The sequence below is a fragment of the Pelobates fuscus genome, chromosome 1 (assembly GCF_036172605.1).
Source record: "Pelobates fuscus isolate aPelFus1 chromosome 1, aPelFus1.pri, whole genome shotgun sequence".
Taxonomy (NCBI): domain Eukaryota; kingdom Metazoa; phylum Chordata; class Amphibia; order Anura; family Pelobatidae; genus Pelobates; species Pelobates fuscus.
The window spans coordinates 306,517,673-306,643,645 of NC_086317.1; the positions used below are offsets into that span (position 1 = coordinate 306,517,673).

The following is a 125,973-nucleotide window of genomic DNA, read 5'->3' on the forward strand; positions in this document are numbered from 1 at the left end:
GTTTGGGGCCTAGCATTAATATAGGAATAACATAATGATATAGTATGTTTCCTTCCTGGGTTATTAATATATTTTTTTTCTATTTGGGACTTCTCTAAATAAGTATATTTTTGGTCAAGTATCGGTACTTCAAATATCTTGCTTATTCTGGTAACTACACTCTCATACTTCGTGGCATCCAAGTCTTCTAAATCATGTTTTAATCCAAATTTGTCAAATGGTAACAATTAATTATTTGAGTAAAAATCATCCAGAATATGTAGAGAGAGGGACCCCCAGAAATCAACATCAACCCCAGGAGTATCATATTTTAAAATAGACACTGGCATGGACCACAAAACTGTTCCCTTTATCTACCTAAACATTATATCCCAAGTCTTTAACATTGTCCTGGTTGTGGGAAGTATTTTCCCGATTTAAGGGCGCAAATTATGCGGTTCTTTAATCGAATATGGATGTAACTTTTCTTTTTCAAGTAATATCCACTGAGGTAGATCGGCAGTCAGATTAAACTTAAAGGCCTGTGCGGAATTCGTTGCAAAATAATGACTTTGAAAATCAGGTACACCCAAACCACCATTCGCCCTGAGATGTTGCAGTATAGATCATTTGATCCTATTGGGTTTTCCTGACCAATATAGTTTATTATAGCCGAATTAGGTTTCTTAAAAAAGGAAAGTGGGATGGACAGTGGGATGGGCCCTTAAAAAGTATAGTATTTTCGGGAATATTCATCCCCCTCTCTTAGTGTTCTTGTCCCCTCCCCCTTAGTGATCTTTTTCCTTTCCTTCCCCTGCCCCTTAGTGTTCCTCTTCCTCCCCATTACCTGTCTTAGTGCCCCCCATCCTCCTTAATGTTCCTCCCACCCTCCTTAGTGTTCTTCTCCCCTTCCTTCCCTCTCTTTTAGTGCCCCCCACCCCAGTGTTTTGTTTTCTCCTCCCTTCCCTGAACCTTATTGCCAGTGGCGTACACATGACCCATGGGGCCCCGGTGCGAAAATTGATCCGTGGGCCCCCCCCCCCACCCCTGCGCGCTTACTCTGGCGGGCCAGGGCCGCAACACATTGCGGCGGGCACCTGGTCGCAGGGGTTGCAGGCAGGGCCGGTGCAAGGATTTTTGCCGCCCTAGGCAAAAAACATTTTGCCGCCCCCCCCCATATGTCCTGCCCACCATGTGACATCACAATGCCCTGCCCATATGCTCTGCCATATAGGCCAACGCTAGTCTTCACAAAGGGTCTTTTATCTGAAAAGACAGTGTGTTTACATTTAAAAGCCTGCAGGCACAGGCTATAGACACCAGAACCACTACATTATGCTGTAGTGCTTCTAGTGACTATAGTATCCATTTAATGTGAGGTAAATTAGAGATTAGTGCCACTAATAATATATTGGATTGCCTACTTACCACCAGATGAGGACAATAGGCTGATGATGGGCTCAGTCTGGCTCCACAGGTCTGGTGTAGAAGAGGCTCTCTGGAGACTGTTTTTAACAGTGCTCACAACAATTAACGAACAGGAAGCAGCTCCATTTTTTAGGGCCCCTTACACAGCTCAAGGTCTGGGCCCCCAGGGGCATACGCCTACAATGCCCACCAATAAATCCACCTACATGGCCCGTCCATGAGTTGGGGATGTTTTATGTGTGCAATTTGTGTAAGGGATGTAGTGTGTTTATAGGGTGTGTTTGCGTGTAAGGAATGCATTGGATGTTTCTGTGTGTGTGTGAGTGTGTGTGTGTGTGTGTAAGGGGTGCAAGGTTTGTTTCTGTGCATGTAATTGAATGCAGTGTGTGTCTGTAAGGGGGGCATTAATTATGTAAGAGAACGTAAGGGATGCATTGTGTGTTTCGTGTGTGTGTGTGTGGGGGATGCATTGTGTATGTGTGTAAAAGAGAGGGTTTGTGGGGTAGGATAGGGACTGAGAGGGGAACAGCTCTTTATTTATTTTTTATTTTTTTAAATTCATAGTGCTCTCCCCTCCGGTCAATTATTGATTTCCCCCTCCCTTCTGTCCCTCCGTGTTCTCCCCTTCTGTCCCTTAGTGCTCTCCCTTGGCCCCCTGTCCCTCTGCAGTCCCCCCTTTGTGGTCATCTCACTCCCCCACCCCCCTTAGTGGTCCTCCCTCTCCCAAACCCCTTAGTAGACCTTCCCCTATTCCCCCCACCCCCTTAGTGGTAATCTCCCCCCCTTAGTGGTCCTTACCCTCCTCCCCTCTCCTTAGTAGTCCTCCCTCCTTACCCCCCTTTGATGGTCCTTCCCCACCTTAGTGGTCCTCCCTCTCCCAAACCCCTAGTGGACCTCCCCTCCTCCTCCCTCAGTGGTCCTTACCTCCCCACCCCCGTTCCCCCTGTGTTCCTTCACCCCCCTCCCCCAGTCCTGACTCACGCCTCCCCAAGTGGTCCTTACCCTCCCCTCCCCTAGTGGTCCTTACTTCCCCCTCCCCTCCCCTAGTGGTCCTTACCCTCCTCCCCTCTCCTTAGTAGTCCTCCCTCCTTATCCCCCTTTGATGGTCCTTCCCCCCCTTAGTGGTCCTCCCTCTCCCAAACCCCTAGTGGACCTCCCCTCCTCCTCCCTCAGTGGTCCTTACCTCCCCACCCCCATTCCCCCTGTGTTCCTTCACTCCCCTCCCCCAGTCCTGACTCACGCCTCCCCAAGTGGTCCTTACCCTCCCCTCCCCTAGTGGCCCTTACTTCCCCCTCCCCTCCCCTAGTGGTCCTTACCCTCCCCTAGTGGTCCTTGCTCCCCCCCTCCCCTCCTGGTCCTTACCTTCCCCTCCCCTAGTGGTCCTTACCCTCCCCTACCCTAGTGGTCCTTACCCTCCCCTACCCTAGTGGTCCTTACCCTCCCCTCCCCTAGTGGTCCTTACCCTCCCCTCCCCTAGTGGTCCTTCCTCCCCCCTCCCCCCCATAGTGGTCCTTACCCCCCCTCCCTCCCATAGTGGTCCTTACGCCCCCCCCCCTCCCTCCCATAGTGGTCCTTACCCCCCTCCCTCCCATAGTGGTCCTTACCCCCCCCCCTCCCTCCCATAGTGGTCCTTACCCTCCCCTCTGCCCATGTAGCGTGGCCGAGCGGCACGGAACGCGGGACAGGAACCTCTGTTTCCTGTACCAGGCCGCCGGCGGAATGACAGGAAGCGTTCCGTGCCGCCCGGCCACGCTACATGGAGAGACCGGCAGGAGGGAGCGCTCTGTGTTTCCCTCCTGCCGGTCACTCAAACCCGGCCGCCCTCCGCGCTGCCTGAGGCTTGTAAAAGCGCTCAGGCGGCGCAGCATGAGGAGCCACACCGGGTGCAGGGATCCGGCGCCCCCTGGTAAGGTGCGCCCTAGGCGGCTGCCTAGGTCGCCTTACAGGTGGCGCCGGCCCTGGTTGCAGGGCTGCGAACCCTGCGACTGCGGTATGTACGCCAGTGCATGCAGATGCACATACACTTAAAGGACCACTACAGACACCCAGATCACATCAGCTCAATGAAGTGGTCTGGGTGTCAGGTCCCTCTAGTTTTAACCCTGCAGCTGAAAACATAGCAGTTTCAGAGAAACTGCTATGTTTCACTGAGGGTTAATCCAGCCTCTAGTGGCTGTCTCACTGACAGCCGCTAGAGGCGCTTCCGCGATTCTAAGACACTGAACGTCCATAGAAAAGCATTGAGTAATGCTTTCCTATGGGCGGTTTGAATGCGTGCACGGCTCTTGCCGCGCATGCGCATTCGGAGCTGAGAGGCGGAGGGATCCCCTGCGCCAAGGGAGTCCGGTGCTGGAGAAAGGTAAGTGCTGAAGACACACACACACACTCACGAACAGACGCATACACACTAGCTAACAGGCACACACATTTACTGACAGAGACACACTCAGCGGCAGACATACATACACACTCACTTACAAAACATACACTCTCACTGACAAACACACACTCACTAACAGACATCAAACAGACTCACTAACACACACACAAACACACTCAGTAACAGACACACACAGTAACACACTCACTGACACACACTAGCAGACACACTCACTCACTGACACTCACTAGCAGACACACTCACTCACTGACACTAGCAGACACACACACTCTAACACACACTCTAACACTCACTAACACTCACACTAACACACACTAACACAGACACAAACACACTCAGTAACAGACACACACAGTAACACACTCACTGACACTCACTAGCAGACACACTCACTCACTGACACTCACTAGCAGACACAAACACTCTAACACACACACTCACACTAACACACACTAACACTAACACTCACACTAACACACACTTACACACACTAACACTCACATTAACACACACACACACACTCACACTAACACACACACACACACACACGTTTTTTTGGGTTTTTTTTTAATCCCCCAGCCTCCTTACCTTTTGGGATTCCCTGGGGTCCAGTGGTGCTGCTGGGCTCCTGTGCGGCTGGTCACTGGGTGGGCAGGCAGGCTGGCGGGCGCGCAAGGGAGCACTCTCCCCTGAGTGCTTCCTCTTCAGCTCCCTCGCGCGCCGCGTACTGATACCGGTGCCGGAAGATGACGTAATCTTCCGGCTCCGGGATCAGTGCGGTGCGCGAGGGAGCTGAAGAGGAAGCACTTAGGGGAGAGTGCTCCCACGCGCGCCCGCAGGACCGGCCGTGGGGTGACAGCAGGGCCAGCCTCGGGGGGCCCTGAGGTGGCCGGCTCTACGGCCCCCCAGGAGAAGAGGCTGGCCCAGTGGCTACATACCGGGTCGCAGGGGCGTCCGGGCCCCCTAGTGGTCCGGGCCCGGTCGCAGCCGCGACCCCTGCGACCCTGGTATGTACGCCACTGCTTATTGCCTCCCCCCATAATGTTCCTCTCTCCCCCCACCCTAGTGTTCCTCTCCTCTCCTTCTCCTCTAGTGGTCATCCCCCTCCCCTGTCCCTTAGTGTTCCTCCCCCCCAGTCCCTTAGTGTACCTCTCCCCCACTTGATCCGCTCCCCTCCTGTGTGCTTCCTACCTATTTTGTAGCGTGGCCAGGCGTTGTGGACCGCAGTACAGGAGCTTCAGTTTTCTGTACCAGTCCGGACTGACAGGAAGTGCTCTCTCAGTGACCTCTCAAGCTCCTGTACCGCGGTCTGCTCCGCTCAGCCACGCTACACTGAATAAACCATGTAGAAAACACCCCGCGAAAAAGGTTAAGAAAATCAGAAGAGGAGTAGGACGAGGGAGAATTATTCCTAGAGAAAAGAAAGAAAAATATATTATGACATAAAAGTTTTTCATCTATCTGGTAATGTTTTAGCAAAAGGTTTTTAAATTTGCACCAAGTCGCCCTATAAATAAATTTGAGGCTTATGTCGACATTAGTCGTTTTATTAGAAAACTATGTATTAAAAAATTTTTTTAACGATAAAGACATGACTACTAATACGGTTGAGTCTCCTATAGAACTTGAGCAGGATTTCCCAAATTTTTCTCATACCAGTTTACGTAAAACAATCCAATTTTTCTCCGCAGTTTTTAAAATTCCAGAATATGAAAGTCTTTGAGAAAACTTGCCTGGATGACATATACAAGATCAAACCCTTGTCTAAATATAATTTTAATTTATCTTACATTGAAAAAGTAGCTATGGAAGCACTTAACAAAGATAGCTCTATCATTATCAAACCCGCCGATAAAGGCGTGGGGGGGGAGAGGGCGGGGGAGGGGTAGAGGGAGGTAGTAGTCCAGAATAAAGAAATGTATATACAAGAAATAAATAGGCAACTACAGGATATTTCTACATATAAAAAAATAACTAAAGACCCTACTAATGATATTAAATATGAATACCAAATCTTTTTTAAAAAGGGTATCAATATTAGAATACTAGACAAAGGGGAACAAGGGATTCTGATGGTAGAACATCGTAAAATGATATACACTATCCCTAAAATTAACAAAGATCCCTTGAATCCCCCCGGAAGGCCCATAGTCTCCGGTATTAATTCCATTTTATCACCCCTATCTGAATATATCGATTCGCATCTTCAACCACTGGTAAAAACCTGTTCCTTTTTTTTTTTTACAAGACTCGGTGAGTCTTTTAAATACCTACAGACTTTTAAATGGGACGACGATTATATTTTAATCACTTGTGATGTTACCAGCCTCTACACCATTATTGAACACAAGAAAGGTTGTTAGGCTGTAGAATTCTTTTTAAAACAAGCACAGGGGATCCATTGATCTTTTTAATCCTTTTTATGAAGGGTTAAACAGCAATAACTGGGGTATTAAATTAACTAAAAATGTGAGCACAACTAACATAATTTTTTTTAGGTCTAGAGATCTATGTTTCCAACAACATTCTAAAGACCCGTACTAAAGGCCAATTATTCCTGAGAATGCGCATAAATTGTTCTAGTCAGTCGGATTTTATTGTTCGGTCTAACTTTTTAAAGAAACAATTTATACAAAAAGGTTATGCCAAGGATAACTTAGAAGATGAGATTAACAGTACTTTGGAATTGGATAGATCACAATTGCTGCAATACAAAGATTAGGAAACAAATTCATCCAAGAGTGACCACATTCCCCTTGTCTTTAACTATTCAAGTAACATAGGGAATCTGAAAGAAATTGTCAATAAAAATTGGCATAACTTAACCCAAGAACAAAATTATTTGAAATATGTAGGATCTAAACCCAAATTTGTTTTTAGAGGGGCGCAAAATGTAAAACAAGTTTTAACTAAAAGTTTTATCGATAAGGAAACTCCTAAAAACTTTTTATCTAACCTAGCGGAGATCCAAAAAGGCTTCTACCAGTGTGGTACCTGTAATGCAAGCAGAAACACTAATATAAGTAATATAAATGTAATTTTTTTAAAATCTAACAGCACTTTAAAGAGCTATAAATTCAATTACACTATCACTTGCCACTCTAAAACCGTCATTTATTGATTAAATTGTAGTTGTGGCTACCAATATGTGGGAAAAACCTCACGATCTTTAAACACTAGAATTAGTGAACATTTTAGAAATATAAAAAATGGTTTTATTAATCACAGTGTATCCAAAAATGTTTTAGAAAGTCTATGCCATAGAGAAAGTTAGCATTCATTGGAGAGGAGGAAATATAGCCAGAAAATTGAGTAAGCAGGAAATAAAATGGATTTTGAACTTCAGAATCTTACCCCTGAGGGTATAGACTTTGAGATGAATTCTATTTGGTTCCCCCTGATGAGCCTGTGTGTTGGGTGAAACGCGCGTCGGGGCTCCTGACATTGATCCGACTAGGTGTGATCTGACGACATTTGGTGTGCTACTTTACACTTAGCCACCTCAGTTACACCCAGGATCTTTTGACCTACTATCCTGTAGCTGGATTTTCAGACTACAGCCTACTAAGACTCAGATTGCCTACATGTTCTAACTTAGCCTAGCACTGTTAGCACGACAGATAGGTGCCCTTGAAGGCACAGATTAGGGCATTTTTTGTTCCTCTGTCAGATAGTTATTTGAGATTTACTCTTTAGACGTAGGTGCCCTTGAAGGCACAGCTGAGGGTCTATTCTCACTATCTCACTGGGTGCTAAGCAAGGGGCACAACCTTACTGCCTCTGCAGCGGTGCTATTTAGACATCTCACCTCCAATAGTGAGATTCTGCCCGGCTTTGATTAGACTGGGCAACGATCATGATTTGTTGGTAAGGGGCACGCACCTTTAAATACTGTCTCCACTATAAACCCCCCCCCCCCGGTACGAACTGTCAGACCACTACAGCCCCCTACTTATAGGGGCATTTCCTTAGTGGACTGCACGTATCGGCACCGCTGTGCGGAACACTGTTCTGATATTGGACCGCTGTGTGTAACACTATTCTGATACCTTCAGAGAGGATCAACACCCTATAGACTATTGCGATAATAGCAACTATACGGTGCCGAACACAGTTCCCACGCTCGGGTATGCCGCAGAGACAAGCGGACGACAATTATTCAGTGTATAATCGTGCCACCCTAGCCATTAACGGATTCTGTCTATGGTGTGCCAGATCAAGGTGCCCAAACTATGACTAACACTGGTAACTGACGACAAGTTACTGTGTCACCTTTATAATTGTGCCACTCTAGCTATTAGTGGATCCTGTCCATGGTGTGCCGGACCAAGGTGCTTAAATTCATGACTGACACTGGTAACTGACGTTAAGTTACTGTGTCACTTTCTGGTTCATACACACCATACAGTGTACACAGCACCCTTGCTTAGGGACGTACCCTGATACCTTAAACAGTATCAACATCCTGCAGACTTTTGCGATCAGAGCAATCTATACAGTGCAAATCATTGTCCTGACGCTCGGGTGTGCCACTGACTAAACCAGAAGGCGTAGATACTATGTATACATATTAGCCACTCTAGCTAGTATTTGAGCTTTCGGCATCACAAGGTGTACTAAACGTATTTAGACCAAGAGGTTTAGACTATAAGTAATATGAGTGACTGACCACAAGCTACTCTATTACTTTCAGGTTTAGACTTACAAGTCCAGTACACTTTGTTAACTGGTTTAGGTTAACCCCTCCACTTCGCCGTTTTTGGTGACTTGTGCCCTAGTTTTTTTGTCTTATGTATATATACCCTTTGTCTTCCTCACTCCCCGTTTGTACATATTCCTCACTTAGTACTGTTAAGTTTGAGTCATTTGTTTCTACCTCAGTTATCCAGCACTGGGGCAGCGATGACCACTGATTGTGTTATTTTCAGTGCGTGTGTTTAGTATTTAACTAATAAAGGATCGATATTATATAGGGACAGAACTGCTCTCCTATTTCTCTGTACTCAATTCTATTTTCTAGTCTCAGATTTTTATGTGTATAGCTTTTTAATATTTTTTTATTTATATATATATATATATATATATATATACATATAAATATATATATATATATATATATATATATATATATACATATATATATATATATATATAAATATAAGTAGAAAGGTTGCACTCACAGTCTTCAGGTTAAAAATCTTCTTTTATTATGCAAGTTTAAAACATGATGCCAGGATCAACGTTTCAGTCCTCTCTCAGGACTTTCATCAGGAAAGAGAGGACTGAGAGAGGACTGAAACTGAAACGTTGATCCTGGCATCATGTTTTAAACTTGCATAATAAAAGAAGATTTTTAACCTGAAGACCGTGAGTGCTACCTTTCTACTTATATTTGGATATTTAAAGTCCCAGGGTGTGCACCCAGCACCTACTATTTTTCTATACAGCCTGTGTGCAAGGATTTTGCATTTAGCTATATATATATCTATATATATATATATATATATATATATATATATATATATATATAGAGAAAGATACTCAAAAAGCTGGAGTGATCCAGACTAGCTGAGTATAGTACTGGATGGGTAGATAGATAATTTACTATACGATATAGGTACTGAGTAATCTGAATTGAATAATAGGTATTAACTCAACCTAGTGTAATCCAGCCTTAAATGGCTCACCTCCAGATAGATCCAGTATTGCCTTGGTACCTATTCGCTCCAGAGATACCCACTGGGTACTGACTTTATTAGGCAATTGAGTACGGTCAAGTCCAGTGGTTAGAGCGTGTAGAATAGGTGTCTGTCAGACAGCTGACCTAGGTATCTGGAATGGGTCACTGAAAAAGTCTGGATAATAGTTTGCGCCGAATGGTTACTGAATAACTCCACTATACACCACACCTATGGTCGTATGGTTGTAAGTGACTGGTTAAATCAGAGTCCTGTATCGGCGTTAGGGGTGGCATGCACAGGGCCGGTGCAAGGATTTTTGCCGCCCTAGGCAAAAGTAAAGTTTGCCGCCCCCCCCATATGACATCACAATGCCCCATGTTAACTAACACAAGTGCTGCAGTGCCGCCGTGTTTACATTAAAAGGCCTGCAGGGACAGGCTATATACACCAGAACCACTACATTAAGCTGCAGTGCTTCTGGGGACTAAAGTGTCCCTTTAATGTGAGGTAAATTAGAGATTAGTGCAACGAATAATATACTAGATTGCCTACTTACAATCAGATGAGGATGGTGATGGGCTCTAGCTGCAGTCTGGCTCCACTCGTCTAGTGTATAACAGGCTCTCTGGAGGCTGTTTGTGTTCTGGGAGAACGGAAAGCAGCTCCATTTTTTTAAAGGCCCTTTACACAGCTCATGGTCTGGGCCCCAGGGTCCACCTTCATGTTCCACCAAATAGTTTGTTCACAGGAGTAGGGGATGTCCTGATATGTGTGTAAGGAATGCATTGTGTGAATCTGTGTTTGTATGTGTAAGGGCTGCAATGTGTGTTTCTGTGTATGTACGGGATGCAGTGTGTGCGTCTGTAAGGGGTGCATTGAGTGTGTGTAAGGAATGCATTGTGTGTTTCTGTGTGTGTAAGGGATGCATTGTATGTAAGGGTTGAATTGCTTGTGTGTGTGTGTCTGTGTGTGTAATGCATTGTGTGTTTTTCTGTGTGCAAGGGGTGCATTGTGTGTGTGTGATGGACGTCGATCTCTCCCTCCTCCCTTGTCACTCTCTTCTCCCCCTCTCCCTCCCTCGTCACTCTCTTCTCTCTCCCCCCTTGTCCCTCTCTTCTCTCCCCCCCTTGTCCCTCTCTTCTCTCCCCCCCTTGTCCCTCTCTTCTCTCCCCCCCCTGTCCCTCTCTTCTCCCCCCCTTGTCCCTCTCTTCTCCCCCCTTGTCCCTCTCTTCTCCCCCCTTGTCCCTCTCTTCTCCCCCCTCTTGTCCCTCTCTTCTCCACCCTCTTGTCCCTCTCTTCTCCCCCTCCCTTGTCACTCTCTTCTCCCCTGCGTGTCCCTCTCTTCTCCCCCCTCCCTTGTCACTCTCTTCTCCCCTCCCCACTCTCATTCCCCCTCCTAACCCTGTCAATTCCACTCCCTGTCAATTACTTCCCCCCACCTTGTCAATTTATTTCCCCCCCCTTTCAATTTATTCCCCCACCCTGCCTGTCCATTTATTCCCCCACCCTCCCTGTCCATTTATCCCCCCCTCCCTGTCCACTTATCCCCCCCTCCCTGTCCACTTATCCCCCCCCTCCCTGTCCATTTATTCCCCCCCCTCCCTGTCCATTTATTCCCCCCTGTCCATTTATTCCCCCCCCTCCCTGTCCATTTATTCTCCCTGTCCATTTATTCCCCCCCTCCCTGTCCATTTATTCTCCCTGTCCATTTATTCCCCCCCTCCCTGTCCATTTATTCTCCCTGTCCATTTATTCCCCCCCTCCCTGTCCATTTATTTCTCCCCCCTCCCTCTCCATTTATTTCTCCCCCCCTCCCTCTCCATTTATTTCTCCTCCCCCCCACTCTCTCCATTTATTTCTCCTCCCCCTCCCTCTCCATTTATTTCCCCCCTCCCTCCCTCTCCATTTATTTCCCCCCCTCCCTCCCTCTCCATTTATTTCCCCCCCTCCCTCCCTCTCCATTTATTTCTCCCCCCTCCCTCTCCATTTATTTCTCCTCCCCCCCACTCTCTCTCCATTTATTTCCCCCCCCTCCCTCCCTCTCCATTTATTCCCCCCCCTCCCTCTCCATTTATTCCCCCCCCTCCCTCTCCATTTATTCCCCCCCCCCTCCCTCCCTCTCCATTTATTTATTTATTTCCCCCCCCTCTCCATTTATTTCCCCCCTCCCTCCCTCTCCATTTATTTCTCTCCCCCTCCATCCCTCTCCATTTATTTCTCTCCCCCCCCTCCCTTTATTCCCCCCACCCTCCCTACCTATGTTGTAGCGTGGCCGAGCTCTGTACTGTCCGCGGGTACAGGGAGCTTTTGTTTCCTGTACCCGGCCGGACTAAAAGGAAGTGAACACTCAGTGTTCACTTCCTGTTAGTCCGTCCGGGTACAGGAGACAAATGCTCCCTGTACCGGCGGATCATACAGGGCTGGCCACGCTACAGTGAGGGAGTGACAGGAGGGAGCGCTGAGCGCTTCCCTCCTGTCAGCTCCTCTCTTCATGCTGCGCCCGGGCGGTGCGCCCTCATGGACGCACCAGCCCGGGCGAAGCGGCAGCTGCCTGAGGCTCTCTACAGAGCGCTCGGGCGGCTGCAGCATTAGGGGGGCCGGCGCTCCTGGCGGCGCCCCTTCCTAAGGGGCGCCCTAGGCGGCTGCCTAGTCCGCCTTAATGGTAGCGCCGGCCCTGGGCATGCATCGTCACCACTGTAGATAAACCATTAACATCTAGGTACAGATATGACACTAGAAATAACTGCTAAGTCCCTGTAGCGAAACTCTTGAAGTAGTCACAAGATCTACTGGGATGTGTACTGCATGCTTGTTAAGATAACCCCATAGTACTTGAGGAAAAATCCTCCACAGACTATAATATGTAGAGAACTGTGACCCAGCGAAAGGAGGTGAAAAAAATAGTTAAAGTGACTATATGTGCAGAACCATACTTAGGATGTTGGTTGCCTGCACATAGTGATAGATATCCCTAGTGAGAAAAAATAGTGAGTGAAAATGAGCCCATAGAGCCCGACGCGCGTTTCGGTGCTTGCTTAGATGCACCTTCGTCAGGGGCTGACTGGAGACTGGTCCCATGTCTCCTTTTATACGTAGTCAGATAACTGTGTCTCTGAGATTGTCCAATCGTAAGCCGGTATTCTGAGTATTCCGGCGCCAAAACTCCCCCACGTGATGGTATGCAAATAAGCAGGTACAACCATCCAATCATAGGTGTTCTACTCCGTGTGGTTGTCTACTACCACTACCACAGAAACTCAGCTCCTGAAAAAGGGTCTATCATTTGTCCCCACACCTAAGTTCGACAAATTTAACTGGACTAAGGACATCCACTTGTTTGCTAGGAAGTTAGCCTTACATAAGTATCATTGTATACAAAAGATTAAGCAAGCAACACGACTAGGCCTAGAAGAAAGAGATATGAATTTGCTGGATAATCTGGTGGAACTACTCAGCAGCAACGATCCATCTAGTGCGCAGGAAGCCCCATTCACTAACCTGAAACCGAAAAGCAAATTCACCCCACATATACCGGAATATAAATACATTGACCTATTTGTAGAATTATCCTGTAAGGAAATAGAGGCAATTGAAACTGACTCCCAATTAAGATCTCAGTCTAACAATCTGAGCACCCAAGAAACCAGAGCATTGGCCAAACTAAAAAGAAATGACACAATAATCATTAAGCCATCCGATAAAGGAGGCAACCTGGTAATCCTGGAAAGGACTGAATATGTCAGAATGGTGCACAGACTGCTAGATGACAAAGACACCTATATAGCACTAGCTGCAGACCCAACTAATAGATTCCTGTTGGAACTAAAGAATATTCTTGACCAGGCGTTTCAGGATAAATTAATAAGCATAGAGGAACACAAGTTTATGCTCAATAAAAAACCTACCATAGCCACCTTTTATTCATTACCAAAAATACATAAGCAACAGGAAATTTTAACCGGGAGACCCATCGTATCTGGTAATAATAACCTTACCCAGAACTGCAGCATCTATGTTGAACGCATTTTAAGTGATCTTGTCAAAGCTCTCCCCTCATACCTAAGGGACACGAAACAAACTCTGAAAGCTCTGAATAGCCTGACATTATCTCCTGAGGCAAAGCTGTGCAGCCTAGATGTAGAAGGGCTATACAGCTCTATCCCTCATGAAACAGGCTTAAACAATGTACAATGCTTTCTCCAGACAAGAGATTCATCTCTGGGTGACCATAACCAGTTTGTGCTACAACTCCTACAATTTATCTTAACGCACAATTATTTCCTGTTTGAAGGTACCCACTACCACCAGGTGAGAGGGACCGCTATGGGGACGACTTGTGCCCCCTCGTATGCAAACCTCCACCTAGGGTGGTGGGAAAAGAACGTTGTGTTTAGCCAGCAGTTCATGGAATATCTTGAATGCATTAAACTATGGAAACGCTACATAGACGATGTGCTGATTGTGTGGACAGGTTCAACTGAGTTTTTTGAGGAGTTTGTAAAAGCACTTAATATTAACAATTTGAATCTTAGACTGACCTATGAAGTGGGGGGCAATCAAATTAATTTTCTGGATCTGACCTTGACAATCTCAGAAGATAGACACCACGTCTCTACCACCCTCTTCAAGAAGCCTACAGCCACCAATAATTTTCTGAATTGGCAAAGTCATCACCCTAGGCCTCTAAAAATTTGGGATACCAGTAGGCCAATATCTCCGGGTGAGGCGAAATTGCTCCACTCTGGACGAGTTCAAAACCAAAGCCAAGCTATTAAGATCACAGTTTAAAGCGAAGGGCTACTCGAATAGGTGCCTAAAAACCGCATACAAAAGAGCCTTGATAACCGAGAGAACTACTCTCCTAGAAGACAACCCTAGGAAAGACAGGTCACAAAACTTGATCAGATGTATTGGCACCTTTGACGCTGGTTGGGACCCCGTGAAACAGATTTTAGAAAGATATTGGCCTCTCATATATCAAGACCAACACCTCAAAGAGGTCCTAACCTCACACGTGTCACTTACAGCCAGAAGGGGTCGTAACTTGAAGGACCTACTAGTGCCAAGCCACCTCTCACTACAAAAACCAGAGAATACATGGCTGAGGACCCCAACAACTGGCACTTTTCAATGTGGCAGGTGTAAAGCATGCAAATACATTCGGAAAAAATCCAAAGATTTTTCGGATTCAACTAACACGCAATCATATACGACTAATACCTTCTTCAACTGCCAAACGACAGGAGTAATCTATCTACTAACCTGCAGCTGCAACTTGAAATATGTAGGAAAGACCTTCAGACCTTTTAAAAAACGAATTCTAGAGCATGTAAACTCTGTGAATCCCTCTAGACACCTCGATACGGTCATTTCTTGACACCTAAAACTAAGACATGATGGCTCAGCACAGGGCCTACGCTTCAATGGCATCGAAAAAATTAAATTAGGTCCTAGAAAGGGAGATATAGATATAAAACTACTTCAACGGGAGAGCTATTGGATCTTCACACTGAAAACGTTATCCCCAAACGGACTAAATGAAGGTTTTTCTTATACTCCTTCTATTTGATATACACACTTATCTGGAGCGGAGTAGCCTCTCCAAAGGGCATGTCTAAAAGTACTTTTCATTCCCTTTCTCGTCTATATACCACCTCTCTATGGCAGTACAGAACCCATCTCTTACTTCCATTCTGAGCACGCTCTACTATTAATGTTTATTAGTACAAAGAGTAATCTGTATATATTGTAAATATGTAAATATGTATTATATGCTCTATTATAATCGCTGTGTCTCTAGGACCTAACTGTCCATATAGAGTACCTTGTTAACTCCCTATTTTCCCACAATTAGTTCTTCTCCATAACCATCTAATACTATATATGTTCTTAATAGCACTCCAACCCACTATCAGCATGACTATGGCAGTGTGTATGAGGAATGCACTGTACCAACAGAACAGTCTAAATGCAAGTACATATATGCTTGACTTTGATTCTAAATAATATACACTGACTAATATGGCAAGCCACTAGAGGTGAAGATCGATATCACCCTTAATAAGATTGGCTATGGCCACGAAAATACAGTGTATTTCTAGCAGTATAGCATTTAATAGAGTGGCTATCGTATAGACAGTGTCTAATTTCAAGTAAAACGTCCCTAGCAAGACTCCAATCTGTACTTAGGAGTCCAAGGCATCAAGGGACAACTTAGGAGACTTTAGACACCTACGTAAAAATACAAAGATAACCAGAATCCATACCCTCCCCCTAGAGGACTACATAGTGTAATGCCTAGGGTTACATGCTATATCCTAAGATAGAGGGATTCCTAACAGCTTTTGTCTATTAGGAAAGTTGTTCAATCCTCTAATGTATATGAACGCTTATTCTGGTTGCCTTTTGCTATATAATATATAAATAAATATAACGAATCAGTTGTATTCAAGTATAAACGTGTAGCAGTATTGCCCCATAACTGTCAGCAACATAAAGTGCAACATTAACCTCGTTCAATACACTATAACCATAATTGACATACAGTGATAACCATGCCGTTCTGGTAACCTGCAATTCTGTAATATATTGTAAGCGCATCCCAACGGCTACATTGATACGGTTCCTCGCACACACCTAGATGCCGGTGGAATTCACCGGCACTGAGATGGTTAATATGCTGTGAGGACCGTGCAGTGGAATGCCGCTCTAGCTGCAGGTCACATTTGGAGACGGAGAGACCTTTAAAGCCTGGCTTCTCTCTGCTATACAACAAAGAAGCAGAGAGAATCAGCTTTAAATCTCGATCGGCACACACAGTGACAACCAGGCCGCTTTTGAGTCCATGTGATGTGATCCGTAACTTCGGAATTTTCTGTTGCACAGTGCAATAGCTAAAGGGATACTGCTCCCTCTAGATACTTAGATGCCTGTGGACGTTTACGGCACTGAGGTGGTTAATACGTTTAGACAACCACACGGAGTAGAACACCTATGATTGGATGGTTGTACCTGCTTATTTGCATACCATCACGTGGGGGAGTTTTGGCGCCGGAATACTCAGAATACCGGCTTACGATTGGACAATCTCAGAGACACAGTTATCTGACTACGTATAAAAGGAGACATGGGACCAGTCTCCAGTCAGCCCCTGACGAAGGTGCATCTAAGCAAGCACCGAAACGCGCGTCGGGCTCTATGGGCTCATTTTCACTCACTATTTTTTCTCACTAGGGCTATCTATCACTATGTGCAGGCAACCAACATCCTAAGTATGGTTCTGCACATATAGTCACTTTAACTATTTTTTTCACCTCCTTTCGCTGGGTCACAGTTCTCTACATATTATAGTCTGTGGAGGATTTTTCCTCAAGTACTATGGGGTTATCTTAACAAGCATGCAGTACACATCCCAGTAGATCTTGTGACTACTTCAAGAGTTTCGCTACAGGGACTTAGCAGTTATTTCTAGTGTCATATCTGTACCTAGATGTTAATGGTTTATCTACAGTGGTGACGATGCATGCCACCCCTAACGCCGATACAGGACTCTGATTTAACCAGTCACTTACAACCATACGACCATAGGTGTGGTGTATAGTGGAGTTATTCAGTAACCATTCGGCGCAAACTATTATCCAGACTTTTTCAGTGACCCATTCCAGATACCTAGGTCAGCTGTCTGACAGACACCTATTCTACACGCTCTAACCACTGGACTTGACCGTACTCAATTGCCTAATAAAGTCAGTACCCAGTGGGTATCTCTGGAGCGAATAGGTACCAAGGCAATACTGGATCTATCTGGAGGTGAGCCATTTAAGGCTGGATTACACTAGGTTGAGTTAATACCTATTATTCAATTCAGATTACTCAGTACCTATATCGTATAGTAAATTATCTATCTACCCATCCAGTACTATACTCAGCTAGTCTGGATCACTCCAGCTTTTTGAGTATCTTTCTCTATTTCTATTACTAGGGGTTAAGCCCCAGGACACCCCTGGAGTGTCCACTAAGGTGCGGTTCCACCGGTGTAGTGGTTCCAATTCTCTGGACCCATTTTCACAAGTGGAACCTTTCTATTTATATATATATATATATATATATATATATATATATAATTTATATTCATGCTGCTTGCAGTTCTCTGGCTATTTATTATCTCCTGCACTTATTTATCTGTATATTTGCAGTTTTATTACATTTTAGTTTTTATGCTTAAGTTTGTTTCTTCTTTCTTTAATGCCTGTTTTTTTCTTCCCCTCCACCATTATATCTTTGATTTTAAAATGACATGGATTTATCATGGACTCAATGCACTACAAACTGGCTGTGAAAGCTGTACTACAATGCCTCATGGGAACTTTTAAAACCGCCATATTTGTAGTTCTGAGCCAATATGTGTGTTTTCTATACACACAAACAGGATATTCTTGACTCCACCCACAACCTCAATTGACACTGAGGCCCTTCTATACTACTTGGACACATCATTGTGACTGATGGACAGCCATCATGGAAGGGGCATTTGTGATTGCAAAACAGCCAAAACCAGATGTGTCGCCATCTTGTGTGTGGCGGCGCATTTCTGGTCCGGATGGCAGAAGATTCAAGATCTTTTATGATGTCTGTTTTATGTATTTTTTGTCTCTTTATTGTATCAATGGTGTAGCCTATCCAGGTAGAATATATATGGCCGTTTTGATTACTACATATTTTGTATTCGTTTGAAGGAAGTTCAGCCATCTTGGATGAGGCATTTTACACTGTGGTATGGCCGAAACAGGATGCATCGCCAACTTGAGTGTGGCAATGTATTTCCGGTCTGGCCCATAATAGGTTTAATTAGTAAATAACACACCTGTATGTATTTATATTGTGTTTGTAAGGTATATAAACAGCCAGGAGGCCATTGTTACCTTAGACAGCAGCCGAGGAAGACCTGTGTGAAGGTCGAAACGCGTTGTGCTGCTGTTTCAGCTTACTTTTATCTGTACATGGAATAAAATGATTTTAACATTGATCATCTGATTCCTGTCGCTTCTGGATACCTCTTTGTTCCAGCAAAAGATTTTACCACAATCCCAATGGTGGATGAAGTGCCTATTCAGTTCAGAGCCATTTTTTAAGGGCTCTTGAAATTGTGAGTGTGCCATTTGTACCATCTCCTGTTATTTATATAAATATACAGATTGAACTATGGTTTTTCCGTTTTTTTTAAATCTATTTTATTTAGGGTCCTCTCATTTGAATATATGTTACAAGACCCTTCTTCTTATTTTAATCATTGTGTGTGCTTTAACACTTTTTGTTGTGGGTTCTCCACACTACACTGAGTGACTGGCAGGAGTGAGAGCTGAGCGCCCACCATCTGCCGGTCACTCTAATCTACTACCCCCCGTGCCAGTGTGACCTAATGTGGCTGCCTGTGCCGCTTTATGGACGCGCTGGCCCTGTCTAGCAGCCATCTGAGGAGTAGCCACTTGAGTTGTCCCTCAACACATGCCTTTTCTCTGAAAAGTGTTTGCATGAAAATGCCTAAAGGGAATGATTATACACACCTGAACCACTACATTAAGCTGTAGTTGTTCTGGTGCCTATAGTTTCCCTTTAAGTGTCAGTAACACTTCTCTAAGTATGAAATCAATTATGACCTGAGTCTCTCTACTCCCACTGAGAGTACCCCAAGAGGAAGGAGTTGCTCACACTTTCAAATGCATGCTGTTTTTTTTTTTTTTTTTTAATACTCACTTGATACAAAATAGCACACATAATCACCACCCATGCATTTTGTAGCATTTTCTGACACTCATAAGGGGATGACTTTTAAAAAGACAAATAAAGTATTGTTGCAAATGTATTGCTGTGCATTTAATTATTCCCAGCCTATTTGTAATGGAGGCAGCTGAAAACCAACACATGAAACATATATCAAGACTAACTACTCTCTAATTAGTACCATATTAAACCTACATGACATAGTAATCACGAACAGTCTAAAGTCTTCAATATCTCAAACTCGTATTAATCGATTTACTTTCATCTGTCTCAAATATTGAATTACCACTTAAGATCTAGACACCCCTATTAGGAAATGATTTTGCACACGAACTGTTAGGTACTTGAAAGAAAATTGAACTAAACAGAATTTTAAGGAACCCAGACATGATATGATCAGATAAAAATCATAGCAATCCCTCATGCCGTAGTGTGTAGTTAGCGGTACTCCATTCTAAAATCTCTGTTGCAGACAGTAAATGGAAAAATAACATATTGATCTCCAACAACCAAGTCTCCTTTGCTTTCAGAAACCCCACTGAAACAAAGATTACAGTCAGAGAAAACAATATATCTTTCATTATTTTATCTTGTCAGCTCCTGCTATTACGGGTGACCAGGCATGGGGTTGAACTTTAGAGGTGACTTTATTGATATAGAATATACTTAAAAAGTAATGCTTGTACAGCTGATACAGCTTTATTTCCCCTTCTGGTAATACAAAAAAAATAAAAAAAATCTCTCTCACATCCCTGCTTGACGCCAAGAACCTCATTGAAACTGAAATGACCTAGTTTGAAGATCTTCAATAAAAGATGTAACTGTCAGCGTAAAGACGGGTAGTATACTCAATTCAGAATTTTGATCAGTAAAACAGTTGGAGGTATAGTAGAAAACCATTAAAGGATCACTATAGTGTCAGGAAAACAAAACTGCTTTCCTGACACTATACTGTCCCCACCCTCAGGGTCCCCCTCCCGTGGCGCTGAAGGGGCTAAAACCCCTTCAGCAGCTTATCTTATTCCAGCGCTAGCTCCCACGGCGCTGGTGACGTCTCCTCCTCCGCCGACATCAGCAGAGCCGAATGCGCATGTGCGACAAGTGCCGTGCGTGTATTCAAAGTGTCCATAGGAAAGCATTTCTCAATGCTTTCCCAAGGCACACTCTGCGTGATGGAGGCATAATGTGCCTCCAGTGTCGCAGATACGCCTCTAGTGGCTGTCTGTAAAACAGCCACTAGAGGCTGGATTAACCCCAAATGTAAACATAGCAGTTTCTCTGAAACTGCTATGTTTGCATCTGAAGGGTTAAAACCTGAGGGACCTGGCACCCAGACCACTTCATTGAACTGAAGTGGTCTGGGTGACTATAGTGTCCCTTTAAGGGAAGTTTCAAAGGTTTTTACTTAAAGGAGAATGTAGATCAAAATAGCCAAATAGAGACAATCTATGCTATTTATCCAGCTCAACGGTGTTGGTCTAAAATGTTTAATTTCCCTGTCAGTATGGTCATTTGATAGTTTAGTAAGCAATCCTGTTCGACTCCTTTTGAGCGTTCTTCTCATTGTATGTATCTTTCTGAAACAAAACAAACATAATTTAACACATGAAATATACTAAACCATCCAGTGAAGAACCAACATGTAGAAAAAAATCTACCTACAAGAACAGACAAAAATCTCTGCAAAGTTATAAAACAAATTGTGTAGTTCGGTCTGAGAAAATGCATTATTAATATGTTAAATAGAACTACTCACAATAAATGCTTGAGAACGGAACAGAGTAACTTATCAGGCAATTGCAATGCTAAGATCCTCTCCGTGGTCTAAAACATAATAGCTTTGGAGGAATTTCTGTGCTCATTAATGGAAGGTGCAACATGTTAGTAGTTAGACTCAATCTACGAAATACATTATAAAGTCTTAAAGCACATATTGATTACCAGGCATGTACTCATATCAAAATCTCGCTCATAATTTGAGAATATGGACAATCCTCTTTAATTAAGTGACTCTGCATTCACATCAGATTTATGCAGAATTAATAATGCAAGTTAAGTGATATTCCTTACTCTCTGATAAGAACATAAACTCATGCTCAGCTTCAAAATGCCAGCCCATTAAGGCCTAATTACAGACTAATTCAGCTATCACAAACCAGACTTTAAGGAGCCTTTATTACAATGGAGTGTCCCTTTAATAGTGAGGGGAATAAGACTAAAGATGGCAAACGCTTGATGCCATCTTAGGCTTTACAAATTACAGTCGATTAGACATGCACACACTGAAAAAAAAATAGCTGTGTCACAGACCAAAGGTACATAGCAGAGGAAAGCAACTTTCAGCGCTCCAGATGTTGTGGACTACATCTCCCTTGATGCTTTGCCAGCATTATGACTGTAAGAGCATTATGGGAGATGTAGTCCAAAATATCAGGAGTGCTGAATGTTGACTGCCCATGCATAGGTGTTTTTATTTTTTTTTATGCATGGCTGTATTAAATGTTCCTGTCTCGGAAATAGTTGTGTATGCTATGTGTGTTGTTTTGTGTGATAGTGATATAAAATGTGGTTTACTTTGGACAGGCATAAATTAATTTAGACCATCTGGTTGGACAGCTGTGCACTGCAGCTCACTGTGAAGTTTGCGTAATGTACACTGGGACAGTATGGTGGCTTAGGCTGTTAGGCTTTTTGCTATTATAAAAAGAAAAAGGGGATGAGTGGTCAATACGGGACTCATTCACAAGCTTAAAGTTAGAAAAAGTTTTTTTTTAATTTTCATCATATTTTATTTAAAATAAATGATAGTAAATTATATGATATGATAAAAAATAATGATCTCTTTAGAAAGACCATTTAATGGCGAGAAAAATGGTATATAATAGGCGTGGGTATAGTAAATGAGTAAGAGGAAAATTACAGCTAAACACAGAAATGTAAAAACAGCCCTGGTCCTTAACGGTAAGAAAATGGAAAAATGGTCTGGTCACTAAGGGGTTAATAAAGAATCTAGTCAAAATGTTGCCATAAAAACTGTTTTATAGATCAGTAGGTCAATTATAAAGACAGCCTACAGAAATGTGGACTTGTTGGTGCTCTGCTAATTGGCATACTATCAGGGTTATTCATTAAAATGAGAATTGTTGGGAAGTTGAAATTAATTGAAAGTGAGATCAAAATAGCCGAATCGGAAACATTCTTTTACAAGTCAGCTATGCTTCCAGTTTGGCCAATATTGACTATAGTCACCAAAGCATCTTTAGATTAATGAAGCAGTTCTACTGTACTGATCAGTCCCCAACAGTCCCATTGCTCAATTCTCTGTCATTTATGAGTTAAAACACTTTGTTTCTGCAGCCATAGTCACGCCTCCCTGCATGTGACGTACACAGCCTTCCTAAGTACTTCCTGTAAAGAGTAATCTAGTGTTTAAACTTCCTTTATTGTACAGTCTGTTTAGTTTAGAATTTCTTATTTCCTGCTCTGCTAATAGCCTTCTAGACCCTACAGGAGCATTCTGTGTGTGATTAAAGTTTAGTTTCCAGAGCAGGAAATATAAACTTATAAAACAAGTAAATATTCAAATATCTAAATGAAAATGAAACTGTTTTTTTTTTTCCATGCACTCTGTGTCAGTCACAAAAGTGATTTAACGCCTAAATGGCAGTGAATTGAGCAGTGAAACGTCCGAGGCGTGATCAATAAACCAAAACTGCTTCATTAAACTAAAGTTGTTTTGGTGACAATAGTGTCCCTTTAAATTTCAAATTCACTTTGAATTAACTTAAGTATATTATAATGGTTATTGCTGCACCTTTAAGTCCAATAGGAATCTTTACTGAATTATGTATTACTTTGTTCAAACGGTACTAACATAGCTGTTTTAAATACAAAGTTAACACCTACAAAATACATTTGGAAAAAGATGAAGATTCCTACACGTTCACATTTCTTACACATCAGTCTATAATTAAGTGGTACACATATAATTAAGACATAATTACAGTGACATATACTGTATACTCAAGATCACAGTAAAACTATTCAGAGCCAAAGACATTGTGTCTCTTCTCAAACAAAATGAGGTTTAATCACCAAGCAGTGAATTATAGCAACTTGGTAACCTAGTTATAACATTTAAAGGAACATTCCACACCCCAATGCACTTCCTGAGGTGCTACAGAGGTTAACAGAGTATTACCTCTTTCTTTCTTTCTTGACATTTTTATTATTTAAAAATCAAGAGAAATCAACACTTCTATAAACTGTCTAAGTTGCTTGTTACCAGCTGTCAATCAAAGTAAGGGTGCTCTTCCTCACTACTTTGTACCACAGCACAAAATGGACACCTAATGCTTCTCATAAAGAAAGGTTGGTTTAATTGACCATGTCCTGCATTATAATACTTCCATATGAAAATAATTAAATTGGCCAGATCACCCGTATTGATGATCTCCTACCAGGAGCAGTGCCGCAGAGAGTCATCTTTCTTCTGGGTTAGGTTTATGTTAACCCTTTATTTAAGAGGAAAAGAGGGTGTCAATAATCTAAACTGCAATACAACTCTCATCACAGATGTATACCTAGGTCAGGCATAGGCAACCTTCGGCACTCCAGATGTTTTGGACTACACTACCATGATGCTTTGCCAGCATTATGGGTGTAAGAGCATTATGGGGGATGTAGTCCTCAACATCTGGAGTGTCGAAGGTTGCCTATCCCTGACCTAGGTTATGTGGTATCTGGGGTGGATCTGTGTGTTGGCTCCCTCCTCCCCTCTTTATTCTCTTGTGAGTCTCTTAACTCCCTGGACAAGTCTATATGTCTCCTAACCCACTGCTACCTAAAAGCTAACAGTATTATGACATTCACAGATAACATGCCATGCAGAAGTTGAAAAATAATACAATTTATTAGTTTATCATGCTTTGTTAGATTTTATTCATATTAAATTGTGTTCCATATATACATATTCTATAATATGATGTGAAATAAAAGCCCTATTTCTCCTGAACAAAATTATATATAAGTGTGGGTGCACTGAATGTGAAAGAGGTAAATTATGGTTGAACAGACATATAGCTCAAACTCTAGGTTTTGTTTTGTTCAGAACTTGTACAATTGTCTCCGTCCTTAAGGGGTTAAACTACAATAAATATGTTTAGAAATCAGTGTGTGTAAATAAGATACAAAGAGTTATTCACTAAAGTGAGAATTAAAAGTGAAGTTTAAATTTAAGGTCAAAATAGCCACAATTGAAACCTATTCTAACCTAGCCTTAAATTCGAAATTCACTTTGAATCCTCACGTTAGTAAATAACCCTGCCATTGTTCTTGTTCTAAGTTACATTTTACTAAAGAGAGAATTACCAGGAATTCAGAGTATTCCAAGTGAATTTCAGATTTTAGACAATAATAGCTGAACTGAAAGCATATACAGTTATTTCCGAGAGTAAAAAATAGTCTGGGATTCAAAGTGAATTCCACATCTATGTCCAAAATAGCTGAATTAGACAAATTATCTAATTCAGCTCAATTAAGTGCTATTTTGGACTTAATTTTGAAATTCACTTTGAGTTCATGAAAATTTTCACTTTTATAAAAAAAAACAAAAAACTGTATTTTGCATAAATTGTTTTTAGTAAGTCACAGAACAATATCCCCACTCACACCCCTACAATTAAAATGTCTCTCACAATCCATTTGAAATATTGGGATGTATGTTTGTGTGGCAAAGCAATAATGCATCTGGGAGTGCATTAGTTCTGCCTTTCTTACACTCCCTAGGTGCCAAATGGGGCTAATGCTTTATAGAGAAACACTGGATTCAACACTTCTATATGTGAAGTATCAAACTGGTGGAACATCCTAGGCATATTTTTTATCTTTTCCTGTTCTGTTTCCATGTTGCTGGATTAATAATAAGTTTAAATTAGTATTTTTTTTTTTAAATGGGCATCCTGGGGGTGGGGGGGGCCCAGAGCAGCTGCCCCGTGGGCCCCGCGATTTGCGCAGCCCCCCTTGGACCCGGTGGTGCGGCTGCACAGAGCCGCACCGGCCCGCACGCTGAGGAGGCTCCCCGGGTGGCTCATACACTAAGGGCCACCCGGAGAGCATGTGTGAGCAGGGGCCCGGTCTGGCGCTGTGACGCTTAAACAGTGCGACCGGGCCCCTTCCTGTACCGGCTGGGAGGAAGTGACGTCACTTCCTCCCGACGGAGAACACAGCCGCGCGGGAGGAGAATGGCAGGGAGGGGAGTTTCAGAGGAAAACTCCCATCTGCCTCAGCCTGCCACTGGACCCCAGGGAAACCACCCTCCAGGAAAAGGTAAGAACCTGAAGGGTGGCTAAATGTATGCTTGTGTGTAAGTATGTTTGTGTGTGTCAGTATGTCTGTCTGTGTATGTATGTATGTGTGTGTGTATGTCAGTAGGCATGTGTGTGTCAGTATGTCTGTCTATGTGTATGTCAGTATGCCTGTGTGTCAATACTTCTGTCAGTGTATGTGTCTGTGTGTGTCAGTGTATGTGTCTGTGTGTGTCAGTATATCTGTCAGTGTATGTGTTTGTCTGTGTGTCAGTATATCTGTCAGTGTATGTGTCTGTGTGTGTATGTATGTCTGTGTGTGTGTGTGTCAATAAGTCTGTCAGTGTATGTGTCTGTGTGTGTCAGTATATCTGTCAGTGTATGTGTCTGTGTGTGTATGTATGTCTGTGTGTGTGTGTGTCAATACATCTGTCAGTGTATGTGTCTGTGTGTGTCAGTATATCTGTCAGTGTATGTGCCTGTGTGTGTATGTATATATGTCTGTGTGTCAGTATGTCTGCCAGTATATATTTGTGTGTCAGTGTATGTGTGTGTCAGTATGTATCTGTGAATGTTTTAATGTCTGTCTGTGTGTATGTGCCAGTACGTCTGCCTATGTGTATGTCAGTATGCCTGTGTGTGTGTCAGTATGCCTGTGTGTGTGTCAGTATGCCTGTGTGTGTGTGTCAATACGTCTGTGTGTGTGTGTCAGTATGTCTGCCAGTATATATTTGTGTGTCAGTGTGTATCTGTGAATGTTTTAATGTCTGTCTGTGTCTGTATGTGCCAGTACGTCTGTCAGTGTGATTGCACATTGGGCGTAATTGGGGGGAGGGATAGGAGGGGCAGGGCCCAGGGGGCCCAAGAAAATGCATTGCCCAGGGTCCTAATCATATTAAAGACGGCCCTGCTCTACTGTTAGAAATAACTTTAACAACTTTAGCATATTGCTTTAAGTACTGCTACATAACACTCTCTAACACCCCCTCCCCCCGTGCGACCAGGACACACTTTAGTGTTAGATCATGTATTCTATCTAGCAGTTTCTTTATCTAGTGTTTGATGTGTGAAGATTGATTCTTGTTATCTACTGTACACAGAATATATTAGTACAAATAATGAATGCAAGGCTCGGGCACTGGGAATTATATACAGCAACCAGTCAGAGAAAATAAAATACTGCTCTGTTCAATGTCACACATATAAAATATGCACTTTTTTATACACCTGCTTGTTTTGTTTAGAAACCTATTATTGTTATTTGGGCAGAATGTCCACCTGACTATTTATGGATTACACGTGTGATAGCTGGGTGATGGGGAATCACATTCCGCCCCAGGCTAATATTTCAAAGTCTGTGTCGTAATGAAGGATGGCATCATACAAGGATGACCTTCAGTGACCTTTCTTTTAATAATATTTGAAAACGCGAGAAATTCAATTATTTTTGCAGCATTCATGACCTTTTGTGACTAAACCAAGCTGCTGAGACATTTTTATTTAAATAGCCTAACAGCATGGTGCAATTCAGCAGAATGGTTATACCAAAGTAAAGCAGCTCACAGATGTTCTGTCATATCTGACACTTCACTAAAACACACTTTGCAGAACTGTGAGCTCACCTTTGCTCTAGAATAGAACAGTGTGTATGAGGTATCTGTGACTTTAAGGCTGTTTCCACTGACTGCACAAACGCAATAAATTTGTACTGATGTATGCCAAAATGTACAAGTTCTGTCCTCTGACACATTACCGGATGTAACGGCTACTTTAGTCAGCTATATTTAGTTTTTATGGCAATTTGTGACAGGGAAGATGATTTTCAAAGCTAGCAAGATATGTTTTAATATCTCAGTGCCCAAACACAAGGTGTAAATTGTTCCATTTTTAAAGATTATAGCCAGACAGCCCATGCCATAAATTCTACCCTGTAGCAGAAAAAAAGTTATGTGACACCGACTACTATGGCTGGTTTACAGCGTACATGTTTAGAAGCTTTGTCATACAGGGCTATAGTCTTAAAATATAAGTGTGATAGAAATTCAGTTGCTGAGAAACTTTTTTAAAAACAATTAAACAGAATACATGGTTTGTGCAGGGATGTATCCCACCGCAGTCCAGGCAGAGCTGCCGGTGATTTATGTTGGAGGTTCTTCTAATTAATAGAACAATGTCAAGATGTCAAGATGTCTAGCACCTGTCAACATTTCTGAATTTAACCATCAGTATTTGATAAGACTCATCGTGAATTATTGCTCTGACCCATCAATGTGTCCTCACGGGAATTGATTTGCCATGAACTCACTGCAGCCTTGTCTAATTGGAATATTAAGTAAATAGATGAATCAAAACAACACCAAACTAATTCAAGATAAGAAATATTGTGGTACAGTACATATTTAATGATATGTGGAGAGCATACATCTACTGTTAGTAAATGTCATTACAAATTAAATGAAGGTCACCAGACTTTATTAAATCTGTTCATTCAAGCTGTATTCCAATAACTGAAGTGTTGATAGATGACGATAATTGTTAGTGTAAGGACAATAGACTGATCAATGCTACTGAAGTCAAGGAATTTTATGAAATGACAGATGACCCATAGATATAAGGACACAGCAACAACAGGAGCAATTCATATGGAGTTTTCCTTCCGCATTAAAGATGCTTCATGTCAGAATTTCACATTAAAGCCAAATGTTTGAGACACGTAGGCCTCAATTTAATATATTTTAGATAAGCTTTACAAATGATTTTATATTTTGGATAAACTTTCAAATGAGTTCATATTTTGAAGAATATTTAGATTTTTTTTATATATACTGCTATATTTTTTATATTTTAATATTTAAAAATTATTATTTTTTTTTTTTTTCCATTCTTTATTTTTGCAGTGTTTAGTAGTAACATACATGCTTGTGTCGCCACGATAGCGAGTACAAGCTAGCGAGATAAGACATATTATACAGCATCGTGGCATTCTCTAACAGCACACTTTTTTTTTTGTGTGTGTCTTTGAAAGCGTGATAAACGACATTGTGAAGATATATAAACGAAGACATACTAGTTTAAACCGTACGTGTAAAAATCATAAAGCAATACTACTCTGTTAGTTAAGAGCATAATAACTAAGATTGTGAAGCTAGATAGAAGAAGACATACTAGTTTAGACCATAACTGCTTAGATCAGAAAGTAGCACTACTTTGTGTTAAGTATAGACAAGCAACACTCTACAGAGTAATAGTAATCATGTTGGTTGCTAAGCAATAGAGTGTCATTCAGGCTCATAAGAAATCATAAGGGTCACCGTTTAGTATGTGTGCCCCAGGGGCACACCTGCAGGCTGTGCGGCTAGGAGCAAATGGGCAGTCCAGGTGGGGTTTTGGCTTGCAGTGGTCTTGCAGACTGTCTTGTCACCGATAGTAAGCCTCTCATGAGGGAGTTGTGTGGTAGTGTGTCCTAAATGAGTGTCCGATCAGTTTGTGGATGGTAGGTGCCGCCAGGGTTTTGGGGTAGTTCTCACTCCCGTTTCGCTGGTCAGCCTACGCCTAGTGTGGGCAAAGTTTGCGCCGGCGGGTTGTGTGTTGGGTGGTCCCTGTCTCTTGGTGTCGGACCATCACTGTCAGGTTGGTGGGATGGCGATCTGAAGTGCTTCTGCGCGTTTACTTGCCGGTTCCCTGTGGCTGTTGTTTTGTTCCTGTTGCCGCCTGATGGGTCTCGGGTCGCCTGCTGTCCATTATGTTCCCACTTCTTTTGTCCCTCTGGGTGGTTCGGTGCCTGGAGTGGCTGTGTCTTCTTATGTGTGGCTCTACTTGGGTGAGCATGCATTCGGGTTTCAGGCATGTTCTCTGGGTTCTTTGGGTACAGAAGTGCCTCCAGCTTCTCCCACAAAACTTGGAAGGCTCTATCCAGCCGGGTCTCTACCTCTGGCTGATCGCTCTGGGTGCTGGAGGAGCATGCTGCTTCCGCCATCTTGAATGCAATGCCGCCGTTTGTCCCAGGTCCCCCTGTCACCTCAGCATACCTGCCGGGCTGCACCAGGGTCTCCCGAGGGCGGACCGGGATAACCCCCGCCGGTCTAGAGGGGGGGGAGCGAGGGTCCGGTCTCCGCTTGCCAGCCATGGGTGTCAGCGGGGGAGCGGCCGTCTCCCTCCTGCCGACCACGCTTGTAGGCCTCGCTGGAAGAACAGGTGATTTTTGCTGGGGTAGTCGCTTGTGTGGCATCATTTTGTTCCCCTGCTTGTCACCTTCCGCCCAGTGGCCTTTTTAGGTCGATTCGGTCCCGTTATGTTGGCTGGGGTCTATCTAATTATCGCTTCAGAGCAGGAACTATTCAGTTTGGCATCCATTTCTCTCTGCGGTCAGGCCCCGCCCCTTAAAAAAATATTTTAAAAAAACATATCCATAAAATTAAATGAGGTATTAATTAGGAAAGTGAATCTTCCTCATATGACATCCCAATATAGAAACATAGATACATAGAATGTGACGGCAATACGCCAATTAAGGAAAAGCTTGCAGCTTCTTCAGAGCCATTGTTTGAGGTGGGCTGCATGGAGGGAACCAGGTGTCATGCCCAGTGGGCACGATTCATTGTTCCTTCTAAAACCATTGTCAATAAATGCAGCATTTATTTATTGTTCCATTGTCAAAATATGGTTAACTAATGTGAAGTGTGATATGTATGAGTGGAAAATACCTGAAATTGTACAGCAATTGAGGCATGTTTTTAAACCAAACAGTGTAAGGACTTTAAGACTGGTCTCTGAGGTCCAGTAATATTTATCAACTGACTGTATCAAATAGGCTGTCAGAGAGGGCTTGACAGATAGCACCATGCTTACCATGTATATTGTAATTTCAGTAAAGGCTCATTCACGTAACATATGGGGAATCATTTTAAATGCTATTTCAGTTTTTGGGGCATCATGTATATGTATGAATATATGTCATGATTCGTCTCCAATTAATTGTCTGGTTTCATCAAGATGATCTGCCCTGGTTACAAAGAGATCAGAATTATCTGTATATAACCTTACAGCATTGTACATTTTCATCCAGGTTTTGGGTTACATTATTTACCCTTCATACAATTATAATTCCTGCACCCCTAACCCATCCTAGGAGGGTCAATCTAGAAACTGAGACAAGCAGAAAAAAAGTGTATATAATATCTTCTAAGAACTTTGTACTTTGGACAAACAAACCCAATCCGTGGAGGCCATATCTCGCAACTCGGATGGCTTAAAGGATATGCTGCTAATGTCTTGCTTCCACAGGACAAGCTCAAATGTTTTGTGGAGTCCACTCCTCGACACATCAGAACTGTTTTAGCAGCACGAGTGGGACCTACATGATATTAGTCAGGTGGTTTTAATGTTGTGGCTGATCAGTGTATATATATTTTGTAAAAATAGTTTGTGTGTGTATATATATATATATATATATATATATATATATATATATATATATAGAGAGAGAGAGAGAGAGAGATGGAGAAAGAAACACAATATCCATGGCGTAGCGTAAGTAATGTTTTTTCTTCATTCTTTGTCATCACAATCATATCTCTTAATTCTCTTAATGGAGTGTGTAAGTACCGTGATTGCTTCTCATTATCTATCATACAGGGAAGATGATATCACCATATGACAGCAGCTGTATCAGAAATGAACTCATTTTTCTTGAATAGATAAGTTTTTGAAAGCTTAGTGAGTATAGTGATTTGGCACTAAACTGTATTAACTTATATGTGTCCCTCAAGATAACCATCAAAAGAGCCAATTTTCTTTTTTACTTATATTAACTTTAGGTAGGCAACCAGTAAGCACACTACATGCAAACATTATACAGTTAAATGCACTACAAGCAGATATGTTCTGAAAACACGTTTGGCTTTATCTCCTGTTTGCTCATATTGTCTGTTCATGAGAACATAGCACACAACTATAACTTCCGGTGCTTGTACCTTGTTGGCAGTTTCGTTAGTGCAATGGTAACATTTGCTTTGAATAGGCAATATTCTGAATTGACTATGAGTATTACTATCTATGAAAACAAGAAAAAATATATATACATAAGAAAATATAGTGTAACCTAGTTCAGATCTCCACATTATAAACTAAAATCGTTTAGCTTCCAATATTCCTAATAGCAATAAAATGAGTGTTAAAGTTTGGTCTTTTTTTTTCTGAAGACCAAACTTTACATACATTTTTCTTTGTGTCAGATAATAATCCAATATGTGCTTTGTAATGCAATTTGCTCTCCTCTGCCATTTATAAAATAACATGCAGATTTAAAGGGATACTATAAGCTTAATGAAGCACTGTTGTCCCAGTAGTTCCACTGCTTAGTACTCTGACATTTAGGAGTTAAATTAATTTTGTTTCTGCTTAAGCAGCCCTAAACACACCTACCCTGCCTGTGAATTACACAGCCTACGCAAATAAAATGTTTTTATTTTTAATAAGATCTTACAGCTTACTGTGCTTACTTTAAAGGTTTTTATCTCCTGCTCTGTTAATTTAACTGTAATCACACACAGGGGTACCCTGCAGGATCTATCAGTTCATTGACAGAACAGGAAATAAGCCAGTATCCTGCCCTACCAATTCTCAGTGGATTAAATGGCTCCTAGCTCTAGCTGGCATTGACGCATCTTTTGGGGCTCACTCTGTTAGAGGCGCTACCACTTCCTCTGCATTTACAGCTGGCGGCTCCATGGCGGAGATTTTAGCCTCTGCTGATTGGTCCAGAGAGTCTACTTTACGTACTTTTTATTTTAGGCAGTCTCCACATGTTTTTCTCTCCATGTTATCTACGAGTTAAAACAGCTAATATAAAGCCTCCTTTATTTAGGAGTTGGGAGGAATCTTATGGCAGTTTATATTAAAGTGATGCATCCTGATTGGGTAAACTTTTTTTTTACACTGATTGTTAACTATTTCTTTGCTGCTGGGAGTTTCAGTAAAGAAATATAAACAAATATTCACCTCCTGTCTTTAATAAAATTTAGATTATTCGGTCACTAGATGTTAGAATAATCCCAAATTATTAACCCTTTTTATGCATTACAATATCTTACTGGCTTTGCAACTGATAACTGACATTGTACAATTCTGTTACCTATAACTATTCCAAAGTACTTCTCATTTAGTTTTTTCTCTAGCTCTTTTTCATTTAGGGTGCATGTTGCTTGTGCATTCCTCATCCCAAAATATATACCGTATATACTCGAGTATAAGCCGACCCGAATATAAGCCGAGGCCCCTAATTTTACCCCAAAAAACTGGGAAAACTTATTGACTCGAGTATAAGCCTAGGGTGGGAAATGCAGCAGCTACTGGTAAATACATACATGGATACAGAGACATACATACATACATACATACATGGATACAGAGACATACATACATACATACATACATGGATACAGAGACATACATACATACATGGATACAGAGACATACATACATACATACATACATACATACATGGATACAGAGACATACATACATACATACATACATGGATACAGAGACATACATACATACATACATGGATACAGAGACATACATACATACATACATGGATACAGAGACATACATACATACATACAGAGTCCCTTTTGCTCCTTGCACACACACTTAAATGTTTTATCCTCTTCAAAATGCCGGTTGCATTCCAGCCATTGCCAACAATTATAATACAGTTAATGAAGACTTGCCCTCACGGTCTTTTCTCCATAAAAGAATCCTTTATTTCATTCCTTTTTAAAATACAAAGACATAGATACATACATACATGGATACAGAGACATAAATACATACAGATACATACATACATGGATTCATAGACATACATACATACATACATGGATACATAGACATACATACATACATACATGGATACATAGACATACATACATACATACATGGATACATAGACATACATACATACATGGATACATAGACATACATACATACAGAGACATACATACATATACATACATGAATGTGAAGAAAGAAATAGTGGTCAACCGCGCCAAAAGAAAAATATTCAAATAATCATATCATACATACATATCGTTCTTGAGTAATACAGCATGTAGAAACCTCAAAGGAAAATAACAATGATAGAATAATAGTGCAGTATGTTTAAAAAATATATTTTGTGGTGTATATATAGAATAAACTGTAGATGAAAGGCAAACTCACACTTTGCAGAGCTGCTTTATCACTTTTGATAAAGCCCAAACCCGGGCGAAACGCGTCAAGGGAAGGACTTAAAGCTATATATTTTATATGTACTTTTATATATATACTTTTTAATATTTTTTGTGAAATAAATTGAAGCTTTTTCCTTAAATCCTTTGGCTTCCACATATCTCCTGGTGCTGCTGGTTTCCTGCTATATCCTTTGGTGGGGATCATACCACCACAAGCTATCATCACCAGAGCGAGTCATTGCTCTGGATACTGTAAGTAGGATACCTACATTTTCTTCTACTACTTTTTGTTTTTGATACTGTACCATTGGTCTTTGTATTTTGTTTTTTCCACATACATATGATTGCTGAGTTTGGACATCCCAATATCTTCAGATCCTAAGATGGGGATTGTACGTCTAGGCGCTATACAGCAGAGCTCTTAGCAGCTCTTCAAAGTGTGAGTTTGCCTTTCATCTACAGTTTATTCTATATATACACCACAAAATATATTTTTCTATCATTGTTATTTTCCTTTGAGGTTTCTACATGCTGTATTACTCAAGAACGATATGTATGTATGATATGATTATTTGAATATTTTTCTTTTGGCGCGGTTGACCACTATTTCTTTCTTCACATTCCTGTTCACCATATAGCAGGCATTGGTCCTGCAGGTTCACTGCTGCCTTATACATCTCTTGGTTTTTCGTGTGCGCCTATACCCTTTCTTTATACATACATACATACATACATACATACATACATACATACATGGATACATACATGGATACAGAGACATACTGTAATGAAAAGATAGAATGAGATTGCTTTTCATAATGTAGTATGTGAGGGTTTAGTTGAAAACAATGACACCTAGTAATCTCAGCACAAATCCTGAAGGAAGCTTCCTGAAAACACGGGTTATAGATGTGTACAAACCTTTCTGGGACTGTATATACACAGTTTTTCCTTTGTGCTTTCCATGTCATATGTATTCACTTGCACACATAATATGCACACATAATATGAACCAAATATATTTTACACAGCACGTTGATAACTGGTAGCAGATACACCCACTGGCCGTGGTCTCTGGCTGTGCAGCAGGTTCTCCCACCCGGTAAACAGGTCGCAGCGCATCCTCGGCCTTTCCTGCACAGAGCAGCCGCAGTCAGAGCGCCCTGCCCGGAAGCTGTCCGTGTCCCCAGCGTGCAACACAGTGCGAGCGGAGTACACAGCCAGACCAGGCCCCAGCAGTGCGGACACCTACCAGATAGAAGACTGTCTGGAGACTGTCATTAGGATTTCCATCCGCCCGGCACCATCTTCACCCAATCTCACAGCCCTCACTCGAGTATAAGCCGAGGGGGGGCTTTTTCAAAAAATTTGCTGAAAAACTCGGCTTATATGGGAATTTAGTATTTGTCTATATTAAATATCACCTGCCATTTGCATGATAAGTATCCTAATTCATCTAAACCTCTCTGCAGCAAAGTAACATCCTGCTCACAGTTTATTACCATACCCAGTTTTTTTTTCATCTGCAAAAACTAATGCATTACTTTCTATTCTCTGTTGGCACTCGCACCTCAGACACTCACGTTTAAGAATTCTCCAGGGTTGCGCCAATCCTATAGAACTCCCCTTACAGCTCCGTTAGACGCTCACCTCAGTTATTTCAAAAGATCATTAAAAACTCACTTCTTTAGGAAAGCATACAAATTAAACTGTTATTAGCTTTCATTCCCCCACCTTGATATCCCACCTTGCTTCCTCTTCTGCAACTGTGTCATCCAAACAACTTACAATTCACTGTAAAAAAAAAACAAAACATTTTTAATGTAATTATTTTAATTTGTTAATACTAATGATGTTGATCACAATAAATTCCTGAATGCTATCCTTTTAAAACCTTTTAAATATTAGTCTACTCCAGAGAGGAGAGGGGGTTGACCCAAATCGTCTTTAAGATCATAAAAACTGTGCTAGAAGGGTCTCTTTCCTTTTTAGCCATGTGAGTGAAGGCAGTTTAAACAGCCAAGGCATGGAAGACAGAGTGGGCAGCAAATACAAACATACACAAGTGTAACTAGTGGAAATCCTAATGTATTGCGTTATATTGTGTTTGCAGCCTATGGATTAATACAATGTTTATATTTATGACAAAACTGGAATAGTAGCCTGATTTAACAACCAATATCAATATATATTATTTATGCATACACTTGTCAATGTGTTTTCTTTGTCCACATGCCCAAAAGAATTAAAGAGTTAGTCCATCGTCCATGTCCACTTCTGCTTATTGAAGTGGTCATGGAGAAAGGAATCTTTGATTAGATCTCCCCGGGAGAAAAAGGGACATGGAAAGCTACGGGCATGGAAAACAGTGCCAATAGTTTCACCCAACATTACAGGGGTGTAAATTCTTATTTTATTACTTTTTAAATATTTGTAGGGGGGGGACAAAAATTAATAAATGCCAAATTAGCCATTATTTGTTTTAAATAAAAAACGTAGTTAATAAGGGTTAGAGTAAAAAGCACATAATGTCCTACAAAAGAATATTGAAAGATTGAAAACAGAGAATTTGCTATGTGTACACTAAGCTCCCTAAGTACTCATTGTCACGTTCACAGTAAATGATGTGGAACACAACTGCAGATTTCTTAGGACTTTGATCTTTTATTAAGACACTTAGATGGAACTGAGACTTCAGTTCCAGAATTACAGTTACTGTTTCTTTAAATCATAAACGGTTTGTTTCATTTAGCATTGACAAGGTTCAGAATTCATTAGAGTCCGTTATTCTTGTTAACAGTTCAAATTCTAAGAGATTATATACATTGGAATCATCAGTAGCAAGACTGGTGCAGCAAAACTTAAATAGTACTTGTTTTGAGGGATGCTGTAGCAGGCTTGCTGGACAACTTGATAGCAGACTTTAGTATGAAGAAATAAGATTATCTGTAGCAAGACAGGTACAGCTGAACTTGAATAATACTTGATTTGAGGAAAGCTGTAGCAGGCTTGCTGGACAACTTGATAGCAGACTTTAGTATGAAGAATTAAGATTATCTGTAGCAAGACAGGTACAGCTGAACTTGAATAATACTTGATTTGAGGAAAGCTGTAGCAGGCTTGCTGGACAACTTGATAGCAGACTTTAGTATGAAGAATTAAGATTATCTGTAGCAAGACAGGTACAGCTGAACTTGAATAATACTTGATTTGAGGAAAGCTGTAGCAGGCTTGCTGGACAACTTGATAGCAGACTTTAGTATGTTGAAATAAAGCTTTAGCATTGTTAGCTCTTAACTCAGAGACTGTAAGTTACTTAACTTCTAGAAGTAGAGGGATTGTGTCCCCAGCTCTCCTCCGAGGCGGTTGCTTCAGTGAATGGTTGCCGAGAGTGCTGGTACCTGTCTGTGATGAGGAGAGATGTTGGGGACTTGAATATTCCTCCAGTCCGGTCCAGTAGTGAGTGGTCGTCTCAGCGAGGTATGTGAGCCGGTGAGTTTGGCGCGGTACGCGTTTCAATAATCCAGCATCTATCAGCTGGTGCGGTCGCATTAAATAGCAGACCGCGGCAATGGGGGTGTGGCTAAGCTCCGTCAAACCCGGAAGCATGAGGAGACATCGGGAGGCTTAAGGCCTGACACTCATGGGGATATCATCTTGCCCTTTGCATCCATTAACATTATTTATAGGTGGAGCATTTTCTCTATCCATCCAATCATGTTTTGATCTACGTTTCAGCTAGCAGTTATATGTGATTTATATATCTATATCCATATCTATAGCCAGATATGGTGTATCTATAGCCATAGTTTTTTTATATGCTAAGGAAAAAAAGGTATTTCAATGGAAAGTGGCACTTCATAGAAAGATCTCTTTAAAAAATGGTTAACACAAGTTGTTGGTGATTTTCAATGTTTTATTCTATGGTGTAAATATCAGAGAAGTAACAGTTCTCATTGAAAATAACTGTCTTTTCCTTATCCTCATTTACTAACTCACCCACCTATGATTTGCCAAAAGTTTTAATACTTACTTTGGGTCCACCGGGCACCAATCAGCAGTTTGCTCTCAGTCAATAAGCCAAGCCCTGCACCTGCTGCCTTAGCTCAATGTAGAGAGCTCCTTGCTCTCATAGATGAGGTGACTGGTGACTAGTGATGTACCGAACTGTTCGCCGGCGAATAGTTCCCGGCGAACATAGCATGTTCGCGTCCGCCACCGCGGGCGAACACATGCGGTGTTCGGTCCGCCCCCTATTCGTCATCATTGAGTAAACTTTGACCCTGTACCTCACAGTCAGCAGACACATTACAGCCAATCAGCAGCACACCCTCCCTAGCAGACCCTCCCACCTACTGGACAGCCTCCATTTTAGATTAATTCGGAAGCTGCAACCATTTTTTTTTTTTTTTTCAATTTTTTTTTTTTTTAGTGCATAGAAATGTTACAAGTAGATACTACCCCCAGACACTCTGTGTTACTGCAGATACTCCCTCCAGACACCCTGTGTTACTGCAGATACTCCCCCCAGACACTCTGTGTTACTGCAGATACTCCCTCCAGACACTGACACAGAGCAGAATAGGGACTGTTCCCCCTACATAGGGTCACTTGGCAGATATGGATTGACACCTATCCTAAGGATCCCTGATAAACACTGACACGGAGCCCTCCATGGGTGAAGATGGATTAATTTTTTTTGTGCTCGGGTTTTTTATTTTATTTTTAAGTTCGACGGGTATGATGGCTTTTTATTTGGCCTTTTTTGGGGCTAAAAAAATGAAGATTTTAGAAGAAGAAGACGTTGAATAGTAAGTTGAATTTTACTTTACAGGGTAGTAATTTTATTCCCCCTTCACTATTTTTTAGGGTGAGGGGGGTAGGTAGGGGCTTTTTTATTTGGTTGTGTGACTAGGGGCTTGGGGACACACACTGCATACACACTATACACACACTGCACACACTATACACACACTACACACAATATACACACACTATACACACAATATACACACACACTGTACACACTATACACACACTGTACACACTACACACACTATACACACTACACACACTATACACACACACTACATACACACTGCACACACTACACACACTATACACACAATATACACACACACTGTACACACTGCATACACTATGCAAACTATACACACACACACTATACACACTCTATACACACACTGCACACACTCACTATACACACACACACTATACACACTCACTATACACACAATATACACACACTGTACACACTATACACACTATACACACACTGCATAAACATACATTTAAAAAAAATTGCAGCTGTTTTTTTACATTTCAAAGTTGGGGAGGGGAGTGCCAAATAAAGGATCCGCCCCGGGTGCCAAATGCTCCAGGTACGCCCCTGTATAGAGGGGAGCCATGTTACTCTGTATATAGAGAGGAGCCATGTTTACACTGTATATAGAGGGGAGCCATGTTACTCTGTATATAGAGGGGAGCCATGTTACTCTGTATATAGAGAGGAGCCATGTTTACACTGTATATAGAGGGGAGCCATGTTACTCTGTATATAGAGGGGAGCCATGTTACTCTGTATATAGAGAGGAGCCATATTTACACTGTATATAGAGGGGAGCCATATTACTCTGTATATAGAGGGGAGCCATGTTACACTGTATATAGAGGGAGCCATGTTACTCTGTATATAGAGGGAGCCATGTTTACACTGTATATAGAGGGGAGCCATGTTTACACAGTATACAGAGGGAGCCATGTTACTCTGTATATAGAGGGGAGCCATGTTACTCTGTATATAGAGAGGAGCCATGTTTACACTGTATATAGAGGGGAGCCATGTTACTCTGTATATAGAGGGGAGCCATGTTACTCTGTATATAGAGAGGAGCCATGTTTACACTGTATATAGAGGGGAGCCATGTTACTCTGTATATAGAGGGGAGCCATGTTACACTGTATATAGAGGGAGCCATGTTACTCTGTATATAGAGGGAGCCATGTTTACACTGTATATAGAGGGGAAACATGTTTACACAGTATACAGAGGGAGCCATGTTACTCTGTATATAGAGGGAGCCATGTTTACTCTGTATATAGAGGACTGTTTGCGGTGCGTTAAACGGGGAGTTTGGTCTGTCACTGTGAAGCGGGCGTAACCCTTACACTACCTGATCGATACAACATCATACCTGATGTTTTAAAGCACGTTATTCCAAACAATTTAGGAATGTTAGGTGATTTCTGCCCTTTATGGATTAAAACCAGACTCTGCATCAACTATGTAATTTTCCATGGGAGTTTTGCCATGGATCCCCCTCCGGCATGCCACAGTCCAGGTGTTAGTCCCCTTGAAACAACTTTTCCATCACTATTGTGGCCAGAAAGAGTCCCTGTGTGTTTTAAAATTCGCCTGTCCATTGAAGTCTATGGCGGTTCGCACGGTTCGCCCGTTCGCGAACATTTGCGGAAGTTCGCGTTCGCCGTTCGCGAACCGAAAATTTCGGGTTCGCGTCAACACTACTGGTGACCACCAGACCTCAGGCATATTGTCAACCCGCTAACAAACTTGACTGCCTACATTGGAGGGGCTCCAGGGCACTCCTAGCACTATTTCCACCACAATGACTGTAGTGATAATAGTGCCTGGAGTGTTTGTTTAATTTTAATAGTTGTATTTGTATAATTAAACTATTTGTTGAAGATTATTCAATACAGCATTGTCCATCGAAACGCCTTTTTGCACGCATTATTGGCCAGAAAAGAAAACAATTTGGAAGAGATAACATATATTTATGCAGTTAAAGGAACACTACACATCTAAGACACGTTAGCTTGCTGAAGTGCTTTATGTGTGAAGACTGTGTCCTCTTTTTTTACATTTTAAATATAAATAAAGGAATCCTGGTAATCCCCCTCCTCCTCCCCGCCCCCACCTGCCCCCAAGCTGTCAGTCAAGCAACCTGTCTTGTAACTTCCTGGTTGTTTAGCTCAGTGGTACGAAGCTAAAAAAAAAAAAAAAGGCAAGTGCCAAGAGCATCTGCCCTGCAAAGACTTGTCATTGAGCTGCTTTGGCAAGTCTGTCATTGGATAGCTACAGAAAGTCTAGGCTGGGAAGAAAGGGATGCTTGCAAAGACTTCACACAAGAGATCTGCAACTTTTGCAAGATGTTTTAAGATATATACAATGAAAAAAAAAACATTATTAGAGGCATGCATGTTTTTATTAGGGTATATCTACTAAATGTTTTTTTTTTTTTTTTTTTTTGTGATGGTAGCAGTTATGTTTCCCTTAATTTTCTCACACCAAATATTCTAGTATTATTTTTCTGCAACTCAGTAGCTGTAACTCAACAGAAATTCAAGTATCACCACACCTCCTAGTATTGCATGCATTAGATTTCCAATCTCAGTAGTGACATCAAGTGGCAAAATATTTAGTTGCGACTGCTAGATAAAGAAACCTTGAAAAAAAAAATATATATATATATATAATGAAAATAACTTCCTTAACCCCTTCCTTAACAATATTGTGGTGTGAACAATCATAAATTCAACTCCATCCTTCCCGAAGTGAAGAAGGAACTAAAAAGGACGATATATTTTAGTATAACAAAAAAATAAATTATAATAACATCTCATCTTTATGTACTTAAAAACTTTTTTGAGATGATTTTTGTACAATCTTCAAACATTAGACTGCACTTCCTATTAATTTCTAGAGATAAGTATAACACAATCCTAAAAAGCACAATACAGCATTATATCCTTACGTCTTATAGAATCCTCAAATGGAAGGCCTATTCCAGAACAGGTTCAAATAGGTGCTGTTACAGCTGTGCCTGGGTGGATAGATAACATTCACAACATACACTCATAGTCTTGTTCAATTCTAGTGGCATCTAATAGCCACTAGGTGGTTCCAGGAGATTTAGTAGACTGAAATAAGATTAAAACGAAAACAATTCAGATTACTAAAAAATACAACTAAAACTAAAATGGCTTTTTTTAGTCAAGACCATATCTAAAACTAAATTGAAATTTGGACTGTTCTGAGCTGATATTCCCAATTTGACTATTTTGGCCCAACATTTCAACTTCACTTTGAATTATGTTGGTCTTAATTTAATTCCTTTGGATAAGCTTTCCAATTGATCACAATCACTCAGAACAACTTTCCAAATGATTTATCTATAAAGTTCCCATAGACTTTAGTGGTGACTTCTAGGTTTCAAACCAGCTTTAATTGTGTCATCAAATCAGTTACATCAGGGCGGTTAGGAAATAACGTGAGAGACACACAGGTCTCGCGGAAACATAGATAACAATTTTATCAAGTATAGGATAATAGAGTGTCATTGCTATTAAATCATATATAATGCTTTCGGTAGGGCATGCAGAAATCAACACCTTATGGCCTTAAAGGATAGGGTGCATTTGTCAACTCTGATTGTCCAATCAGTAATATTGTGGTATGTGTCTAAAAGTTACCACATACCATAGTGGGTTCGTGGATCCCAGTAATATCGTCTGGGTGTACAGGTAATAGAAACATAGAATGTGACGGCAGATAAGAACCATTCGACCCATCTAGTCTGCCCAATTTTCTAAATACTTTAATTAGTCCCTGGCCTTATCTTAGGATAGCCTTAATGTAATATCTACAGTGCATCTAGTCTTAGAACTTTACGCCTCTGAGGATCGTGTCCTCAGTTGTAAGGGAAGTTAAGACTGAGCCTCAACTGAGTCTCATTTCTAATGGGCGTACATACCAAGTGCAAACCTTGTGGTATCATGCGGGTGGTGTTGCCAGTTAGGTCGGTCTATAGGTATAGATTTGCAGAGTATCCGTTAGTCACCGCAGGCCTGAACATGATGTACCCGCCCACTCAGCAGTGGATGGGGTCAGTATTTAAGGTCAGTGAGGTCGAAGTCTAGAGCGAGAATGAATTAGTGGTGACTTCTGTAGATAAATTATTTGAAACGGTTTCCCAACAGTTTTTAATAATTTGGAAAGCTTATCCCAAAGAATTAAACAGTTACTGTTGTGAGCAATGTAGCAGCAGCTGTGGGCAATATGGTATTTGTAAAATAATTTGTGGTTAATGCAGCATCCAAAAGTGAAAATGTTGTTTTTCTGGCCATCACTATTGCCAATATGATAATATATGGAAGCAATATAGTCACTGTGACAACATATTGGGCAAACTAGTGCTGGCTAATTGCTTAGTGGAATTACAAAACACATACATAATGGCATGTGGGGAAGGAAAATGTGTTGGTTAAAATATTATTTGTTACTGACCTGTAACTTCTTTAACTAATTTTAGTTTTTTTTCTTTACAGCAGTACCAATGATTAGAAATGCATGATCTGGGTGTGCCCCAAATTCCCTTTTTTTCTGTGTAGACTTGGAATCCAGGCCAGATTCTTATTGGGTTGAGCACCCCACCCAACCACAGGGAAGCATAAATTGAGGAGTTTTTGGAAGCAGCTTAAACTGCAAGTAAGTATCACAAGGTAGCATGTAAATCTCCCATGTTAAAATGAGTGTAGGACCCACTGATATATGGGTACTGTGACTGTGGGCTTAACACAATATGGCCATATGGTGCAACTGAATCCCCATATTTGTTTACTATGATATGTGATTTTAAGTAGTCCCATTATTTGCTTGTATGAGAAGATTCTCCGAGATTATATGTATCCCATCTTCAGCTAATATAATTAGCTTACTCGCCAATTAGGCTGTATGAGCCTACATATCCTAATTTCTAATTATAAATTTTAGGCTCAGACTACGCCTATAAATCAACTTCTTTGAAGAGCTAAGAAAGCATTTTTTTTGGCTATAGCTAGCTATGTTTCTTTATGGTTTTACCTCCTTTAGCATTTTTCCCTTTCCATTTTCATCTGCCATTTCTCTCTATCCTTTTTTTTTTTTTTTTTTGAATTCTTTATTTTTGTTGTGCAAGATATAACAACAACACTTGGTCTGCCACGACAGCAGGTGCAAGTGGAATAACGGCAAACATAGTAAATACAAGGTGTGGCATGTGTGAAAACGGCACATTTTATAAGTATAGTAAGCAGGGCAATCCAGGCCGGTGTCTTGCATAGTTGTGGGAGCAATGAAAGCTGGATCATACAGCCTGGTGTTGTATTTGTTAGGCCTAACGCCTCGTATGTGCTAGTGGATGGGTGCTGGTATGGACTTTACGGGGCGGTATAGGCCTTTTGCCTCCTGATTTAGTGGATAGGGGAGCAGTGTGTGACTTTATTCTTTTTTTTAATCTATATTTTACTAAATCTATTTTTATCAACTTATTGTTGTAAAGTAATGCACTCAGCTCTAGTGTATGGATTATAAATAAATTGCTCAACCACAGCATTTAACATTAAGGTAATATACATAATGTGATGTAACATGATGAAGGTCGCTATCTATGCAATTGCTCTATTACTGTTTATGTGTTATTCATTACGATTTGTGCTCTTGTGTGTTCTTTCAATAAAATCTTATTAACAAACAAAAACAAATCTTTCATACAGTAAGCCCATCATCTTCCTCGGAAATTATTTGTAACGATGTTATTGAAAACTACCACTAGATGGCAGATACGATCTTTATACAAAATACAACCTGGCACTACAATATACGAGACAAATAGTAATCTCAATCAAATGGTAATTGTAAATTTTCTGTTAGGGGTTGTACATTGTGCTCTGTCAGCTGATTTGTTTGAGAAATAGAAGCATATTGATCAACACTCAAAAGCTTCTTTCTTCCAGCGGAAATAATCTATAAGCCAGTTAAAATTAATTTCATCCTGAAACACAAGAATCGTTCAATCTATATTTGGAACACATTTTTTATAATGAAAGAAAAACATTTAAAGTCATAATGATTGTAATACGTAGAAGCTGTGATTAAAGGGACACACTGAGCACCAAGAAAACGTTACCTTAATGAAGTGATTTTGGGTTATATATCATGCTTCTGCAGGCTCACTGCTCAATTCTCTGCCATTAATGAGTTAAATCAGTTTGTTTATGCAGCCCTAGTCACACCCGCCCTTCATGTGACTTACCGTACACAGTTTTAGAAAGATATTAGTTGGCAAGTGACCAAAGGCACAGTAGGAAAAGATAGAAAGGCATATTACCGGACCTTAGGGTAGCAAAGCTTAACACATAGGATAGAAATAAGAAGTATCAGAATTCTAGTCTAACATAATTCAGACAAGGAGAAGCAATACTAGGAAAATCTAATACAATTGGCAAGACAAGACTTAGTATGGGTCTCTTACCCGGGAAACAGTCAAAGACAAACTCATGATCAGGAATGTAGCTGGGTCAAAACACAATAAACTGTTGTACACAAGCTATGAGGTGAAGGATCGTAGCCGGGTTAGGAACAGCAGTATGACACGCTTACAAGCTATAAGAAACCATAAAAGGTCACTGGTTCACAGATCACATGCGTTTATAAAAACCCTTTCGTCAGTTTCGAGTCATTGGTGCATGTGCATCGTGTTAGACAAGATACCAACAGCAATAAAGGACTACAGGTGCAAAGGTCAAGTCTTGTATCACTTTAGATTAGCTGGAGCCAGAATGACGCGACTTAGTAAAAATTATACTGTGCTGTTAATGACGTGGTCATTGTATAATTGATACAGTCATGTCAGCGTCACAACCAGGGGAGGTGTGATTAGGGCTGCATTAGCAGAAACAAAAGATATTTAACTCCTAAATGGCAGACAATTGAGCAGTGAAATTGCGGGGGCATGGTCTGTACATGAAAACTGCTCCATTAAGTTGTTTTGGTGCTTAGCGTGCACCCATAAATTGTTTTACACAGAAATGCATACATGATAATGAAACAACTGCCTTTTAAATGTATCATGATAAATTAAATCAAAATTGTAATCACCTATTAACATCACCAAAGGCAGGGCCAGTGCAAGGAATTTTGACTACACAGGCAAAGATTCATTTTGCCGTCTTCTCCCCTTTCAAAATGCGTCTTTACCTTTGTGTCACCATTTTGAATTTCTAACCCCTTTTTTGTGTGTTTCCGTCTCATCCAGTCCCCTTGTCTGTCTCTTTCTTCCCCGAAGTCTCTTTGTAATCTTTTATCCCCCGTCCACACCCACCCCTTGCATGCCTGTATCAGAGGGGTTGGGTCCGTTGCTGGAAGCCACATATTCAAGCCCTCAAATTAGAGAATTAAACAGAAGAGAGGGACAGAACAAAAGGGACATAAGATTAAGTTGTTATAGTGCCTACAGTGTTCCTTTAGAAATATCAAAATGATTGGGGCTTACCTGTTTCAGCCTCCTGGAAGTTAAACTGGACACGATGATGCAAGTCAAGAGATTGGTTTTAAATAAGTCTATGAATAAGTGTAAATAGTGGACACAAAACATGTAAGCAGGGCCACCATCAGGAAGGTACAGGAGGTACACCTATGACCAAGAAAGATGGCCATGGCATGCTTTAACAAGCTTTGTCTATCTGCTTCTCTCCCTCTCATGAGCTCCCACTGCCAAGTTATCATGGCAATGCTCCAACATTGCACTCTGCTGGGGCCTTGCAAGAACTGCATGGGCACCAGACGGAAGCAGCAGGAGCCTCCAAAAACCACTGGACCACCAGGAAAAGCAGTGTTCCCCCTCCATGGCCAGAGGTAAGAGCAGGGAGGGGGGCACACCTAGTAAATAAAGAAAAAAAAATTAATAAACTGCCACAGATCACTGGACTAAGGCCCTGAGCTTTGTGAGGGATACTAACATTTCTGATGGTAGCCCTGCACATAAGGTGAGGGGAGCACATAATGGATCTGTACTTATAGCTTGATGATATATCCATGGACCATTTAGTCTAGGGATAATAAACTAAGTTTCTGAATAAAGTTGGAAATGGTCATCAGACTCCTTACTTCTTTTTGTCACCCGGTCTCTTGTTAACTATATGAACAAAGCAGGGATATGTCTCTCTTCTCAGATACATCTCCTTGTTCAAGTATATTTTATAACACTTTTCCAATTGAGAAAACCACACAAAGGTTTAACTTTACTGTGTAGCTTGACATCGAAAAATATGGAAATTGGGACCTTGTCCAATCATTATGTAAGAAAATCGACAAACACCCAATTAGCATGGAATATGAACCCAGCGAGACATACCAGACAGGGACAACTTACTCCCCTGGATTAGTTGAGGAAACATATACAGCATAATTCTTTATTACAGGTGTTGGGTTGGGTTAAGAGGAGTAGTATTTGATGATGATGTGCTGCATGTAAACTGACCACTATAAAAATAAACGTACAGATAAGTATTAAAGCGGCACTGTCATGCTGAACTTACCTTTCACTAATCACTTCCTCTTTTCTCCCTCTCTCAAGATCCGTTATCCGTTTCTTCCTATCTGCTCTAGTTTTCTTTAAAACATAACACAAAGAAGGGACTACTTTGTCGTATGTATTTTTCCTACGCCTGACCAGCTCTGCCCTACTTCCTGTTGGTCAGAGAAATTTTCCCACAATACTCACCCTTTCCTCCGTGATCTTGCGATGCCTCCTTTCACTTTTCCCAAACGTCCTGTCATTTAGACAGAAGGCCGGCAAAACTACCGAATTTCATCCTTACAGACGAAGAACAGTTTGTTCATGCGGGACAAACAATTCAGGACTTTTGTTCAGATCAGAATTTCATTAGAATGAATGAAATGCCGATCTATTTGTGCCGTAAGTAGATAGCTCCCTAATTCCCATGGTATTAGGGAGCTATCTACTAAAAGGCCGAAAGACCTAAATTGGTCTTTCAGCCATATTTACTAATACTAAGTAAAGATTACTTAGTATTAGTGAATAAGGGAGTTTTAAATCTCCCTAATGCCCATACTTGCTATACCGTGAGTAGGGGCAAGACTACTAAACAGTGAGCAGCTTGTGGCTGCTTCCTGTTCTAAAAAATAAGCTCCCCACCCCCGAATCAATGAATTGGGCACCTAGTACAGGTCCCCCATGGTGGGGCATCTAGAAAAATAATTAACAGGGGATTACTCAGTATTAGTGAATAAGGGAGTTTACTGCCTCCCCCTGACCCCCACCCATGAGCGGCGGTTGGGGGCCCTAAGTAACAAAAAGAGGGGGGTACCTATTGTTTAACTTATGCTATTATGGGGGTCATATTGACCTCCATAGAGTGAGTGGGGACATGGGGGGAGTTAGGAAGTGGCGGGAGCACTGCTCCCTGCCGCTTCTATTGTTACATATTACAAGGAGGGAGCTGCGAGCCGGTAGCTCCCTCCTTGTAATAAACTAAACAAACTAACAAAGAGGTATTCGTTCATTCGTTTGAAATTAGGTATTCATTCATTCATATTTCTGACGGACGAACGAATGAATGAATTGACGAAATTCCCGTCCGAATGCCAAGTGTTTAACTGGGCATACATGGGAATTTTATAGCACTACCTAGTGTGAGCAGATGACGTGTTCCACAGGGACTTCATCTGCCCACACAAAGATGGCAGCGCCCCTATGTTTGGGCATAAAATAAGTTATTTAAAAAGGTAAATTGGGGACCAAGGGGCATTTGGGGGTGACTAGGACCACTATAAAATGTATTGGAGTGGGAAGGGGGGTGTAAAAAAAAAAACCCCCAAAAAAACGGATGCGGCCATGACAGTGTCACTTTAAGGAAGATGCACACAAAATGTATGATTGTGAAGTTTTTTTACTTACAGTTTCTGATAAACCATGTAACTGCATTTTATTGTTCAGTCTCACATCTCTACTGGTGGAAGAAACATTAGTTAATGCATGGGCACTTTTAGTGTCATTTTGTGGACATAATGCCTAGAAAGTATGTGATTAAATTTCTCAAAATTTTACAGCACATAGTTATTTCCCTAAAGATACAGTGTGATACACAGGGCACAACGATTAGTAGTAGCTGCTGTGAGAACACTAACAATGTTTAAATTATTTATCTTATCCTGATAACGAGCTCATTAAATTATTTAAGTTTTCGTGGAAATGTGCTGTTCCACAATGGACAAACTACTGCACTAAAAAGGAACATACATATCTACAGTATTTTCTGGATTGTGCTTTGTTGTGATGTTTCCAGGGCTGGAATATTCCATAGGTGCTAAGTGGTGTAGGAACCTGCTCCAAAATATGCCAAAACACAAAACTTTAATAATGAAAGGAACTAATATTTCCATTAATTCTATGAAAAAGGAAATTACGGTAAGTAAAATTTTGTTTTCCATACAAATAGTGGCAGTAAGAACAAGAGGGATGTAGTCAGATAGACTGAGGGGTGGAAGTCTAACAACAACTTGAAGAACATTGTTCCGCCAGAATATTCTCTGATTCCTTTAAATGTACTGCATGGATCCCCTCATATATGTATGGATCCCCTATTTTTTAAAAATGTTTTTGACATTCTTTATTTTTGGTTGTGCAGATTTTCATACATAAATGGACAGTGACATTTTGTGTGAAACAAGACAAAATTTCAGGCTTGTTATCACAAAAGGTCATGTTAAAAATAAGAAAAGGGCATCTAAAATATTTAAATCGGACAAATCAGATGCATCCTATAAAAGATATAAGGAAGCCAATAATGCGTGCAAAAAGGCGATTAGATTCGCTAAACCTCAAAATGAAAAAATGATAGCCAAAGAGAGCAAAACCAACCCCAAATCATTCTTTAACTACATAAATTCTAAAAAAAAAAAACAAAAAAAATGAAAGTGTAGGTATACCAAAAACAGGAATGGGGGTGCTTGTCAATGAAGACCAGAAAAGGCAGACATTTTAAATAACTATTTCTCCTCTGTATATATTAAGGAAGAACCCATGGCAATAGATGTGCAAATGATTGCTGCTAAAAACTTGCAGAAAAATCGTAATTGGTTAACTCAAGACAAGGTGCTGCAGAAACTAAAGAAAGTTAATATAAACAAAGCTCCAGGGCCTGACAGTATTCATACACAAGTACTTAAGGAACTAAGTGTAGAAATAAGTGAACCTCTCTTTTTAATCTTTCAAGATTCTTTTCTTTCAGGAAGTGTTCCGGACTATTGGAGGAAGGCAGATGTGGTTCCTATATTCAAAAAGGGTAAAAAAAAAAAAAAAAAAAAAAGGGTTCAAAATCATTGCCTGGAAATTATAAACCTGCGAGCTTAACTTCTGTGGCTGGAAAAGTATTTGAAAGGTTATTAAGGGATAATATTCAAGAAATCCTTGAGAAGAACATGGTTATCAGTGAAAATCAGCATGGTTTTATGGAGCACAGGTCATCTCAAACTAACTTGATTGCATTCTACAAAGAAGTAGAAGCATAGATCAGGGTGTTGCAGTGGATGTGATCTATTTGGATTTTGCCAAGGCATTTGATACAGTTCCACACATAAGATTAGTGTTCAAATTCAAAGAAATTCTTCAGACAATGTGCTGACGACAAGACGCGAGAACGGGTGAGAACGCCGAAAGCGCGCACAGACGGCCTGCACTTTCTGCAGCAGCTCTGATATATCTGGGTAGTTTCTCAGGAATTTCTGCACCACCAAATTCAGCACATGCGCCAGGCAAGGGATGTGCGTCAAACCGGCTAGGCCCAGAGCTGCTACGAGATTTCGCCCAATATCACACACCACCAGGCCGGGCTTGAGGCTCAGTGGCAACAACCACTCATCGGTCTGTTGTTCCATGCCCGTCCACAGCTCCTGCGCGGTGTGGGGTTTTTCCCCCAAACATATGAGTTTTAAAACAGCCTGCTGTCATTTCCCCCTGGCTGTGCTGAAGTTGGTGGTGAAGGTGTTACGCTGACTGGATGAGGAGGTGGTAGAGGAGGAGGAAGCAGAGTAGGAGGAGAAGGCAACAGGAGGCAAAGAGAAAGAAATGCCCTGCAATCCTCAATGGTGGAAGGACATGCGACAAACTGCTATCCGCCTCAGGCCCAGTCGCCACTACATTTGCCCAGTGTGCAGTTAGGGAGATATAGCGTCCCTGCCCGTGCTTACTGGTCTACGTATCAGTGGTTATGTGGACCTTGCCACAGATGGTGTTGCGCAGTGCACACCTGATTTTGTCTGCGAATTGGTTGTGCAGGGCAGGGATGGCTCCCCTGGAAAAGTAGTGGCGGCTGGGAACAACGTACTGTGGGACAGCCACCGCCATCAGGTTTTTAAAACTGTCCGTCTCCACCAGACGGAATGACAGCATTTCAAAGGCCAGGAATTTTGAAATGCTGGCATTCAGGGCCACGGGTTGGTAGGGGGGGTACTTCCTCCTTCTATCCAGTGTTTGGGAGATGGACAGCTGAACGCTTCCATGGGACAGTGTGGAGATGCTTGGGGATGGTGGCAGAAGTGTTGGCGTTGCTGCCACATCCTCTGTTTGCGGGGTGGCAGGTGCCATTGTCACTCCAGAGGTGGAGGAAGAGGCGGAGACAGCAGCAGAAGATGAAGCAGGAGGAGCCAGAGACCTTTCTTGGTTTTTGAGGTGCTTACTCCACTGCAGCTCGTGCTTTGCATGTAGATGCCTGGTCATGCAGGTTGTGCTCAGGTTTAGAACGTTTATGCCTCGCTTCAGGCTCTGATTGCACAGCGTGTAAACCACTCGCGTCTTGTCGTCAGCACATTGTCTGAAGAACTGCCATGCCAGGGAACTCCTTGGAGCTGGCTTTGGAGTGCTCGGTCCCTGGGTGCAGTGGGCAGTAGCAGGCATACTGTCTAGGGGACGGCCGCTCCGCTTTTGCACCCTGCTCCCTCTTATGCTGTGCTGGTGCCTCTGTGCGACCACCGCCTCTTCCTCCAAACTGCACACGTTACTCACATGATCTTGATACCATGTGGGGTCTAGGACCTCATCATCCTCCACATCATCTTCCACCCACACCTCAACCCTGCCCTCCTTGCCGGTCTGCACACTGCAGAAAGCCGCAGCAGTTGGCACCTGTGTTTCGTCATCATCAGAGATGTGCTGTGGTGGTCCTCGCATGTCCACATCCTGAAACATAAGTGCTTGTGCATCAGTGCACTCAATCTCTTCCACTTCTGGGGCAGGGCTAGGTGGATGGCCCATGGAAACCCCACCAGTAGAGTCATCAAAAAGCATAAGAGACTGCTGCATGACTTGTGGCTCAGACTGCTTGGCTGATTTGCAAGGAGGTGAGGTGAAAGACAGATGGCCATGGGCTGCAGATGCCAACTCTGAGCTTTCGGCAGGGGACCGGGTGGGAGACAATGTGAAGGAACTGGAGGCACTGTCAGCCACCCAATCTACTCTGGCCTGTACTTGTTCTGGCCTCACCATTCATAGAGCAGCATTCGGGCCTACCAAATAACGCTGAAGGTTCTGTCGCCTACTCGCACCTGAGGAAGGTGTTTCACTTGTGCATGTAGCTGGCACAGATCAACCACGTCCTCTCCCTGCAACAGGAGCTCCACCAACACCAGCAGCACCATGACCAGGGCCACGTCCCTTATTTGACGCTCTCCTCATAATTTGCATTCACTCACCAAACTAACAGATGGTTTGTCAGGCGACAATGTAACCGCCAATAGTCAACAATTAAGATCATTGACAGTAAGGCAGTGCCGGTGTCCTAAAGAGAAAAAAAATTTAAGAGTAGTTTAACGGTTTTATTGGACTGCAAGAAATGCACCGCAGACCGCAAATGTACTATTTAGCACAAAAAAGTGTGATTTTTTTAGACCAACAATGTAACAGTAATATTTAAGGGTTTTATTAGACTGCAAGAAATGCACCACAGGCTGCAAATGTTCTATTTAGCACAAGAAAGTGTGATTTTTTTTAAACCAACAATGTAACAGTAGTATTTAAGGATTTTATTGGTCATGGTAGAATACAGGGCATGGATTGGATGTGTGTTGAATGTAGCTGGATTGCTCTATAATAAGGTAAGGGATCTGTAACAGGTGATATCACTGATTACAGTCTGAACATCACACCAGTTAATGGTATTCAGGGAAAGACTATATCTGTGTATTAATATTATTTACTGATTGATTATATTATAGGGCAGGGTACAAAAATGTAGTATAGAACCAACAAAAATAATCGCTGTAGTTTGCAGATTCAACACCAGAATTCTTTCCTAATCTGTCACTCACAGGTGCAGCATCCTCTCCCTACACTAATAAGAGCTCATGTGACGTGCAGCTCTACGTGACTCCAGCTTATATAGAGGCTGGGTCACATACTGCACTGGCCAATCACAGCCATGCCATTACTAGACATGGCTGTGATGGCTTCTAAGGGCACACGAGTCAAACGCTTGTTGATTGGCTGCCCTACAGCTTTTCAAAACGTGCCATTAAATCGCCGAACACCGAACTGTTACTGAAATGTCCGGGTTCTGGTTCGGGGTCAAAAAATTTGTAATGTTCGGTACGAACCCGAACTTTACAGTTCGGGTTCACTCAACTCTAGTTGACGGCCATCTTGACTCTGGAGCGCGAGAAACCAAAAATAGGGAAGCTATATGGAGTCAGCGTCGGATCCCTTCAATGGGGAGTGGGATCAGGGGCTTACCGAGAGCATTTGGCACCCTGGGTGGATCCTGTGTTTGGTGCCCTCCCCCCCTTTAAATGTAAAAAACACCCCAGTTCTATAAAACTCCTGCACCCCCCTTCCACAAATTTCCTGCTCAGCCCCCATTATACAAAATCCCTGTCCCACTTCTACAAACTCCCACTTCTGCATCCCCCTTCCCAAAAAAGAAAACGGCCTCTCCCTCTAAAGTCCCTTACAATAGAATTAATTTTTTTCACACAATATTAGCAACAGTCTTTAGAGTCCAGTCCCAGGCACATAGTCACTTGCACACAGTCACACATACAGTTACAGGCAGACATTCACACACCGTTACATCCAGACAGTCACACAAACAGTTAGACAGTCACACACACAGAGTCACAGGCAGACAGTCACACACACAGAGTCACAGGCAGACATTCTCACACACACACACAAAGGAAGACAGTCACACACACGGATTCACAGGCGGACAGTCACACACACACACACACACACACACACACACACACATTTACAGGGAGGCATTCATACACACACACACACAGTCACACGCACAAACTCATAGGCAGACAGTCACATACAGAGTCACAAGCGGACAGTCACACAAACACGCACAGGCAGACAGCCACGGGCATGCACACACCCATTTACAGGCAGGCATTCACACACACACACAGAGTCTCACACACACACAGATTCACAGGCAGTCACACAGACACAGTTACAGGCAGGCAGTGTCACACATACGCACACAGTCTCTTTCTCTCTTACTTACAGTCAGCTGGGCTGTAGGAGTGGATTCAGTCTGTGGATTGGAGTCTGATGGGGAAGCAGGGACTTGCCCAAATGGGGCAAATGGGGGGGGGAGGGAAAAGGACCAACGGTAGTGAAACTGAGCCGGTATGCGATAGCTGGGGAAGAGAGCAGGGTGGCGGCCATCCACCCCGCTCCACCCATGTGTAGGCCACAGGCCCTGAAGTCCTGTATCAACTCCATGGGCTTGAAAACTCTCGATCTCTGAGCCTGCAGTAGCAGCCACAACCGCTTCTAATTTCCCACCTCAGACTAGCCGTTTGAGTCTCAGATGTCAGCCTGAGAAGCCCGATCTCTCAGGAGCCTCTCCACCATGCGACCGGTCAGCATGGCGGTCTGGCCCCGCCCACCTGGATCCCCTTTATATGTGTTGCATGGCACCGCAAACAATTCATAATCCTTTTTGACAGTGGAGCTAGATGTACAGACCTTCTGCCCTGGCGATTTAAATAAGAAACTGTGATAAGAGTTGTCCAATCTTTTTTGAATCCACTGATTTTCCAGATGTTGATGAAACTAATGCAGAGCATTTATGGCTGCTTTCCGTTCTTTTAAAATTGATGTTTGAAATCTGTTGCTTCAATTACAGAAGCCTTCTGTGGTGTGACCTAGAAAGTGGGACCCCCATCCTGAACCTGAGGCACCTGTGTTGAGAATTAGATATGATTGAATATTATTCCTTTTTGAAGAAAAGTACTTATTATCCACCACTGAAGCCTTATGGTAGTAGAGTCAGTGGCAAATCTTCAGCCGGAAAGCCTTGGAGGCCCACCTGGCATTACTTCTTTATCGCTGAATAGAGGCCCTGTCTGTCGCCGCAGACATTTAAGGCCCCTGTGGTATTGGCCAGTTGGGAGGACGTGACAGCCAATCAATTCCTCTCAGCTTAAATAGAGAGTGTTGCCATGAGTAAGGAGCACAGCTGGAGGAAGAGAAGCAGGAGTGAGCCTCACACTCTCTCCTATCAGCTTTAGCCAGTAAGAATTCAGGAAAGCCACCCCCTGCACACAAAAGATAAGCTTACAGGAGGGTGGCTGTATGCGTGTGTATGTATCAGTATCAAGATGTATGTGCATCTTTGTGTCATGGTGTGTATCTGTGTATGTGTCTGCATATCTCAGTGTCTGTTTATGTGACAGTGTGTATCTGTGTGTTAACATGTATGTATATCTGTGTAAGCATATATGTATGTGGCAGTGTATGGTTATGTGCATACATCTAAACAATCAAACACCAACACAACATACAAATACAGGCCTGCAAGTTAACAAAAATATAACATACAAATACACCCTTGCATTAAAACTCCAAAATTATATACAAACACACCCCTTCACTAAGACACCATCAAATGTACAACCATATTTCAAAGCCAACAATAGATCCAAACACACCTCAGCAATCAAACGCATATATTACATTACAAACACACCACTGTATTAAAATATACAATTTATATACAAACACCCCATTAATTCAAACACCAACACTACACACAAGCGCGCCACTGCATTCCAATGGCAACTGTGTATACAAATGCACCCCTACATGCACACATATACTCTATACAAAACACAGGCTTACATTCAAACCAACAACAGCTCTCAAATACAACCCTGCAAGGATGGGCAAATGGTAAATCCCCAGCTGGCATAGCATTGTTGGAATTATGTGACAGATGGGGATCTACATTTTGGCCACTCTTGCACTAGAGGGTGTTCCAAAAAACCAGGGCCCTGTCTACATTAGGTCCGCTACTTAATAAAGTGTCCATTATCTATCCCTGAATTCAGAGTCAGAAAAAAACAATTCCATTCTTGTCAAATGTTTCTCTCAAGTGAACGCATAAGAGTTCTGCATAGTGTACTGCGAATATGGATGATGTCAGAAGACAAAGGAGATTTTCTGAAGCTACATATGTGACTTTGAGAAATAAGAAAACTTATTTTATCTTCCTTCTTTTGTCTAATGGTTGACCCAGAAATGAGAATGAATAAGTTTCAAAGAAGCTTTTTCCAGTTTATTAACCAGTTTCGAATGGCAGGGCACAATATAAACACCTTGTTTCCTGAGATAAGCAGCAAGGACTCTTGGGGTCTTGGAAAATATCCTTGGGGCAAACATAGCCTGAAAGGAAAGTCTCGGACCTGGAAGTGATAAAAACTCAAAATCTCAGGCAACCAAAATGTGCAGGTAGGAATCTTTTAAATCCAAAGATGCCACGGTGCCTCCTTATCTTGTATTCTAAATCTTGCCTTAATATCTATCTGTTTTTACACACTTCAGGTCCAGGATGGGGCAGAAAAATCCCTGTGCTGTTATGTATATATACACAGAGGCGGCTCTCTAATTAGGCGGTTTAGGCGGCCGCCTAAGGCCTCGCGCTAGAAGGGGCCTAGCAGCCGCCTAAACCGTGTAATTAGAGAGCTGCTGCAAGGCGTTCTTTCCCAGAAAAAAATAAAATAAATATTATTTAAATACTTTAATGTCGGCCGGCGGCCGCATCAAGATTACCGCGGCGCCGGCGATATTAGAAGATGAAACCCTCTCACATTGGTTTCCCGTGAAGGAGTGAGTCCCCTCCCCTCCTCCTGCACACTAATCCGTGTCGGCCAATCCGTGATGCCGATGGTGATGACGTCACGACGTCGCAACGTCACGACGTAACCCCTCCCTGCATCCCCCGCCTGCGGTACCGAGAAGAGTAGCTGCTGCTGAAGAAGAAAAGAGAGCAGAGGAGAAGAGAGAAAACGGAGATAACTGAACGGAAGGACTCAGGAGAGCAGAGGAAAAGAGAGAAAAAGGTAAGGAGAGCAAAGGAAAATATATTAAAGGGGAAGGGAAAGAAGGAGAGCAAAGGAAAATAAATTAAAGGGGAAGGGAAAGAAGGAGAGCAAAGGAAAATAAATTAAAGGGGAAGGGAAAGGAGAGCAAAGGAAAATAAATTAAAGGGGAAGGGAAAGAAGGAGAGCAAAGGAAAATAAATTAAAGGGGAAGGGAAAGAAGGAAAGCAAAGGAAAATAAATTAAAGGGGAAGGGAAGAAGGAGAGCAAAGGAAAATAAATTAAAGGGGAAGGGAAAGAAGGCGAGCAAAGGAAAATAAATTAAAGGGGAAGGGAAAGAAGGAGAGCAAAGGAAAATAAATTAAAGGGGAAGGGAAAGAAGGAGAGCAAAGGAAAATAAATTAAAGGGGAAGGGAAGAAGGAGAGCAAAGGAAAATAAATTAAAGGGGAAGGGAAAGAAGGCGAGCAAAGGAAAATAAATTAAAGGGGAAGGGAAAGAAGGAGAGCAAAGGAAAATAAATTAATGGGGAAGGGAAAGAAGGAGAGCAAAGGAAAATAAATTAAAGGGGAAGGGAAGAAGGAGAGCAAAGGAAAATAAATTAAAGGAGAAGGGAAAGAGCACATGGAAAATAAATTAAAGGAGAAGGGAAAGAGACCATGGAAAATAAATATCAAAGGAGAAGGGAAAGAGACCATGGAAAATAAATTAAAGGAGAAGGGAAAGAGACCATGGAAAATAAATTAAAGGAGAAGGGAAAGAGACCATGGAAAATAAATTACAGGAGAAGGGAAAGAGCACATGGAAGATAAATTAAATGGGAAGGTAAAGAGCACATGGAAAATAAATTAAATGGGAAGGGAAAGAGAGCTCATGGAAAATAAAGGAAAGGTCCCTTTATCCCTGCAGGCATTTTCATGTAAACAATGCCTTTTCAGAGAAATGGCAGTGTTTACATTAGAACCGAGGAGCACCTCCAATGACTACTCCTTAGTCTGCCAGTACAGGTACTTTCTGGGTTAGTGCTGCACTGACGTTCAGCACCTGCACGCTCTATTAGGAGATGATAATTAACCATGGCAGTCGCCCCTGACTTGACTCCTTGGCTGACATCAAAATTGAAGATCTTAGCCAATCCAATGGGAAAGCATTGTGATTGACTGAGATCATCAGTTTAGATTATGTTAGCCAATTGGGCAGATCCGGCGCTGGCGGACTTGTGCAGCTCTAGAAATTAGGTAAGTTTTTACTACATTGGGGGGGGGGGGCTAAATAGTTAAACACAATAGGGTCAGGAAAACACATTTGTGCTCCTGATACTGTAGTGTTCTTTTAATACTCTGTTGACAACTTTATTTCAGTTTTAGGAGACATCAACAAGAATAACTAAGTAGTCAGCCACAAACCTTTTATATATACCCAATGTTTGTGTATAGGTATTTTGTAGAATAATTTAATAACAAAAATAAGTTTGTGAATAGTGAGATTATGAGGTTTATTAATGTTTGCCTTAAAATATGCAGTTTATACAGCTAATTTTAATATCGCCTGCTTATTATTTTTATTTTTAGCGTGCCTGCGGGGGGGGGGGGGGGGGGGGGGGGCTCATATTTGATTTTCGCCTAAGGCCTCCAAAAGTCTAGAGCCGCCTCTGTATATATATATATATATATATATATATATATATATACATACAGGGAGTGCAGAATTATTAGGCAAATTAGTATTTTGGCCACATCATCCTCTTTATGCATGTTGTCTTACTCCAAGCTGTATAGGCTCGAAAGCCTACTACCAAATAAGCATATTAGGTGATGTGCATCTCTGTAATGAGAAGGGGTGTGGTCTAATGACATCAACACCCTATATCAGGTGTGCATAATTATTAGGCAACTTCCTTTCCTTTGGCAAAATGGGTCAAAAGAAGGACTTGACAGGCTCAGAAAAGTCAAAAATAGTGAGATATCTTGCAGAGGGATGCAGCACTCTTAAAATTGCAAAGCTTCTGAAGCGTGATCATCGAACAATCAAGCGTTTCATTCAAAATAGTCAACAGGGTCGCAAGAAGCGTGTGGAGAAACCAAGGCGCAAAATAACTGCCCATGAACTGAGAAAAGTCAAGCGTGCAGCTGCCAAGATGCCACTTGCCACCAGTTTGGCCATATTTCAGAGCTGCAACATCACTGGAGTGCCCAAAAGCACAAGGTGTGCAATACTCAGAGACATGGCCAAGGTAAGAAAGGCTGAAAGACGACCACCACTGAACAAGACACACAAGCTGAAACGTCAAGACTGGGCCAAGAAATATCTCAAGACTGATTTTTCTAAGGTTTTATGGACTGATGAAATGAGAGTGAGTCTTGATGGGCCAGATGGATGGATTGGTAAAGGGCAGAGAGCTCCAGTCCGACTCAGATGCCAGCAAGGTGGAGGTGGAGTACTGGTTTGGGCTGGTATCATCAAAGATGAGCTTGTGGGGCCTTTTCGGGTTGAGGATGGAGTCAAGCTCAACTCCCAGTCCTACTGCCAGTTTCTGGAAGACACCTTCTTCAAGCAGTGGTACAGGAAGAAGTCTGCATCCTTCAAGAAAAACATGATTTTCATGCAGGACAATGCTCCATCACACGCGTCCAAGTACTCCACAGCGTGGCTGGCAAGAAAGGGTATAAAAGAAGTACTGTAAATAAAATCTAATGACATGGCCTCCTTGTTCACCTGATCTGAACCCCATTGAGAACCTGTGGTCCATCATCAAATGTGAGATTTACAAGGAGGGAAAACAGTACACCTCTCTGAACAGTGTCTGGGAGGCTGTGGTTGCTGCTGCACGCAATGTTGATGGTGAACAGATCAAAACACTGACAGAATCCACGGATGGCAGGCTTTTGAGTGTCCTTGTAAAGAAAGGTGGCTATATTGGTCACTGATTTGTTTTTGTTTTGTTTTTGAATGTAAGAAATGTATATTTGTGAATGTTGAGATGTTATATTGGTTTCACTGGTAAAAATAAATAATTGAAATGGGTATATATTTGTTTTTTGTTAAGTTGCCTAATAATTATGCACAGTAATAGTCACCTGCACACACAGATATCCCCCTAAAATAGCTATAACTAAAAACAAACTAAAAACTACTTCCAAAAATATTCAGCTTTGATATTAATGAGTTTTTTGGGTTCATTGAGAACATGGTTGTTGTTCGATAATAAAATTAATCCTCAAAAATACAACTTGCCTAATAATTCTGCACTCCCTGTATATATATATATACATACACACACACACACATATATATATATACACATACATACATCTCTACAAAAGGGACTCTTTTTAGGAAAGTTTTTTGTTAGAGAATACATTTCTGTTCCATTAAGTTTTTCTTTTCTCCTGAGGTGGAGCTTTCTTGCCATCTGCCATTTGATTTATAAGCTCATCCAATGAAGACCAAGTTAGTACTTGGATGGATCATTTGCAGCCAAAGATCTAAGCCAGACAACGCTACTTGTACTAATCCCATTGTTCTTGCTGACAGTCTTAAGGCTTCAGATGAAGGATCGCATAAGAAGTCTGTGGCTAGCTTGATGTTTTGTAAGAGGTTTAAAGGGTTCTCATCAGATTCTTTAGAGATCACCCTACCCAGCTTCTCTAGCCACATTTTTTTTTAAAGATCTGGCAACTAAGATCCTACATGAACCTTTTAGACTAAAGGTTTCTCCAATAGGGAGTGCAGTTTTTTCCCCAAGTAGCTATATTGGAATTGTACCTTAGAAAGCTCTTCCATCATTTGTCTTCTTCCTGAACAGATACATGTTTGAAATGCTTAGTTATAACAAGCTATTTATCTGGAGTTTCCCATTCCCTAGAACTTGCATCTTTAAATGTAGGATGGAAGGGAAAAGCTATTGCTTTTTATGCTCATTCCTCCACCACATGAGACTTCTTTAGTATAATATTTAGTATTTAGTAGTAATATATTTTGTAGAATATTTTCATCTTGAAAGACAGAAAGATCATCAGAAGGAGGTCCTGAAGTAGTGGAGCTATAAGAAAAAGCAGATTTGTCATTTGAGCCAGAATCTAAATATTCTATAAATCCTTTCTTCCCTTTACTGGAAGTATGACCTATAAATTCTTTAGAGGAAGGAATAGAGTAACAATCAGGAAGGAAGATTGCACAACTTTCTCTTAGAGTCATCAGGTAATGGAAAGTGACACCAAGACCAGCATAAATGTTTTGCAACAGCTTTAACCTCCTCTGCTTTGCCAATAGAGTCCGCTCGATAAGACATCCAGAAATTAGGATTAAAACTAAATAAGGCGAGGAAGAGGAGGAGAGGAATAATTTAATATTGAAATGAAGGAGAATCTTGTCTTAAAATTACCTCTAGTGTGGGTAGGGCACTGGTGTTGCACACAGCAGCAGAAGAGACGTACACCAGTCATCTGATCAGCTGCACTGGGTTTTAAATGCGTATGGATGAAACTGGCATACTTTTTGCCGTTAACTGACACAATCGTTTTGCACATGCCCAGCAGCCCTCCGTTATCGCCATGCGTGCGTTCCATCTCTCGAACCCAGCATGCATGCCTTCATAATGGGGGAAGGAAAAATTGAAGGTAAGCAGTATCCGTCGTGTGAGACCCCAGAGAGAATGTAATGGTGGCATAGGCGTGCCCAGCCTATTGCATTAGGGTGTGCACCCTAAAACACACACACACTCTACCGGAGGCGCATGGAGGCGGGCAGAGGTGCGCAACATCACGTCCTGACGTGACGTCATCCAGCTCCGCCTTCAAGGGGTTTCAGATCTGGCACAGGGTGTGGACAGCGCTATTAGGCGCAGTACTTCGGATACTAAATGTGAGTGAAGTCAGTTATATATATATATATATATATTTTTTTTTTTTTAAGGTGCAGGGGTTTAGTGTGAGGGGGTAGAGTTTAGGGGGCCTGGGGTTTAGTAGAAGGGGGGGGGGGATAGGGTTTAGTATAGGGTGGGGCTGGAGAGTAGTAGAAACAAATTATTGTTGTTCATTCATGCTTTTTTTTTATACTGTACTTTATGAAAATTGAAGGTTTTTTTTGCAGCCCACATAAACGTAAGCCTTTGAATTAGCCTTTAAGTTTGACAGGCTTGCTGTAGCAATTTTAGAACAGCATTTCAAATGTAAATACAAAAGTTCCATGCACAATATATAAAACACCAGTCTAAAATATGCATTATGTAAATGCATGCTCCATCAAATGAAAACATCTTCCCCTGAGAAAAGTTATTAAAAGGCATAACAAGAAAACAAATTTGATTAAAATGGCATTTCAAAATGTAGTTTATCACACAAAAATTAACATTCCAAGTATAAAAAAAACACAAACAAAAACAACTTACTATATAATTAAAAAACAAAAACAAACAAAGTAAACACAAAAGATATGTAAAGGAATTATTAAAGTGTCATACCTGTTAACAGAATTGAGGAGAAACGGAATGATTATCTTTTAAATTTTGTATATTACTATCAGTTGCAAAGCTAGAATATGCTTCATGTTTGAGGTCACTTTCTTGGCCTAAAACATGTTATTTTTATGTTAATCAGATCTTAAGATGAGAGCAGAAAGTAGCAATACAAAATATATTGACAAGAGGAATAAACATTTTTTAGTGTAAAACAAATTTGTGGCCTTCACAGCGTGAAACAGCCATGGTATGCTAGTATACATCTGTATACGCCATTTTTTGTATGTTAAGCAATGTAAAACTGGATGATAAATGACTAAAATGAGTGCTGGGAGTTAAAAGTTTAACCCACCCCCTCAAAAAATAACAAACAAAAAACATGCAATAGACCAAAAAAAAAAAAAAAAAAAGGTTTAGCAATAGTCAAAACTATTAAAATTCCTTAAAATGATCATTTGTGCATACTTTAAAAAAAAAAAAAAAAAAATCATTAGTGCATTCCCATGATACAATGCCAATAATGTCAAGGTGATTCAACAAAATATCCATAGTATATTGCTATTGAAACTCCAGTGTTAGCCTTTTGAGGTTGTATTTGTCTATTTCAAACATACCACTTAAAAAAAAAAAAAAAAAACACACACAAACACGTTGAGATATAACATAGGAACAAAAATACTAATTTCACATTTAATCTCTACCCCCATCCCCATAGTTACTTCAAAGGCATAAGACAAAACGGTGCCCAAGTTGATGTTATCAAGAACTACATTGGGTAAATGTGGGTCAAGTGCAAATTCTGCAACTAAGAATCAGTAAAGTTACCAAATCTCAAGCATAACAAGTCAAATCAATTTGTTCAGGAGCAAAAGAGAAAAACAAATTATACACATTTAAGAGTCATAATTCCAACAAGATTCCACAGAGAAGCTTCTGTGAATGCACAGTGTATTCTTAAGACATGATTAAAATAGAAAACTTGGCTCTTTATACCCAAAAAGTTTGAAGTCCACTTTAAATCTCTCATAAAGGCGCTTAATGTCTCTTTTTGTTACTCTAGAGAAATAGTATTCCACTTTGGATTTGTTGTAGCTTGTGATTCCTGGTGGTATTGTAGGATATGACACTAACCGGTCAATACCAGCCTCTCGTAGGATGTACGGAGCATCTTCCTCAAGGGTTTCATGATGTCCAATAACATTGAAATTAATTTCACAAGGTGCACAAAGTTCTACGTATGTCACCCAGTGAATTATATGATCCCCAAATTGGAGATCAAGAAATCTGTGATTTGGGTCCCCCAGGTATCTTATAAAGTCTTCAAACTGCAGGCCTCCTCTGGATTCCTTACGGTTCTTTCTGTATTTACGGATTATGATTGGAGCAATGTCATGCTTATACCAGGGCTCAAAGCGAGGGTTATGAACAAATTTATCCTTGAAAGCAGAAATTAGCCTTTCAAATGGATCCCGTACAATTAAAAATTTAAAATAGGAGTTAAGTCTGGAATAAAAACAAAGAAATAATATTAAAACATAATCATTACATTGAACAGAAATGAGAGCAAATCAATAGCCAGAAATGACCCAAATATATGCCAGACATTTACAAGAATATTCACTAAAGTCCAAATGGCACAGTACTGAATCCGGCAAAACCATCCAGTTACATTTGGACTGCAAATGCAGAGATTTTTCATTATTTAATAATGTCCAAACCAAATGACCAAACGGCTGAAATCTGGATTCAAACTTTAAAGTATGGGTCAGGATTGCTAAACTCTGGAACCATATTTTCAAAGGTCGACTTGTTGACATATCTACCCCATTGCAGCCATGCAATTTACTGGCATGGCGGGAATTCTGTCGATCCAGACAGAATTTGGTGTCAGTGAGTAACCCTATAAATGTGTCATATTACAGGGATATTGTAAGCACCACACCAATTTAAGCTTAAATACACTCTGGGCACCATAACAACTTTGTTTACCTGAAGGTGTAAAAATATTAAAAGGTTTAAACCCATGTCTCTTTAGTCACGTCCCCTCATGTCAGAAAGACTCCCTTATCAAAAGTATGCCCCCAACAGCACAGATAATTGCTTTTAATTCATAACCAGGTTGCAGATACTATACTAAGAGGTAATAATATCTTTTCTTTGTAGGTCAAATCATTCAGCACTGTCAATGGCTGAGAAGTGTGCATACTTTGATAAGGAAGCCTTTTTCTGAAGTGGGTGTGGCTAAAAAAGGCTTATGGTGCAGTATTCTGCAAAACATTTTTTTTTTTTTTTTAATCAAAAAACTAAAAAAAGATTTAAGCATGTAAAAATACAGTATATCAACCAGGGCAAAACCGATCAAATACATTAAAGTTGTACTTGTGCCTATAGTATCCCTTTAAATCACGATGTTTATACAGTAAAACCAAGTCCAAGATACAGTAAATGATCATATATAAGAATTATCATTCTGTGGTCAATAAACAGTGTTTAACCAATTCAGAAGATAATTCAACACCCTTCTGGAGTTCAGCAGGTGCAATTCAACATGCTTTGATAGCTAGGGTTCAAACGCAGTTTAGGATAAACTCAACACTAGCTCGAATAATTTGGCTTGTTCAGCTTCTGGGAGCAGCAGAGAGCTACTAGGAGAATAGTTTGCTGGGAAATATTGATACCGGAGAAACTGACGGAAGCCAAGCACAGAGAGATGGACACAGGTTTCTTCAGGAAGGAAGAGATTCTTTATTGGATCACCGATCGGGACTCAGAGGGACTAGCGTCACCAAAATACAGCAAAGTCTGAGTACTGAATACATAGAGTACATTCCTTATATAGCACTGTAGCTCCTCCCACAATTAACTACACCCACACATACCCTTAACCTATTTAATGAATAGAGTCTAAACTCATCCATCCGGTCTAACCACGTGGCTCATCTGATACAAAGGAGAGGGACGCGTAATTCCAGTTCTTACATTCCTGCACCTGGTCAGTACAGTGATGACAGTATCTTAGCTACGTGTTATTAACTAACTGATACTACAAACACATATACATACATATGCCTTGTGGCAATCTTAGCCTGCTAAACTTGTATTTTACTGGAATTACATCACAATATAGCTCATGCAGGTGGAAACACCCTGAATGCCAATGTATTGAGCTTTGTTAGAACTTGGCTACTAATGAATAGAGACACAAAATAATGATCTAACAAAGCTCACACAATAAATCAAGACTTGGTGGGAGGTCGTTTTTTCCCCACAATACAGATAAGAAAAATCAGAGTCAGGCTAAAACTGCAGTTTTCGATCTTAGCCTTATAAACAAGCAAAGTATAATAGAGCTATAGTTAAACCCTTAAGGACCAAACTTCTGGAATAAAAGGGAATCATGACGTGTCACACACTATAGTCACCTGAACAACTTCAGCTTAATTAGGTTATTCAGGTGAGACCTATAGCTCCCTGCAGCCTCTCTCATGTAAGCACTGTATTTTCTGAGAATAGCTTTTCTTTGGTTACCTCAATTTCTTTTTAAAAAGTTTTTTAAAAGGAGTAACTGTAGGCCCCATAACTGCTTCATCTCATTGTAATGTTCATAGCATCTATTCAGTTTTTAATAATAAATTAAAGCTCCCAGCAACCCATCCCTTCTGTGCAGCAAAGGGTGGAGGTGAATGGCTGAGAATGTCAGCTGACCAAATCCAGCTTATAATCGAGCCATTGCAGGTATAAATCAATATGGCTACAAGGTCTGCTTTAGAGGCTGGGGACTCTGGGAACTATAACCAATTAGATTAAATGTTTGACATACCTACATTATCCATTTAATTAAAAACATCTATGTAATTTTTTTTTTACAAAAGTGCTGGAGAAGCTAGATTAAAGCACACAGGGCTCTAACTTTTGTAGCACTTTTTTTTTTTTATAGATTAGTTACAGGGTTCTATATTGCTTTTTGTTTCAGTATGCCCAATTATACACATCCCTTGGTCTGTAACTCAACTTAAAAACAATTGCTATATTTTGCGACATGCTCTAGACAAGATGTAAGAGCTGTGCATAGATTACAATGACATGATTTAGCTAAAGTCATTCAAACCTTTTCAGTCCTATGTGATACTATGGACACTACTCCTTTAGGCTCATACCTTTCCCGTATATCCTGTGCACTGAATGAAGAGAGCCTTGGAAGGCCATTTTTCTCATGGTCGTGGACCACATTTTCTGGAATCTCCTCAATTGATGGAAATGCACCTGTATAAAGAAGCCCACATTGTTTTCTACAGTATTTAATGGTAAAAATAAATACAAATAGAGTCTATTTAGGTCTTTAAGTCACATTAAGCATCATATACAAAATGTCCTCTTTTACAAGTGTATAAATACATATTGTCCACAGTTGAGATAAGTATGGATTTGCTAGTAAGATTTCGGCAGAGGCGTGGAAATGTTCTGTAAATTAAATTAGCTATTTTAGTCCTGAGCAGCGAAATGTGAACCTATAAATCAATAAGATGGGCCATTGGACAAAAACAAAATACAAAAACAACAAAAGGGAAAACAAACATGATAGTCAGAAATGGAAAAAAAGTATTCCTGGTAGATCTGTGTCTTCATTAGAGAATTTACTACTACCGGTATGTATGTTTTTGTTTTTAGAAGGGCCAGCACCAAATTAATCTGGCCTGTAGAAACAGAGTGTCGTTCCTATAGCTGCCACCAAGAACATACTAATGTCACAGTGGAACTCTAAAAAAATCATGATCATCTTCCTGTGTCCTCATTGTTTGAGTGGTAGTAGTTTTACTTCTGGTAGCGGTGTCAATTACAGCTTGCTTTTGTCTCGTGTTCAAACAGACCTCTGCTGTTTCTTTAACCTACTATGGTTTAGTTCCTCACAAGAATTGCCAGGACAGCTGGAGAGATTTTGCTAGTAACGACCTATATTAACCCCTTAACATCACCATTTGTGGCTGATGTACTGCTGTACTTAAAGAGATCCTATAGTGCCAGGAAAACAAACCCGTTTTCCTGGCACTATAGGCTCTTGGAGTGCCCCCCTCCCTCAGCGCTGAAGGGGTTAAAACCCTGTGAGCCTCTTACCTTAATCCAGTACCGGGCTCCCTCAGCGCACGTGACCTCTCCTCCCACACCAGCTCCCAAGTTGGGTCGAATGCGCATGCGAGGCCAGAGGTGCACACGCATTAAAACCCGCCCATAGGAAAGCATTACTCATTTCCTATGGGGATCTTATTTGACGCTGGACTCCGTGAGGACATCCAGCGTCAAATAAGTGCTATTTACTAAGTGTAAATCGCGGAAGCAGCCTCTAGTGACTGTCAGTTTCCCTGAAACTCCTATGTTTTCAGCTGCAGGGTTAAAACTAGGTGGACCTGGCACCCAGCCCACTTCATTGAGCTGAAGTGGTCTGGGTGCCTATATTGGTCCTTTAACCCCTTAAGGACACATGACATGTGTGACATGTCATGATTCCCTTTTATTCCAGAGGTTTGGTCCTTAAGGGGTTAAGAGACTGGATGACTTGAAGAAAATGTGCCCAGAACATCTTTGCCATTGTCTTCTGAGCAGCTGCTATTTTGGGCCTTTTGTCCTTCATGTTGAAATCCACAATAAGCCAGTATCCTTCTGTAACAACAGGCCTTATTCACTAAATTAAGAACTGGAGAGAATTGACAAGAATTACAAATTTAAGGGCAAAGACCATAACTAAAAAATATCTCTAGATCTGCTATAGGGCGGCTTTCAAAAAAAAAAAAAAAAAAACTTCCCTTGACAATTCTCTTAAATTCCAATTTTTGATCTTACCTATCAGGGTTTGAAATTGTGTTTTATATTCAATCATATTGTATTTTAATATCCTCTTATTGGTCAACAAAGTGTAAAACCGAGATTATCTAGGTGTAGTTTGTATTAGAATTATTATTTAAAAAAATAAGGTTTTAGAGTACAACAGTCTGTGAAAGATCTGTTTCATGTTAGGCACTAAGTAGTATAAAAATACATCAACATAACAAATAAAATATACAGTAATGTTATTTAGGAGCTATTTTAACTCTAGGGATGAATTCACTTTCGACGAACAATTTAATACAAAATATAATTAAATAAAAGTAAAACAAAACAGAAGCAATAATTACCGTTTACTACCATCAGTACTTTTTTCCACTGTGTGTTTCCCACTTTAGGAGTTTGACAAAACAATATTTTGTGATTGTCAGAAACAAAGATCCGGTCTAACACAAACTTAGAGATGGCAGAGTGAGTAAGATTAAGAAGGGTTCCATTTTGGCACATATTTTTAAGAAGTTCTAGTCTCTCCTTGTGGATGTGGTCAGTGTGTGATACATCTTTCATAGGTTTTGCAGTTGGCTAAAAAGAAAATACACAAGAAAATACAATTTAAACTAAAAGCGTATTTGAATGAGAGAAAAGAAAACAATTATATATATTTATTTATTACAAGAACCAACACACTCATTCAATTTCATCCATTTTAACACTCACAAAATTTAAGTTTTTTATAAAAACACCTAACTTGAGGAAAAATAATGGTGATTTTGTTACAGTAGATGATCATACATTGCATAAGACTGCCACAACTCCAATGGTACCTTATTTTGAGAGAGATACTACTCTTTCAAATTGCTTATCTGTCATTTACACAAAATGCCCTTTGAGTGCCAAAGCAACAAAAAATTAAATTTTATGGCAAGACAGGAGGCTTCATATTTGCTTATCTTTCTTTACTGAAACTCCCAGCAGCAAAGAAACAGTTAACAGCAGTGTAAAAAAGTTTAACCAATCAGAGTGCATCACAGCAATATAAACTGTCATCAGGCTCCTCCCAATTCCTCTTTCTTTGCTGCTTAGCCTCCCAGGTGAGTCTATTCTAATTATACTCCTATTTATGCTCGATTTATATATATATATATATATATATATAGATATATATATATATATGAGTATATTGCTTTAATATTATATATATTTATTCATTTACTTATTCTAGTATTTTTCTCAGCCTTTCTGTGCTTTTCCACACTGCTTAGGTGACATGGGCTGACTCCCCAGTCAACCTATAAACACAATTGCCTCTCTTATTTTTTCTACCATACTTGTATTCTTATACTGTCTGTTTAACTGACACACTTTTCCCCGCAGCGCCCGGCATTTTGCCGGCCCGCTCCGCTCAGTTTTTTCCCTCACACACTTCGTGTGTTGCATTGCGTCTCCATAGAGACGTTTCCCGCCCTTTTTCTTTCCGCGGCCATTTCTATTTACCTTTTCCCGGGCTTCCTCTCAGCGCCATCTTGCGGAAATTTTATGCGCGGCGGTTCACTCGCATTTCAGCTCCCACTGCAGAACACGACCCAGCTGTTCGGTAAGTACTTTTATCCCTTAAAGCCCCAGACCTTTTTATTTTAAATCATTAAAGATACATACTCAAAATTTCCCTTTTTCTTGACAGGTTTTTTCAACTTAAAAAATCCTTGCTTGATACTGAGGGTGACCCCCTCAAGCCTTTATTCAGAGGGTGACCCCCTCTAGCCTTCCTTCAAGGGTGACCCCCCTTTTTTCTGCCTCTATACAGGGTAATCCCTATTTGATAACACAGGCACATACCTGTTATTTGATTTTGGACATTTCATTGTCCTTCCTCTCTGGGTGAACCCCATTGATATATTGTGGATGAACCCCACTGTTACAAAAATTACTTTCTGTATAAGTCCACCGCCTCATTGTAATTAGTTTGTCTGCATACCAAAATTAAAAATAATTAAAAATAATAAAAATTAAAAAAAAATAAAAAAATAAAAAAATTTTTAAACTATATATATATATTGTATATTATATTATTCTCTTTGTGGTGACCCCACTGTTATTGACATTATGTCTGATGTGCCAGAACCAGCAGTTTCTGCCGAACTTAAGGCTTGGCTATTCAATGCCATCACTGAATCTATTCCTAAAGCTTTAGCGGCTTTCAGCGAGCAGACAATACCAGCCCCTACGGCGGCCATTACCCAACGCTCAGATTCCGAAGATTCTCACACTTCGGAACATGAAGGAGCCCCTCGCAAACGCCCTTGGAAGGGCGATAGCGCCACCGCCGGTAAAGGCAAAGCGCCCGCTAAACACCCTAAAGTGCCCTATTCAAAACCCAAACATGATAAATTTGACACATTTGAGGGTTCTACCTCTGATTTTAACCTCCAAGTATTAGACGAATACTACGCAGAACACTCTGATACTGAGGCTCCGCCTCATAAGACATTCCGAGACCTTTATCCATCTGATTCTGCAACTAATGAACCCCTCATACCTCTAGAGGAACTCCAATCGGAGTCTGACCCCATAGATACCTTATTTGACACCTCTGGACGCCCTCTATTTGACCCCAGGTGCATTAAGCACCTTAGATCGGCCGAATGGACACCCCCAGACCACATTGCCAAATATTGTAGAATGTGGCTCCGTCGGCCTTTAGAAAAAGAGGTGAGAGCCAAATTAAGGGCTGAATGCCCACGCCCCACCATCCCAGACAAGGTGGCCAATACACCAGAATTCGACCCCTTCCTTGTGACCTTTCTAACCAAGTCAGGAAAAGACCCCCGTAAAGGTCTAGAACAGGGTCTTAAAACTGCTCAAGACAAGTTGATGGATGTGGCGGGCCCGCTCACACAAATCTTCATTATTGCAGACGAGGCTTTATCAGGTGGCACATTTGACGCACATATGGTGCGAGAGTGGGCACAAAGGGCCTTATGCCTTTTAGGCAATGCCAATGTGGCAATATCAACAGAGCGGCGGAAAGCCGTCCTTTATAAAATTGATGCTAAACTTGCCGAACTAGGCACCAAAGAACTTGGTCCAGAGGCTCAAGGCATGTTATTTGGAGACAAGTTCATAAAAGAACTAAGTAAACACGTCTCTGTTTTTACAACACTGACAAAGGCACAATCCTCTATTCGCAAGGTATTTCGCTCTCAGCGTTTTTCTGGAAGAGCTGGTCGCTATAGAGGCCGAGCGACTGGCAGAGCCGCCTTCACAGGCTACAGGCCTTGACCTTCAGACACCTGGAATTCGGGCAATACCTGATTCCAACACAGACAATTTTTTCCCTCTCGCGGAACAATCCGAGGACGTGGATCCGCTTCCCTACGCGGTCGCTCTGCTACAGGTAATGGACCTTCCTTATTCTCTTATTCCTATTGCAGGCCGGTTAACCCTTTTTTCCCAACAGTGGTCTCAACTAACTCAGGATCCTTGGATCCTTCAAACGGTGTCCGGGTTCCACCTGGATTTTTCAGTCGAACCAATTCAAAATTCCCTTCCTACCCCAATAAAAATGTCCTTGCTAGACGAGTCGACTCTACGGAGCGAACTCAACGATCTATGCACCAAAGGTGCGATCGAACGAGTTGTGGGCCCACAGGTCTTCGTAAGCAACATGTTTCTGGTAAAGAAAAAATCAGGGGGTCTACGACCAGTCATCAACCTGAAAGATCTGAACAATTTCATCGTATACCGTCACTTCAAAATGGAAGGGATCCATTTATTGAGAGACCTACTCTCCGAGGGAGATTGGTTCTCTCGCTTCGACCTAAAGGATGCATACCTCACGGTGCCGGTAACACCAGCACACCGCTGCCTCCTTCAGTTTCGTTGGGAACAGACACTATGGCAATTCACCTGCCTCCCCTTCGGCCTATCTTCCGCACCCTGGTGCTTTACCAAACTAATGAAACCAGTGATGGCCTTACTGCGGTCCCAAGGAATCCGCTCCATAATCTATCTGGATGATATCCTTCTCATGGCACAGGACCAGGAAACCCTCCTCCATCATACACACATGACCTCCGCCCTATTGCAGAATCTTGGCTTCGTGATCAATCACCAGAAGTCATCTCTAACACCGTCCCAGACGATACAATTCCTGGGATTCCAGATAGACTCCGTTCAAGCAGTCCTTCAACTTCCGGCACCCAGAATAAAATCCATAAAAAGAGACATTCGGAAGTTACTGATATCACCACACCTTCGCCTACGGGATCTAGCCCGCACCATCGGCTTGCTCTCCGCCTCAATACAGGCTATATTCCCTGCCCCACTGCACTACCGGGCACTGCAACGATTAAAGACCCAATACCTACACCAGTCGACGTCTTGCGACCAACAGATCACACTCACAGACGAGGTCCGGCTCGAGCTCCATTGGTGGCTACAACATATGGATGCCTGGAATGGAAGAGCCATTTTCGGATCCCAACCAGACTTCATCCTGGAATCAGATGCAAGTTTACTGGGATGGGGCGCAACCTGCTCGGAAACCTCTACAGGAGGACTCTGGTCCCACTCAGAACGCGCACTTCACATCAACTGCCTCGAACTGATTGCAGGCTCATTTGCAATCCGCAGCTTCGCCAAAGATGTCTACAACTGTTCAGTTGTGCTGAAGATGGACAACGTGTCCGCAGTCCGCTACGTGAATCATCTAGGAGGTTCCAAATCAAAGATGCTCTCAGACCTGACCAAGGAATTATATCAGTTCTGCCTAGACAGGAATATCTCCCTGCGAGCGGAATATCTGCCGGGAACAGACAACCTCGTCGCAGACTGGTTCTCCCGCCACTGGAGGGACTCCAGCGATTGGCAACTGAATCCACAAATATTTCAGCATCTCCAGATTTGCCGGGGACCATTCAACCTGGACCTCTTTGCATCTCGCCTCAACAGGCAGACGGACGCTTTTTACAGCTGGTTACCGGACCCAGCGTGCCTTGCAGTCGATGCCTTCCTACAGAAGTGGCCGATGTCAGGGGCATATGCGTTCCCTCCATTCTCCATGATTCCACGCACGCTACAACTTCTCAGAACTCAAGGTGTCAAGATAACTCTAGTGACCCCGCTATGGCGGGCCCAACCATGGTACCCTTACCTACTGGAAATGTCAGTGGACTTTCCCCTGCTGCTACCCTGCACCCACGACCTCCTCAGAGACTCGATAGGCAACTTTCACCCATTGGCGATCCAAGACCATCTCCAACTAGTGGCTTGGACCATTTCAGGGGATCGTGGAATGTCTCAGGCCTTTCGACAACTGCTCAGGGACTCCTTTGGGACTCATGGGCCCCAGGAACCAGACGCTCTTACATCTCTGCATGGCGCCTATGGAGTTGCTGGTGCTTGGAAAGGAACCTTGATCCCTTTTCAACACCTATAATTAATATTATTAACTTCCTGTCGTCTCTATTCGACCAGGGTAAATCCTACCGGACCATTAACGTGTTTCGGTCTGCTATTTCTGCAGCGCACGTTCCTATAGAAGGCTCTTCGGTGGGCAAACACCCGTCTGTCTGCAGACTCTTGCGGGGCATCCGCATCGTTCGACCCCCGAATCCCAAATATAATCAATTCTGGGACGTTGCCGTCATGCTCACGTTCTTGGAAGCTTGGCCGGACAACGAAGCGCTTTCCCTACGCCAATTATCAGCCAAATTAGCTCTCCTCCTCTGCTTGGTCTCCTTCCGAAGAGTTTCCGACATCAGGGCTTTCGACTTTCACGCCCTCGATTTCACACCAGAGGGGGTACACTTTCACATCACTAGACGCACTAAGACCAACTCATCTACCGTGAGCTACCCTTACTTCTCGGAGAGACCACTCCTATGCGTAGCCCGGTGCATAAGACACTATATCGCTCGCACTACCCTTCTCAGAGCACCTACCGGGCCCCTCCTGGTATCCTATGTACGGCCTCACAAACCAGTTTCGTGCCCTACCATTGCACGCTGGATTAAATGGCTCCTAGCCCTGGCTGGCATTGATGCATCTTTCGGGGCTCACTCGGTTAGAGGCGCAGCCGCCTCTTCAGCACTCTTAGCTGGAGGTTCCTTAGCGGAAATTCTATCCTCCGCTGATTGGTCTAGAGAATCCACCTTCCGTACCTTTTATTTTAGACACTCTCCTCACGTTTCTCTGTCCTTGCTATCTGTGCGTTAAAATAGCAAATATGAAGCCTCCTGTCTTGCCATAAAATTCGGGATTATTCTAGCTCCTAGTGACCGAATAATCTAAATTTTATTAAAGACAGGAGGCGAATATTTTCCCACCCTAGTTTTCTCTTCCCACCCTTCTAGGTAAGTATCCTGTACTACCTCCAATTTCTAACTATGACTTACATCCTCTCTTTCGCTAACCTAGACTCATTAGGTCGTTATTATTATAACCCGTTTTTTATATTATATTTAGTTCATTAAATTCTAGATGGTCATTTACTGTTATACCACTCTGTTATTACCATAGTTAGAGCTTGCACTAAATTGGAAGTCAGTTCACTGCATTTATTTGGTTTTTCTTTTGCCAAAGAGACCATACTTTCACGATGTTTCTCCTTCCTCCTAGTGTGAAGATCGCTTGCCTTCTGCCTTGACTCTACCTGCGGGTTGATCACTACCTTCATCCTTAAAGATACCTTCACCGTTACCTGTTCATCGTTTTAATGACTACTTTTACATGGTTGACTCTACAACTGATCGGCTACATCAAGAAAGAGGAATTGGGAGGAGCCTGATGACAGTTTATATTGCTGTGATGCACTCTGATTGGTTAAACTTTTTTACACTGCTGTTAACTGTTTCTTTGCTGCTGGGAGTTTCAGTAAAGAAAGATAAGCAAATATTCGCCTCCTGTCTTTAATAAAATTTAGATTATTCGGTCACTAGGAGCTAGAATAATCCCGAATTCCAATACAGGAATTGCAAAAGAGGCTGTACAAAATAACTCTAAAATCCTGCAACAGGGACTTTTTTTAAAAGAATTTTGAAAGCAACTTTTTGAATGGTTATTTTTAAACTTGCCTACATAGTGCTTTCAAAATTGCTAAGTGTGTCTAGATGTAATGATGAGATAAAGCAAGTTAGAGTTGCTTGCATCCCCCAGGCTAGAAACTAGTCTTAGTTTTTCTACTTGCAGATGAGCACATACCGTCACAACGATGGCCTTCTATCTAGTGTTTATTTAAGTGTTCTTGCATAGCAAGACCACTTACGGTTATCTCACATATATATTATTATTATTATTATAGCCAAATTTACCACCCTAACTCCTCCCACAGTTTTTACACTACATAGACAGTAATATACGGAAACGTGCGGATTGTTCCCGATTGGTGTGCTATTACTTTGTGGAACGTTTCGCCGAATGATTCTCGAAATATCGTCGTTCTTGTGGCGAAATTGGTCCCATAGGAATGAATGGCACAATGTTGAAAACTACAGTGGGAGCTGGCAAAAGCTGAAAAATCACGACATGATTTCTAAACTGCCACCACTCCCTCATTTTCAAGCCCACCTACACAAATCTTATATCAAAACGTTCAGCTACCCCTGCTGCCACTAGAAATGTCCACGGCTAAGCCATAGTCCTGATAGATAGTTTTCACAATATGACCATTTGTTTGCAACTCACGCCGTCCATTGACATTTATTGAAACTTCACTCAAGCCAGCTCAAACTTGAAGGGTAATTTCTAAACTGCGACTGTGCCTTCATTTGTAATACTTCAGAGACATACTATGCATAAAAATATAGGTCTGGGTCTTGTGATTCTCACAATATAAAGCTCTTTGCTGTAGGATGTATAGTTTTTAAAATACGACCGTTTGAAGATGGCAACCGCCAAAATACTCTGACCTGTGCCAGGCTGGAGCAGCAAGTGATGTCATAGACAGGGCCTTTTGTACACCTGCTAATGTTTTTATAACTGTATATTTTAATGTAACTGTGAAGCACTTTAGGCAACAATGTTGCAATTAAATGTGCTATATAAATAAATAATAATAGTTACTCCGCCCACTCCAGTTGTAGACTACTGGTGGAGGCAAGAACACTTCACACAATTTCCCCAGAAATTGTACCTTTTCTAGTTTTACATTATTTCAGCAAATGTCAGCCTTTCAGGGGCACTCTAAGCACCATAACTACTACAGCATATTATAAGGTTTCTGGGGTATGGCGGCCTGATTAACCCCTTAAGGACGCATGACGGAAATTTTCCGTCATGCAGTATTTTTCCAGCAGGGTCTATTACCTTGCTGGTAACTATGATCCCCAGGTATCATTTGATTCCTGGGGCTCCCCTCTCTCACCTGGGGCCAGAATTAGTGGCCCCAGACTGACTGATGTTCTGTTTGCAGAGCTCAAAGTGAGCGCTGCAAACAAGCATTTAAATGGGGATTTAAATCCCCACTATTACAATTTGGTGTGATCAGGGTTAAATCCCTGCTAACACAAGGGAGTTCCAGGTATCAATGGAAACCTGGGGCTCCCCTCTATCAGCTGGGGACATTTTTGTGACCCCAGCCTTTTTGATGAGTTACATGCAGTGCTGGAAGTCAGCGCGGCATGTATCTGCTTAAATAGGCATTTAAATGCCTATATCTAGATTGTGGTGTAAGCAGGGTTAAATCCCTGCTCACACCAGGAAACTCAGGTATCATTAGAAACCTGGGTCTCCCCTCTGTCAGTTGGGGTCATTTTTAATGTCCACAGACTGACAGCTGAGCTGCATGCAGAGCTCAAAGTGAGATCGGCATGCAGCTGTTTAACCCCTTAAGGACACATGACATGTGTGACATGTCATGATTCCTTTTTATTCCAGAAGTTTGGTCCTTAAGGGGTTAAATGGGGATTTAAATCCCCATAGAGCACAATGCAGTGTGAGCAGGGTTAAATCCCTGCTCACACTAGGAAACCCAGGTATCAATAGAAAGCTGGGTGTCCACCCTGTCAGCTGGGGTCATTTTTAGTGGCCCCAGGCTTTTTGATGAGCTGCATGCAGAGCTCAAAGTGAGTTTGGCAAGCAGCTCTTTCAATGGGGATTTAAATCCCCATAGACAGCAATGTAGTGTGAGCAGGGTTAAATCCCTGCTCACACTAGGAACCCCAGGTATCATTAGAAACCTGGGTGTCCCCTCTGTCAGCTGGGGCCATTTTAGTGGCCCCAGGTTTTTTGATGAGCTGCATGCAGTGCTGAAAGTTAGCACTGCATGTAGCCATTTAAATCCATGTAGCCATTTAAATTTCACAAAAACCTGGCTAAGGTGTACAAAGGGGGTCATTTTGTACTCAGGAAATATAGCTGAGAATAATTTTGTGATTTAATTTACAGTAACATATATCAAGTTTCCATAATTAACTACTAAAATACAACATGTGTGTCTAAAAATGCAAAAATAAAACAATATGATAACATTTGAAAGTAATTGGTGCTAACATAACTGTATAATAACCTCAAAATATACCATATGACATAGCCTGTGGTGTCTACTTTCACAAATGGTAGGCATTTATGGAGTAATTTTAACTGTCAAACTGCTACAATGCCCTAAAATGTGATATAGACACACCAAATCCATTTATCAAAATTTTAATTGTAAAAACTGTAATGGTCAGGACTCGTTTAAGGCACTGTAGCTTCACAGGATAGTGGCAAAGACATACATTGGGGGTATTGTTTTATTCAGAAGAGTTTGCTGAGAATAATTATGGGGTTTTGATCACAGTGGCACATACCAGACTTGAAAAATGACCCCCAAAAATGTAATGTGTATGTAAAAAATGCAAAAAAAAATATTTTACCACAAAGTTTGACATAAACTGGTGAAAAAATGGCATCACGTTAAGGCACAATATATACCATATGAGATACACTGTAGTGTCTTCTTTCACCAATGGTAGGTCATTGAGGGATAAATTCAACAGTTAAACTGCTACAATGCCCCAAAATGAGACTTGCTCCATCAAATTCATCTATCAAAATTATCACTGTGAAAACTGAAATGGTCATGTTTCTTTTATGGCACTGTAACTTCACAGGATAGTGGCAAAGACATAGATTGGGGTTATCATTTTACTCTGTTGATATGGCTGAAAACAATATGGGGTTTTCTACAGCAGTAGTATATATCAACTTTATGAAATACACATTAAAAATCCTTGTTTTATGTGTGTATGGTAGAAATCTGAAAAAAATACAATTTTACTACACGATTTAGCAGAGATTGGCAGCGAAATGGCTACGTAAAAAGTGTCAGAATACCCTTTGGTAAATAGCCTGCGATGTGTGCTTTATATAAATATATACCTACTTTTGTGCAGCAATTTTGCTTTCTGTGATGGCTATTAAGCTTACAAGGCAAACATGGCAAATTCTAAAAGAGCTCCACATTAAAAAAAGTTTTTACTCCTTGTATTTTGTGACCTGTAACTTTCAAAATAAGATGAAATCATAGACATATTATGTACTCTGAAAATCAGAACAACTAATTGAATATTTTTAAAATTACTTTCCTTCAGCTGCACTTATTATACACACGTTATTATTGCCTAAACTGTGAAAAAAAACAATTTCATTTTTTCTTATTTTTTGGGGATTTTTTTATAATAAATAAGAATTTATATATTTATATGTCACAACAGATTAAAGCCCTTTTTGTCCTTTAAAAAAACAATATATAACATGTGTTGGTGTAATAAATAAGAAAAATGCAAACAGAGGTTGAACACAAACAGCAAAAAATGCAAAAAATGCTTGTGTCCTTAAGAGTAAGTCCAGTTTTTGAAGCTGCGTCCTTAAGGGGTTAATAAAAACAAAAAGAAAACAACTACACTACAACCTACAAAAGCCTGCAACCAGGCTACTGTGCTCATATGAAAGTGAACTTCCACATTACCTTTCCTAACTATAGACAATAACATTAGTCAGACAGGACTAAGGATGGTTAGCCAATCGCTTTCATACCATCATTGCGCCCTGCCGTTAGATAAGTTTAAGTGGAAGTACTGGTTAGGCTTGCTTGCACTTCATTGATCTAAATGAAAAATTACTTTTCAAACAGATTACTCTGGAGTATCTGTGTCTTTTTAATAGTCAAGAAGTTCAAATCTTTATTCTCTCCAAGTAAACCACTTTAATATACTGCTTCCCCTCTTCCGTAAAACAGATATGACAAAAGATGTATTTATCCTTTTTTTCTTCCAATGAATAAATATTTACAGTCATGTTGTATTTTTTTCAAAAGCATTCCATCTGCCACACAATGTGATCGGATTATATAACAGCTTATCAGATATAAACAAGCCACTGTCGTGGAGGCAAGCCAAACATATTGTCGAGTCTCTAGCAACATGCGGCAGTTGGGAATCTCTTATTCATTCCACATGTTTTCCTAAACCTCCATGCTGTCTGAACAAGCCGTAGACCACCAAATGCATTTCCTTGAAGTTTTAAACATTACCTATGAGAAGTATTTCAGGAAAATAAAGATACATTTCTATATTAAAGGTTTAAACCCAAATGAACATGTGTCGATCATGCATTTGGATTCAACATGCTTCTAGTATGATCAACAAATCTTTCACTACCAAAGCGGTATCTAAAATGATTTTCCTTTCATTTCCCATTGCCAAGTAATGCAAAACAAAAACAGACTTAATACTGATATTTATACAACCTGTTGCCATTTTAGGAAGCTGTAATTCTAATGTCCTCATATTCCATACAAAAACCCTACGTCTATAAACAATATATTTAGCGATATCTACTTCTGTGATAAACTTTGAAAATATTTCAAATCATGTCAAAACAATAATTCAAAATGTATATTGTGTACCTTTGTAATATAGATACAAAAATGTGCTGTATTAGCTTACATTTCTGTGTTTGTTGTGTATCCCATGTTAAAGTAAAGCCAATATTGTATATAAGAAAAACGGTTTGGCAGTGAAGGGGTTAAGCAAGTATGGGCATAAATTAAGTGAGCAGTTGCTCTCCATCATTCTGATCAGCTAAGTCACTACAAAAAGTCCAGACATCCAGACCTCTTCGGTTCATTGAAGTGGTCTGGGTGCAGGGTCTTGACTGCACTTAGTGCTGCAATGTAAAGCATCGCAGTTCCAAAGAAAATGCAATGTCTACATTGCAGCACTAAGTCTGCCTTCAGTGTCTATCTACCAGACAGTCACTGGAGGTGCTTACTGGATGTTAACGAACTTTTGGTCTGGTAACAGACGCTGGACGTCCTCATTGGATGAGGATATCAAGTGTCAGCTATTTCCCCATAGGAAAGATTTGATTCAATGCTTTTTTATGGGGAGGGCATAATGCCCGTGTGGCACTTGTCACCAAGGCCGGCCCGTCCATAGGTCCTGGTGGGACTATAGCTCTAGGCGGCACTCAGACAGGAGCAACATTTTGCCGACCTGGTAATCTACCAGGATAATTACCAGTTGTGGAAAAATCATCACTTTGATAAGCCCCTCCGATGGGGAGGGCTGTGAGGCCGCGCCAAATTGTAACAGACCAGGGGCATCGTGAGAGGGAGGTTGAGCTGCGGTTGCCGGGCACTCAGGGTTATGCTCGCTGAAGTTCCGGCACTTTGACATCTCTTGCTGTGCTGCTGGAACTTCAGTGATTTACTTTAAATACTTTGCAGCAGTGCTGTGGTTGTTGTCATGGGCTGGCTAAGCCATCGACCAAGCCACAGTGTCAGAATGCCCTCCATATCAGAAAACTTACAGAGCAGCACCGGTGGCCGGCAGCCTGGACTAGCAGGGCAAGAGGAGTCACAAGCAGGCCAGCAACAGTGGGGTCTTAAGGAGCGGAGCTGGAGCCAATAGAAGACAGATCAGACCCCACTCCAGCCGCGGATGCAGCAAGGATAAGTGTCATGATTGGCTGCAGTGCACACACAGTGTGCTGCCCATAGGAAGCCAATCCCCAGCATCCCCACAGACACACTTCATCCTCAGCACACAAACAGATGCACACAGGGCCGGCGCCACCTGTAAGGCGACCTAGGCAGCCGCCTAGGGCGCAACTTACCAGGGGGCGCCGGATCCCTGTCCCCGCTGCGCCTCCTCATGCTGCGCCGCCTGAGCGCTTTAGCAAGCCCCAGGCGGCGCAGCACTGCTGCACGGAGGGCGGCCGGGTTTGAGTGACCGGCAGGAGGGAAGCGCAGAGCGCTCCCTCCTGCCGGTCTCTCCATGTAGCGTGGCCGGGCGGCGCGGAACGCGGGACAGGAACCTTTGTTGAGTGAGCATTTCCGGTCATTCCGCCGGCGGCCGGGTACAGGAAACAGAGGTTCCTGCCCCGCGTTCCGCGCCGCCCGGCCACGCTACATGGGCAGGAGGGGAGGGTAAGGACCACTAAGGGGGGGAAGGGGGGGATTGTAAGGACCACTAAGGGGGGGGGGGGGTTGTAAGGACCACTAAGGGGGGGGGGGGGTTGTAAGGACCACTAAGAAGGGGGGGGGGGTTGTAAGGACCACTAAGAAGGGGGGGGGGGTTGTAAGGACCACTAAGAAGGGGGGGGGGGTTGTAAGGACCACTAAGAAGGGGGGGGGGTTGTAAGGACCACTAAGAAGGGGGGGGGGTTGTAAGGACCACTAAGAAGGGGGGGGGGGTTGTAAGGACCACTAAGGGGGAGGTGGGGTATAAGGACCACTAAGGGAGGGGGGGGGTATAAGGACCACTAAGGGAGTGATGGGGGGGGGGGATAAGGACCACTATGGGAGGGAGGGGGGATAAGGACCACTATGGGAGGGAGGGGGGATAAGGACCACTATGGGAGGGAGGGGGGGATAAGGACCACTATGGGAGGGAGGGGGGGGATAAGGACCACTATGGGAGGGAGGGGGGGATAAGGACCACTATGGGAGGGAGGGAGGATAAGGACCACTATGGGAGGGAGGGGGGATAAGGACCACTATGGGAGGGAGGGGGGGATAAGGACCACTATGGGAGGGAGGGGGGGGGATAAGGACCACTATGGGAGGGAGGGGGGGGGATAAGGACCACTATGGGAGGGAGGGGGGGGGATAAGGACCACTATGGGAGGGAGGGGGGGATAAGGACCACTATGGGAGGGAGGGGGGATAAGGACCACTATGGGAGGGAGGGGGGTAAGGACCACTAGGGGAGGGAGGGGGGGGTAAGGACCACTAGGGAAGTGAGGGAGGGGGGATAAGGACCACTATGGGAGGTTGGGGGGGATAAGGACCACTAGGGGAGGGGGGGATAAGGACCACTATGGGAGGGAGGGGGGGATAAGGACCCCTATGGGAGGGAAGGGGGGATAAGGACCACTAGGGGAGGGAGGGGGGATAAGGACCACTATGGGAGGTTGGGGGGGATAAGGACCACTAGGGGAGGGGGGATAAGGACCACTAGGGGAGGGGGATAAGGACCAGTAGGGGAGGGGGGATAAGGACCACTAAGGGGGGGAAGGACCACCAAAGGGGGGTAAGGAGGGAGGACTACTAAGGAGAGGGGAGGAGGGTGATTACCACTAAGGGGGTGGGGGGAGTAGGGGAAGGTCTACTAAGGGGTTTGGGAGAGGGAGGACCACTAAGGAGGGGGGAGTGAGAAGACCACCAAGGGGGACTGCAGAGGGACAGGGGGCCAAGGGAGAGCACTAAGTGACAGAAGGGGAGAACACGGAGGGACAGAAGGGAAGGGGAAATCAATAATTGAGGGGAGAGCACTATGAATTTTTTTAAAAAAAGAAAGAGCTGTTCCCCTCCCAGTCTCTATCCTACCCCACAAACCCTCTCTTTTACACTACACACATACACAATGCACCCCCCCCCACACAGAAACATACAATGCATTCCTACTCACACACAGACACACCCGAAACACACAATGCATCCCTTACGTTCTCTTACATAATTAATGCACCCCTTACAGACACACACTGCATTCAATTACATACAATGCATTCCTACTCACACACACACACACACACACCCAGAAACATACAATGCATTCCTTACACGCAAACACACACTACATCCCCTATAAACACACTACATCCCTTACACAAATTGCACACATAAAACATCCCCAACTCATGGATGGGCCATGTAGGTGGATTTATGGGTGGGCATTGTAGGCGTATGCCCCCTGGGGGCCCAGACCTTGAGCTGTGTAAGGGACCCTAAAAAAATGGAGCTGCTTCCTGTTCGTTAATTGTTGTGAGCACTGTTAAAAACAGTCTCCAGAGAGCCTCTTCTACACCAGACCTGTGGAGCCAGACTGAGCCCATCATCAGCCTCTTGTCCTCATCTGGTGGTAAGTAGGCAATCCAATATATTATTAGTGGCACTAATCTCTAATTTACCGCACATTAAATGGATACTATAGTCACCAGAAGCACTACAGCATAATGTAGTGGTTCTGGTGTCTATAGCCTGTGCCTGTAGGCTTTTTAATGTAAACACACTGTCTTTTCAGATAAGACACTTTGTGAAGACTGGCGTTGGCCCATATGGCAGAGCATATGGGCGGGGCATTGTGATGTCACATGGTGGGCTGGACATATGGGGGGGCGGCAAATTTTTTTTTGCCTAGGGCGGCAAAAATCCTTGCACCGGCCCTGGATGCACACTCCATGCCCAGCACACACACACTCACTGCACTCCATTTCCAGCACACACAAAGACACACACGTCATCCCAACACCCCCCTCCCCCCAATATTACAATATGCCTTATGCAGAGAAGCATTGAACCCTATACAGCTCTGCATTATACAATGTCCATATAAATTAATATAGATGGACTTGATACAGAAAAACATCCTTATCTAATGGCATACATCCCACATGACAATTTAACTTTTTGATATGTTATGGTTAGTGATTGTGTATTGTACTTGGCTAATATTTTAATACCAATGAAGATATTCCATAAGCATAAAATATGGTTCTGATATAATCCCATCTGTACAGGTTCTGGATATAATGAGTTTTGGAATGTACCTATAAATATATAACCTTCGAAGCCCCCTAATAATAGACATTCAATAGACACTACCAAGACTCATTTGTGAACCCTTCTGTGATCAAACTACAGTTTACTCCAGGATTTGATTTTTTGCTTGCGGTCTTCTCATCTTGGTTGGGGCAATAAAATCAGGATCTCGTGGAACTCCTGATTTTACTTTACAAAGAGGGTAGTAGACGCATGGAGTACCCTTCCAGCTGAAGTGGTAGAGGTTAACACAGTGAGGGAGTTTAAGCATGCATGGGATAGGCATAAGGCTATCCTCGCTATAAGGCCAGGGACTAATGAAAGTATTTCGAAAATTGGGCAGACTAGATGGGCCAAACGGTTCTGGTCTGGCGTCACATTCTATGTGTATGTGTGTGTGTATATATATATATATATATATATATATATATATATATATATATATATATATATATATATATATATATATATATATATATATATATATATATATATATTGTGACGTCGAATATAGTGTACATTGCTCTAAATATGTTACTGAAATGTATAGATCCAATCTCAATCCTGAAAAGTTCAATTTGGGTTTTAATCATAATAATTTGACATAATGGATGTGGGCATGTTTTGGTGAGTGTTGTTTTGGTGGCGGGGCAGCATTTTATCTTTGGACTCAGGCAGCACAATGTCTTGGGCTGGCCCTGCTTGTTGCGCATGCAGATTAGCGCCCCCTCATAAGTAACATCGGAGGAGGCGGAGCCACGACTTAGCACCGAGGGACATCAGACCCGGGGTTAGGTTTTTAACACCTTATTCACAGCGAAGGAGGGGAGGGGGGGGGGGGGGGGGGGGCAGAGGGAACTAGAATACAGCTTTGTATTCCTGGTACTATAGTATCCCTTTAACTTTGGAGTATGACCAGAGGCATTACTGTTCTGAGAATTATTTGATGACTTAAGTGTTTTGCAAAAAAAAAAAAGGGAATTTGCAACAAGAACAATGTATCTTATTTGCACAGACTGATTTCTAAACTCATTTATTGTAGTTTAAAGACACATTGCTCCAAGTATTATTACTGTGGAGCGCGGTTATACACTCAGACACACCAACAATATAGAGTTCCTAGAAAAAAGGGACATTAGGATAGTCAAGAAGGACAGAGGGATTTGTACCCATTAATTGCTTCTAGCCAACAATTAGTTAAAATAGCAATTAATGGTTTAACCATAGCTTCCAAGTGTCACTATTTAGGGATTTGGACTATTCAAGTATGATGATGTCAGCCATGAAAGCAGGGCCAGCCGCAGCAAGACTGGCATGGTGTGGGAGAAAAGGTGAGTTTAAACACCTTTTCAGAGCGACTTAAGGGAGGCAAAGGACCCAAGTAGCTTAACACGATAGTATCAGGAATACAGGTTTGTATTACTGACACTGTAGTGCTCCTTTAAGTGCAAAACAGTGCGTATCTGGTTAATATCTTCAAGACAGCAATAGGTAAAAAGATTATAACTTAGTACAAGGTGTTACGGCAACAACTCAGTCTTAGAGTATATCGTGGTAGGATAGTTAATGCATTCCTTTTGACTGAAGTAGCTACTCTGAGCATGAGTAGAAGGATTTACACATTATTAATAAAAATAAAACAGTTAATAATGCTAGTTGAGACCAGTGGTTTCTTTGCTTATGACACTTCACCCTTATCTTACATCAATTTGCATAATATAACTGTCTTGGTCTCTTCCTGTGGTTTGCCTGCAATCTGTCTGCCAGTAACAAAAGCAATTTATCTTACATTTATTGGCCAAGAATACTATTTAAATTATTGTGTAATTACCAGTGTCCTTATTTATCAAATAGCACTCAATGTTTAGCAATCCTAGCAAACACTGTCTCATGCTTATTTTCCTTTCTTGTGATTCTAAAAGAATGGTATTTCCCATTTGCACAGAATTTTGTACAATCTAGTTAAGGCAGTTGAAGGCTGGTAAGGAATGTAGGGACCAATTGCTTTCATGCCATAAGCATACCAAAGAAGTGGGTTGCACCCTCACAGCCCCATTGCTCTGGGTATGAAATATAGCAAGAAGTGCGCTGGGCTATTTATTGGCACAGTGCTAGAGGAAAAAGGCAGCTTATATGAATTATACAGGGCCCTTTCCAACCTTTTTTGCTTGGCCAAAGGCCAGTAATCTTAACATTTTAAAAAGGAGGTGGAATGTGGTAGAGTTAGTTATTGTGGTTGCAAAATGGGCCATTTTATTACAAACGGTTTAGATTAGAAAAGTGCAATACAAACAGGCACATAGGGGGCTTGGGAGGGATGGGAGGGGGGAGACAGACCCAGACAGACCCAGAGAGGCGGGGGAGGGAGCAAACAAGCACAGAGGGACTGTTGGGGGAAACAAACCAACACAGAGGGGCTTGGAAGGGCCAAAATAGACAGGCAGGGACTAGGGAATGGGGCAAAAGACACATATAGGGGCTAAAGGGAGAAAAAGACAAGGTGCTGGGGAAGAGACACGCAGAGAGGCTGAGAAGGGAAGAAAGAGACCCACTACAGGGGTGAGGGGAGCAAGAGACAGAGGGGCTGGTAGGGGGGGACAAAGACACAGAGAGGCTGGGAAAGGGGCAAGAGAGACAGAGAAGGGCTAGGAAGGTGCGAAAAAGACAAACCGGGACTGTGGTGGAGAGGGAGACAAGGTTTTGGGGAATGGGCAGAAGAGACAAACAGGCACTGTGTGACACACAAACTTACACAGAAGGTTGGGGAACGGGCAAAAGACAGACAGGGGCCAAGAGGAGACACCCAGAGGGGCTAGGGTTAAACAAGGACAATGTGCTGGGAGGAGGAGATGCACACAGAGTTTGAGAAAGGGAGAAAGAGACACGCAGAAGAGGCTGGGGTGGGACAAACACACAGAGGGGCTGGCGAAGAGGCAGAATAGACAGACAAGGAATGAGGGTGTGGAAGAAAGACACAGAGGGGAAGATATTTTGAAAAAATCCATTTGAAACATGATTCTGGAGTACGATAAAGTGACTGCTGACACGAAGTATAATACGTCCCATTAATGGTAAGAAAACTGTATTCAAACTTGTATTGTTTAGCAAAGTATTTTTTATTATATGGTTTATTTGCAAAATAGTTGAATCATTAATTATACTAATGCGGTCGTACCCCAGGTAAGATGTCAAATTATTAACTAAACAGGTTTGATTACTTACATTAGATGCAGTTAGTGGTTATTGTGTGTCTAGTGTTATAAATAGGGCTGTCATAAACCAATGAACATTAAATGTTTGGTTGTAATTCAGCATTAACATCCCAAAAAAAAAAAAAAAAGTTACCGGTAACATTTTTCTCATGGATTTCCATGCCATATAAAATAATCATCATCATAATAAATAAGCTCACAAAATCAGTTTTCATCATATGTAGAGGTTTGGCTCATATTCATTACACAAAATTCTATAGCCCAGACAAAAACAATATGCTAATAAAGCATAGAACATACCTGGCTGTCAATCTGCAATTTTTTTATTTCAGTCACGGCTATTTTTTCTGTGTCCGGTAAATTGGTTAATGATCCTTGATGAATAATTCCATAACCTTCAAAGTAAAATTACAATAAACAATAAATCATTAATCATAAACTGTATCACTAACAGTGGAAATCATTAATCAGAAACTGTATCACTAACATTGGAAATCATTAATCAGAAACTGTATTACTAACATTGGACCAAAGTTTTTCCTTCTTGCCAAGACAAAGTCCTAAATGAGCAATACATTTTTTTACACCAGCAGGATATCCTGAAATTAAGAAGCACTCCAAGCAGCATAACTACTACAGCCCGCTGTAGTGGTTATGGTGCCAGCAATGTCCTCGTGCCTTTCCAGAGGAAATAATCAAACCCCCATCACGCCTCCCTTACTGCTGTAAGTTCCTGCCAATGAGTGTGAAACTACGAGGCTCAGTGGTGTTAACTGGAAGCTCTGTGCAGGAGCTTCCAGCAGAAAGGGAGGCGGTGGTGGGCACCAAGGTTACTGGTCAAAACATTCTTAAACTGTTTGACTGCTTACTCCTGGCACCATAACCACTATAGCTGATGGTAGTGGTTATGGTGACTGGAGTGTTCTTTTATCATGTGCATTAATTACCAAAGGCATATATAATTTTTTACAGTATTGTACTTTCCGCTTGTTGGAATAATATTTCCCACCTGAAGCATACTATGCCATAAATACATCTAAATTAGAAGCACTAAACTGCAACTAGAAAATGTATCAATTTTAATAATGTTCTTATTAGACACAAATTATATCAGTATTGCTAGAAAAATAACAAACATGGATACCTTCAGGGTCTCCCATCCGTAAGGTGATAAACTTGCTTGCAACCATCAGCATGAACAGAACCCACAAGCATGCAACAAGCAGTAGCCAACGATGGTGCATGGTGACAAACACCAGCCATTAATAAACGACAGCTTCCTGCAAAACAGACAATACATGGAAATGCAATTACATTAGGTTAGCAGGTTACGAAAACACCCACTTAACTACAACTAACAGGATACACACAACACTCATAATTTTTTGCAAATTAAGTGCAAATGGCAAAACCAATGCAAAAATAGCAAATCTTACCATTTAGACTTACTTTGTGAAAATTAGACCTAATTAGTGAACAAAATCTGTAGGTGAACACACATTCTAAACTTTTGCATATATTGAAACAGGAACGTACTCCATATATATATATATATATATATATATATATATATATATATATATATATATATATATATATAAAAATATTTATTTTTTATTTAAATTGGATTTCTTTTCATAGAATGTTCTTGGATTAAGAACCAAAACAAATATCGTTTTCTATTTAAGATACATTATGGTTCAAATGCTATTTAGCATGAGATCCGAATCAGTTATGTAACATTAGGATGTATATTCATGCAATATTTATATTTTTGGTAAATGAATCCCATTAAAAAAAAAAAAAAAAAGTAATCAAATAAATAAAAGATCAGAAAGACTTTTGTCTTATTGTTATTCTACAAATCTGTATATAAAAAAAAAAAAACAAGCACCATGATCACTTCAGTGATTTTAACTGGTCATGGTGATTAAAGTCTGTTTGCACAACTTTTCAAAATAAAACGCTGCATATACGGAACTACTTTATATTGCCGTCAATAGTGCAACTCCATCTCTGGTCTTTAGCAGTTGGCAATTCTGGGCATATTCTTTGCACATAGGTTCATTCAGAACTGACGCTCTAAACCAAATGATTAAAAGATCACTATAGGGTCAGGAACACAAACATGTATTCCTGACCCTATAGTGTTAAAACCACCATCTAGCCCCCCGGACTCCTCATGCCTCCATAAATATGGCAAAGTCTTACTGTATTCAAGCCTGAAGCTGTAGATCTGCATGCTGTTTGACTCAGAAAAACAAGCTGTCTGAACAAGCATCATCAGAAGTGGTGGCCAGATCCAATCACAGTGCTTCCCCATAGGATCGGCTGAGACTGACAAGGAGGCAGATCAGGGGCAGAGCCAGCATGATTCAAACACAGCCCTGGCCAATCAGCATCTCCTCATAGAGATGAATTGAATCAATGAATTTCTATGAGGAAAGTTCAGTGTCTGCATGCAGATGGAGGAGATACTGAATGTTTGGATGCATTTTAGGCTGCCATGACCCAGGAAGGATCTCTAACAGCCATCTAAGGAGTGGCCAGTGATGTGATCACTAGACTGTAATGTAAACACTGCATTTTCTCTGAAAAGACAGTGTTTACAGCAAAAAGCCTGAAGGGAATGATTCTACTCACCAGAACAAATTCAATAAGCTGTAGTTGTTCTGGTGACTAGTGTCCCTTTAACAGGCAGTAACCAGATGTGCATCACTCAGCATTAGAGAAGGCTTGTGCCCACCCCCACTGTGATGTTTAAGCAAATACAGGAATATTTATGCTACATAACTATTGTTTTAGTCAAATGAAAACTTAAATTTTTCTCCTAATATGAATGATTAACCTATATTACCTTAAACGCAAGATAGTTCCCCTTGCAATAATGTCATCATTATTTATGTATTTTTAATATTAAAATAAAATCAGTTCTATTAAACCAATTCAAAAATGTATTCTAAATATGAAATAGTCATCTTGGTGCAAATATTATAGATCATAACAACCAGCACAAATGAGTATTTACATTGAAAAATCATTATTTAAATCAAGCCTTACTGACTAGTGATATAAATCACTTCATTTAAAGGACCACTCTAGTGCCAGGAAAACAAACTTGTTTTCCTGGCACTAGAGTGCCCTGAGGGTGCCCCCACCCTCAGGGACCCCCTCCCGCCGGGCTCTGGAAAGGGGAAAGTGTTTAAAACTTACCTTTTTCCAGCGGTGGGCGGGGAGCTCTCCTCCTCCGATCCTTCTCTTCTCCTCCCCGTCGGCTGAATGCGCACGCGCAGCAAGAGCTGCGCGCACATTCAGCCGGTCACATAGGAAAGCATTCATAATGCTTTCCTATGGACGCTTGCGTGCTCTCACTGTGATTTTCACAGTGAGAATCACGCAAGCGCCTCTGGCGGCTGTCAGTGAGACAGCCACAAGAGGAAATAGGGGAAGGCTTAACCCATTCACAAACATAGCAGTTTCTCTGAAACTGCTATGTTTATGAAAAAATGGGTTAACCCTAGAAGGACCTGGCACCCAGACCACTTCATTAAGCCGAAGTGGTCTGGGTGCCTAGAGTGGTCCTTTAAATCAAATTAACCCTGCCTTTTAGTATATGACCTTTAGGTGCAAAATATATTACATTTATCCATGCTAATTGTCCTTAATCCCTTAAGGACGAAGGCAATTGTCCATGTTGTCCACGTTCTGAACCAAAACAAAACCTAGAATTTATTTATCTCTTTCATATTAAGTGTACCCATACTTATATATAATTTTGTTGTGGAGAAATAGGAATTTCATTTCACAGCAAATATTTATATATAGGACACAAATTAACATGAATAAAATCGAGAAAAGTATGAGAAATTAAGAAATTGTGTTATTTACCAAGTTCTGCATGGCATTTTAACAGTCAATACTGTTAGCTTTTACTACAATAAAGCACACAGATTTGTATGTTGCAATGTCCCACGAGTGCAATGATGGGACAGGTGGACAGTTACAGAATCAAATAAAGAGCTTACCCATTTCACTGAAATTTGCCAGTTTGGTTTGTTGTGCCTATGTTGCCTTTGAGACCATATGGCAGCCCAGAAATTAGAATTACCCCCATCTTGGCATATTTGAAAAGTAAACAACCCAGGGTATTCACAATGGGGTATACATCCAGTCCTTTTTTAGTAGCCACTTAGTTACAAACCGTTCATGCTTGTTTTTTTGCATTTCTCACACACAAACTGCACTTTTACTGATGATATCGTCATGATCTGTTTCACTGCTCTAAAACGCTCATATTTGTGTTCGGCGATGTCTCATGAGTACATGACTACAATAGTACCCCCACGAACAGGTTTTATGGAGTTTTGGAAAGATTCAGGGCCAAATATAGGGCTTGCATATTAACATATTAAACTCCCTGCCTGGGCTTTCAGACAGGTCATGTATAAAATACATTCCGAATTAAATTATATAATTCATTCAGAAAATTATATATATATATATATATATACACATATATATACATACATATACATATATACATATACACACACACACACAAATTTTTTTTAATTTGTGGGGGGGGGGGAGGGGGGGGGGTTCTGGGCAACATTGATTATGATATGAAGTAAGATTGTTGTTGGCAAACCTGTGAAAGGAAAAAGTCGGTTGAGGTGTGCCGAAACCGACGTATGCTGTAGGCCAGTAAATAAAGTGGGCCTACACTAGAAGAGTATGGAGAATAAGGGAGTGGAGGGTGGGGCAGCAGCTCGTAAAATAAATAATTGTAGGGTAGGGAAGGGAGGAGTCCCTTTTAAAGGTCCATAAGCTCCTCCCACAACTTCATGCCAAGCCTTCCAATTTGTGTACGGGGAAACATTGATTATGATATGAAGATTGTTGTTAGCAAACCTGTAATAGGAAAAAGTCAGTTGAGGTGTACTGAAACTGATGTATGCTGTAGGCCAGTAAATAAAGTGGGCAAAAAGGAATACATATCATGCTCAAAATATATTTATTGAGTAAAGAACATAATACAACGCAAGTACATTAAGATGACATTTTAACAAATGCCATTCGTATTTCCTGTACTGGTTGGAGAATGTAAGTTGTATATGCTGATGACTTCCAGCGACCTAGAGTTTTAATGACATGGACTGGAACGTGCTGGCTCGATGCCGTAGATGCGGCCCCTGTCTTAAACGAGTGTCCTGAATAAAGGCTAGGGTTTATACCGAGCCTTGTTAACAATAAACGTAAGTATAACATGAACTTGGAGGTAGTGAGGAAAGTCCCGTGAAGTGACAGTAGCGGAAGAGATGTGATATTCGGTACGGTGAGGAGGTAGGAATCAAAAACCTTCACTGGCACCATATATTATTCGTGGGATAGTATGGAATGTGGACGGGTTGACCCAGATGACTCGTTTTTGTCACGGGTAGAGTCAGTATATAATGATTTTGATGTTTAATTTGGTAGAAGCTTCAAAGGCAACCTTGTGCGTTGTGTTGGTCACTGATGGGGAATTATCGTGGCCTCAGGAAGCCATAAAAGGCCAGGTAAATAGCCGTTTCAGAGTTAGTGAGGGGTTTAAAGAGGCTGAATCTAGCAAATTAGACACATTTTGAATACCCTTAAGTATAGTCTGATTGGATAGGATGAAAGGAAACTGGCTTTGTTGGAAAGTAGAGAAACATGTGATGTTGAATGCCAGTCAGGCGTAACTTGATGGTATAGTGAGATAGCCTAAATTGAAGGTGGCAAAAAAAGTAGCGAACACAACCAGAGCCATAATAACCAACATTATGTAATGAAGGACCACTTACCTGTGACGTGAATAGTAATGGAAAGACTTGGTCACAGCAATTACCGGGAGACCACTAAGGGCACAACTTGAAATACCTTAGAACCTGGAGGACTAATACCGTGTACATTTAAATAGCGGAATCTGCCAGACATGTGAGCCCTACGAGGGCTAAGGAAATAGTTGTAAACATGTAAGTGATAACCAATATATACCATGCAAACAATTGAGAGGTAACACGAGCGACTTAGACTAAACCAGGTGGCATGAATATGAAAATACCAGCATATGGCATCAAACTTAAATTAATAGCATTAAGGCATATAGCAAAATTCGAATAATGCAGAAACTCTGGAAAGTAAGTGAATCGTGAACCTGTCACATGTATAAGCCCCTGTTGCCTGAAAATAATGGGATAGCCCAGAGACAAATGAACGTAGATGAGTGATAAATATAGCGAGGGCCAAGTTGACAAACCAACTTATATAGGGGAAATAATAGAGTAAAAAGGTTTGAGAACCGGAAAAGTATCAATAATGAAGAAAACCAAAAAATTAGCATGGGTAACCAGTATCAACAAGAATATATGATGAAAAGTATCTACAAGGACCATAACGGTGGACAATTCAAACTAACAAGTTTATGAGAAGCCAACCAACAACCTGTAATTAGTATAACTAAACCAAAGTAAATCATTGTTAGCTAAACAGTCCCATGAGGGTTGTAGTTAATGTAAGTACAGTGAATGTATATACAAGTTAGTTTATATTTGTGAACCATATGTGTAGGCCCAAGTTGGGCTTGACATGATGGATCCAGTCAATAGCGACACTTAGCCATGTAGCATGTGGGGGGCCAAGACATATAATAGAAGTCGATATGTTCCAGTAAAGGGCCTTATACCAGAAGCTGAAGAAGGCATCGCTGTAAAGCTACGTATTAATGACAAGCTGAATATGATAGTAGTGAAATTCGCCCTGAAAGAACAAACATACAGTTAGTAGAAACCGATTAAATCAGCCATGGCAGGCCCGCCATGGCGACTTCTATAAGTACGAGGTAGGGTCGGCTCAACTTAAATATGACATGTTTTAGTAGAATAATGATGTCACAATATGTCTCATAGGTGTGGCATCACAACTTATCTATATCCAAATTCACCTATTAGTGTAAAAACTTTCAGACAAAGTCAATATCCCGTTGGATATCTGAACGTACAGGCGCACATGCTCAATATTGATTTGTGTTATCATAGTATGCGTACGGAGGACCCGGTGAGGGTCAGCATACTGTTGTTGTTGGATCAAAAGCGTATTTCTAGTCTTTCCAGTTTCTCACTTATTTACACCTTAGAGGAAATGAGTGCTAAAAACATTGCATGGAGGTTGGTGTTGCTCGAGCAACTCATGCCTACTCAAGCATCAGCATTGTCTGTATTGGTACACATGAGTCTGAACGGCCATTGCTGGGAAAGGAATGTTGCGTCTGCGCAGCTCAGTTGTAATACAAGGAATGGTTCATGACCTGATGGAATGTGATAGGTGTCACTTTTTTGTGTAGGTGTAGTTGACCAGACTGGAGTACTGGGTATTTACATGTCATCACCTTGTTACAGGGATCTGAGACATACTGCAATATATTAATAATTAGCTTGGAATAGGATCATTTTACTGGCTGGCTAGCTAGTGCCAAGTGGCAAATCAATTCACTAGGTAGGCGACAGGTGAGGCCCTGCTAAGGGTGGCTTGAGAGGCTCTATCTATGCTTTGGTGCGAGTGGATTCGTGGCCACTGAACGTTGTGGCGGGATGTTGGCCTCTAGGTGACATTTAAATCATTAGATAGATTGGGTGTGACAAGTGAGGCCCTCTCTATGCCACTGTGCGAGGCAGCCAACTATGTTTTGGTCCAGGGGGCGTAATACCTCATGCATGGAGGATGGGTGTTGGCCTCGCGGGACCACTAACTCCAAGGCAGAGATGCCAGAAACTCTTGGTCACCTAGATCCCTATAAGCCAGTAAAACCTACTCACTAAAAAGGTCTACATTGCGGGGGAGCCATCGTGGCTAAAAAACGTACCTGAATTTGTTTAAAAGAGTTCATGTAGTTCTGTATGGTATGGTTGTAACCTGTAACTGAAATCTTCGGTATCCCCTAAAAGAGGTGGAGAAGAGGGGAAGGAGGGGTCTATAACCTACGAAAAGAACCGCAACTGACAAATGGGTGTGAGGTCTGAAAAGCAAATAATGCTCTGAATTGATAACCTGTAAAATAATATGATTTGAGAAGACATAAGGAAATGGATGATTGCAAGACATTGTGAATACCACCGTACCCCCCATGGCGTCCTGGAAAACCACAGGACCAAATATCCGCAGACAGGAACAGTAGTGTTAAACCATGCAATAATATTTTGGGAAATCTCAAAATCTGATTAGACAGGACACATAAATAGGTTTGTAAGCAAAACCGTACACTGTGCAGAAATGCATATGTAAATATAGACAGTGTGGCCCAAGGCGTATCAGTCTATCGTAACTCATCTAATATGTCACATCGAAGGCAATACCTGTTTGTGGCATTATGATAATCAGATTGAGGAAATATTACCGCTACATATCTAAAATAGTGATACCCGTATACTAGGTGCCTATAAATTTACTACCCAGAACCTAAAACAAGACATTATATTCTTAATCCAAAATCTCTAAATGTTTTTAATGAAATGCCCAAACAAGGTGCCGGATTAGCCTGTGGCAGGTTGCCCATTACAGGGCATATGAACACACATTGTAAAAGCATAGTTATGCCAGAAGTAGGAAATATGCATATCCCGAGTTTCAGGGTGGCTGTGTGGGCTATGTTAGAATTAATGCAGGTGAATGTAGGAAGTGAATCGGCCATGTTGGTGATGAGATGGTAGAGAACCCGATAATTACGAATAATCATCTAGTTTATGAAATGGTGAAAAGCACAGAAACTGTATATAAACACTTATAAAACATCATATAATACATATGCACTGAGCCCAATAAAACGAGGTGTTGGAAGACAGAATCAAAACGGGAACAGAGGCCTCTAGAATGCCACAGTGGCTGAACAAGCTAGAGGCTGTGATGGCCGTACATAATACATAGGAAAAAAACAGGAGATATAAGATATACATTAAAAAGACCTACACCTGTAATGCTTAGGAGGATGATAAATACTTATGCATACACATCTGGCAAAGAAGATTAGGGTTTAAAGCAACAGAAAATGCTAGAATATCTCATTAATATAAGCATTAGATATAAAACTGCATTTCTTAAACTGAACATGACTGAATGATGTTCCTAATGCTTGTAGACCATACAAAGAAAGTCTGGGTGGTGTTAGAAAGTGTGGGAATGCAAAAGCAGCAGACAAGAGAACTGCAGTTTCAGCTAGCGGTGTAAGATTATATCCCAATGAAAATTACATAATTAAATGCATGCAAGCTGTCCCTTGGGGCATATCTACTAAACAGTGAATTACCAAACAATATTGGCCCAATGAGTAATACCCAGAGGGCAGACAAACATTAAAGTGTAGGGCGACTAACTGAAATGCATATGCATACAGTTTTATGAATTTGAGGTCCTTTAGTAAGAAGATTTAAGACTTTACAGAAAATAAGGAAGTTTACATTTATGTGTACAGAGAATGTATATACAAGTTATATTTATTTATATTTTATTTCCTTTACCACATGTATAGGCACAAGTTTGGGCCTGACATAAATTTAGACAGTCAGTTGCAACATCTAGCCACATAGTTACTAAACAATGAAGGTTTAAAAAGTGCATGAATACCCAGTATAGACAAAGAAAACTTTAAAATGTAGAGTGAAACATTATATTTCAGGGTGACTAACTAAAATGCATATGATAAAAGTCGATATGGCCTGGTGTGGGCCAAATACAGTAAGCAGAATGAGGCATGCTATGTATGATTGAAATAGGCTGAATTTACTTTAGTAGTAAAATTTGCCATATCTGAATGGCTAAACAAACAAACTTACAGTTTTGTTGAAAAACCAACAGTTATAGAAGCCGTGGCTGGGCCAGACGTGGCAGTGCCCCATGAGCTTCTAATGAGGCGGCTGTTTACTAGAGTAAAGTAAAACAAATACTTGCGTGGGTCACACTAGGCCAAGACCAACTTGTTTAGGCAGTTTGTGTTGATGACCTTTGAACTGGAAGTAGATGGTCCATAAGCCTTGCCCACAACTCCAGGCCAAGCCTTCATATATACACACACACACACACATACATAATATATATATATGATTCTCTTTCTACATTCCATTATGTATTAGATAAATTCCGAGCACAAATAAATATATATATATATATATATATATATATATATATATATATATATATATATATATATATATATATATATATATTTGTGCTCGGAATTTATCTAATACGTAATGGAATGTAGAAGGAGAAGCAAAGTTGGTTGAGGTGTGCCGAAACCAACGTACGAGTAGGCCTGTAAAAGAGGGCAAAAGAGGATTCAAAGAAAACCACACTTTATTGCAAGTTTATACAGCTTGTGTACTGAAAGCTTGTAAGGAGTTTTATTCTGATTGAGGTTTATATGTAACTGAGCTGAGGATTACCTGTGGCCCCATCACTTAGTGATGTAGACTGGGGTGTAAGAGCTTGAAGCTGCTGATGCAGCGCTTTTGCGAAAAAGAGAGACCAGCGAAGGAAGCCATGATGTAGTTTACCTTAATGGAAGGTTTAGATGTGAAGTAATGGATTAGTACTGAGTGTGTGGCTGACCTTGGATACGTAAAAAACGGAGTGACAGCATAGGAGGTATAAATAAGATGCTTGATTTGTAGGTTTAGAGGAAGAGGCAAAAATTACAATAGTTTAACTGTAAGTCATGAATCAAGCAAACTCTACTGACATGGTACAATATACAAAGCCCCAGCGTGAGTGATAGATTAGTCGTGAAACTGCGTGAAGCGTGCGTAACTGTACAAGGTGTAATTGTGTGCTCAGTCCAAGATTAGCTTATGGAATGGTGGTATCCTGGATGGTACGTAGTGGGTGCCTGAAAGAAGACCTTGAACTGCGCGTGAAAGAGCATCAGTGGCTGTGTTGTGGACGCTAGGCATGTAAAGGCAGACTAAAAAGAGCTGAGAGGTTGCTGCCAGCCAAGTCAGCCTGTAAATCAGCCACAAAATGGTTAGTGAGGATGGTCGCCTGAACGTAGGCCAGGTGCCATAGTGAAGGGAGAATAGGTAGTAGATTAAAGGCATTGGATAAGTCCGTCTTGCTCAACCAAGCCTTACTAAAGTAATAGCTTGTATGGCATGGTCGATTTTCGTAGTGCAGTGCGAACTTCATAGCGGGAATGAGGGAGTTTGATGCTGGGAATGGATGTAGAGTGCGGTGCGGAAGAGGTCTATTATCAGTATTATAGGGTATAGTGAATGGCTACCTTGATGGGAATGGTACGCCAAGATGAGAAGTGTGAAGACCGTAAGGAGGTGATCGTGAAACCAGCGTATGACTGCTGTGGACAGAAGGTGGTCCACCGTAAGAGGGTCAATGGGTGCAGATAATAGGTTAGGGCATACGAGTGTATCTGCGGGAATGGCGATAAGGCCCGTGTGAACCCCTGTGAAAAACCCAGCACCAGAATCTACCAAATGCCTAGCTGGGTGTAAATGCAGATAGTATTCCAGGATATCAAAGTTAACCTTAGTTGGGCGTATCTTAGGTGACAGACGGTCTGCGTATGTGGATTAGGTGTGGGTTCTGGAGCAGATGTGCAAAACCCTGCATGTTGTGAAATAGCATACCCCCGTATCAAAGAATAGTGCTCCCGAGCCTTCCCCAGAAATTAAATGGTCAGCCTGGCTAAACCCTCTGGCCGCCTCCCTGACTAGTGCGTGGGGTGAAGGAGTGGTAAGAAGTGGAAGTGGCTGACTCTATGCGAGAGGCAATGATAAACAGAGGAATGGGAAGCTTTGTTAAGTCGTGATCTGGCTGTTTAGGACTACTGAAATGTCACCATGAATGTAACCTTAGTACTGAAGGGTGTCTTGTGAAGTTAAGTAGTGATGTTAGTTTAACGTCCTTACCATTGAGAATTACCTTCTCCATGGAAATTGGAACAGAGTGGGCCGGGGAGATGGATGGAGTAGTGATAGTGGGTGGTGGGGGACGGGGAGGGAAATGAGGGACTATACCAGACTGTATGACCGAAATCACCAGGTGAGGGCCTGCCGGGCTTAAAGAGACACCTGGTGTGGCTATAGCCAATTCCAATTTAGCAGCCTGTTAATCATTTGGAGGCTGGCCAGGATAGCGACTGGGGTCTCCTGATTGGAATCTGAGGAGAAAGCTGACGGCCCTTGTGAACTAGAGCCAGGGCTGGGAACGTTGGTTTGAGCCGTCATGAGCCTGTGTAGTTCTGCCTTACTGGCAGTGGCTGGGGAGGGCATACCCCTGTGTCTGAACTCTGCTGATATTTTTGGAATGTACCACAATCCCAGGTAACTGAGGGTAGAAAGAGTGAGGGATTCCTTTGGAGACCCAGGCCAGACAGGCGTGCTGGGTATTCCGTCCAACAGCAGACCCATTATTGGGATGGATACTTGTGACATTCTGAAAAAGAAATAATTATTTGGATAAGTAATGTGTCTTAGAGGTGTGGATGAGACCTTCGGAGAACTGGCCTGATAGCTAGTGCAGAGGCAATGAATTTACCTAGAACCAAGTGACAGGTGAGGCCCTGCTAGTGCCAAGTGGCGGAGAGAGGCTCTACCTATGATTTGGGCCGAGAGAATTTTGTGGCCACTAGAACGTGGTGGCAGGATGTCAGCCTCTCGGTGACTAAGAGATTTAAAACGTGTGGCCGTGACTTGGGAGGCCCTAACTGTAGCCCTAAAGAAGGGCGAGCGAGGTGGCTAACTATGATTTGGTTGTGGGGCTGAAACCTCTGTTTATGAGGTGGGGTGTAAACCTCGCAGGACTGTAGTATTACTTAGGATAGCTAAGGCCAGCGCCTAACCCTCAATGCCAGTTCTCTAGCCCGATGGGGCTTGTCTCTTAGAATGGTGTGATATAACGTATGTATATACTTAAACCTTGAGTGTTTGTCCTCTTCCTTTGATGCGCAGGAAGATTACCATATATTCTTGCTTCTGCAGGGAACAGGCCCGGTCCAGGAAACCTTAGGGAAAAAGATGCTAGTGGGCCTGAGGCGTGCCACTGGTATAATGAGTGTAAAAATGTTGAACGTACGGGTAGGTGTGTATCAGAGATACCGTAACGTACGAACTCGGGTAAGCTGAGGGCCCTGAACGTTGGTCCGTCAATTAGAGACAATCCCCTGGGGTCCCATAATGTGAATTTTATTTGAATGATACGAAGGCGAAGTGAGGCCTTAAGGAGAATGTAATCGTAGTGAGTAAGATTACCTGTAGGTTGTCGATGGCGTAGGACTTGGAGAGCTGCGGTAATGACACAGGTCTAAGTAATGATATGTAGAAATGAATGACAAAACATGTACCGTTAAATATAGTAATAATACGGTGGATTATGATTATAAGATTGTTGTTGACATTTGTGAGGAATCTTAGACCAGGTACGTCTCGAAGTTTAGAACCCACTGAGAGGTGGGGGGCTGTATGAGGCCGTGGAGGCTGAATGAGGCCTCAAGGGAAATCGTAAAATGGTAAACCTTCTTACCCGTTACCGAAATGCGGGATACCGAGTACCTCTTCTTGGTGGATTGTTGGAAGAAAAATATAAGTAGTAAAACCCCAAAAACATATGCAGTCTAAGTGTAAGGAACCAGTATATAAGGACTTTTAAGGAACGGAGGTTTTAAATCGTGCTAATGGTCTCTAAAGAGCCTGGTGAAAAAGGACCGTAAGGCTTAACCTATGAGCGGAGAGACCTTAGTTGCGTAGAAGACTAATACATAAGGGAAAGCCCAAAACAAAGTCCTGGCAGGGTATGATAATGCCTGGAGGTGTATTTTGTTTTTAAACGTAACTGATGAGAGAAAAGTGGTCAAACTGTGCTTTAAGAAGATTCACCCTGTAAAAAATAGGAGTCCCATAATTATGTGACCATGGGCGGGAAAATTAGAAACACGTTATTTAACCAGTGGTGACTTTAAGAGCCATGTAATACACATAAATCCAAATAGTTACGTGAAAGCAAACTATGTACAATTACAGTAGATTTGAGAATTTAAATATTGTAGCCTCTTGCTTTCGGTAAACGAATGAACAGGAGAACTGTAATGTGAAAGAACTCCTGTGTTCGGTTAAATGGAGCATACAAACCAATTTTAAACGAAAGCCAATGTATATGTGTTCGGCTGAACGACCGAACGAACGGATGAAAATAGTCGAACGTAAGTTAGTTTATACGAAAATGTAAGCGACAAGAGTGTGCACACTGCGGTCAGCTGTTAGCCGCATGAATGCAGAAGTACACGAACTGAGTAAGAGCATGAACGGGTAAGTAATGAAGGGAGCCTATCCACGCGTTTTTAGGCCTGAATGTGGGAAATAGCCGAACGCCATTTCCCACGTTTATTTATGCTTACGTTGACGTACCGGTCTCGTGACCGGAAGCCGGGTAGGGCGCGCGAGGTCTGGTAGAAGCCGGTGGACGGGCACGGAAGACGGAGGCAGGGGCTGCTGGCGACGGACTGCTTGCTGGAGACTGCTTGTGACAGGACTTAGTGGGAACGACGAACAGGAAGTGCAGGTAACTATGGTGACAAACAGCTTGCACAACAAAGGTAAGTAGGGGGGGGGGAGGGTTTATATAGGATCATAACTCCTCCCACAAATTCAGGCTAAATGGCCTTCCAACATATATTCTGAATGTATTTATGTATAATATATAATGAGTTCATTTTATAAATTATAATTTTGCCTGACAATCCAATGTCATCACTTATTATGGAAGAGAGCAAGGGCACTCTTGGCACCATAATCACTACAGTGGTAATTGATCTTGGAAGCCTTCCTTAAAAGCCAGTGTATAATACATATTTGTGCACTAAAATGTATAAGTGAGAAATTAATACAGAACAAAAAATAAATAAAGTTCATCCTCAAGGTACAAAGCTGCCCTTGTCATGAAGTAGTTGGGCAGTACTTTATACGGTGCAACTAAAAAGCAAGTAAAATGCATCATTTAAGGTAGACATAAAGACGATTTGGAATTCCTGCTCAAAACACACACACACACACAAATTCTTAGCACTATGTTCTAGTTCTGTGTTGTCCTCTATATAGCAACTTCACACTGAATTTCTCAAGTACTGCTCCAAGGAATTCAAAATTGTTTTATGTGGGAGACTACTCTGAATCATGTGGTGAGGAAGCCAATTTTTACAAAATAAATTTGATTCCTAGTAAACTATCATGAAAATGAAATAAAATGATTCCCTTAAATCTCATGTGTAGGTGGGCACATGGCTAACAGTCTTTCTGTGTAGCTATCAAAGTGAGTGTCTGAGTAGGAGTGTGTTACAGCTGTCAGTGTATAAAAACCAAACATGTATTCCTGGCACTATAGTTTTAAAACAACATTTTTAGCACTGGCCCACACCTTACCTTCGGTTAAGAGTTTACTTACCTTCATCCACTGCCGCATGGGTATATCGCGGTTGGCTCTGTGCACGCTTGGCTGAGATCAAACTCCCCATAGGAAAGCATTGGGAGGCTGCCACACTGCGCCAATCAGCGTCTCCTCGTAGAGATGCATTGAATCAATGCTTCTCTCTGAGGAACATTCAGCGCCTCCATGCAGGGGGTGGAGAGACTGTGCGGCACTGACCCATAAAGAACCTCTAGTAGCCATCTGAGTTACTGGCACAAAAGATATTACTAGCCTCTAATGTAAACATTGTTTCCAGTAAAAAAGCCTGCAGGGACAGGCTATAGACCAACATAACATTAAGTTGTAGTTGTGCTGGGGACTATATTCCATTTAGATAATGAACACTGAAAGGCCTTCTAGGATACAAGCCTAAAGGTTGGATATAAGCCTTTTGCACCCCTCCCTGTCACAGGTGCCTCATTCCAGGGCCCTAATTAACTATGCACTGCAGAGAGTCCTAGGAAGAAGGATTTCACCAATAGGTGAGTTAATCACATAATAGCAGGTATTAGGTTGCCAAGATAGGACCTGCCAAAATGGGGTACATTGACGTTGTGGCAGGTTTATGCACTATATGATCATACACTGGAACTAAACCCCCAAAATTAGGTGTTAGCTGGCCAGTCCCAATCGGTCACTGATGGTTTGAGTTGATAGGGCTATGGCAGACTAACTCCTCCTTAGCCACAATTTCACTGGGAGTTGACCTTTGGGTGATTCATTCAGGGACATTCATTTAGTGTTAAACCTTGAAAATGATTTAACACTGAACAGTGAGTCAGGACCAGGGGATTCCAGACACCAAAATCACTTCAATTAGATGAAGGGTTTATGATACTTTGTGTTCTTTTAAAAATACCACAGGATATGTAGTTCTTCAACAGCTGGTGATTAACATTTGGCCACTACTTCAAAAGCCTACAACAAGATATCATTTTAAGATTTAAATTTATGGACACTGGGAAAATGAAAATAAGCTGGTCCGGAGTGCAAAGAACGTCACAAATCACCAAAACCCATTGTCAAAATAGCAATGTTGGGAAGAGATGATGGGAAGCTAGGAAGAGATAAATTACAAACACTGACACGGAATATAAAGGAATACAGATATATATACACACACACACACACAGACACTTATACTGCGTACTCAAGGACACCAAAAAAACCATACTGACATTGCATACAACGGGTCAAAAATACTGACAATGCACATACTCACACATGTACAGGCATTACACACACAGAGAGTAGTTTCCCCCCTCTTGTCAGAAAGAGTTAATTATATGTATCACATTACATGAATCTTTGTTTGTGCCCACTTATTTCCTGCTTGTGCATGTATATAAACCCATAAATAAAGGAGTTAGATACTTCTGTAATAATGCAAGAGTAGGACTTTAAGGGAACACTATAAAGTTGATGTAGAATTATTAAAAAACCTTTATTAAACCTTTATTAAATTTTTGCACTAACTCCATTTAACTTCATTATATGACAGATTTTCCTAACAGCATTTAGAATATTAGAAAGAGAATGTATTGTATGTATTTTCTAGAAAGATATGACTAACACCGGAATTATCAAGTTCCTGTAATATGTAACAAAGTATACCATAGCTAGCCCATGCAAATGAAATGTCCATTCTCTAAAAAGCCTGAGAAACTAACCTTGAAGCTAAACGGGTGCCAAGTACTCAAAATGGCTGGCTGCCAGATTCCCCCTCCCATCGAGTGAGCCTCGTGCTAAAGAGCAATGGCGACTGAATCTCATGTCTTACCCTTGTCAGAAATGACGACATCCCATGATGGGAGGATGCCCCACTAGCCACTCAAACCCCTAAGCCAATTACTATTATAGATGGGAGGGCATTTAACTTACCACTTAATACATAGACCAATTAATGATGTTTATTTGTTGTTATCTTGATATTCTATGATGATGTAATATTGCCTTTAAAAGGGTCTGCATACCCGCTTTTTAACCAGATGCCATTACATTTTCTGAAGTTATTTTAACCTGAACTGCATGTGTCAGTGTGAATTTACTTCTGCGTATACGCAATTTAATCATCTCAGATTTGGACAGGAACAGATAGTCATTCAAACATATTTGTTTGCTTAAAATAATCTATATCAAAGTCAAGAACACAAACATGTATTCCTGACACTAAAGTGTCGAAAACACCATCCGGTCTCCCTGGCCTCCCTAAATATATTAACAATCTTACCATTATTAAGGTCTGCTGCTTCTGCTGGCTCTGCACCTGACCTGCCCGACATCATCAGATGTGTTGATCTGAGCCAATCACAATGCTTTCCTACAGGAGACTGTCAAGGAGGCAGATCAGGGGCAGAGCCAACACTGGCCAATCAGCATCTCTTATAGAGATGCACTGAATCAATGCATCTCTATGAGAAACATTCAGTGTCTCCATGCAGAGGGTGAAACACTGACTGTCAGTGCTACACACTGTGCAGCACTGCCCAAGGAAGCACTTCTAGTAGCCATCTGAGGAGTGACCCTAGGCTGTAATGTAAACACTGCATTTTCTCTGAAAAGACAGTGTTTAGTGCAAAAAGCCTGAAGGGAATAATTATACTTACCAGAACAAATACAATAAGCTGTAGTTGTTTTGATGACTATAGTGGCCCTTTAATAATCCATTTCACAATTCACGCTATTTTAAAGCACAAGCCATGCCTCATCTTATCTGCATGGTTTACAATAATATTTTTATTGCCCTGAAGTTGACACAGTGATGGTCTCTTTTTCCACAAGAATTGTATGTGTTTTAAAGGAAGTTTATAACAATGCTGCAAGATCTTCCCCCTTCCTCCCACCCCCTCCCCCCAAACAAAACAAGACAGATTTTCCCTGCTGAATCTCTAAAATAAAATAAACTACATGAAGACTTGAGCTACGTTTTTAATATAATCCTGTTGAATCTCAATCTAACCAATTGACAGGTTTTTTTTGTTTTTGTTTTTTTCTGCAAGAGACATGCAAGAGTAGTTTTTTGGTTTTTTTTATTGAAAGAGTGAAATCACTCTTGATGCTAGATTTTTCCATTGTTCACTGCTTCTGATTAGATAAATAAAATAAATGCTTATTCCGTGTATTTATTATTAAATTGTACACTGTATCTGCAATGCAATTTAATTCTTCTCTTAAAAACACCAAATGTGTCTCGGTTCAGCTAGACAAATTGTACGATGCTCTACATACATAAGGTTTACCCTTCATGTAATATTGTTACATTCAAAATCCTTACTTGTTGTCATTTGGATAATAACAAAGACTAATGTATAGAAGTAGTTAAAATTTCTCAACATCCTCTGATTTGTTCTTCAGCCTCCGGAACCATGGGATTTATTATGGAGGTAAATTCTGCCCCAGTTTTGGGAAACACATTTTGGGTGAGTTATAGATTTGGATTCTTTTACTACAAAAGATTGTTTGCTCATATGGTAACAGTAAAGTATAATAAAGAACACTAATGTCAAGCCATTTATCAGAATTATTTGCACAGGTCATTCACCAACAAGGTATTTAGTTATACTAAAAGGTTATTTTTTTTTTAAATGGCCAGAAATTAAACATGCAGAGTTCTCACAAAATTATTTCCTGCATTGGGTATACAATATTACATGCTACGCCATGCACTATATCAGACATAAGCAACTTTCGGCACTCCAGATGTTTTGGACTACACCTCCCATGATGTTTTGCCAGCAATATGGATGTAAGAGCATTATGGGAAATATAGTCCACAACATCTGGAGTGACGAAGGTTGGCTATCCCTGCACTATATCACAACAATCAAACAAGATTTACATGCATTATAGCTAGATGTTTATATATAGCCTAAAAACACTTCCTGTTAAAATATACACTTCTGTCAAAATATATTTTTCCACTCACCTAAATTAAAGCATTTTAAATAATAAAAATAAGTGTATTTAATACACTTACTCTGTTCCTCAAATGATGTTACACTTCTACAAGAATGCACCTTCATTAGGGTGACTGCTATGCCCTTGCCTTTTCAAGGCTACTTTACAAAACACCAATTTAAAAATATCACAACAACCCTAACATTCAGCCAGGTGAAACATCTACAAATTAAATCTGTCATCAGAAAGAATTATATAGTCAAAACAATTAATGTAATACATCTACTGACATGTAAACAATGTCAGGGACAATACCTTGCACAAACTGTTCATATCATATGCTCAAGGTTTGCAAAAGGGAACATATAAATCTTAAATACTAGGATCTTGAGATTAATTGAACAGGTGAAAAAAGGGAAAGTAGTGGTAGCAGGGGATTTTAATTGTATACTCGACCCCATTATGGATAAACAAGTGGGTATTAACCAAAAAATGTATCAAAAACTTAGGAAAACAGGCTAAAGAAATGAATAAAATAGTGAATAAATTTGAATTAATTGACTGTTGGAGAATGTTGCATCCCAATGAAAAAAAACTATACCCACAGATCTATCCCCCATGGCTCAGCGGCAAGAATTGATTTGATTCTTGGAGACATTAACTTCTCTAAATTTCTAATCTCAGTTAATATAAAAGAGAATACATGGTCTGACCATGACTTAATAATAGTAGAAGTTGCAGAAGGAATAAAAAAAATTCCACCAATATGGAGACTAGACAATAAGCTCTTAGAAATAAAGGCAAATATTGATCATATGACTATCTTGAAATTCAACAGACGAGATAACTAAAGAATGCCTCTGGTGTACATTTAAAAAAAAAGTGATAAGAGGTTATTGGATTAAGTTGGCGAGTCAACAAAAAACAAAAAGAGAGATTAAATTATCAGACATGTACATTGAATATTATAATTTATCAACTTTGAATAAAAGTAATTTCTCAAGAGAGAGATTAGCAAAGATTAAGATCTGCGAAACAAATATAAATAAGCTAATCGAGGCTACAATTCAACTAAATCTAAATAAATTGAAAGTTTACTTTAAAAATAATAAAGTAGACTCTGTTAACAAATAGACTAAAAAAAACAAAATTTGGAAAGAAACATTTATAAAGTAATAGTAGGAGGTGAGAATATTATAAAACCTGAAGACATAGCCGAGACAGTTAGGAAGTTCTTTAGAAAACTTTATAACTTAAATCTAAATCCATCAACAACAGCCATGGAGAGATATTTATCAAAGATAAAAAATGTCGAAAATCTCAATTGATCAGAATTTTTTTTTAAATAAGTTATTTACACCAGAAGAAATAGAACGGGCAATTAAGAACTTAGCAAAACTAAAAGCTCCGGGTCCTGACGGATATACCAATCAATTCTATAAAAACTTTAAACATCAAATTATTCCAGTGTTAACAGAAATATTTAATGAAATATCAATAGCAGGCCATGCCTCAGTAGATTTTTTTAAGAGCACATATTAGTCCGATACTAAAACCGGGTAAATCCCCTACAGAATTATCGAATTATCGCCCAATATCGTTAATAAATGCGGATGTTAAATTGTACTCTGCTATTTTGGCAAATAGACTTCAAGCAGTATTGCCAGATATTATACATAAGGACCAGATAGGCTTCGTAGCAGGAAGACAATCCAATAACAACACTAGAAGAATGATAGAGATAATGGACTGGGCCCAGACAACTAGGGTGCCCCTGCTGACCCTGTCGATTGACGCTGAAAAGGCTTTCGACAGGGTCAGCTGGGACTTTTTAAAACAAACTATGTTAAAAATGGGCTTTGAAGGCTGGTTCACGGGGGCAGTGGAGGCTCTGTACTCGGTGCCATCAGCTAGAATAGTGGAGTAGTAGAGATTTAAGATCTGAATGGTTTAAAATTCTTAATGGCACGAGACAGGGCTGTCCACTCTCACCGCTTTTATATGTTATTTCAGTGGAACCCTTGGCATGTATAATAAGACAACGTATAGGCATAAAAGGGATTTCTATCCCAAATGAAGAACTTAAGATTTCCCTATATGCGGACGATGTTATATTGACTATTATAGAGCCTGAACAATCGTTACCACTGTTAATGCAGGAGATATTATATGGTGAGGTTTCCAACTTTAAAATGAATATTAATAAAACACTGGCATTAACAACAAATATAGGGATAATACAGTTACAATCGCTAAGACAAAATTATTCATTCAACTGGTCAATTACACAGCTTCCATATTTAGGCATTTTGCCAACAACTGATGTTGCTCGCTTAATGGAAATAAATTTTTTAAATCAACTAAAAGAAACGAATAGATTGCTTAAGGCAGTGTTTCTCAACCCAGTCCTCAAGGCACACCTACCAGTCCAGGATTTAAGGATTACCCAGTTTTGTCTAAGGTGTTTTTTCTTTTTTTTCTAAAAACACCTTAGACAAAACTGGGTAATCCTTAAATCCTGGACTGGTAAGTGTGCCTTGAGGACTGGGTTGGGAAACACTGGCTTAAGGAATGGAGGTTCCATGAAATATCACGGTGGGGCAGAATTAATACGGTTAAGGCTTATATTGTCCCAAAATGGATCTACCTGTTCCGCATGAACCCTCTTAAGGTCCCAATACATTGGTTAAATTTAATACAGAGTAGTTTTAGTTTTACAGACTTTATATGGAGGGGCAAGAAACCCAGAATCAATTCAATAACGTTAGCGAATAAAGCCTATCGGGGAGGTCTGGGATACCCATTAATAAAAAATACTTAACAAGCAATTATAATGTCAAATGCTTTAAATATACAAGCTGCAGATTGCAAAGAACAAGTGTGGTACAAATTAGAAGCATATAGAGAAGGGATGGCTAACCTAGAAACATTACTCTGGGCAAATATCGGCAAAAGGGTTAACACACCAGAATGTAAAACTATGATCATTTCACAAACAATAAATGAATGGTATACTGTAAAAAAATAAAAGAAATTGGGAATTGTAGATTTAATTCCAGATACTATATCCCTCAAAATTGTGGAAAATATTATGAACGATATAAGTTTTAAAAACTGGTACGTTAACCCTGATATTTGTATTAAAGATATATATGATAATGATCAACTAGAAGACTATCCCACTCTAAGGAGAAGATTGGCTTTACCCCCTAGAGAAATTTTTAATTACTTGCGTATTAAGAGTTTTCTAAAGATGCATCTTATAAAATATAATGGGGATAAAGGAAATCTAATTAGAAAGATTCTCTCTAATTAGAAAGATTCCAATACTTGAATTGCTAAACTTTATAAAATCGATCAAACACCCCCACAGCTTTTAAAAACTTGGAGAGAGATTTTGACACCAAGGTTGACTTCAACTTATGGAGCCTTGCATTTCTTAAAATTAAAAAATATCTCCATGGTTTAAATATATTGGAAAATTTTATTAAAGTTAGCTATAGATGGTATATGGTTCCAAGGAGTTTAAACAAAATTTGTCAAAGCAATCCCCCTAATTGCTGGAGATGTTTTAATTTAGACGGCTCCATAATACATATATGGTGGAATTGCCCTAGAATCCAACCATTATGGGACCTTACATTTAAAATAATAACTGAGATAAGTAATATCCGTTTAAATTTTACACCAGAAAGCCTTATTACATATTTATAACAATAAACTACATAAAAAAACGAAATACTAGTTACCCATTGTTTTATGGCCACTAAGCTCTTGATTGCAAAATCATGGAAAAAAATAGACATTCCAAATATACACCAATTAAAGGGCCAAATTCTGAATCAATTGGAGATGGAAAAATTAGTAATCTGGTATAATGCTTCTAAAAAAAATTCAACAAGAGAGGTATATAATACCCTTATAGCAGATATCAATCATATAGAAGTTAAAAATAATATCAATTAAATGTAAATATTATATATATTATTGTTATGAGAAGAAAAAGAGAGAAAAGAAGGATAGGAGAAAAAGAAAGGAGGTTAGTTAAAAAAAATAAAAAATAAAATTATTAATTTGACGAATAAACCCAATCTATGTTTTAATGTATGTAGAAGTCTGAATGAATGTGGTATAATCATAGAAAAGATAAATAATGTATGTAAAATAAGAATGTCTATACTGTTGACGTAAAGGGCAAACTGTTAATGATGATATAAAGCAATGTAATGTATAGATATAAGAATATAAATAAGCTATCCTATGATTATATGATTATTTTTATATAGAATCAGTGTTCTTTTGTATGTATATTTGTATAAAATGTTTTAAGACAAATAATTCAATAAAGATAAAATACAATAAAAAAAAATCATAAATACCTACACAAGTAATCATACACCTCAGTCCATTTTTGGAAATACAAATCTCAAAATGTACAGGGAGCATTTAAAAGAAAAAAGGAAAAAACAAATAAAAAGGGGTGGGGGGGGGAGGATATGAGCAATAAAAAAATCATACATTAATAAAAAGAAATACTCCAAGCACCATACCCATTTGGCCCCCTCCTCCAATGTAAGGAGTCAAACCCTTTTAGTAACAGCTTGATTTCTTCATGGCGGTCTGCCAGGCATCGGATCACACCTCTACTAAGCAGGCAGGGGATTCCATTAACTCAGCTGATCTCTCCAAGCTCAATGAACAGAACTTCCAGCACAGGGTAGGAGTGGAGAAGATCGCAGGAGACCCCAAGTAAGATGTCAAACCAAAACTAAAACATTTTGACCCCTAACATTGGGAAGGAGGGCTGCTTGGGTACACCTGGCAACAAAACCAGTACAACGCACTGCAGTAGATATGGTATTATGGTGCTTGGAGTGTTCCTTAATGGAAGCAAAGTGCTTTTCAATCAGTACAATTTTCAAAAGAAATGTATTTTATCATAGCTAAACTTTAAAGGAACATTATAGGGTTAGGAATAAAAAAAATCATTCCTAATGGTATGTTACCTGCTCACTGTTTAGGTTATGTCCCACCTTTGAAGTAAAAAGGTAGATTACATAGCTTTTCTACCTCGTCACAGTATTCTCTCCACAGCCAGGCAATTTTGATGATTTTATTGCTTTTCACGTCATTCTTATTAACTTATAAAATCTGGACCATTCCACAGCCAGTTGTTTATTTTATTTTTTAAAATACATAAGTTTGTAAGACGTATGAGAGACTTGCAGAAGGACAACCAAAATTAAAACACTCCATTATCTGGCCTTGAACAGACAGTGAAAGGAACGCTATAGCTACCAAAACAACCTTAGCTTAATGAAGCAGTTTGAGTAATAATCATGCCTTTGAAGTTACACGGCCATTTAGGAGTTAAATCACTTTTGTTTCTGTTTATACAGCCCTAGCCACACCTTCTCGGACTTCGATTGACACAGCCTGTGTAAAAACAAAATGCTTTCATTTTCAATCAGATGCAACTTCCTTTACAAGGTTTTATCTTCTGCTCTGTAAATTGAACTTTAATCACACACAGGAGGCTCCTGCAGGGTCTAGCAATTGCCAGAGTAGGTGATAGAATTTGCAATAAAGAAAGTGTAAACATTAGATGACTCTTACAGGAAGTATTTAGGAAGACTGTGCAAGTCACATGCAGGGAGGTGTGACTAGGGCTGCATAAACAAAGTAAATTAACTCCTAAATGGCTGAGAAATAAGCAGTGAGACTACAGGTGCATGATCTATACAACAAAACTGCTCCATTAAACTAAAGTTGTTGTTTATTGGACTAAAGTGTCCCATTTATTTAAAAAAAAAATTATTATTTTTTTTTTTTTTTTTAATGCTTGTTCACCAAAGTGAGAGTTGAAAGTTAATTTTAAATTTAAGGCCAAGGCACATGAATTGGCAGTATAGCGGCAGCTGAAATGAATTTTAGTGAGTAAGCCTGTCAGACTGTGAGAAACATGATTGAACCGATTAGCCTCAATTCAAAGCATCAAGTCTGTAGGAAACCATGCACTGCTTATCACTTGCGCAATACCATGCCAACAGTGAAGCGTGGTGGTGATAGAATCCTGTTTGGGGTGTTTTTCAGCTCCAGGGACTGGTGTGGGTTGAGGGAGAGCTGAAAGCAAAATGCAGAGATATCCTTAAACAATCTGGTTCAGAGAGCCCTAGACTGGCCAGAAGGTTCAACTTCTAACAGGACAATGACCCTATGCACACAGCCAAGAATGCAAGACAGGATTATCGACAACTCTGTGAAAGTTCTTGAGAGGATCAGGCCTTAAACCCAATCAATCATTTCTGGAAAGACCTGAAATGACGATACCCTGACAAAGCTTGAGAAGATCTGCAGCGATAAATAGCAGAAACAACCTAAATCCAGGTGCGCAAAGCTTGTCCCATCATATCCAAAAAGACTTGGAGGTTGTAATCACTGCTAAAGGTGTTTTTTAACCAAGTACTGAGTAAAGGGTCGAATTATCCAATGAATGTACAGTAAGGTTGCAAAATAAAGAAATGTAGAAAAATTAAGGCGTATCCAGGGGCGTACCTAGAGCATATGGCACCCGGGGCGGGTCCTAGTTTTGGCACTCCCCCCCCCTCTCCCCCCTGCACTTTAAAATGTACAAAACACCCACAATGTTTTGAATGTATGTAGCATTGAGCAGTGTTTGCTTGTTTCACTGTAAGCATGCTTTTGTATGGAGTAAGTGTGAGTGAATGAATGGGTGTGTTTGTATGTAGTGTTGGCATTTTAATGCAGGCATGCATTTGTGTGTAGTGTTGGCGAGATGCAGTTGTGTGGTTATATATAATGGTGCTGTTTTAATACAGAGGTGTGTTTGTATGTAGTGTTTGCACTGGAATGCAGGGATGTGTTTGTGTGTAGTGTTGGCAAGATGCTGAGATGTATGCAGATATATACACACTGACACACATGCAGATACAGACACACAGGCACACATTTACACACATGCAACTACACAGACACACATACAGATACACAATGCCATCCTCCTGTTTAGTACCTGTTGGCTGAGGCTGTTGGGAGTTGGGCTCTGGTTCTCTCACATTCAATGCCGCCCTCCATCCTGCGCATCTCAGTGTTAGCTGGGAGGAAGTGACTGAATCCCACTTCCCCCCCAGCTCTGCCATTACATTATTACAGAAGCCTGGTCGCACCATTAAAGCACCACAGCGCACAACTGGGCCCCTGAAGCAGTGGTGACTCTAGGAACAATATATGGGGGAGGCACATGAACAGTGGGGGCTGGAAGCATTAATAATTTTCACTAGGGAATGGGGTAATGTGCTGCCATTGGCTGTCTGACTACAGCATGTTGTGCATGCTGGCATCAGACAACACATTCGCATAGAATTCACAATAGCCACCTAGATTTCTGGGATGGCTGACACCTCTTAACTTTGATCTTTGTTTAGCGGATAACTCCCCTATTTCTTATCCTTATGTGGGATTGCCATATTTAAGGACACCAAATAAGGGTGCTATCTGCTAAACAGCACCCTAATTTGGTATCTTTACATATGGAATCTTACATAAGGGCACCAATTTAGGGAATTCTCTACTAAACAGCTAAAAGATCAAAATGTAAAAAATATTTTTCTTAATTTTAATCTTTAGGTTGTTTAGTAAATAACTCACTTATTTGTTATCCTTATGTGGGATTGACATATTTAAGGACACCAAATTAGGGAGCCATCTACTAAACATATACACAACCACAGATATACACACGCATTTAGTTATTAAGAGGTCCAACCAACCTCCCTACCTTACTCTGGGAGTGACAAGCGGTTGCTGCTGGGCTGGGATCTCTGTGCTCTTCCTTCACAGCTCACTTGCACGTCCAGTAGTGATGCCGATGCCAGGATGACGTCATACCCCGGCTGCCGGCTTACTGCAGGGCGTACACAAACTCCTATATGGTCCATAAAAATGTTTAATCTCACTGCCTTCCAGTATATATCTGTCCTATCTGTCTGGGGGAATGTGACAACATGGATGTATATGTAAGTGGGTGAGTATTACTATCAGGAGAAAGGTATATGGCAGGGTGGGACAGTGTGGTGGATACTATGACAGTGTGTGCCATTGCACACAGTGGATTGAAGGAGGTGACTGCAGGTGAGGTGGTGAGTATATGGTGTTTTATGTCACGGGTGGGAACAATGGGATTGGGTGTTATATGGAAGAGCGGATATTATGTCAAGGCAGGGCCAGGGTGTATGGCAGGGTGTGTATTATGATACGGTGGAGGTATATAGCAGGGAGGGGGTTATGGCAGTGTGGGTATTATATGACATATTAAAGGGGTATATGCCAGGGTGGGAATTATGACCAGGTAGTGGGTTTATAGCAGGGAGGATATGACAAGGCAGGGGTGTATATGACGGGGGTGTATATGGCAGAGAGGGCAGGGGTGTTGAAATAAAAAAAAAAAAAAATACTTGTCCAGGGGCTAAAGTGTTTGCCCAATCTACTTGTCTGCCGTGACAATCTACTTGTCCTGATACAAATCTTTATTGATAGTAATTTAGGAGACAGACCTGGTGTAGGGGTGATAGGGATGTAGTATGGGTATGACACATAGTGTGGGGTGGGATAGGGATGTAGTGTGTGTAGGGCATTGTAAGGCACATAGTGTGCTGTGGGATAGGGATGGCAGAGTGAGGAGGGGACAGGTGGCAGAGCGTAGGAGGGAGGGGCTGACAGAGCGTGGGAGGGAGTGACAGGTAGCAGAGTGAGGGAAAGAGGGAGTGACAGGTGGCAGAGTGAGGGGAGTGACAGGTGGCAGAGTGAGGGGGTGGCAGAGTGGGGGGATGACAGGTCGCAGAGTGAGGGGATGGTTAGTGACAGTGTGACTGAGGGAGGGGGTGACAGGGTGACTGAGGGAGGGGGTGACAGAGTGACTGAGGGAGGGGGTGACAGAGTGACTGAGGGAGGGGGTGACAGAGTGACTGAGGGAGGGGGTGACAGAGTGACTGAGGGAGGGGATGACCGGGTGACTGAGTGACTGAGTGAGGGGGTGACAGGGTGACTGAGTGACTGAGTGAGGGGGTGACAGGGTGACTGAGTGACTGAGGGAGGGGGTGACAGGGTGACTGAGGGAGGGGGTGACAGGGTGACTGAGGGAGGGGGTGACAGGGTGACTGAGGGAGGGGGTGACAGAGTGACTGAGGGAGGGGATGACCGGGTGACTGAGTGACTGAGTGAGGGGGTGACAGGGTGACAGTGACTGAGGGAGGGGGTGACAGGGTGACTGAGGGAGGGGATGACCGAGTGACTGAGTGAGGGGGTGACAGGGTGACTGAGGGAGGGGGTGACAGGGTGACTGAGTGACTGAGGGAGGGGGTGACAGGGTGACTGAGTGACTGAGGGAGGGGGTGACAGGGTGACTGAGGGAGGGGGTGAGGGTGAATTTACAACAATAATATTGTCTTACCATGATTCAGGAGCTGTCTCTCTCCATCCCAGCCCAGGCAGTGCAGGAGGTGCAGGCAGAGTGGCCGCAGGGGAGAAACCTGGCAGAATGCACTGCGCCCCCTGCTGGCACACTCCATAACAACCTCCCTGGTGCTCAGTGATGGCGCAGGCTGGGAATCCCCTCCCTGTGCTCTGACTCACTCACTGAGTGCTGGGGCGGCGAGGGAGAGGACGGCCAGCAGGAGGTACAGAGTGTGGCACCCCCCTACTGGATGGCACCCGGGGCGGACCGCCCCCCCCTTAGTACGCCACTGGGAGTATCATAGGTTCTGAATGCACTGTGAATGCTTATATCTTTCATGTCAGATTATGCTTTCACATTTAATTCTCTGGCTTTAATTTTAGTCTTTTATTGTTGCCCAAACAGCGGTGTAGATTAAAATTGTGTTTTATTTACATTTGGGGAAACAAAACAAGTATTTGATAAATTATTTCACAAAGGATTTATATTATACTCATATATATCTTAATGTATGAATTGGGCTGTTGATTAATATACTAAACTATCAGGCACAAATTGACAAAACACAGCACAACACAATGTTTGGTTACATTTCAGTTGAGAGTATCCTATATATGCAAAATCTGCTCACCAATACAGGAAAGAGTACATAACATATCAGGATTGTATTCCCAGCAGCTCATGTTACATGTGTACATAATGTGTTTGTACATACAATTCCCAGACAATATAGATTTTTCCTTTTTTTTGGTAGATACTTTATCTTCGTTCCACGGAAGACAAATCAGTGCAATCCATTTAACTATACAGATTGTCCCCAATTGCAAAATCAATCCAGTGCTCTGAAAACAACCCCTCTTTAACCCCTTAAGGACCAAACTTCTAGAATAAAAGGGAATCATGACATGTCACACATGTCATGTGTCCTTAAGGGGTTAAACAAAATGTCATGGCTTTAGCAAGGTAGAAATGACAAGCAGATAGCTGGAGATGATTATGCCAAACATGGATTAGGGCATCCTTGCGAAGGGCAAGGATCCACCACTTCAACAAGCTTTCAATTTATTGACTACAGGAGCATGGACTGCAAATAAAAGAAGAAATAGGATGATTGAGGAAAACATGTTTTCTATAGATCTATCTAACAAAGTAAACAAGTAGCCAAACAGGACTTACAAGACACGACAGACAAGGAAGCCTTTAGGCTGACCCTAGTAAACAGAAGATCTGAAATCTTGTACAAGCTGCTTGGTTGCAGAAACCATAAATATGTCACCTGGATATAAAATGTGGAGCCAACATGAATCACAGGACTAACAAAGCCCAAGATAAACTAGGCTAAAAGATTCGGTAAAACATTGGACAAGGCAGGACAAAAAACGGAGCAGGACAATTAACAGATATTCCAATGCAAAAGCTATAAAACAAAGTAGGGGGTAGAATATCTTATGCACAAGCCACTGGCAAGAGGATGAGCTTTGAACGGCTTTCAAGTCCTGCATCTCATTTCACATACACAAGAAAATCTAAAGACGATTCAGCTGTCTCACAAGGATAGAGTGCTTTTATAATCTGATCCTTCGCTCCACATGCCTTGAGCTGAAGAAGAAACTGAATCAGTGGGTTGAGGTGCTAAGGAAAAACAACTTCAAGGCAGTAAACTTCTCTTTCTCCTGTCAACATAGGTACCACCAATCAACATGTCACCTTGGGATGTCTTTAGAAAAGTCAAATAACAGTAGAAATAAATACAAAAGATACAATAAGGGGCAAAGCCTCTAAACTCAGTTTAATGAGGCATAGCCTAATTTCAAGGTAGTCATAGGTTTCCATTTTGAACTTTCAGAGTGGCTTATTCACAATAGTGACAAAGGTATAGAGTCAAAAACAGCTGTGCAGTGATTGGCATCACCAAGATAGTTTCTCCCACAAAGAACACCATAATCACTACACTTGTTCCATTAAGATGTAGTGGCTTTGTCACCAAGGCGCTGTGCCATTTCAATAGTAATGCTAAAATACTGCGGTTTCTTGGAAATGGCAATATTTATCTTTTGCCAAGTCACCTCTAGTGGCTGGCAGACAGTCACATCAATAGATTTTAAAAAGGTTTTCAGCATCATCATGCACAGTATTGGATTCAGTACTTCATTCTGAAAAGCAAAGTATTTGCAGAGCATGGTGATTGCCAAGCATTTATTGTGTGTCCTCAATGCTTTTCTATTAGCATGACTGGATTAAGATCTTCGCAAAATGTGGATTGGCTGTAAGAAGTAGTACATTTCAGTACTGAATTGCAGGTAGGTTTTCATGGCCTTGTTTGCTTTTTTTGTTTTAATAAAAGGAAGTCCTAAGTCGATAGTAAGAAACATCTAGCTCAGAAAAATAATATACTTTAACGTTACACTTTTCCTTTAACCCCTTAAGGATCAGACTTCTGGAATAAAAGGGAATCATGACATGTCACACATGTCATGTGTCCTTAAGGGGTTAAAAAGACACTTCAAATCCCTAAAGCACTTAACCTTGCTAAAGTGCTTTATGTGTGAAGAGTTTTTCCTTTTTTTTTTTCTCATTTTACAAAATCTGTGGCTTTCAATAGAAATGAACCTTGTTTCACCCCTCTTGCTGTCAGACAACCGGCCCTGTTACTTCAGGGTTTATTTAACTCAGTGCAGCTAAACAGCGTTTGCCCCGAGCACCTGACTTGCAAAGGCTTCTCATTTGACATACACAGAAAATCTGACTTGAGAAAGAACAGGAGAGCTTGTAATGGCTTCAGACAAGATATCTGCAACTTTTGCAAGCTGTTTTTTGATATACCACTAATGAAAAAAAGAGCTTTATTACATGCATGCATGCATGTTTTCATTGGGTGTTTATCTACTAAGTAGTTGTATTTTTTGTAGTTGCGCAGTGTCCCTTTAATGAATAAACCCTTGTGAGTGTTTCATGATTTGATATAAAGCATTTACTAGAATCCTTCAATAACCCCCACCTTAAGTTATCAAAACAGAACATTGAAAATTAAATTTAAAAAGCATAAAGTGACTAAAAAGGTCTATACAGTATCTCTCTCTACACTGGATACAAAAGATATATGGATGGGTATGGACTTACAGGCCACCCTGTATATATTTTTTTAATTGTGGTACAAACTTATTTTTCACAATACTCTGCAGTCTCTCCAATAATGAACTGAGAACTGTTAAGAATTTTTGTAACTAAACAGTCAACTGTTGCAAAATTTAGGCTAAAGTAGCCAAGCTATTACTAGAAGAGTCGTCTTTTGGACTGGACCCCGTACACTATACATATCGGTTGCTATATGTAATACATGTGTTGTAAGAGATGTTTGTATACTTTTTTTATTATGCCAATTTCTTTTTTTGCTCATTATGTACTGGGTTACCCAACTGTACATAATATGTTTGTGGATGACCATCATGGCAAAAATAAAGAAATAAAAAAAAAAAAAAAAAAAAAGTCCACTGCTTGTTTGTTTTTTGTTGCAAAGCATTCATACAAACAATTGTAATACCATATACTTGTTTTTCATTAAGGGAGTTTAAAAAGTTAGGCAGTATAGCAAATGGATAATTTATGCAAAAACTATTTGAAACTGACCTTTTAAAATTGTAATTATGTTTTAATCAAATTATTTTCTGTCTACATATATTTCTGAAATAATGTAAACTTAATTATGGATGCATTATTATTGGCATTTATGTAGCACCAACTTACATAAATATATGTAAGGTAGTTTTTAATCTAACTGTTCTATTCATTTTTCAAAGTGAAGCCTGACATTCCTTTTGGAAGAAAAAAGGCACTTTCACAATTATTAAAATTGATAAATCGAATGGAAATAGAATGCAAGACTGAACTGCATGTGAAGTTGCCAAACAACAAACAGATTTAAAATTAACCGTATCAACCTCGCAATCGAATACACGCTAACTGTACCATATAGACTTATTTACAAACCACATTAAAACCCATTGTGAACACTATGATCCTCCGTATCTCCTGGTGCAAAATTGGCTGGTACTGTATAAAAAGGAAATTCTAAAAAGAAATTTTAAAATAATAATGAACACTAACCCATGCATTTTTTTAAGCAACTATATATTCCTTGCCCAGCAAAGGCCCTCAATAGCAGGTGCTCCAAGCTAATAATGTATATTGGCCCCCTGTCTCCATCTCATGGTGTGAGATAAAACCATCATCACAGCTTATTATCAAGTCCTGCCTTCTCCCAAAATGATAACCCACACCCAGAACAGACCCACAGCACCGTTTAATATTGCTAGAAGGACATGAGCATTAACCAAGGGGGTCATACATAAGGGAATGTGACATATAGGTGGCCAGACTGTGCTGATGAATGCCTGGCTCCCTGCTATAGAGCTACTGTCTGCATTGAGACCCTCAGGCCCCCTTACTTGCTGTTGATATCAGTAAGCTCCCAGCATTCAACGCGGTCAGTATAAAGCGGCTCGGACACTCACTTGTCATACAGTGCGGGTCACGGGAGGTTCACTCCCCACCACTACGGTTATGATCACGACCCCACAGAATCACTTGCTTGTATTTGGCTCGTACCACTCAGCAATAGGGGTGGGAAGTAAGAATAAAAAGGCCCGTCCTCCCTCCCGTTCCACTTCTGGTTCCCGGTTGTAACATCTACTGGTCCTATAAGGAAGGGGGGAATTGTTCGCCTGACCTGATTACGAGCTCCGCTCGATGCAACGCGCCGTCCGCGAGAGCCATGCATACAGTGTGAAGGCAGAACTACAACTCCCAGCACCACCAGCGAATGTTCAAATTAGCAAAGCTTTATACAGAGAGAAACAAATACATTCCGAATTCAGGGAAGGAACTGTTGAATTTTTTGGAAATGACAAATGAAATGAGTTTAAATATTTTTTTTTTTTTTTTTTTTTTTAAATGCACTGCCTTTGGCAATTTTTTTTGCCTGGTTTGCTACTTTCAATTTTGTAGTACCTGACCTCATTCAAAACACACATAACGTGATTGAGATAAAATGTTTTAAATACTCACATGTCCTTCTATCTAGCAGAGCAGTACTGTATGTGAATAGCTCATAATCAGTCAGAAGGATTTATTTGTTTATGTGCTACAGGTAACCTCCTATCCTTTGCAAAGCTGTCATAATACTCCTGTTATGCACAGTATTGGTGAAATACTGGAAAGCAGGAATTTTATAATCATATAGTTCAGTCGTTTATCTTGTAGCATTTCTTATATCTGTAAAAACCAAGTAAACAAGTTACTTGCGCAAATGACTACGCACATTTAAACGACAAAATAGCACCTGCAATTGGTACTTGGTTTACTCTACAAATTGATTTCATTGGACCATTACCAGCAGGTAAGAATGGGTTAAAGTATGCCTTGGTAGTTGTGGATGTATTATCAAAATGGTTGCAAGTTATTCCACTAACGGGATGATTCCCAACGGACATCCAAAGCAATATGGACACACATTTTCTCAAGATGGGGATTTCCGAAACTTTTTCTAACAGACAGAGGTACCCATTTCACAAGGGAAAGACATGCACGCATTGTGTGCTATTCTAGGAATAAAACTAAGATTTAATGTTCCATATCATCCACAATCTAATCCAGACTTTCAAAAATGTAACTTGAGAAAGGCAATAACTGGGTACATGCACTTCCAGCTGTACTTATGGGTATTAGAGGTATGACATCATCAACTACATGATATAATCCATTTGAGTTGATCACATGCAAAAAAGTGCAGCTGAATTTTCCTAATTAGCCATACTTATCAACAGAAAGATGCGATAGTTAAAAATAAATGGATGCAGATACTGCAGGAATATTTGGAGCAAATCCTTCCATATGCAGGTATTTGTATGTGCAAAATAGCAACTCATGATTTAAATTTTTTTTTAAACCCGAGTAGGGTCATGATAAAAACTTTTAGGAAACCAATACCTTGGGAAGCAAATTGGGAAGGTCCTTACCAGTGGCGTACTAAGGGAGAGGCAGAGGGTGCCACTTACTAAGGGGGTGCTCGGGGTGCATTTTCATGCCACTTGCAGGAGTCTCCACGTGCTGCAACAGCATGTCCTCTGTTCTCACAATCCGCAAGAGCGTTGTCACGCATTGCTATGGCAACACTCACAGATCGTGAGAACAGAGGTCATGCTGCTGCTGGATGTGGAGACTCCTGGGCCCCTCTTCACTGGGCAACCATACTGTGCCACCAGACCACCAGGGAATGTTCTGTGTGTCCCCCTCCCTGGATACAGTTAAGAGTCGGGGGGGGGGGGGAGGAGGGAAGGGGGAACCACACACAAACAATACACACTGCTCACTATACACTCATTAAAGACACACACTGCATACAGTACACAAACTACACAAACACACACTACATACAATAAACACACACACACACACTTATCAAGTTGATCTGGTATGCCTACTGCAACACACAGGAATGAGGGAGTCTGACTTACAGTGAATAGCTAAAACTGGATACAGGCAGAAATTTCACCAAAAATCTGTATAAAGAATAATAGTAAAGTGATTGACACCTGAAGTGAAGTGCAATGAGTCCAGGAGCTAATTCACTAGGAAAGGCTATTTATATATTCAGATGAAGATAAATCTGGCAATCCGGGATAAATCTCGGCACTATTATATATATGGGGTGTATATCTTTAAATCTGATAGAAACATACAAACAAAAAATTAATGCATGTTCACCCATGGAGGGCACGCCACATACTGAGCTCCGCAGGGCGGGTCAAGGCTTATAGAGCCTTGCCCCGCCCTGCAATTAGGCTTAGAACACACTGATTGGTTGGTTTAAGCCAATCAGAGTGCTCTGTGTCATTTTACACAGCGTGGGAAAATTCAAAAGAACTTTCCCACGCTGTGTAAAATGACAGATCACTGTGATTGGATGGTTTTCAAGTTTTTTACAGGTTAGTTATTTTATTCCCCCCTCACTATTTTTAGGGTGAGGGGGGTAGATAGGGGATAGAATGTTTTGGGTGGGGGGTGGGTGACTAGGGGCTTGGGACCCCTAGTCACCTTGATGGGGGGGGTGTTCATTTAGGGCCCCCACCCACCGCGCAGGGGTGGGGGCCGTCGGGGAGGACAATAGGTCCCCCCCCTAATTGTTTTATTAGGGCCCCCACCCACCGCGCAGGGGTGGGGGCCGGGGGGGAGGACAGTAGGTCCCCCCCATATTGTTTTATTAGGGCCCCCACCCACCACGCAGGGGTGGGGGCCGGGGGGGAGGACAGTAGGTCCCCCCCATATTGTTTTATTAGGGCCCCCACCCACCGCGCAGGGGTGGGGGCCAGGGGGGAGGACACTAGGTCCCCCCCCCATCTTTAACCCCCGCGCAGGGGGGGAGGAGTGTTTATTCGTTTTTTGGGGGTTTTTTTTACAGTGAGCAGCCACAGGCTGCTCACTGCTTACTAGACATGCCCCTACTCGCGGTATAGCGAGTTGGGGCATATTATTTACTAATACTAAGTAATCTTTACTTAGTATTAGTAAATTTGGCTGAAAGACCAATTCAGGTCTTTCAGCCTTTTAGTAGATAGCTCCCTGATACCGTGGGAATTAGGGAGTTATCTACTAAGCGGCTGCAAGATGCAGCCGCGGCAATGAATAGGATCGGAGTTTCATTCATTAGAATGAAATTCCGATACGATCAAAGTACCGAATTGCATCCTAACACCAATGGAGAAACTGTTCTCATTCTGTTAGGATGCAATTCGGCAGTTTTGCCGGCGTTCTGTCTAAGTGACAGGACGTTCGGCAGTACTGACAGGAAGCATTGTGGGAACAGGGAGGAACGCTAGGGATCATGGGAAAATTGCTCTGACCAGCGGAAATGAAGCACACTTTGCTCCTCCGCTGGTCAGAGCTGGTCAAGCGGAGGAATCCTCCATAAGACAAAGAGTCCCTACTTTGTCTTATGATTTTAAAGAAAACTAAAGAAGACAGGAAGAAAAGAAGAACAGATCCCGAGAGAGGGGGAGAAGAGGAAGAGATTGACGAAAGTTAAGTTCGGCATGACTGTGCCGCTTTAAGATAACTTGTAGAGTATGAATGTACCAGCTAATCAGGTCATACCTCCTATAATATAAGGTAGGTAGAGTCCACAAGTAGCTGAGATGATATTCTAGTAACGGCTAATATAACACTGCAATGTAAAAACCGATACACAATATAAAATCCCACAAAGGGTTAAATGATCAGTGATGAATAGTAACATTTCGTGCAACAGACAGAGTACTATTGAAAAATGTATTAGTACATAAAATCTGTCAAAAAAGGCACATAGATTATAAAATATGAAATTCAAAATAACAACAATTGTGATAGTCCCAAAAGAGAGAAGTAAATGAAGACTGCATCAATACCAGGTATATCAGAATGGAGTCCAAAGATGTAGAAGCCACTTGTTGGCCGGCCGGACCGAGGTGGATGAGGACTCCCTCGTACTGAATGCCACTGGAGTCTGGCCGCGTGCGTTCCACTGCGGCTCAGGATGCGTTTCAAGATACTTGTTCTCGGGAACTAGTGTGTGCAAATGCAGCCTTACGCGTTTCGTGATCCCAGATCACTTCATCAGAGGCTGGCATCTTCGAGTCTTCAATCTGTTTTATACTTGTTCGGTCTGATCTAGTTAAATTAACCCTTATTATGCTAATACAAATCGTGTTTTGCAGAATTAGAGCAACTTATAATCACTTTAGTTTAATTTAAACATAACATTTCCATAATAAAACGAATACCAAAGAAGAAAGAAAGAACATAATCTGTACAAACGTATTCTTAAAAAAAAATTAATGTAGAAATGAGTATAAGAATATAAAAACATATGTGCATCATAAAAATCATATTATAAATGATAAATATCTGTTGATGCATACTTCTGTTTTCAATGTACACATATGAAAAATGTCAGAAAAGTAGCCTATAATCGAAAATACACATATTGAACATATTCTATACAAAATGGGGAAAAGTTGATACTTATTATTGGATACTAATTAACTAAGATACAAGTTACAAAAGAAAATAACATATTGACCATTCAAATTGAAAAAATGGAAATCATATATTTTGGCTTCTCATGGGTCTGATTTTATGATGATGAAAAATAGGACAAGATAACATTTATAGAAGTGCTATTTGGAGACATAATTAGGTACTTATACTAAAATAATTAAAATAATTAATGCAACTTCCTGTTCATGTTCTTGAATTAACCCTTGCTATATTATATATATAATAGTCCAATTGAGTAGAACTAATTAAATTCCTTAAAGTGCAACTTATATTCACTTTAAAATCTGTTAAGTGTGGTGAAAATAGGAAGGGAGAAAAAGAAGAGAAACATAATCGATAAAAAAAAAAGTGTTCTTTTTTATAATTTTTTTTATTTTTTTATTATTTATTATTTATTTTTTCTTATTTTATTTGCATCTATTTATTTCTATCCTCATTTATTTTTACTTTTATTTTATTTTATATGTTTTTATGCCTTTCCACTGAGTCCTGTATATATTAT

At 41.1% G+C, this 125,973-nt stretch overlaps 1 protein-coding gene across 4 annotated transcripts; it reads right to left on the minus strand.

Annotated features, from left to right (window-relative positions):
• Nucleotides 1-62,870: 62,870 nt before the first annotated feature.
• On the minus strand, nucleotides 62,871-121,179 carry CHST10 (carbohydrate sulfotransferase 10). 4 transcript variants are annotated; one of them, XM_063458269.1, is made up of 6 exons: nucleotides 121,108-121,179; nucleotides 88,674-88,809; nucleotides 87,830-87,924; nucleotides 68,641-68,872; nucleotides 66,631-66,736; nucleotides 62,871-63,976 (listed from the first exon to the last, which is right to left on the minus strand). In XM_063458269.1, the coding sequence occupies exons 2-6, from the start codon at nucleotides 88,771-88,773 to the stop codon at nucleotides 63,439-63,441; spliced, it is 1,071 nt and encodes a 356-aa protein (XP_063314339.1). In that variant the 5' UTR covers nucleotides 88,774-88,809; nucleotides 121,108-121,179; the 3' UTR covers nucleotides 62,871-63,438. The 4 variants fall into 4 exon arrangements, with proteins under 4 accessions (XP_063314339.1, XP_063314329.1, XP_063314349.1 ...); XM_063458259.1 differs by having other exon boundaries at nucleotides 120,893-121,168; XM_063458279.1 differs by lacking the exon at nucleotides 121,108-121,179 and adding an exon at nucleotides 120,827-120,853.
• Between the last annotated feature and the right edge of the window lie 4,794 nt (nucleotides 121,180-125,973).

Excerpts from the sequence above, each read along its gene's own strand:
- CHST10 (XM_063458269.1), bottom strand. The coding sequence starts at position 88,773 with ATGCACCATCGTTGGCTACTGCTTGTTGCATGCTTGTGGGTTCTGTTC. Across the intron at positions 87,925-88,673 it reads ACGGATGGGAGACCCTGAAG|GTTATGGAATTATTCATCAA; the intron begins GTATCCATGTTT and ends TTTACTTTGAAG. Across the intron at positions 63,977-66,630 it reads GCACAGGATATACGGGAAAG|ACTTAACTCCTATTTTAAAT; the intron begins GTATGAGCCTAA and ends TTTTTATTCCAG.